The following is a 144,179-nucleotide window of genomic DNA, read 5'->3' as shown; positions in this document are numbered from 1 at the left end:
CTGGAAAGAGGAAAACGAAAGCTCATTGAATGAAACAAGACAATTAATTGATTTAAGGACCTTGTTTTATGCTAAACACTCATTATTTAATAATTGTCAAAATTATTCTCTACTCCTCTCATTCTGCTTCATTATTTTCTTCAAACAAACCAATCAGAGTTATTCAAATATATATTTTATTTCTTTTGGAGAAGCATTTACAATTTGTTAAGAATGTCAAAATTAAATATATCCTGTCTTATCTGTAAGACTCTTTTTTTTCAAAATTATAGTGTCTATTTTTTAAAACTCAGATCTTTTGTCTAATTTTCAATTTTACATTTATTTTAATTTGATACCTTCAAATCCTAAACTTAATATATTCATTTCAGATAGAAGTTTCACATCGATTAAATATAAGATCAATTTAAAATATATAAGTGGATACAAAACTCACTTTAAAAGCCAATTTTATGGGATTGAACCTATTAATGTCTAGTCTCACACTCGGTATGTATATACCTCGACAACATGAGAGAATATGTTTGTGAGATTGAGTTAGACTTAACATTCACTTCTTAACACATATCATTAAAAATATAAATGAAAGTAATAAAACATATATAAATATTAGTATTAGACCAAATTTACATATTTTAAAGTATATGACTGAAATTATGAATTAGTTTAAATATACTTTTTTGTATGAGAATATAAACAGGATTAAATCCATCAAATCCTAATTAATTTTGAAGATCCTTTCTTTAATTTAATTATTATCGTGCTGTACTCTGAACTCGTATCAACCACGATTCAGAACTAAGGCACTTAACAATGATAGCTGAATTAAATATAGTAACATTGCATTATTCTCTTAAGATATTCTCCCCACGTTGCAATTTTATTATTGCTATCATTAACCCAAAATGAAAAAAAGTTAAAAGATACACTCATAATGTGCATGCACGCCTTAATTTTTTTCATCATGAAGTACTTAATTAATTAACTTGCAAAATTACAATAGTATCTTACGTTCACCAAGACGTGAAGTATACTCCTACTGTGGTTTTTATACTCCAAATTATACTAAAACAAAGACAAAGTAGGAATGTTCCACACATTAAGTTATAAGTAATTACAAAACTTCGTATTAAATTGTTAATTAATAGTTTATGTTACGGGATAGTTTTCTTGAAATGTAGCATGTACATATAATGCTTCAACACATATTAATAAATAGCATGACAAGTTAATAATAGTATATTCGGTCCAATTCTAAGTTCATTGAGTGATATCGTTAGGGTCAATTATCCTTCATTTGAGGTAGTGTTTGTTTTGAAGTTTGTGTTCCGTCATGTTTTTAAAAGGTACTTCGGAGAGTGAAAGGAGGAAAAACTATTCAAACTTTTTTAGACTTCAACTATTAAACGATATGAGACTATTGATTGTGGTAAGAACATAACCTCTAGTTGAGGTTTAAAGGAAATGACGATTCATCTATAGCAGAGAGCTCAATCATCAATTTTTAAGGTATTATCCGTTTTGGAGTTCGAAGCTTCGTCACGATTTTATCTCACTAGTGCAAAAAGGACTTTAGACGTCTGTTATTTTGGGCTTTTAACATCTGATCTCTATCCGACGTCTATATGGGTGACGTTAATGAGACGTCGGACCCTTTAGGTCAGACGTCTCTATAGACGTCGGACCTATATAGGTCCGACGTCTATATAGAGGTCCGATCTATATAGGTCCGACGTTTATATAGACGTCCGATCCATATAGGTTAGACGTCTCTGAGATTGCTCCTGACTCATGGTGATTCGAGTTTACAACTTTATATTTTTAGTTGAAGAGAATGTATTGTACATTTTTTTATTGGATGATTTTAAAAACGTAGTGGAGGGAATTGAAGGAGTACATAACGCAAGAAATCGCCGCCATAGAACCCCGCCTAAAGACACGAGAATAACTGCACCAAAACCCAAGAAAAACGCATTTTAATCGGTTCAAATGAAAGATAATGCATCAAAGAGTGATGTAATCGGAGTAAAATTAATTTAAAACGGTGCAAAAGTGATAAAACAAACCTGAAAAGCGTAACCCGTAGAGAGAAAACGTGACGAAGATGATGAAATAATGAGTGCACGTAACGGCTGTCTCGCATTCACGGTGTTTTAATGCCAAAATTTAGACGTCGGTTCCCCCAATTAACATACGTCTAAAGTGCTTCAGAAGTCGGAGTGGCGGGATCAGACGTCTAAATGGAGTCAAAAAGTTACTTTTTAAATTTCTGGATTTAGGGTTTAGACGTCGGTTCTCTCCATAACAGACGTCTAAAGTGCTTCAGAAGTCGGAGTGGCGGGATCAAACGTCTAAATGGAGTTAAAAAGTGACTTTTTAAATTTCTGGATTTAGGGTTTAGACATCGATTCCCCCAATTAACAGACGTCTAAAGTGCTTCAGAAGTCGGAGTGACGGGATCAGACGTCTAAATGGAGTCAAAAAGTGACTTTTTAAATTTCTGGATTTAGGGTTTAGACGTCGGTTCCCTCCATAACAGACGTCTAAAGTGCTTCAGAAGTCGGAGTGACGGGATCAGACGTCTAAATGGAGTCAAAAAGTGACTTTTTAAATTTCTGGATTTAGGGTTTAGACGTCGGTTCCCTCCATAACAGACGTCTAAAGTGCTTCAGAAGTCGGTTCCCTCCATAACAGACGTCTAAATAGAATAAAAAATTATTATTTTTTAACTTTTTTGTTTAGTTTTGGCGTCTATTCGGGAGAGCCGACGTATATGAGTATTTAGACGTCGGGTCCTTCCATAACCGACGTCTAAATAGTTGTTTTATTTACGAAAAATGTCACCGGTCATTTTTTACATTGGATATTCGAGGGTCAGACGTCTAAAGGGTGACGTTAAAGGTCTTTTTTACATTAGTGTCTTTAAAGGACACATCAGAAAGTAAAAAGAGAAAAAAATATTTAAAATGTCTCTAGTGTCACATGTCAAATAAACTATTTTCTATATTGCACATTATAAAAAAAAGAAATAAGAAAAAAAAGGCTTATAAGAAATTAAGAGAGAATTAAGTTGATTTTTAAGGTTTTTTTATAAAAAAATAAAGAGTTTTAAAAAACCAAAAATAAATTTATTTTATATTATATATAATCCCTTAACTTCAAATAATTATATTATTTATTTTTCACTTATCTCTAAATTCTCTGGTTTATAATTATATAAGTGAATTCTTACAAATAATGTCTCATTACAAAATGAAAAATATGATTTCTCAAACTAAAATATTAAACTAGTAAATAACATTTTCTTAAACTGAAGTCATTAATACAATTTATATTTTCTAAAGCTTATATATAGAAAGGGAGTATAAAAGATGATCCAACAACCCTTTTAATGGTGTTAAAGTAACTTGGTTACTACATAATAAAAATCCATTTTTTATGATAAAGTCAATTTTTATGTTCTCTTGAGGAAACTGAATTGATAAAACTCCATCATACAATGTAGCTATTGAAGTTCATACTTTGGAATTCTTTCTCTTTCTCACCTCCTAATAATAGGGTTATATTGAGCTTCTCCAAAATTCATCTCACCATAGAATCATTTCTTTAAAAGACAGAGTTTCAACATAATAAGAAAAGCTAATATTATGATAAAACTGAGTTTGTGAAGTTAAATATGTGAAGTTGATACATAACTTCTGATATATGATTTTGGGAGATTTTTCTTGTGTCAGTATTTCACGCATAGATTCAGAGTATTTCACGATTCAGAGTACCATATATAATGGATAGTGAAATGTTGACATGACTTTAACACCAAGTGATTATCTCAAGTAAAATTAACTCAAAATTCAAAGTTTAGTTTAGTTTCTATACATCAACATTGATTACTGGATAACTATTAAAATTCTTTCCATGTCAAAAGTTAATTCGGTTTAAATAACAAGGAGAATAAATATGTAATTAATATATAATTTCTTACCTCAAACTTTTATTTATAAATTTTGTGATAAATTTTTATTAGGATTTATTTAATTATGGTTTAAACATAATTAATTCGTAATTAAACCTTTGAAGATGATGATTTTAGTGTTAATATACTTTAGTTAGATTATTAGATCTCTTTATTGTTTCGACTTAGTCTGATTAAGAAAATTCATTTATAGCCAGTTCGCTTGAAAGAAAAATCTTGTTCACATATAATTCGCGCAGATGAAAAGTAAGAAGTTCTTATGTTCGTTTTCAAGGATTAACACGGATGGAAAAGGAAGAGATTGCGAGATGCATATGATTTTCAATCCTTCGTAGGGATAAGAGGATTTGTAAGGATTTAAGCCGATTTTCATATTTACCCTTGCTTTAGTTTATAATTTTTATATTTTTCTTCTTCTTCTAATAATAATAATAATAATAATATTATTATTATTATTTATTAATATTATTATTATTATCATTTTATATAATATTTTTATTACTAAGGGTATTTTGGCAATTTTCAATTTCTACCAATTAAATCATTTTTTTATCTGTCACATCGGTTAAATTCTACACTAATTCTCATAAACTTTACCTCCAAATCCACTCTCAATTACCTCTAAATCCACTCAACAAACAACAAAAAATTTACACTTAAATTCCCTTAAATCTATTCAATCACTCTCCTCCAAATCATTTCCCACAAATCCTCACATGAGAACAAAGCATTAAGGATGGATCATCATGTTAATAGTTGATCCAACCATACATATTGTATAAATTTATTACATTATAATGAGAAATCAATTTATCTGTCAATCATTTGTTAAATAGACATAAACTAATATATTTATTTAAATTAATTTAGTTTTTAAGTAAAGAAAGTATATTTTAAAATAGTTATAGTTCTGAAAAAAATTATCAGTTAATTTTAATTTATATTGGGGATAAATTTATATAAAAAGAAATAAGAATATAATAATGAAATAGAGTATATACTAGTTAACTTAGATATCAACTTAGTTTGTCCGAATAAAGTAGGCACAAAATTATTAAGCAGAAATTTAGATTCAAGTACTTTTATTTTTATGGAAAAGACTGTATTTTAAGTCATAATAATTAAGAGAAAAATTATGTCAATATTAGCCTTCTAAGTTTTTTTCAATATAAATTAGTGATATTAACAAAACTGATAATACTTTACATCAATAATAATGATTATTGAAAAAATATACTAACAACGTTGGTTAGCTATATTAAATAAGACTTCACTCAAATTTAATTAGATTTTAATTTTAATAGCTGATAGTATTTTGTGCTCATTAATAAGTGATAAATAATGTAGTGGTGTTTAAAGTGGAAAATCACTATCACCAGTAAAAAACAGCTTTTAGATCTCTCAATTTAAATATGTTCTAAAAATACTAAACTTAATAAATGATATATGATATTTTTGTAAATAAAAGTTTGTATAGATTCCTAGCGCTTAGCAACAGATGTCCATCATCGTCTTTCCCTCCCATCAAGCTACCGGGGTAGACCGCTTCTCTGCCATCGTGGTCCGATGACAGGAAAAAGGACAAACCTGCGTGTAGCAGGGGGAAGCGAGACCAAGGTTTTGGACAACTTAAATGTGCCTCTTGTTGCCAATTTCGAGTAGAAGTGAAAAAGAAAAATGGTTTGGGTTTGTAAGGCTTAAGAATTAGGATCATTGTTTTCTTTTTAGGGTTTTAGATTTTAATCTTTTTGTCAGTGATTGTTTGTTCTTCCTTAAGCAAGTATGTACAATTTCTTCTCAGTGATTATGAATAGCTCTAATTTCTCTTTTCTCTTTTTTTTGTTGTATTCTATAAAGAAAGTGTTTGATTTATGGGTTCTTTGTATTGTATTTGTTTGGTTGTGAAGATGAATTGAATTTGAAAAATAGTTGGTTGTAAAGATGTATTTTTTTTAAATATTATTTTTCCTAAAATGATATTTAGTTTCGATTATGGCATGAACCGAAATTCAATACTCCTTTCTGCTTTAATTTTAATTATAATCGAAACATAATGTTGTTTTTTTGAAAAAGATATTTTTCTTGTTTTTGTTTCATCTCACGTGTATAACTTACATATAAATTGCAACATAGAAAAAAAGAGAGAATATAATTTTCACACAAAAACAATGATTAATCTTTATAAACTCACCAATTATTCAAGATTCAATACTTATAACTTATTAATATTGTTTCCTCTTATATTAATTTTAAAAAAAATACATTCATTCAAAAAGTTTGAAGAAATTTTTGTATTTAATCACAAAGAGAAAACTAAGGCTAACTTAATACAATAATGTTATTAAACATATAATTAATCACATATCTAACATAAAAAAAACAAGATACTAGACAATTTAGGCTCATATTAAAAAGAAATTTTCAAGATAATAATAAGAATCTGAGAGCGTGAAAGATGACCAATAATGAAAAACGATACTTGGTCTTACCATTTTATATTACTTGATACAATTTGGTACACTTACCAATGAGTTAACAACGACCAATAGTGGAGAAGGATGGACACCACGTTTTGGAGAAATATTAACAACCCCAGCATAATGTTCCATTAACTGGACTTAAATATTAACAACAAATGAATTTGAGAAACAAACGTAAGCATAAAAAGCGCAAATAAACAACAACAACAATCGCGTTTACCACAACGACAGTAGAGATGAACGAAGAGCGATGATGACAGCGAACAACAAATGCATCGTGACGACAACGAGGTGTAGAGAAGTGATGGCAACTGAATCATGACAGTGGCCTTTGAGTTCAAAGATGAAGCAAGTCGATAGTGGAGGACGACACTAGTTTGAAGAGGGAGGACGAAGAAAACTGTAAAGGGGGTAACTTGTGTTTCTTTTGTGATTATAACCCTAGGTAGACATATGACAGTCGTTATTTGTAAAACCGATGCCTAAAAACTTTTAATAAAATAAATTATAAAGTTTAGTCTCAATTTTAAAATTTTGACCAACCTTTTGACTTCAGTTGTTCAAGGAGCCGCTGTAGAGAGTAGATATGACATTAGTTGTTCAAATAAACGATGTCATATGTCCTTCTTAGAAAAAAAAGTGATAATTTTGATATTTTGATCAACTTTTTGACTTTGGTTGACGAGGAAACAGTTGCAGAAAGTAATTATGACACCGATTGTTTAAATAATCGAGGCCGTATGCCTTCTTTAGAAAAAAAGACATGTGAAAATTTTGAAATTTTTATAAATCTTTTGGCCTCAACTGTTCAGATAACCGATGTATATGGAAGCTGTTGTTTGATTTAGTCAGAATTTTGAAAATTTTGGTGAGCTTCGATTCTTTACCAACCAATACAAAAGGTATATATAACTCTAATTCTTTTGCAACTGTATCCATATGTGTTTTTAAGATGAATAAATAAATAAAAAGTGTAATTTTTGAAAAATTGTGATAATTTGAGTCAATTCTTGATTAACTAATGTTAAAATTAATATATGATTCAATTATTTTACAATTGAGGTCTATAAGTTGTGAAATTTTTATAAATATCACCACAGTCACTATATGCTTTGGTTTCTATAAAACCAAAACATATTACACGAATTGATATATCAAATTTGCACTAATTATATTTCCAAAAAATTTCAAATCAAAAAGAAAAAGAAAATGATCTATAACTCAATTTTTACATCGAGTTAATTTAGAAACAAGATTACTGATCTTCACATTAAATCATTTAAAATTGTGATTAAATCCAAATAGGCGTGTGTCATTATGTACATGTGCAATCGGATAATTCATTAATAAATGTTCACATTATAAGGGGTTTAAGACCCAATAAAGTTTTATTTATAATGTAGTTAGAAAATTGGAATTGTGGAATTGAAAAACTTTTTACATGGCTAATTAATCACCACCCTTGGAAGGTGAGATCAAATTCCAATAGAAAAAGTTACCAGAATAATTTCTCCCATGGCATCATAACATAAATATGCCACCACACTACACTTTATTCATTGCCACACAGTTACCGAATCTTTCAAAATTCATCTTTATCTATCTTAGTTATAATCTTCCATTCGTTTCATAGATCACATATTAAAAAAGTATTGAATCAAGTTGTCAGAATTTAGGGTAAGTATGTCCACTGTGATCATTATTTTTTGGTGGAAAAATTGATTTCGTCTCATTCAATTTGTGTTTTGGAAATTATTGCATTTTTCTTATTGGTCAAGTTCAACACACAAAGTGTAGTAAAACTTTGACTATAGAATTTAATAAAATCTATATTTATAGTGATTACATATTATTTCCTGTGTATAATTAACATCATGAGAAAATTCTATAATATAAAACTTGTTAAACATCGACAAAAAACGTTGCTGATAAAATAAAAATTCATTAACAAATTTTAATGATGGAATATAAAATTTTAATTATCGACATAATAATTGTCCTTACTAGATTCGTGATAAAATTTATTGAAAAATCTATCACAAAAATTTTGTAATTTATAATTTTATTCCAGACATATAATTTTGTTTGTAAAATGAGTCAAATTTATCATTTTAAGGTTTGACTACGTTGGTAAAATTCATCAATAAATCAATTAATAATGATTTTTTCTAACATTCGTCAGTTAGTTTGCTAATAAATTCAGTGATGACCACATTTCTTGAAAATCCATCAATAAATTTTTTAGTAATTAAGTTTTTTAAAATCTATCGATAATTCTATAAAACATAATCCAAATTACCTATTGTTGGGATAATTAGTAGGAAAATACATTTTGTAAGAGTTGATTTAATCGAACACTATTTCCCCTCTTTTATTTCCTTCATATATGATCTTATAAAAAGGTTCTATTTATGTAATTTCCTTTAGTAATGAAAAAACATTTATGTATATTTTTGAAAAAACGAGTATTTAAAAAAACCCTCAAACATTTATAATTTAAGATAAAAGCAGAAATTCCACTGAAAATTCACTCTTTTTATACTAAAATCTGATGGACATGTTTTCATGGAAGGTAGAAGATGGTGAAAAAAAAAGATAATTTCAGCTCTGACCTTTTAGTATTTATTTCTGTTGTTTATCTCACCAAATCCAGCACTACCACCTCGTAATCGATGTCGTGTTCCAAAGGAATTTTACAACTGTAGTGTCTCCGAAGTTTTAGATTACGAATTAATTAATGATCTCCATGAAAGTGTGTGCCCTCCAATCCACACCACATGCATGATGCAAATAAAATAAGAAACGAAGAGGGTTAAGAAATGAATTAAAAAATAAAACGAGATGATATGATTGTGCATTGGATGAGATATTGGGATATGGAGAAGGTATGAATGTTGGGTGAATAATGGTATCTTTGTCTGCTTAATAATTTGGTCATGGGTACGCAGAGTTGTTGGGTGCCCTTACCACAGTTTTCACTATTCCCTGATGCTTCTTTGTCCTTTATGTATTTGTCTGTATTTGTAGGCCTCTACCATACATTTCCATACAACCTTCTTCTAAATCTTCTACATCCATCGTACATATCTATCTAATTAGTACCATGTTTAGCTTTCATAATCATCTACACACATGTACTAATCATGGATAATGTTTTCCACTTTTTTTTATTAAGCTCTCGAGATTTGAATCCCTACCATTAATTGCTACCAAAAAAGACTATCGAATTAACTAAGTTTAATGCTCTAGATTCAATTCATTAAATAATTAAATGTATACTGAAATGGGTCTTCGTAAGATCAATTTAATTTATATTTTTAGATTATGTAAAAAAAAATATGTGATAATGTAAGTGTGGAGTTCTTTAAAATATTTTTCAGTAGAGGGTAAGAAAAATAGTATACGAGTTGTGAAATAATCAAGAACAAGAATTTTAAAGCGCTTTAAATATATATTTTTGTTTTTCAGAAGCTAAAAGTAAAAATTTACTCTAGTAAAAGTAAATTAGATCCCTTTCAATTCTAACCTTCGAAAGGAAAATAACCCATTTTATAAAATTATTAAATAATCTTAAATCAGAATAACTCAATCCCACAAAATTGGTGTGAACTTTAAGTCTAACTTAATCTCACAAAATTGACTTATAAAGTGAGATTTACACCTATTTATATATTCTAAATTTGTCTTATCTCTTATAGACGTGAGACTTTCAATACATATGATGCTAAAATTGATAATAGTTTTTCACCACTTAATAATTCTTCCATTTGAGTTTATGTTTATACTTAATCAAGCATTTAAATATAGATGTATGGTATTCCGAGCTTATAAATTCATCTTTTTTTGAAGTATAGGAATAGTAGAAGTAATTGATGCAAGGGAATGAAAAATAGCATATTAATTGAAAAAGCAAAAGCAGTGAATATTTTTGGTGATGTATATTTGAGAACACAGAATATTGTTTGGAGTGTGATAAACAGTGTAATTATGGAAGTGCATGTTGCAGATAGTGATGAATAGCCATAGAAGAAGACATAGAAGGTTGCATTAAGACAAGCCAAAACTAAGGGCCGTGTCTGTTGGCCGCCCACTGACAATGATTTTGACAACAACTTCTTACCCTAGATTGGGGTGAACATTGTTCAAGGTTATTGCTTTTTGTTTTCTTATATTACTTCTTATTCCATCCAAACAATCAAACAATTTCAATTTCTATTCATACACTCTACATAACTTAATCATTTCTTTATCATCGTTACTTTATAATTTTGTTCAAATTACTTTATAATTTTGTTCAAAATTCTCTATGGATTAGAGACATTATATAAGTAGATTTTATAAATTACTGTATATTGTAAAATTAAATTAAGTTTAAAATTAATTTTTTAACAATGATTTCATAATTTATCTTAACAAAATTTATTGTCTGATAAATACATTGTATAGGTAAATATGTTGTTTTATACTTACATTAGAGATATTTAATATATTAACATAATATTACGTTAGTGTTAATGTCAACGAAATCTATTGTTTGATGAGTCTATTTTTCATTTGTTATTGATTATTCATATATCTCGTCTTATATTTGAGATTATACATCAGTTTTCTAAGATTAAATCAAACTTAAAATTTTTATTAAAATTTGTAATAGTATTTGAATATTTTGTTTAATTGAAGAAATTTTTTATATAAGAAATACCATTTAATCTTTAAAGCTTTTGCATGAAACTTCTCTTGTGCTTTGCAAATTTATTCCGATTAGAATATGAAACATAAGAGAATATATATGCTAGCTGCATAATTAAATTTCTTTTGGGTCTGTCACTTAAATTACAAATGTGACACTTTAATGTGAGAGAAACTTTGCTTTTTTTTTCTTACTTTACACAAGAAAGTTATATATCAAACCTTTTTTTTTCACATGATATTTTTTACTTTAATAAACTAATGACAAATGTTTTTTTTTTCTTTTTTCCTGAAACTTGAGTTTTATTTGACCCATTATAGATATTCCCTGTTCTTCAACTGTGTCTGGGTTTAGTTGAATCGAGTGTGAACTATATATACCAAATGTTGATTTTAATTTCATGAAGATAAGAATCAATGATGTCTCATTTGATTACTCTCGAATACGATTTCAATTTTTCATATGTAATTAAAGGAAATACAAATATAAGTATAAAGTGTATTGGTGTGAATTTATTGTATTTAAAAATTGAAGTTTCATTTTCTGTTTGATTTTCCTAGGCAGAAGTAAAGACATTGGTGAAAATACTTTATAATTATAATATTGATAAACGTAGAGACACATTTTGTAGCACACGTGGGAGTGTAGAGTGCGTTACCGACATCAATATCTTTGAAGACAGGGTGTGCCACTGGCCATGCCTCTTTTCTCTTCCACATAAACCTAATACATAACACAACAACACTATTATTTTTTTTAGTATATATATTTCATTCCAAAATCAATAACTATTTTTTGAAATATAAAATTTATTCAAAAATAACTTTTTGAAATATAAACCTAACTTTTTTTTTTATTATATATGGAAGAGACAAGTGATCTATGATACGAAGGAAGACACTATATCTCCTTTATGGTCAAAAACCCACTACAAGATGCTCTTGCTGGTTAAAGTTTTCTGCTAAGTAAGTTGAATAAATGATTGCCTCATGTTCGACACTTATTATATACTATAATTACAACCACATACGTCACCTACATTATATCTAAACACCTTTTTTTAACCTTTTTATAACGCATGAATGAATGTGTCGTAAAATATTAATGGGAAGATGAAAAGTAGTGATGAGATTTGAGGTTTTGATGTGAGTGTGGTTTCCTTTTGGAAAGATAATGTATGTGTTTTTGTTGTGAGCTTGAAGGTAGATAGATATATAGTGAATAACATGGGTACGTAATATTGTAACAACTTATTATTTGTGGATAAGTTGAGTTAATAATGCAATCAATGTCTTCTTCTTTTTGTTCTAGTTTTATTGGTGTCTTTCTTTTGTCTTGCCGTATCAAAAGATGTATGAGTGTCTCGCATGCCAAACCAATGGTGTCCACATGTTGCCACCAAAACCACTTTCACTAACTCATATATCATTCACTATTTCTTCTTCTTTCTATTGTACAACTTCCCACATGTATCTAGCGAAATCATATTCATGAGTAATGTATGGTGTTATTGTTGGGTCTTTCGGCTTTTGGGACGTATTCATTAGAAAAATACGATATATGAGTTTAATTTATATATATGAGACTAATAAATTTTTAGATTTATGTCAGGGAAGACTTTATAAGGTCCAATAGGTTGAATCTTTATAGTCCGACGTAAATTTAGTAAATTTACTTGTTGTATAATATAATGTTTAGAATTGACGTAAAATGTTTAAAATAATTTAGTTAAAAGTTCTTAGCAACAATAATTATTACTTAATAGCAACATGATTTTCTCTGTAATATCATTACATTTTGTAGGACTTAAATCCGACGTGAAGATATGCATGGACAAGTTTCTGATCAAATATATCCTTCGTTGTATCTACTTTTACATTTAAAGAACAAGAATAGTTGTAACGGTTATGGAGATGGCATACGAACTAAACATTTTCGTCCTTAAAAAGGAAAATGAGTGATAAACTAAATGTTTTTTGAGGATCAAATTCAAAGTGTACAAGTAAAATAGATACCTAAAAAAGATATTGTGCTCTATCACCTTTCATAATCACAAAGTCCTTTATATATGTTTCTGTTAATCCCGTGAGTGAGCTTATTCCATTATGGATATTGCCATCAATCAGATCATTATCTTCGTCCATATCACCATCCCTCAAATGATTAATATTTATTTAAATTACTTAAAATCCTTATATTTATAAGGACAATGATGATTAACATCTCAAGTTATCAATTTTTTATTTTAAATATGTTGTATTCTAAACTTGTTAGCCAATATTTTATTATGAAAGGACTCTTATAAAAGATTTTATATTTTATGTGAGAGATTGTAACTTATTAATTAGCAATAAATGATAAAATAATACTTGAGTTCATGAGAAATAATTTTCTTATTACAATGACCCCTATTTGATGTGTTTAACCAAAATAATATATTTTTATAATAAAAGATTTAATTAGTAATTTGATTTATAAATTTTAACACATGATTTCTTTTTTTATCTTTTATTTTTATAATCAATTAAGTTTTAATATTTTTAAATATAATTAATTTAATCATTTTCGTTTAATTAACATTAACGACATTTGCAAATATCAAATATTAAAATTCGAGTCATTTTTATTATAAAATCTCTTTTTTTTTTCATCTTTTTCCATCTCTTACCACCTTTCTTCATCTCACACCATCGTTCTCAATATCACATATTAAATCTGAACTTTACTCTCAAATCTAAACCTTACAGAGAAACTATAGCTCAAACCTGTTTTCCACCATTAGACAATTCAAAATCCTAAGATTTTCAATATATTCTCACTTTGGACATAACTTGCTTGAAATGTTTATTTGGATTTCGTTATTTAAAGAGTACTAAAAAGTTGTTTTGGAAATAATTGTTTTTGTTGACTTTGTTTTAGTGTTCGAGTTTTGATTTTGTGGAAACTTAGATGTAGTGGTAAGTGGGTGAAGGTGAGAGAAAAAAACGGAGATTTAATTAAATAAAATATAAAATTTAAATTAGTCATAAATGTAAATATAGAGACAAATTATTATTAAGTCTTGTGTAAATGATCAATAAAGACAATTCTTTTTTTCTTTTATTTCATAAATAAAACAAGAGATAATAAAGGGTGAAAAGAAATAAAATGTTAAATTATCATTCATCTAAAACCATGTTAATGTTTAATATATTTATGAGAAGGAACTGATTTGAAGATTGTATATTAAGTTATAATATTTTGCACGTTATTCAACAACCCTAGTTATAGTTAGATTTGATATTGGTTTAATTTGTTTCATAAAAATAGATAAGTAGTTAAATGAAAAAACAATAAATGAGAAAATAGGTCCTAAAAGTCAGGAAACAGTGACACATGAAAATAAACTGGCGTCCATTAGTCTGAGATGCTAGTTGAGTTGCAGTTGATGGGCTAGCAGCAGGCTTGCGGGGACCCTAAAGTCACAATAGACTCATAAGCCTAAGATCGGAGGGTCCCTACTTCTCCTTTTAAACTTTCTAGCTACCCTCACTCCTTTCGATTTTATATTCCCAAGATCAACATCCATACAACACAAGCACCACCTTCATTCTCGATTACTACCTTTTCTTCTTTTTAATCACCAAACAAACTAAATCTTCTAAAGGAAAGTATCAGGATGTCTGAATTTAGAATCCATCAATAATAATTAAATAAAATATTAATAACTGATGTTAAATATATAATAATTTATATTTTAATTTATAAATCATTTCTAATTTTTATTAATAATAAAATTAACTTTAGATATCAATATTTTTATTTATAAAATAATCTTTAATTTAGTTAATATAATGCCAAATTACTTTTAGTCTCTAAATTAGTTAGTATCCTCCAAAAAGCTGAAAGATTTAGTTCCATGTTTTTCTTTTGTTGCTATAAAGGATCTCAAGGACAGGAGGTCGTGAGCTCAAATATGATGGACAACCTCTTAAGGCCGAATGTAAATAGTTTATAAAGTTTCACTGCTTAATATAAGTCAATTTAAGAATTTTTATTTTATTTTCATAAATAAAAATTATTAATATATATATATATATATATATATATATATATATATATATATATTATAAACTAAAAAAAAATAAGGTTATATATTTTGTGAGAAGAAATAAACATTATTACAAGAAAAATTGGTAATATCGATAATCAAAATTTTTTGAAAACGTTACAAATTTGTTGATAATGATTTTTTTAACAAATTTTTAACGGATCAAAATTCGTGAGTAATAGTATAGTAGATAATATTTATCAATAATTTTATATTTGTAGGTAATTATAGAAGAAAAAATCCGTCAATAAGTTCTGTCAGTAAATATTGTGATCTAATTAATGTTATTTCCAATCTCTTCTTTTTTCTTTTAACTTTTCCAATCCAAAAAAATCACACAATATAAAGAAAAGGGTTGCTCATCTTATTCCAAATTAATCCAATCATTACAAACTCTGATAAAATTTTGGAAAAAAAACATTAGGGTTTAGACCAATCTAGTCATTGACGATGGTAGTAGAGACTTCTTCTTTCCAGGCAACGTGTGCAATAGAAGAGCACTTGCAGTAGTGATGCCCTTATCGTAGTGGTTGATTCATTGCCGTGGCTGATTCATCGTAGTGATGCCTTCACGTGATATGATTTGTTGTCTATGGTGGAGATAAGACAACTTTTTGTCACGATGAATTGCCTATTTTGGAGTAAAGGTGGGTCTGGCTTGTGATGTATCTCTCTATAATAATGATTCTCGTTCACATTGAATAACAATAAACATTTTTCAATAGTGTCTTTCAGTGACTCGTATAAGAGGGAGAATGAAGAAAGGGAGGTTTGTTATATGGTACAGTGGGACGAAGAGAGAGAAAGAGAAAGAGAGGAAAGTAATAAGTGATTTGTAGAAAGAGAGATAATGGGTGAAAAATTTATCGTTTTTTTATTCGACAAATTTTACTAATAAAAAAAATAAATCGACAAATTAAATATGTACTATTGAATTAATAAATAAGATTATTATCGACGAATTTACTCAAAATAAATTCATCGATAAACAAAAATTTGTATTACTAAAAAATTTATTAATAAAAAATCCGTTAATAAATACAATATATATTACTGCCATAAAAAAACCTGTTAATAATTAAAATTTAAAAATTTATTAATGATTTAAATTGGTGATAGATTTATTCTTGTGAATAAAATTTTATCGATAATTTTATAATATTTTTTACTACTTGATTTTAAAAATACTGACTTGTAATCAATGCAAGTCTTTAAAATTAAATACAAAATACATTATCTTGTATATATAAATTGTATATATAAAGAGTATATAAGAAGTAATGGGATGGGGATAGAAAAGGGAGAGAAGAGGTGAGAAAGAATGTAAAAAAAAAAAATGGAAAAAATAGAAAGAAGAAAGAAATGTTTATAACTTTATGTTGTGTATCTATTTATATTTATATGATTTAATATTTATATATTAAGTGAGGTATTCCATTTTGTTTATTTATTTATTTATATTTATATTTAGTATCTTATTTATTTGTTAATTATATTTATACATCCAGCTACATTATTCTATTTAATTATTTATTTATATTTATATCTACTTATACACTAATTTTATTTATTTATTTATGAACATGTATTTATAGATACACACCAGTCTTATTTATTTAATTAATTAATTGTATCTATATCCAGCTATTAATTAATTTAATTATTTATATTCTTTTGTTTCAATGCTTATTATTTTATTTTCCTTATAGTAATTAAACATGATAAAAATTATCTAAATTGTTAAAGATTTGATGATACTATAATTGGAGGTTTTAATCATAAAGATTTAAATAAGTAAAATACATTACTCAAGATGAAATATTATTGTGTTATTGTGTTAACAGTAGTAAAACCTATTTATTTCCGTTAACTACTACAAAATCAATTCAAATATTTTTAATTTAAAACTAAAATAAAATATATATTCCTATATTTTTTCAATATGACATGATTTTACATTATATTTATTCTTAATTCTCTGCTCTATTGCTTTAATTAAATAATATCATTTTAAATAGATGGAAGAAACACTAAATTTTCAAAATCCTTTTTCGACAGTGATCACGATAATTATTTCCAGAAGAATGGGAACACAAACATATTGATAAGACCATGACATTTTCTTGTGAGATCTAGGAAATTTGTCCATCATAAGATTTTTATGAATACTAAATTGTGTAATTCCGACTGACAAATAAGAGGAATTGATTGAAGTAGTATAAACTATAAGAAATATGACCGATGTTTTTATTAAGGAACCAAAGGCCTGAAGAACACTAAGTCACAAGGTTTATTTCATTTTAGGAAAAACAAACCTCTTATAATTTTCTGAATTGTAACCCAAAGAAAAAGTTGAATTATAACAAAATTTTAATTTTTAGAAAAATATTTTAATTTTAGAAAAATATATTTTCAATTGAAATAATGTACAAGAGTATGACAGTAAGAAAGTATACCTATAAATTTGAAGAGTTAGAAAAATAGTTTACTTTTTTTGTATATTTAATCGGAATGAGAAAACGGGGTGTATAAAATTTAAGAATGAATTATGCTTCAACTGAAAAAACCTTGAAAATATCAGATTTTATTTTACTTTCTCACTTAATTTGTCTTTAAGCAAACAAAACTGTAATTAGTAGATCGTGATTAAGCCTACGGTCCAATTACTAACTAAATCAATTTTCTTGAAAGGTATGAATTAGTTATCCATTTGTGATTATTGGATATGGAGGAAATACTCAATTAATTTAATGACCGTTGATTAAAAATATATATATACACACACGTTAATTAAAGTTTCGTTAATTGTTAGTTAGACTCAGCTTTTACTTTTGACCGTTCGGTTTCTTGTTGTTAACCGTTCGGTTTTATTTTTGTCGTTTGTGGCCAAACTTTATCTTCTGAGTGTTCGGTTATGAACGGTCAGGTCTTATTTTTGTCGTTTGTGGCCAAACTTTATCTTCTGAGTGTTCGGTTATGGTCTTTTGGCTGTTCGGTCTCGTTCAACTTCTTTTTCGTTTGTTCTTTAGCGTTCGTCCTTTCTGTTTCTTTAATTGGATATATTATATATTGTAGCTTGTCTTGATTTTCTGATAATTTTTTCAATCCCGTAATATTTAGATAATTCCTCTCTGTTTTTCTCTCTTCTCTCTCGTTTGTCTGGTTATCTATTTCACTCTCGAACATTAGTGATATGAAAATTTCATGTATGTAATTTTGTAAGGTTTTTTATATCACTAATCCTGTACGTAACGAAAACCCAGTTTAATAATATCGGAAAAAATTATGTTGTTGACATTATTCGAGGAATAGGATATCATTTTAATTTTGGGTGCATGTTTATACGAATAATGGGAGGGATCTACGAATTAATGATGGTGGTTTATTTTTTTGAATTCCGCAATTCACTTTATTTATATATTCTTTAATTTTATATTATTATTAAGAGGAGCGATGTTGCCCACGTCTTCATTTAATTAATTTTGATAATGATAATGAATATATATTTTTTGGATAGAATATACACTTGTGAGTTGATAGTTGAGCATAGCTAATGCAGCAATCAAGGTGAATGTCGTGAGAATAAAACAAATAAAAAAATTCGACGAAAATTGGTGGAGAATGCATGAATGATTCTTTCTATCCACAGCAATATTGGTGACGAGTTTGGTCACTGAAATAATTGGAAAAGACATCATCATGAATATTGAAGAATTTGTTTTGAAGTAATTAGAAGAATTAGGCCATTAGGTATCTAGCTACACTACTACTTTTGAATGAGAAAGACAATATGGTCTAATCATAAAGAATCCCAAAGAATGAAATGAATCACCTTCGTATAATCCACTATCTAATCAATCTATTATATTTCAAATTGACTTCGGATTACAAAGAAACAAAGCATCTAATACTATATATAATTAATAATATCAACCGTATCTTATTTTCATTAAATGATAACCCACAACACAATTTTCAGACCAAGACAAATATAAATTCTCACTGTTCACCAAGAAAGAAAAACTACGTCAATATACAGAATACAAGATTTGTTTAATGAAATGTTATTATGTCGTAAAATAGAGAATATTGTTTCTTTAGGAACATGGGAAAAAGGAAAAAGTTAAATTGAGGAACATTATTATTATAATACTAATAATATGTAAAGGTTTGATTGTTAAATTGAAATGGGAAATGAAGTGGGGGCAATGAAGACTCCTTGTAGGGAAAAGCTTTTTGACTTTGAAGTTTGTTTATGAGGGAAGTCACCATTTTGGGTAATAAAGGAGGCATGGATGCATGGTAATAGTAATGTTATTATTTTCTTCTTATCAAGAAAAGAAAATCGATTGATGATGAAGAGACTAATGAGGTTCATGAGGGGAGAAAAAGAAGAAGAAAGAAGAAAGAAAAAGGGAGAGATGCATGATGAATTATCTTTAGATTTTACCTTTTGATTGCATGTATATGTATTCTAGCTTTGTTTAGGTGATCAATCAAGTTTTGACCAGTCATTATCAATAGGGTTGAAATGATCATAATGGCCAGAAAATGAATGGGTGGAAATAAGAGTGTGGTGGGGTTCACAATGAATATGAGTGGGGGTGAGATCTTTTCAATGTATTATATATTCTTAAATTGTCTTTGTCTCAAGGAGGGGGAAGAGGGGCCTATGTGTAATTATTTCTTTTTTATTTTTCATCCAACTAATTGTTATAATTATGCTGTGTGTATTATATCATTGTTTGTTGCTGTGAGGATGTCCTGATTTGAAGCCACTTGTCTTCTCGTGTTTCAAGTTTTTGGTAATAATGAGTGAATGGTATCCCCTTTTTTTGTTTCATTTAATTGTTTGAAATATGTATGGACAAATATAAGAGACTTCTCTGAATTCCACACAATAATCTTGGATCTTTTAATCCTTTGCACAAGACAAACATATCTTGTTCATCATCGTATCATAAACCCTATAAGGAGGTGTGAGATGTTTGCTACATGGTCATTTACTCCTTGTCCATGTCCTAATAATCATCTATTCTTCCTTTTCATTATGCCTCCTATTATCACCATTTTCCATTATATATACAGGATAACACTTTTTTTTTCTCTCTGTTAAACTATTAGGTTAAATATCAATCTTATTTTTTATCCTATAAATGTTACTGTTACTTATTTTTAAAAAAAATAATATTTTTAAATATTAAAATTATAAGTATGAGTCTAAATACACATTGAATAGAAATGAAAAAAATAAAATACTATATAAAAAAATCATTAATTCATTATTTTGAGATCTAAATAGAAACTGTTATTATATTTAAATTCAGATCTTATCGGTGTTGTATTTTTCTAATGAAACTATTCTATTACGTGTTTAGGCTAACATCTTATCGTGAAATTCCTCTTTAATAAAATCTCATTTCAAGAGATAATTTTTGTGTGTGTGATATGAATGAAGTTAGTAGAAACTAGGTTTTGATTAGGGATTTTTGTGAGGGTAAATCTACTGTAACATGTTATCTACAAAATGTGATGTATTATATGATTTTGTCTTTGTTTTGTATAGACTGCATAAAACGTGAGAAATCTTTACGGTTTTATTGTTGTTATATTAGACTTCAGGGAGGCAATACATATTTCTGATAGTGTTTCGTAACATTTTTTTTAAAGTTTATATAGAATTTGGATTTGTTTTTCTATGTTATTTTTCTTTGTCAGTACCTTAAAAATATATTGATGAATATTGATTTTAATGTTAAAATAATTTGTAAAATATCAATAGCAGTTAATGTTTAGCAAAGGATAACACCATAAAATTCAGTAAAACATATAGATTCATTTATAACTTTTATCACAATTAATACACTAATTTTTATGGGAGATAATTTTTTTTTTTGTAATATCAATATTAGAGAATGACAATCTAAATTCAAAATGTTGTATTTATATTTATCTTCTGATATTTATAAACACCAATTAACATATTTATAATGTCTCACTTTTTAATATTGTCGATGAAAAATATAAATATTATTGATCAAACAAAAAATTATTTAGATAAAAAATAAATACAGTTTTTTTTTTCTATATCATTCTGTCAATATGAAAACATATTAGAATGTTTGACCACTAATCAGAATTTAATAATTCATTCATGCACATGCACCTAATGGATAGCTACCTAAAGCGTTTTAATCAATATTCCGGGAACTGCTGATTAATTGTGCATAAGATCATGATAATTATCTTTTCGAAGAACTGTGACAATGACAGATGATAGTGTTAATCAAGAATTGATTAAGAGAATCATAATTAAATATCTGGCTTAATTATCAAAAGCATGACAAAAGAGTTGTTTGATACTTTGTCTTTTAAAATAGTAAACACTAATTTTGTCATTTGTGCTTCTCAATAATTTTTATCTCATGTTCCCGTCAAAGAAATAAAGGGTCAGGCATATATTTTTATGTCCTTTTTTATTTATACTACTATAATTAAGAACAACAAATATCATATGAACAGTTGGTTGTTTTTTAATTGTAAAATCAAGTAATATATATTATATAAAAATTAAGAATATAAAATCTATTTTTTATTTTTCGTTATATTTTAAAAATACATCAGAAAAAAAAAATATAGACTCTTAGATTTCAAATTTTATATTCATCGATTCAAATGATTGTACCCATCATACATATATATATATGTAGATATCGAATAACAATTAAAAAAAAAAAACTAACATCATTCCTGGTTGTGCTTGTAAACCTTGTATTCTTGGCTTTATGTGTTATATAGTCTTTGCCTAAAATTGTAGTATTCCATCAATATATTTATTCACTGTCTATGAAAACAACTATCACTATCAATGAATTGTAATTAGTATTGGACATAGCTTTCAATTAAACGAAATATCATAAAAACCAATAATTTTTATCGTATATAATAATGTTCTTATATCAGAAAATTAGAGTTCATATTAAAATAAATTTATGCATCGTATACGAATAAAAGATTTAGTAACAGAAAAATTGGTATGTATATATCAATTTATCAAATATTAATACTATGAATTATACTATTAATGTTAACTCGTGTTATTTCTGTTATAGAGAATTATTTTATTATTAGAGAAAACTGAGGTTGGATCAATATATGATAGTATATGTGAACTTTTTTTTACTAAATGACTTTTATTATCAATTTTTGAAAAAGAAAATTAAAAATATCACTGGAAAATAGTTACTTAATGTCAAAACCCATTTAAAACCCACTAAAAACCCCATTCGAGTGGACGTCAGGTGTAAGCGATCAGAGCGTCTGAAGTTCAGAAAGTGGAAGACAGGTGTGTGATGCAGATTGGACGAACGGTTTTGACGGTAGGAGTAAAACTGAAACTTTCAAATTTTCGTGCCACTTCTCTGCATGCACCATCCATCTTCAACCTTCTGAAATCTCCTCCTTCTCTCTAGATTTCTTCATCTTCTCTCTAAGAAATCTTAACCATTCCTTTCTCCGATCATCACTCAGGCACCATTTCCACTCTTCCGATCTTAAGGGCTTTCGATTGAACTGATCAGTTTGTTAAGCTAAGCTGGTAAGTTCTTCTCTTCACTAAGTCGTGCGTTTTCCTGGACGTGCAAACCAAGTTCTGGTTTCATGTGTTGATCACTCTTCTAAAATGAGTGGTTCTGGTAGTGTTTTGGTTTTCACTTGGTTTAGTTTTGGAAATTGTTGAGCATTGGGGGTAGAAGGACTTATAGAGGTGAATCAATAACCATATCTAGAAGCGTTCGGTCACGTTAGAGGTAAGGGAAGCTTATATAATTTGATTTTTTTATGTTCGTTTTTATGTTCGTTTTGAATGGATGCAAGTTCGTGGATTTGCTGAATGAATATGATTCTTGCTATGATTTGACTGTATGAAGTATGAAGATTTACTATGATATGGATGTATGAAATTATGGAGATAGATGTTGAGAAATGAAGTGATATAAAGAATTCTAAGTATGAAATTCCATATGAAAATTTATGTTCGTCACCGAATGGTCTTTGACCGTTCGGTTTCCTTGTGGACTCGGTTGGAACTGGATTCTTTCATTTGGATGGAATTCCAGTTAAGGACCGAGCGTCTTTGTTTAGTAATATTTGTATATAAGAGTCAACCAAGGATATCCGTTCCTTGGTATTATGTTATAAACTTAAGTATATCTATATGGATTTGTATATTTCGTTCATTCTTGAACACTAGTTAAATGCTATCTTATTACATTTATCAAGCCTTTCTTCTATAAGTTTAGTAGTGCTCGGTCTTACATCAAGCGCTCGTACTAAGTAGTGCTCGGTCTTACACCAAGCACTCGTATTAAGTGGTGTTCGGTCTTACACCAGGCGCTTGTTCTCGTTTCCATAATTTAATTTTTAAATAAGAGCATTCGGCCAAAACCAATAGCGTTCGGTCTCTACAGTGCTCGGTCTTCGACTAGCACTCGTTCTCCTTGATGTTAAACTCATAAACAAGCTAAGTATTTATAGCGTTCGGTTTCTTCATATAATTCCGTCACTTATTATTATTCGATGTCCTACAATATCAGTTTCTATGGTGTTCGGCCTAGAGTCTTAGTACTCGGCCTAGGCTTATTGGCGTTCGGTCTAAACTCTCATGAGTCAGTTCATTAAATTGGCTCACCTTGTAAATAACATTCGATTCTATTAGTCTTTGTGAAATATTATTGTAATCGGTCTCTTCCCAACCCCGATAGTAACTCTCTTGGTTTTGATCTGTTTTGGAACTGGAGACCTCTCGGTCTCACTCCAAGTGTTCGGTCTCGTTCGGGGTTGAAGATTTACGTTCGGTATTTGGTATCCTAAGGGATCTTTGTTCAAATTGGTTCAGTTGAGGTTTATTAATGAAAGATGATGGAATATGATATGGATGAAACGACTTTGATTATGAAAGAGTATTCCGGGGAGGAATATCTGATGAATGGATATTGGAATTGGTAAAGTATGAATGTGGGCACGCTAAGCTGGCGGTTCATCCTGATATTCCGTGATTACTCGTTCTCATGTAGAGAAGGGTGATATTCCGTGATTACTCGTTCTCATGTAGAGAAGGGTAAGTCATGTGTGGGAATGGCAGGAGGTCCTAGTCCTTATGGTTAATTTGGACAGATAGGACTAACCTCGGGTGGCAGCTGTTGAGGGTATCCCAGTTACTACATCACCCGGGTGCACGAACGTCGTAGCTACACATAATTCATACAGTCCGAACAGCTAGAGTCTAGTATTAGGCTTTGCATGTAAAAGTGAATGAACTATCTCGTTTATTTGAATTGTGTGAAATCTATGTTGATACTTGAATTGAATTACATAAGCTTACCCTACTTCCTGTCTTGTCCGTTTTGTACGTTCGGTGGTTGTCTTTCTATTGCAATGATCATCCGTGTGGATGTGAGCAGATGGAGAAGCGTTGCTGGAAGAGGCGTTGGAAGAAGAAAATTTGGTAGAGGTACATGTTAAGGTCGAACAGTAGAACCGTTCGGCCATCTGCTGTTTTATTATCTTAGAGGATCGTTCGGTATAAGTATTTTGTAAACAGTTCGGTCTAGGATTGTATATTTGTACAGTTTTAATCCCTTGCTATTTTGTAAGGTTGTTCGGCCATAATCGTAGGTTCTATCTTTTGTAAGAACTGATCTGTAGTATTATGAATGTGATGTTCCTATTATATGGCTTTACACTATATTTTTGGGATGTTACATTAATGGTATCAGAGCAGTTTTGTTCCTTAAGAACACTGTAGGTTATGAGTATACTATGCTTTTGCTGTGTGCTCAACGTTCGGTTAATGAGTAGTTTTGGACAAATGTTATAGTGTTTCAATTCTTTAACGAACACATTAAATAATTTATTTTTAACTTTCAATTAGAACACATAACATAAATGTATGTTTATGACATTTAAAATGTAAACATTTTGAGTGAGTAGTACGACGAGATTGGATCCTATGAGCGAATACAACTACAACCTGCACAAGATTTATGAATTTTTTCTTTTTACTTATTATTTATATTATGAGCATGATTTGTTGAGTATAAAATGAAAAAGAAAATCATTTATATTTAGTTTCTTTTTCAATAGCTTTCTAAGAAAATAAAGAAGCCTAATTTTTTTTTTTAAAATTAAGAGCTTCAATTAAACAAAATCTTCTCTTAAATTTCAATTAGGATAATTTTAGATAGAAAGTTAATTTCTGACTTATAACCTAAAAAAAAGAAGCGAAATTAAATATTTAAATTTCAAATTTATAAAATGATCCTTTAATTATATACTTAGAGAATCTAACTCAATAAATATTGTCATTTGGCTTTTGCTTCTTAATTCTAGAACTTTCCTCCTATAAAAATTTCAATTTATTTTCTATAGTAACTATTTTTGTAACAAATTAGGAGTTCATTATATTTTTTTTGTATGCAAAATAAATATTTTTTCTAAAAAAAGGTCCATAGGTTGGTCCTGGCCCACAGGGCTTTTGAAGATATTTTGACCCTGTAGGCTTTTCTACGAGGGGCTTTTTGGCCCTGTGAATTTTTCTGGTCCCAATCCACGTGGGTTAGGGCCAAACCATTTAAGGGGGGCCAAATTGACGGGTCTATCGATCACTGACGTGAAAAAAAAAGCTTTTGGATGCAATTTATTAGTAGTTAAGATATTATCACACCAAAAGAAACAATTATGTTCAGCAAATTCATTTTGAGTTTCCTATGATTCATGGAATTTTTTTTTTAATTAACTCCAAATTGATATGGTTCGAAACAAAACTAGAGAATTATTAGATAATATTACACTGTATAATTTTTATTTATTAGGTTTATTATGTAATCTGTTGTATATAAAAGAATGATTAAAGTATTGAGGGGTTAAAGTAAGTTGGGTGAATATATTTTTAGGATTGAATGGAAAGAAAAAGTAAGAGAAGAAGAAGATGATGGTATATTGTTGTTTTCCAATATTGCACAGTGAAGCAGAAAATAAGAATGCAAAAGTATGGGATAAGAAACCCAAATTGGAACTTGGGTAATATTCTTGTCTTCCCTTTAAATTTGTGGAAGCGTATTTACTATTCAGGAATAATGGTGGGACGATGCAGCTGTGATGAGCACATGATTCAACTTTTTATCCACACAAAACCATTGGAGCAAAAATTATAAAAATGATGCATCTTTGTGGCAGCAACAATAATGAAAGCAAGTGTTTAAGAATACAATCATGAAAATAACTACTCAAACCCAAAGGGTGTTCTAATAACATGCAAATTGCAATTAGATAAATGATTTCATCACTTTTTCTTTCTCCCCTCTAACATATGTCAAATAGAAAGTGACACACACAGCAAGAATTCCAGTGAATTCCTTGGAAACATTAATTTGTCAGTTTTGTGGAAAAAAAGGTGGTCTCTACTTGGATTTTTCGTACCATGGTTTGGTTTGGTTTCGGTCTACGTGATTCTTTTATGCCCTTACATTAATCGATCTATGTTCATGATATATATCTTTTTTTTTTCTCTTTCTCTTTCTCTCCCTTTCACTATCTAAATGTCTCTATAACACATACCCATACACCCAACTCAGGGACAGGGTAGTGTTTGATTCCTTTATTCTTCCCAACGAGGAGAAAATGAATGAGACGATGAATGAGAGTGTTGAGGAAGAGCATTATCTAGTAGGACATGGGAGCGTGGGTTGTTTTTACCTTTTTTTTTAAAAAGAAAAAAAATGTTTAAACCTATTTTATTTTCCTATCTTCTTTTCATCCCTTTTCTCTTTTTCTTTTTGGTTGTAATGTGTACTCTTTTGTGGGAAGAAGACCTTTTAGTTTCCATGTGCCTCTCCATCACCTTCAACTATCATGGTGGCTGGATCATCTCACATGAAAGACAAAAGCCCTAAAAGTATGGGTTTATGATCACCCATAGGTACACCAAAGAAAGAGAGAGAAGATTTTTGCATAGTCTCCAAATTCTCTATTAAATTTTTGTTTTTCTGTTATAAATTAAAAATACACTGATGTTGATATATTAAAATATCAAAATCAGTGTATTTTGAGAACCGAACAGAAGAACAACACTGGTAAAATTTTAACAAAAAAATTGAAATTATTTTTGCATGAGACACAATGAGAGATGGTAAGGGAAATGCATGGAGTTTGGGTGTATTGAAGGGTGTGAGAGAGCATTTTGGGAAAGTAAAAGAAACAAAAAGTAACGAAAAAGAAGTTATAAGTGGTAACATGTCACACACAATGGAAAGAATAAAGATAAGGAAGGTGTTATTTACAACACAAAAGGCTTCCACGAATTGACATATGCTTTGCAAGGAAGGATCTAAAGGTTCCATGAATTTGTTGTTGTGAAAATATGATTTTTAGAAGTGTTAATTGTGTAATGGATACGAAGAAAAAAAGAAAATAAAAAAGTTTAGGCAACAAACCCTAATAATGAAATTGGGTGATGGGGCCCTTGTTAAAATTTGGGCATCTCTCATGAATGAGAATTTTTTGTGTGTAGCAAGTTGAACAGTGATAAGTGATGAAACAAAGCATGTGAGTGGGGATACCTATCTTTAAATCCAAAAAGAGCAGTTTGCTTGTGCTAGTCCAAAAGTCAAAGCATCAAATCCCAAACATCAAAAAAGCTCTTTGCTTTTTACAAAACAAAACTATCTTAAAACTATGTATTAATCAGTTTTTCCTATACAGTAAAATTAAGATCACACTCCCTTGTCGTCGACCCAGCCATCTTTCCAGATAAATACATACCAACTATTCTTATTATTCTCTTACTTATCTCTTTCTCACCCTTCATCACATATATTCACAAAAAATATATATTTTCACACATAAGTTTACTACTTTTTCATAATAATTAAATTATTCAATTTTACAAAACTCATTCTTAATAATTTCTTTTTCATATAAAATTTATGTTTAACTCATTCTTATCAAACTAGTTAAGTAAAACGAGGTTTACTTCTATTTACATATTACAATTTTAATTGATGGTTGTTTAATATTTAGAAAAATATTGCTATATAAAATTTATTATATATATATAATTTTGTGTTTTTTAAATGTAAAATTGAAATTTTTATCAATTTTAAATTCTAATGTATTTTAATCTTAAGTTTTAAAAATAAACGGAGATAGTCTTTTTAATTTAATAGTGATAAATATTTTTACCTGTTATATAAATTAAAATATGTCAAATAATATAAATAATTTAAATTTTAATAAAATTAACTTAGAAGAACTTTTAAAGTTTGAGAACTAAATTATAAAAAGTTTTGGGAAAAAAATATTTTAATTTCATGTTAAAATTTGTAGATTAAAAATATATTAATCTATGTCATTAGGTTATTGTTATTGTTAATGTCAAACAAAGATGATAGTGTTATCCCCTGAACACAATGCACACATCATTGACATCTGTACACATTTCTAGACTTTATCTTTCATATTATACATATGCTTTTGTAACATGGATATGACGTAATTAATTAACGTGTTTTTCATTAATTAATAATCAGTGTTCATATTTTAATTTTATATTTTATTATTGTAATTGCTTATAATATTATACATTATTTTAAACACGACTATCAGAATACCTATTACAAGATTTAACATAGTTTTTGTTTATGATTATTTATTATAAAATGGCAGTGTAAAAAAATTACTTGTCATACGTGTTTTCATTAAGTGAAAGAAGTATTGTTTGAAAAGATATACAATCATCAATTTCTTTTCGGATAATATATTTTGATATTTTTTTAAGTTTTACTTTAAATAATATGACATTTTTATGTTTCATTCATAGAAGGAAAATATTTGTATACCCAAAAGGTTTGATACTTTTAATCAAGAAAAATACAATAAATGCAACTTTTCATACAATAATTAACTTCAAAATTTTAAAAATTATACAAATTATGACTAAATAATAAAATATAGGAAATTACATCAATAATTTTGGCATGTGAATGAACATAGGCATTTGATTATTAGGGTGCAACATTTAGAGCAACATTATTTTATCCAAGTTGAGTTTGTTGTGATTGTGGCCATACTTTATATGGAAGGAAAAATGGTGTTTGATGTTACTTAAAAATATTAATATAAAGACAAGTTAGTGGATGACACAATGCTTGGAATTTGGTCATCTAAAAAAATTGTTAAGCAATGCTTACATACAAAGTAATATAACTAACTCAATGAATTAATTCAACCAAATGTTGTGATATATTGGCAAATGCATATTCTAGAAAAAGCACAAAATTATTAGGCGCAGAAAGGCATTTAGGTTAATCGAGGAACCTTTCCTATAAAGCACTTTAATTTCCTATTCAATTAGTCCATTTTTTCAGCTACCAAGTTGTCCTCTTTATAGTTAATGTGTGTCTCATCTCAACTTACTTTTTTCTCATTTTAGAATGTTTATCCTCAAAATTCCTCCAATTAATTATATTTATATAGCCCAATATGAAATACAATATTATACTTGGAAATTTATCTTTAATGGTCTCTTGAAAATTGGATTAAGACCAAGAAAGTTTATAGAAAAAAAATTTCAATTGGGTTTTCCTAATATTAAATTAATTTCCATTCTTCTTTTATGATTGTGTTGTTGCATTTTTATTTTTTATTTTTTTGGGGATTTTTCCATTTCATCGCTTACGTTACTGGATTCAAAAAAATTTTATGACCCATGTTTTCGTTGACTTGTGTCGGGCTTGAGTCCAAGTAAAAGAGGTAATAGTTTTTACCTTGTTGCTAAAAATTAAAAAGAATCAACCGTTTGGGCTTTTTCCTAAATTACGCTTAGGCTGATACTATTTGCACCTTTCTCTTACTCGTTACACCTCCACTTTTTATATGCTAAATATACTCTTATATTTAGGAGTCTTAAAATGGGTTCAAATTTGTGAGTGAATCAACTTACTCTGGATTGAAAATATATAGTTTTTTAAAATGTGGGATAAATTGAACATAACCATCAAGTTAAATGGTTCTTTTTAGTCTGGTTAAAAAGGTAAGTTGATCTATAATATACTAATAACTTTTTATAATTTTAATTATCATTTTTGTTTTATAATTATTTATTTATAGTTAAATAACTTTATAATTTGATTTGTTTTAAGATTTTAATATTGTTCAATAGTATTACAATGTTTAGCTTTTTTTTTTGTCTAATTATATAAATTAATTCTTTAATTTTTATAGAAATCAAAATAGGGTCTTCTTCTACGAGCTTAATTTGTGTTGTGAACTGAAAGACACTGGATACATTTTATGAATTACTTGGAATAAAAGGATATTTCCAATACCATAAATATTGACAAGGTTTCAAGCTAATCTCCTCAGGGCATTTGCATCCTATAAATTTTTGTATTTCAGAATTAAGAATATATATAATTTTTTATATTTTGGACTGTGTATTTCAGAATAAAAAATTAAAAACAAATTTCGAATCATACATTTAAGAATACAAAATTTACATACATTCTTAATTATATAATTTTAAATAAAAAAATTTAAGAGGTGTAGAAAGAAATTAGTACAAGAAGAGCTCAACTTCCCAATGGATCAACATTTTTCTTTGGACCGTTCATTCAGAAGAGGGTGATTGGTATTAAAGTGATTTAGACCACACACTCCTCCCTACCTCTCTTCATTCCTCTTTTATCTTTTCAATAATATTTAAACGGACATAAATATGCGTTAGATTTTTAAACGGATGTTAACGTCCGTGAATGGATATCGACATTCGTATCATCTGTTCAAGAATCAAGGGCCAATGGATGTTGACATCCGTCCAAATGTCTCTAATGCGTGATGTCAACTCAAGCAAATGTTCAAGACCCTAATGTTTTTTTTTGACAGCATGAGCAAAGGATGCGCATATGCTGATTGCACGTCTCTCTCTCCCGGAGGAATGGTTAGATGAAGAGGTCGAACTTTTTATTTTAAAAAAAAAAAGTATACAAAAGTAATTAAGCTTTGCAAAATTTCTTTGACGTGTACGAAGGGGAGTTAGTGGCAATGTTTGAACAACATTTATCAGGGAAGGATAACGAGAGTGTTTACACCAAGGATCTCCCAGTTGTGCCTCTCTTATGCAGTACGTGCAAGTGTAGAAGCGTGAATATGTTGGAGTGTAGGAAGATTTAAGATTTTAAAAAAGATAAATAAAATTAAATAATAAAAGTTAAATTAACATAAGATATTTTTAGAATAAAAAAAATAATGAAAAGGTGTAAGGAGCACTTGAAATGGTGGATTAACAATTTTCAGTGATTTATTTCAATTTCAGTACAAACAAACTGAAATCGGGTAGCCCAAAATAGAATGAAAGATAATTAAGAACTAGTAAACGAATTTGCAGAACGTGCAGCTTGATTTTTTGAAGTTTATGATAATTTTAAATTATATACTATCATAGTAATAATAATATTATTAATAATAGTAATAATAATAATAAAATTCAGGGTCATTTTCACCTTTTATCTTTCATTGAATGTAATTTTATCATTTTGTAGAAGACTTATTCTTGAATACAGTTTAGCGATAATATTAAGAATATATGTGAAACAAAAGACAGATTTAAAAGACAGAAAATATTTATAGTGAACTTTTAAATAAATTAAACTAACCATTCTTCAAATTTTACGAAATTACTAGACTTTTATGTTTTTTTTTTCTCCTCCATTAAATTAATCTTTCTCAGCGGTTGTTTGAAAAATATTACCTATTAGATTCTTCCACTTTGAGCATAACTCACATGAGTAAAATTCATTTTTAACTCGAAATCTTAAAATAATAAAATTAACAATCTTTTCTCTTTATAATTTCAAACACCTACTCCACAAATTACAAATATAAGAAGCAACATATAGTTTTAATTGAAATTATAATAATCACTTGCCGCGATAAGCCGGTGGTGGTGAAGAAGAAGAAGATAGAGTGAAAACCTAAGTCATAGTGATTTTCAGAAGTTTGGCAGAGTCCTATGAGAGACAAACCAAATTATTAGCACAGCTCACAAAAAATCACTTCCTATCGTAAATTAATTTGGAATCAGACAAACACAAAGAATGTTTATATTTTCCACCATTTCTTGGAAATCCCTCGGCTTTTCCGAAAACAACACGTATCCATTTTCTCTGTCATTTTCCCCAACGGAAAACTGTCTTTTTTAATCGAAGATTTTGGTTTGAATATGTTTTTTCATCTGATTTTAAAATTAATCTGTATATACAATCTGTCGTTTAAATACCATTAAAGATATTATATATTTGCATGGTTAACCAATTAAAATATGAAAAATAGTTTAATAACACACTTTTACATTGAAAGTCTTTCTAATTGTAAAAGAATAAATTTTTATATTTAAAAAAAATAAAATAAAAAATAATATCAAATGAATATAAAAAAAAATATTTTTTTAAGTATTGGTTTACAGCATGTTATTAATTTGCATTGCTATTATCTGTTTTAAGTGTTTTATTTAAGCTAAAAACAATATCTTTTTGAATGAAATAAGTGTAAAAATTAAGGGTGGTGATTAATTGAACAATGAATTGGCATTGCTGTTTGCTCCAACATCCATCCAAATGAGGTTTTGCATATTATACAAAACAAATGGCATTGGAGCTAACGAAGAAAGACCAAGAAAATAACTGTCTTGGTTATTAGTTTTGCATATAAAAGGGATTTCTTGGTACAGAAGATTGTAAGAACAGTGTTGGAGAAAAATACCGTAATTTGAAGCAAACATGGTGTCAAAACCTGTGGCCAACTCAATGCTTTTTCTGAGGATTGTTACTCTGGCAGCCTCAGCTGCATCTGTGGCCTTACTGTTTACTAACAAAGTCAAATTTGATGATGGAACACGGCTCAGATTTCAAGATTTCTATGCATTCAGGTAACAAATTTTATAAAAACCTTACTGCAAAATTTCTTTACACAAGCACTTATAATGTAAATTTCTACCATGTATAAATAGTTAGAAAATGCATATAAACCAAACTCTATTGAGTGGAAATAATAACCTTAATTTGTTGAAGCTTATATGCCATGGTTATGTGAAAAATGCAGGTATGAAGCTGTGGTTGGAATAATCGGTGGTGCATATTGTATATTGCAGCTACCATTTGCCATATATTATTCAGTACACCAGAAGAGGTTGATACGCAATGGATGCTTGCCTGAATTTGACTTCTTTGGAGACAAGGTCCTACATTTTCTTATTCTTGTTTTCTACGTCCTTAATAATTTAATTAAAATTTTTACTATTGGAAGGTTCACATAGTGATAAGATCACTTAGATGATGCAAACTTCAATTTATAAGTTGATTTTATGAGATTGAGTTAAATTTAAGTTTATTTCTTAACATGACATTGGACTGTCTATTAATTAATGTCTAATCTCACGCATATACCTTGATGTTAAAGATATAAGCTTGAGAGAAGGTCCTAAATTTTCTTATTTTTGTTTTCTACATCCTCAAAAATGTAATTAAAATTTTTATTATTGGAAGACTCACATCGACTAGTGATAAGATTATTTAGAGTATATAAGTGGATGAAACCTCATTTTACAATCAGGATCGGATCAAGTTAAATTTAAAGTTCATATCTTAACATGGTATCACGTTACTTATTAATGTTTAATGTTACATATATATTTTGATGTGAAAAATGTGTGCTGAAAGTGTTACATTAACTAATAATTAACGTATATAAATAGGAGAAAATTTTACCTTCCAAACCAGTTTTATGGAATTGATTTAATTCAAATTGTTAACAATTACTGTGTGCATATGAGCAAATTGAAAGAAAGTAAGTTGTGTGAAATTGCAGGTAATTTGTGTTCTTCTGGGCACAGGAGTTGGTGTAGGTTTTGGAGTGTCTTTGGAATTTAAAAAGTTCTTCGATGATTTATTTGAGTCTGTGGGTATCCTAAAGAGTGACCCTACAAGGAAGGGATATGACAGGTTTTTTGTTCGAGGGATTGTGGCTTCTGCTGTTCTCCTTGCTGCATGCCTTTCTATGATCATTGTTTCTCTTATTTCTTCCATCAATCGAAATCGAAGCAAAGGCATTTTTAATTAATTGATTTTATTTTTCATCATCAATTGAAGTGATTCATCACCTCCTAAATAAGTCTACTTCATCCGTTTCTCATGTCTTCACCATTGGATGGGGTGCAAGAAGAAACTGTCCAAAGAGGAAGAAAGAAGAAAAGATTCACAATGTGATTTTTATATTTCAATTTGTGTATTTTGAACAATCAGATATTGTTTTTACTTTTAATATCTGGCCTCAAGTATTTTTTTTCTTCTAGAATTTGAGTATTAAAAAATTACTAACTCAAGAATAGTTTTGAATCGAACTTCGTGAATAAACGAATTGTAATTAAAGAAACTCCACTCAAAATTATCAATCAAGTTTTTCAATAAATATTACCCATCATGTACATATATATAAATATAGTTATCTAAAAAACGAAAATACTAGTTGAGGATTTTTTTTATTAAACTAATGGTGTCTTACTTCCAACTTGCAAGACAGTCAAATTAAAATCTCAATTCAACATTTGCATTTATGATTTTAATTGGTGAATAAGATTCAACGTTCAACTTGTCTAAATCAAACTTTACAGTAAATTCAAACTTTGTAGTTTTACAAGTAGTTAAACCTATAGATAAAGCATTTGATGTGAATCAAATTTTAAGTTAATTCAAAATATTTGTGCCCGAATTTTTCCTAAACAAAAATATAAAGATTATGACCAAAAGATACACCGAAGCATGGAATTGAAAAGAAAAGAAAAATTAATTACAAATTTACTCCATTCTGTTGTTTTTAAAATATAAAACTACACTTTTTTTTTAAATTTAATGATGGAGAAGTTTAATACAACATTCGTAAGTGATTAAAATTGATTATTTAGTACATACACGATTTAACCTTGAATAAGAATAATATAGTTGTATACCAATTAAGAATAATAGTTAAGTGCATTTAACTTTATTTTTTATTTTTACCTAATATGTTTTTATTTATATTAGAGTTCCAAATATCTTGATGTGTATGACTTCTATAGTTATCAATGATTTGACACTAGTACAATAAAGAGTAAAGGCACCGGTTATATATGTTTATAGGCATCGGTTCTACAATCGAAACATACGTGAGCGAGGTAAAAATGTTAAGTTTTATGCCTCGGTTATAGATCGAGATAAAACGAAACATAAATATGCCTCGATTCTTAGATAACCAAGGCAATAGCATGTGTGTTTTTTTTTCAGACTTTACTCGGTTCATTCATGCCAAACAAACTCAAGATTTCCCAATTTCAGCTCAAGAATCTAAAACAAACAAGAAAACCATAACAGGAATCAAACAAGACACAATATTACAACAATCAATGTCAAAAATATGTCTACAGAAGCAACAAACATCATGAACTCATACATATAAACAACCAATGTCCAAATTACAACCCCAAAAACCAAAGTGATAATTGCAACAACTAATGAGAAGAAACTCAGATGCAAAAACTCAGAAGCAGAGATGAAGATGGACTTAAGCTGAAACGTTTTAGATCAAATTTCTTCCTCTTCGCACATGGGTTTCTCTGTTCTTCCCCCAACAGAAGCATCTCCGACCACCACCATCTCCCCCACGAAGGTTGCCAGCATCCACCATCATTGACTTCCTCTGCTCCCCCTCCGCCGTCCCCACCCTCCTCGCCACCATCACTGACTTCCTCTGCTCCGCCTCCGTCGTCCCCACGAAGCTTGCCAACATATCCTCCGCCGTCCCCACCCTCCTCGCCACCGTCACTGACTTCCTCTGCTCCGCCTCCTTCCACGAATCCTCCGTCCTCGGGTGGTTCTCCGCTCCTCATAGATCTGCCCTCCACCCCTCCATGCGCTCAAATCTGCTCTCCGCCCCTCCATGTGCCCAGATCTGCCCTCCGCCCCTCCATGCGCCCAGATTTGCCCTCCATCACCTCCCTCCGTCACCGCTGCGTCCTCGTCGTCGTTGCGTTCTCGTCGCCGCGTCCTCGCCTCCGCTGCGTCCTCGTCGCTGTTGCGTCCTCGTCGTTGTGTCCTCACCGTTGCGTCCTCGTCGCTGTTGCGTCCTCGTTGCTGTGTCCTCGCCGTTGCGTCCTCGCTGCCGCTGCGTCCACCGTCGGTGCTGCCTCGCCGCGTCCACCGTCGTCGCACATGGCACATCGCAGGAGGAGAATATCGCGAGGCGGAGAAGAGGAGAGGTGCTTTGGGGAAATGATTAGGCTACCCAGGTTTTCCCCAATTTAAAGCCCAATATGCCTCGGGTCCATGCCAACCGAGGCCGTATCTTTGCTAGGTGAGGGTTATGCCTCGGTTCACTTTGATAACCGAACCAATATTATTTTTAGACACCGGTTGCTTAACAACTGAGACATATAATGCTTTTAAAATTATGAAACTGCCACCGCGTTTTGATATGCTTTGGTTCAGTAAAAACCGAGTCATAATGTATGAGTTAAAAACGTCATTTTTTACTAGTGTGATCTTCTTAAATATGTTAACTTGAAATTTTAAATATGTGAAAAGTATGTTTTGAGAATTCCAAAATTATAAATTACCTTAAACTACTTAGCTATAATTTGGTTCTTTTCTAAATTCATTTGAGACATTTAGCTCTATTTTAATAGAGATTCTAAAATAATTTTTCATGCCTACACGTCGCCAACTTAATTTGGATATGTCTTCGCATTTGAATGTTTGTGGATGAGAGTTATATTTCCACTATTCTCGTAGCCAATAAAAATTAAAATAATAAATATAATAATGATGAGAGATATTAAAAAAATAAAATTATTTAAAGGAAAAAATATTAGTATTAATATCAAGATTTGTTAAAAATAATATATAAGTTCAGACATATTCAAAGTTATTTACTAAATTGATTATCTTCGTAAATATGTCAATCGAGTCTTTTATAAAAACTACATGAATATATTTCAAACTAATTCCAACAGATTTTAATGCAATTATAACCAAGGTAGCATTTGGTAAGAAAAAAAAATATGAAAATCTTAAATTAGAATGGCTATTTTTGTTACTTTTGTTTTTTAAGAAAATAATATTTAATCAGTAAACCAAAGTCGTCAATTTCAACATCTTTAGCAGAATCCTAGAATAATGGACCAATCCACTTTAAGGGCACTTTGGATCATTACAGCTCGCAAAATATAGGACTTATATAAAGAGGAAGTATCGAAAACTTAAATTTGGGATCAAACAAAGCAATGGAATATTTCTACCTTCACCTTAAATCTTAGCTTTTTCAAGAACGATATGCTTATATCACTATTTCATTATTTTTAACAATTTCTTTTTTTTACTTTTAATAACAATTTCATGATAATCATCATTAAAAATTATATTTATTTACAAAGTTATCACGGTTTTTCTACGACAATAACTCAAACTATTGTTAAAATGGAGTTTGGAAACAAATTTTGAATTAACATATGGCAAAAAAAAGAAGACCAATTGGTCATTTTTGTCAACAAAAACAAAAAACTTATAGAAAAGTGCGTACGTTAATCGGCCAAAATAAAAAAAAATGGTGATTGATATTGAACTCGTTGCCATTTGTCAGCAAACTTGATCCAAACACAAAGAGACAAGGTTCTGTAGATTAAAATAAATGGCAGTAATTGGATATAACGAGATGATAGAGAAACAAATGGTATCATATTGAATTTTCTTTTTATTTTTTTGTGTATAAATGGTTTCAAGAATGTAAGAAAGATGAGAGAAGATAGGAAGGAAAATTAAAGAGATAGATTTGTTTGAAGTAAGAATGGTGACGAAAAGTGTGGCTAACTCAGTGCTTGCGTTGAGGATAGTTGCTCTTGCATCTTCGGCTGCAACAATGGCCTTACTCGTTACCAACAGCTACACATTTCAAAACGGTGCAGAGGTCAGATATCAAGATTTCGATTCATACAGGTCAAAAAAACCTATCCAAACTATTTTTTTAATTTATCCTATGTTTTGGGCTTTAAACATAACTCAACACACAAAACGAGCGTGTAAGATGAGGTTTGCACCCATTTATAAACTAAGGATTGATCTTATCTCTAGTCGAGGTAGGACTTTCAACATCCTATTCATTCTATCAACAGTTATATATGTTAAACTTTTAATATTAAATAAGTTAATTTTGCTTAATCTTAAAAAACTTAAGAGTAACTAGTAAATCTGGTCTTAAAACCTTGAATATTTATGGTTGACTAAGAAAAAAGTTTGGTAAAAATGACAAGAGCTTCTTGTATCTCATTGTTGCCGTTGGTATGTAAAATCTGCAGCCTTGTGGTAGCTATTGCAGCAATTTCGTGCGCATATTCTATAGTTCAGCTTCCATTTGCTATATACCATGCATTACGACACAAGAGGCTCATAAACAATGGATTCTTGCCAAAATTTGACTTATATGCAGACAAGGTATGGCTTTCTCGTTATATATTATCGCATAAAATATACTTAATAGTTCAATAATACAAATCAAGCAACACTTTAATGTATATTAGGAATTTTGAGTTTTAAATAGTTGAAAATTTATGTTACCAAAAATAAAACAAATTTATAAATGGATGTAAATTTTATCTTAAAACACTTTCTTTAAGATTGAATTAAATTTATGGTTAAATATATTTTTAGTTCATAAACTTGAATGTAAAATTACAATTTATTTATGTTCCAAACTTTGATATAATTTAGTCTTTTAAGTTTTAGAAGTAAATAAATATAGTTATTTTAATACAATTGTGTAATTTTTTTTACATATTAAATAATATTTCAAGTTAAAGTTTGAAGTGTTTATATTTCAGCTTAAATATTAATTTAAAACACTTTTTAACACAAAAAGAAGTTGATGTTGTTAGATTAAAATATTTATATTAATTCATTTATTAAGTTTGAAGATTAAAATATATATATTAAAATTTGAGATATACACAAGTTATAATTTTAGGTCTAAATTTAAAGATTAAAAATATATTTATCTCTTAAATCATTTTTTAAAATCTTACCAAATCAAAATCTATATTAGTAAAATTTATTATTTATTATATTTACTGTCTTTTACTAATGAGAATAAAACAAAAGTGTATTTAAACAGAGCAAAATCGGAAGTATTTGATTTTTCTGTTATATAGTTCTTGGACATTAATATATATGGATGTTAATTTTACAGGTAATTAGTCTGTGTCTGGGCGTAGCCTGTGGCGCTGGTTTTGCACTGTCTGTTGAATTAAAGAAGTTCCTGAAGGAGCATGTCATAAATTTGAATGATTTTAATTTTAAGGGTCCATACAACAAGCTTTTGATTCGAGGATTAATTTCTTCTGCTTTTCTTCTCGTCACCTTCTTCTCCATGGCTGTCCTTTCATTCATTTCCTCCAACATCCCACCCAGAAAGCAAGCCAACCCCTACTGAACCCTACCTATATATTGCTTCATCAATTTTTCCTATCAAATATAAATGTACAATATTGGTAAATGAATGAGACATATGAATATTTTTTTTATTAATTCCTGACCACAAGAACCACACTTTATTTCATTTTTTGTATATTCGTACTCAATCTTGATTAACTAATCAGAGTAATCAGAAGTCAATTTTATCCAAAAGAAATAAAATATTAGTTCTATGCTCACTCCCAATCCTACCCACATACATTTAATAAATTACACACCAACTAAAAAGTTACATCTGCTTTCAACTTTACCTACTACATAACTTAATTAAAAGATTTATACTTATCTCTTGACAATGTCATTTAACATAGTGAATTATTCAAAGAGTGTGTTTTCAATAAACATTTTTTGTTTTACACTTAACTTTTCATTCAATGCACCTATAAATTTCGATTCCCAGGAATGACAGAAAGAAATCTAAAAAAAAATAAATTTAAACTTAGGTTAAAGATCTTAAACCTATGCAAAAATGTTTATGATACAAACATACGTACCTTTGTGTCTTGACTACATTCACCAACCACCTTTACTTATCATTGTTATTCTCATATGCCACCGAAAACCAACACTTTGCTTCGCAACGTTAATGAGATATGACAATGACAATTAAAGGAATGAGAATGACGATTGAAGAGAGAACGTTTCGTTTGCAAGAGAATGAATGAGAATGTTGCCATACGTTTTGGTGAGAACAGATCACAATGTCGTTAACATAGGTTTTCTGTGTTGGGTTCAAATTGTAAGACCCATAAAAAAAAAAATATATATATATATATATATATATATATATATATATATATATATATATATATATATATATTTATAGTAGTAAATTTTAGTATTTTATTAGTAATAATAATTTTAATGGATATAAAATTGTAAATTTTGGATATAAAATTATAGTAATTTTAGAAGGAGAGGTTCAAATTTTTGGTAACTTATTTAGTAAAATTTTTTAAATGGAATAGTAAAAAGTAAATAGTAAATAGTAAAAAGTAAATAGTAAAAATAAATTTTCAGCATTAAGATTCCTTAGCATGGAAGAAAGTAGTAGGTAGAAATTAGGATCAGATTTGGTGAGAAAATGATTGAAATATTATTTTTAAATAATATTAAAATAATAAATAATATTAAAATATTAATGAATAGTAAATTTTTTTTTACTATAAATAGCCATGGGAGGGAAGGGTATTTTGTATTGGAGTACTCACGTCCTCGTCATCTGTTCCTGATTGTAACCGATAAAATACAGTTTCTAATATTTCTCTCTATTAATTTATTGTTTCCTGATTTATAGGTCTTAGTTATTATTCACCTAATATTTCTCTCTGTCAGCTTTATTGTTTTCTGATTTATAGGAATTAGTCTTTATTCACTCTTGTAGATAAATAGGGCTTCTGTAAATTATAACATATTATTAAATTAAGAAATTTTCTTCAAGCCAATGGTATCTCCCATCTCACAACTCCTCCTCACACCCCAGAACACAATGGTCTTGCCGAACGTAAACATCGTCATTTAACTGAAACTGCCAAGTGTCTTCTTCATCATGCTTCCTTACCTCTTTCCTTTTGGTGTCATGCGTTTCAAACTGCAGCTTACCTTATAAATCGTATGCCCACTCCTGGTCTCCAAATGAAAACTCCTCTTCAAATCCTATTCCACTGCCTCCCCAACTATCATAAACTTCGTACCTTTGGGTGTCTCTGTTTTCCTTGGCTTGTTCCCTACACCACTAGTAAATTACTTCCAAAGTCTCAACCATGTGTCTTTCTTGGTTACAGCCCAACCCAGAGTGCATACATTTGTTATAATCCTTCTTCTCAAAAATACTACACATCACGTCATGTCCAATTTGTAGAAACTGTCTTCCCCTATTCCTCTTCCCAACCTCCCACTTCGTGTCAGCCTCATCCTTCTCACCACCCCAATCTTCCTCTAGCTGTAATTCATGAACTGCATGAGCCCACCAGGCCCCCATCACCTTCTCCATCCTCCATTCTCCTCCCCACTGAAACCGTGCCCACACTAAACCCCCCTACAGCGTCATCCTCACCTGACTTGTCCACGGGTTTCTCAGTTCCGCCTGCTGCAGTGGAAGCGCCGGCCGTTGCTCCCCCTTTCCCTTCACATCCCATGGTCACACGTTCCAAGAACGGCATCTACAAGCACAAACAGGTTCATCTTGCTTCCAGATTTCCTCTTCCAGATCCTATTGAACCCTCTTGTGTAACTCAGGCACTTAAATACCAAGAATGGAAATCTGCCATGTCTGAAGAATTTAATGCCCTACTTGCTAATGGTACTTGGTCTTTGGTACCCCGTGAACCATGTTTCAATGTGGTTGGAAATAAATGGGTTTTTCGCCTCAAACGCAACACTGATGGGTCCATTGCCCGGTATAAAGCTCGCTTAGTTGCAAAAGGGTTCCACCAGCGGCCCGGTCTTGATTATTCGGATACCTTCAGTCCTGTGGTGAAGCCACAAACAATAAAATTGGTGTTGTGTATTGCCTTGTCCCGTGGCTGGCCTTTACGCCAAATGGATGTCAATAATGCCTTTCTTCACGGTACCATCTCCGAGGATCTTTACATGTCTCAACCTCCTGGTTTTGTGCATCCTCACTTCCCTAATTACGTGTGCAAGCTTCATAAATCTCTTTATGGTCTCAAACAAGCCCCGCGAGCCTGGTACAATGCCCTTCGTAATTTCCTGCTTAGTTATGGCTTCACTAATTCCAGGACTGACACTTCCTTATTCGTTTATCGTCGGCCTGACACGGTTGCCTATTTCCTTATCTATGTTGACGACTTACTGCTTACCGGCAACAATATGGTGTTCCTATCTACATTTCAACGTGATTTGGCTGCTAAGTTTACTCTAAAAGATCTCGGTACTCCGCATCATTTTCTTGGGGTTGAGATTCTTCCGACATCGACGGGTCTTTTTCTGACCCAGCACCACTACATTCGTGAACTTCTTCAATCCACTGCCATGACTGATGCTAAACCTGTTACAACACCCATGAGTTCTTCCTGTGATCTCTCTGCCGACTCTGATGCTTCCACATGCAATGTTTCCGAGTATCGCCGAATCGTTGGGTCCTTACAATATTTGTCGTTGACACGTCCCGATGTTTCCTTCAGTGTTAACAAGCTCTCTCAATATATGGCTGTTCCAACTGAAATTCATATGCAAGCTGCCAAAAGACTTCTTCGGTACCTCAAAGGCACTATTGACCATGGTCTTCAACTTCGGCGTGACTCCGACCCTCATTTAACTGCTTTCTGTGATGCTGATTGGGCAGGTGATACTGCTGATCGTCGTTCCACGGCTGCCTACATCATCTATTATGGCTCCAATGCCATTTCTTGGTCGTGTAAGAAGCAGTCTTCAGTTGCCAAATCCTCCACTGAGGCTGAATACCGCACCATTGGTACTACAGCTGATGAATTACTTTGGTTGCAGCAGCTACTCATGGAACTTCATTGCCCTCTTCCAAAGCAACCAACGATATACTCTGATAATATTGGAGCCACCTATCTATGTGCTAATCCTGTTTTTCACTCTCGCATGAAACACTTAGCCATTGCCTACCATTTCATTCGTGAACTTGTTGCTGCCAAGAAACTTCATGTTCTCCACCTACCGTCCAGCCATCAACTAGCGGATCTCCTCACAAAACCATTATCTCCCTCGCGTCATAACTTCCTCATGGCCAAGATTGGTGTTGTCTGTGCCTCCACCATCTTGCGGGGGCGTATTGGAGTACTCACGTCCTCGTCATCTGTTCCTGATTGTAACCGATAAAATACAGTTTCTAATATTTCTCTCTATTAATTTATTGTTTCCTGATTTATAGGTCTTAGTTATTATTCACCTAATATTTCTCTCTGTCAGCTTTATTGTTTTCTGATTTATAGGAATTAGTCTTTATTCACTCTTGTAGATAAATAGGGCTTCTGTAAATTATAACATATTATCAAATAAACATTTTCGTTTCTCTATATTTTGCACCAAGAGAAGAGAAATCAAGTGATAGAAAGTTAGAGAGAAATTTTTAGTTGCAAGAAGGGTAGAGGTTCTGAAAGGTTTCAGAGAAATAAATTCAGAGCAAGAGACGTCTGGAATAGAGGTAGGGGAGCTAACCTTTCTATGTTTTTATATTATGATTTAATAGTTCTATGCTTTTATATTATGATTTAGTATTGTTTTATTACTATTCATATATTGAAATTCTGCTGTGTGAATACTGTTAATGCTTACTGTATGTTAATCTATATTGAAATTCAGTGTTAATATTATATGTTGTTGTTTTGAATCTGTAAATAAGAAATTTGTTAAAAACTAGTTGAGGAACACTTTGGCTAAGGAAAGACTTGGTACTTAAGTTGTCCATTGTGACGCACCTCTCTTTCCTGGAAGTCTACTCGACAAGTTTTTAACTTAAATCCTATTGAACAGATTGAGTACTGTTAAATTATTATGCAATATATTGAGTTTGTGTGATTTATGCGATGATTGTATTTTATTATATTGCATTTGAATTTATGCATCTGAACATGTTATGAGTATTATGGGGAGATTTTGTAGGGGTATAATGTGAGTTGAGGAAAATGAGTATGGCATGAGTCTCGTGGAGAGATTCAGTAATATTATGGTATTTGTGTATATGTTGATGTTGAGGGTCCCGTAGTTGGAGGTTATCCTGATACTCTAATAATCATCTAGTCTCAAGTAGAGAGGGATGAATTATGTGGTGAGAGGAGCAGGAGGTCCTGGTCTATGTGCCGGTTTTGGACATAGTGAGGGGATTAACCTTGTGAATGGTATGAAGTATTTTGAAAGTGTATTTGTAAAAAGAAGTAGAAGTCATTACAAGTGCATAACCTCCCGTGACCGCTCATCAACGTATCATCCGGATGAGTGTCTATTGGGTATTGTGGTGTCTATTGGGTATTGTGAGACGAGTATCTAATAGGAATTGTGGTATGAGGGTGTCGAACATAATTATTATATGATGTTTATATCAAGGTAATTATACATGTTTTATAAATGATTTGTTGCATGTTAGCTCACCCTACTTGTTTGTGTTTTCTTTTGTGTTTGGGTATGTGCGATGATCGTATAATTCGTTATACGGGAGCAGATGAAGGAATGTCGTCTGAAACAATACCAAGGAAGAAAGAGATCGAAGAATAAGTTAGAAGAATTCAAGTTATATTTAGGAGTTTATAGTTGAAATCTGAGTTTAAAATATATCAACTGTGAATTTTTAAGTGTGAGATTACGGGATGTTACCGTAAATGTAATGTTACAATATATAAATTATGAATTATCCAATGTGGGATATTGGGATGTTACACAAATGAGAACGCAATGTTGCAATTTGAGATTCTAACATGAGCATAAAATGTCTTAGTCAACAACTTAAAAGAATTATTCAAAATTCAATTTAGAAAAACCCTAACGGCTATGTTAAAAAAGTGTCAAAAAAAGTATGTAAAAACATCCTTTCTGTTTTCTAAAACATCCTTTCTGTTTTCTAAAACATTGATAAGCTATAAAAGGCTTATACAAAAGTTGCAAGCCCCTTTTGTATATTTAACTTTTGTTTAGTTTAAATAAATGATTGATTGTTTTTAAAACTTTTTGTAAGAATTTTCAATTATGAAACAAAGATACGTTGAAGATATCACATCGACTAGAAATAGAACAATTTTAATAATATATAAATGAGTGTAAAACTTTTACAAGTTGATTTTGTGAAGTTGAATTAAACTTAAAATTTATTTCTTAACAAGATAAGGTTTGAAAACTCTTTTTACCCTTCTTAGAAAATTTTTTGATGTATAAGGTTGTTTACAATGAATCTTTTAACACTTCAAAGATTTAGATAATAAGCAATATTGACGAAAGATAATAACACAAGATTTATACTAGTTTAACTTTTTAAGAGTTTACATCCACTTTTCTTCCAATAGCAATCCACTAATATCAAGTATCAAAATTTACGAAATAGAAGACTCACTTATGTACTTTCGTTCTCTCAATCACAACAAAACACAATCCTAAAGATGAGACCATACACTCACTTTTAGGAGTCTTACTCACATAACAAAGATAACAACAATACACAAAGAATTTACAAAAAAGACAACCCGAACCAGCACAAATGCATATTCTTAAAAATGAAACAATTGATGTGTTGGCTATGTGGAGGTTGATGGTTCTTTATTGGTGACAAATTTCATGAAATAAAAAAAAGAAAAAAGAAGAAAGAAAAAGATGAATCAAATAATGAATTTTATTAACAGATTTTTTTGTTGATAAATATTGACAAAACAAAATTTTTGTTGATAAAATTTATTAATAATAATTTTATTAATGAATTTTTACTATTAATAATTTTAATTTATCAATAAATTTTAAATATTATTAAAAAAAATTAATTTTTAATAATATTAATTTTTCTTAAAATAACAATGCCGTTGATAAAGTTTTATATGCTTTCTTAATTTTGCTTTAATGATGGATAAGGTTTGCACTAAATGTTTCGTTGAGAGTGGACTTTGGTCTTCGATTGGCCGTTTATTAATTGGGAGGTTTGCATTAAATGTTTTTGTCGAGAGTGGACTTTGGTCCTCATAGGAAGTGAAGTATATCTAAGGATATCTTTTGTAAATTCTAAAAGCCGAATAAAATTATAGAGTGTTGTGCTAGCTTGAAATTTGATTATTACTTTCTTTTTTTTAAAAAAAATATGTATTTAGTTTTGATACATTACAATGCATTAGTTTTTAGTAACTATAGGAGAACACATTTTTATATTTATTTAATAAATATTACAAGAATAAAATAATTGAGTAAATTTTTGTATTTTTTAAGAAAAAAGAGAATAAAAAAAAGTAGTGTAAAATTAAGGTAAAAAATTTATGTGTTTGGAAATATATATTTTTTAATATTTTTTCTATTTATTTCACTTGTGGGTTAGTGAAAAATTTAAATTTTATTAATTTGATATATTTATATTCCCTGTCTCTGTCCTTGGAGACATGTACGAAGCCATTATTACGTGAATGCAGTGAAGATTCCTAATTTTCCAGAACTAGAAACTAAAACAAAACAAAGATGTTAACTTAACGTCAAATTTAAACCCTGATTGTTTTATAATTACATTAATTATGCATGAACATAGGAAGAAACCAAATCTCACTCAGTGATTTGGACTTGAATTGTGTGCATGAGAGTTAATGAATCTGAGAACGATAGCATCATGCCATGAACATAATTTAATACAATAAGGAAAAAAAGTAACGTAATTTTGTTCAATTTTTAACTATTTTTTTACATTTGTTTTATTTTTTAGAAAATTGAAGTTGATAATTCAAATTATAAAATTGAGCAGTTATTATAATTTTTTCTGATCACCATTAAAAAAGATTCAAATTTTAGTGGTCGGAAATCTTCATGGTACCTACCACCCCTTTCAACATTAAAATTTAGTGGTTGGAAATCTTCATGATACCTATTAACATTAAACAATTTGAAAAAATAAGAAAGTTTCAAAGCTTTCAATTTGATTTTTATTTTGGCTTTTTATGCTTCAGTTACACCCCTTTGATAAAAAAGGTATATTTTTTTAGATCATGGAGCTTTTCATTTTAATAGGTCTTTGAGGGGTTTTATTTATTTATTTTTTTCAATTTGTAATGCTATTTTTATGTGTACAATATTTTGATTGACAGAGAAAGAAATGCAATTGTAATAAGAAAAATCCCTTTTAAATCCCGTCGAATAAGAAAATATAATTTTATAGTTTTACTTTTAAATTTTGTATGGGGTAGAATATTTGTAATTAAACACGTAATGTAGTTTTTGTTTATTTTACATATAAAATAATTATAACTTCAGTAGAGTTTTAACCATACACATGTTAACTATACGGAAAACGTTTCTTCAATAACAGATTTTTTACAACAATTTGACAACAACACGTGTTTCACTGTCATTGGTTGTTTTTATTAAATTTTGTTTAAAGATTCATTTTGTTTTGGAGGGCATTTTTGGAATAATTTTCAGAAACTTTTTGGCGCTTTTCAGAAACCTGCAAAAGTCTCTTTCCTCATTTTCGAAACTCTCTCTCTATCTTTTCGAAACTTTCTCTCCCCCTTCACCGAAAGATCCTTCAAAATTCTATCTCCATCATTGAAGTTCCTTCCTTTGAAACTCTCTCCGTCATTGAAGTGGTGTCTCTGTCCACCGTTGTTCGTACGTCGCTTGGGTCCACCAGTGTCTTTGGAGGAAGTCGTCTCTCTCTCTCTCCGCCATTGAAGTGCTTTCTGTGCGCCATTTCTCCAAAGCTCTCGTTTTTCCGCTGACACTGTTGTTCCTTCGTCGCTTAGGTGCATTGTTCCTTCCTCTTTGGTTAGCGAGTGGTTTTGTTGGCATCATTTCTCCAAAGGTATTGTTTTTTCGTATAAACAACCTATAAACAATGGTGCAGAACGTCACTTCTCAACCTATAAACAACCTTCGTGGGTCTTCCATCCACATAGGACTCAACAAACTCGAAATTGCTTGTTATGGACACCTTAAACCATGGCCAACAGGGGGATCAATCCATAAAAACTTGAAAACACAGTCGTCAGGACTGTTGGGGAGTGCTTCAGCCATGTCTGGGTAGCACTTCTTAACTTTTGGTACAAAAGGGGATTTTTCCACTGGTGCAGGGAGCACACCCAATAACGTTTAACTCACTCACCCATCTCAAAAAATGAAAAATTCAACAAAAATAGAGAATGGGGAGTAGTGTTCATCTAGCTAGGGAGTACAGTTGAAGTTTCTGTACAAAATACCCATTTTCTTTTGGTAATCGATTACAGGGGTCTTGTAATCGATTAGCAGAGGAAAAAGCGTAATTTGTACAGAAACTTCAACTGTACTCCCGAGCTAGATGAACATTGCTCCCCAACTCTGTTTTTCTGACCTTTGCTACTTGTTTTGTTCTTAAATTTCTCCACCGAACTCCAAATGACTTGATTCTTGTTTTGTTGGAATCTAGATTCAAAGATCTTTCCAACAAAACAAGAATCAACTCATTTGGAGTTCGGTGGAGAAAGTTTTGAGGAAAACAACCAGCAAAAGTCAGAGGTGGTAGAAATATATAAAACGTTAACTTTAAGGAATTAACTGCACCTACTCAGGTGTCCAAAAATTATAAATTAGTAGTCATTGGAAAGATATTTGAGTCTAATTTCTAATAAAAAAAGAATCACATCATTTGGAGGTCTGTGGAAAAAGTTATGATTAAAATAGTCAGTAAAGGTCAAAGTTGACAGCATGGGTTATGCACATCACCTCAATTGGAGAAAACCACCTAAATGAACATTTTTATTTTGAAGAAATCAATGACCTAACCTCATTATTGGTGCAGAGAGCTCACCGAATAACATTGAACTCACTCACCCATCTCAAAAAAGGAAAAATTCAACAAAAATAGAGAATGGGGAGCAGTGTTCATCTAGCTGGGGAGTACAGTTGAAGTTTCGATACAAATTACCCTTTTTCCTCTGGTAATCTATTACAGGGGTCTTGTAATCGATTACCAGAGGAAAAAGGGTAATTTGTACAAAAACTTCAACTGTACTCCCCATCTAGATGAACACTGCTCCCCAACTCTGTTTTTCTGAACTTTGCTACTTGTTTTATTCTTAACTTTCTCCACCGAACTCCAAATAACTTGATTCTTGTTTTGTTGGAATCTAGACTCAAAGAGCTTTCCAACAAAACAAGAATCAACGCATTTGGAGTTCGGTGGAAAAAGTTATGAGCAAAACAACCAGCAAAGGTTAGAGGTGGTAGAAATATATAAAACGTTAACTTTAAGGAATTAACTGCACCTACTCAGGTGTCCAAAAATTATAAATTAGTAGTCATTGGAAAGATATTTGAGTCTACTTTCTAATAAAAAAAGAATCACATCATTTGGAGGTCTGTGGAAAAAGTTATGATTAAAATAGTCAGCAAAGGTCAAAGTTGACAGCATGGGTTATGCACCTCACCTCAATTGGAGAAAACCACCTATAGGTGTTTGAACCAAGGTAGTTCAAGTTCATGACAATTTTTGCACAACTCGTAGAGGAAGAAGTTATTAACTTCTGCAATCAATTTGATCGACAACCATCTTCTTAGATTACATTTCATTGTATACTGTTATGTATCTTTTCATTTCAAAACTTGTTGTTTCGTGAAATGTCATTACGTTTTTTTATTAATGTATGTGCTTTTTAATATTGTTATAATTTTTCATTACTCAATACCCTTCATTATTTCGTTTATATTTGTTTAATATTGAAGTATTCCAACTTGAAGTGTTCCATTAATGATCCATCCATAAAACCTTCAAAAGACAGTCATAACGAATCCAAAATATTCCTGGGGAGTGCTTAAGCCACGTCTGGGTAGCACTCTTCAACTTTCGGTACAAAAGGAGATTTTTCTACTGGTAAGCGATTACCAGCTCCCTGTAATCGATTACAACAACATCAGTTCTTTGTCAATGGTGCAGGAACTCACCTCTCAACCCAGAAACACCTTAACTTGGTCTTTCAATGATGACGAACAAACAACTGCAAAAATGGAGGAGGGAGAACACTGCTATGAAGAGAGAAGTTGAAATGAAATTCAAATCCCTAAAATGGAGAGAGAAGACAGTGATAAGGAGAGAAGATAGAGTTCGAAAACGAAGAGGGCAGTTTCGGAATCCAAACTTCAACCCATTCCAAATCAGATTTTAAATTAAAAAAAACATTCAAATTTGACCAATTAAAACTTGACACGTGGCGTTGTCAAATCTTTGTCAAATTGGCGTTGTTGGAATATCGCGATCCTAACTATACGGGTAAACACCTAACGTAGAAAATATTATAAACAGTGTTTGAAATGAAAATTATAAATAAAAATAAAAAATTATTATTAGTCTTTATGGTCAAGGAAGAAAAGTCGATGAAGATCAATTTATGGGGAGCTGTGAGGAAAGTGAGTGATGGGTTTCTCTGTACTGGATTGCAGCAGTAATTGGATTTAAGGAGACGATAGAGAAACAAATAGTATCATCTTGATATTGTTGTGTATAAAAGGGTATTAAAGAACGTAAAAAAGATGAGAGAATATAGCAAGGAAAATTAAAGAGATAGCTTTGTTTGAAGTAAGAATGGTGAGCAAAAGTGTGACTAACTCGATCCTTGCGTTGAGGATAGTTGCTCTTGCAACTTCAGCTGCATCAATGGCCTTACTCGTTACCAACAGCTACAAATTTCAATACGGTGCAGAGGTCAAATATCAAGATTTCTATTCATACAGGTGAAAAAAAAAACCCATCCAAACTATTTTTCTGATGTATCCTATTCATTATATCAACAGTTTTATACTTTAACCTTTTAATATTAACAAGAAATTTTGCTTAATCTTAGAAAACTTAAGAGGAACTGGTAAATTTGGTCTTAAAACCTTCAATATTTATGGTTGACTAAGAAAAAAGTTTGGTAAAAATGAGCAGAGCTTCTTGTATCTCATTGTTGCCGTTGGTATGTGAAATCTGCAGCCTTGTGGTAGCTATTGCAGCAATTACGTGTGCATATTCTATAGTTCAGCTTCCATTTGCCGTATACTATGCAATACGACACAAGAGGCTCATAAACAATGGATTCTTGCCAAAATTTGACTTATATGCAGACCAGGTATGGCTTTTTCATCATTATATTATCGCATCAAATATACTTAATAATACAAATCAAGGAACACTTTAATTTATTAGGAATTTTGAGTTTTAAGTTGGTGAAACGTTGAAGATTTGACGAATTTATAAGCAAGTATAAATCTTACCTTAAGACTTTTTTTAAGATTAAATTAAATTTATAATTAAATATATTTTTAGTTTTTAAATTTGAAAGTAAAATTATAATTTATTTCTGTTTCAAATTTTGATATAATTTAATTTTTAAACTTTAAAAATGAATATATACAATTTTTTTAATATAATTATTTGAATTTTTTTTAAAATATTAAATGATATTTTAAATTAAAGTTTGAGTTGCTTATATCCTTTTACCCCGTTTTAATTTAAAATACTTTTTTAACATAAAGAAAGTTGATATTGTTGGATTAAAATATTTATATTAATTTATTTACTAAATTTGGAGATTAAAATATATTTATTAAAGTTTGAAACATGAATTATAATTTCATGTATAAGTTTAAGGATTAAAAATATATTAAATATTTTTTAAGTTAATAAAATTTATTATTTATTAAATTATATGTTATTTACTAATTAATGAGAATAAAAGTGTATTTAGATATGGAAAAATCGAAAGTATTTGATATTTTTTTCTCCTATAATTCTTAGACATTAATATATACTGATGTTAATTTGGTAGGTAATTAGTATGTGTCTTGGCGGAGCCATTGGTGGTGGTTTTGCACTGTCTGTGGAATTAAAGAACTTCATCGAGGATCGTATCGAAGCTTCGGATGATTTTAAGGGTCCATACAACAAACTTTTGATTCGAGGATTCATTTCTTCTGCTTTTCTTCTCGTCACCTTCTTGTCCATGGCTGTCCTTTCATTCATTTCCTCCAACATTCGACTCAGAAAGCAACCCAATCCCTTATAAACCCACTTATATATTGTTAGATAAACTTAAAATTAAGAAAAGTTAAAATTGGAATTTCATTATGGTGTATTTAGTTGATGTTGTGCATTTCATTAAAGCTGGTCACAAATGTTTTGTTTTTCGTTTTTTAGTTTTCGATAATAGTTTAGTAGTTGTTTTTAGTCTATTTGAGTCAGTATTATTTCATATAAACAAACATGCGGCCCTTTGGACAAAGCCTACCGTGAATGTAAAAAGTACCTTCTTAATTTTCACAGAATATAAATTAGAGAGTGAGTGAAGTGGTTTCTTTATTATCATAAATTGAGTGCAGTATTTTTATAGTGTACAAGTGTAGCATTCTGTTTTTTATTTAATAAATTGGTATAAAAGATGTTTAGGTGAGGTTTGTGAGACCGAGACACTAACCTTCGACTTGTGTGTTCCGTTTGTACGTTTTCAGTTTAGATCGATCGGTTGTCACTTTGGGGCAGGAGGGAGAGATACCTGCAAAAGACACTCCGATACTCTATATTTTATTATCATAGATCAAGGTGTCTTTACCTGGGCATTAACCCTATATTTATAGGGCTTATAGCAATCAAGCTCATTAATTCATATTGCTAATGTACCGGCTAATTGTCCATTAATATCATATTCTTGTGCAATATGATATGTCAATCACTCATAAATAGCGTATATTTGCATTTAATATGGCCATTAAACATATTAATTGGCCATTAATAATATTTATCTTTCCTGATTAGTGATTGTCTGACAACCGATCGATTGCCTGTTTTGGCTCAAGATTCTCCTTAGCCGATCGATCACCAGGTATAGTACAAAAGATTTATACTCTAAGTACCGAAAATAGAAAAAGTGAGAAAGAGTGAAACATTGTGACTGAATGTTCTTGAGTGTCTTAAGAAAAAGGAGAGATAACTAAAGTAGTCAATGAAATGACTATGGCATATTTGTCACAGAAAGCCAATTATGATAATTGGTGTTTGTAGATGAAGGTTTTGCTGGGATCCCAAGACGTATGAGATATAGTGGAGAGTGGGTATCAAGAACCCGTAGAGGATGAAAACCAAACGGTGACACAAATTACCACATTAAAGAAGACACGAGTGAGAGATAGAACACCCTTGTACTTCTTATATAATGCGGTGGACAAGACATGCTTCGATAAGATAGCAAATGCGACATCTTCAAAAGAGGCATGAGAGATTCTCGAAGTGGCATATAGAAGAGACAATCGTGTCAGACAAGTTCGGCTACAAGGTCTTAGAGATGAGTTTCAATGTATGAAGATGAGAGACAAAGAGATAGTGGCAGAGTATATAGCTTGAGTAGTAAAAGTGGCAAATCAACTCGGTAGGAATGATGAGCAAATGCCAGCTAGCTGGGTTGTGGAGAAAATCTTAAGATCACTAAAAATTGATTTCGAGAGTATCGTTTGTGCCACAGAAGAGTGAAAGGACTTGTTAGTTCTCTCGGTAGAAGAACTCTTTGGGTCATTGAAAGCCCACGAACGAAGGAGGAGAAAGATGCTAGAACCCTTAAATCAAGCAGTACAGACGCAAGTTGAATTGCATGTAACTCGAAATAGTCAGGACCAAGGTTCTAGAGGTAAAGGTCGTAAAGGTAGAGGTTGAGGAGGTCGTGGAGGGCGAGGAGGTCGTAGAGGCCAAGGAGGTCATGGTCTAGGTGTTGTTGAAGTCGACACAAATCAAACTGGATAGCAGAACTGATGCGGTCGTATTCAAGGAAGGGGTCGTGGAGGACGGTCTAATTCAGATGTGGAATGCTTCAAATGTGGCAAACATGGCAACTACGCAAATGAATACAGATCAAGGAGTTGTTACAATTGTGGTAAGGTTGGCCACATAACAAAGTTTTGCCATGCTGAAAAGAAGAAAGAGAAGAACCTCTTACAAAAGAAGATGAAGAAGAGATGAGGATACTCTTATTGTCAAAAAGCGCAATCAATGTGCTACCAGAAAGGAGATCCGAGCTCAAGCCGCTTTGTATCGAGCAAGTGGAGGCCAAGGTGCTTGAGGCCGAGCATGAGACAACCAAGGTGCTAAGTGTCAAGTTGTCACAAAGCTCGACAATGCTGATGAAAAGCTCGAAAATGAAATAGGAGAGTTCATAGTCGAAGGTGAAGGATTCAAATGTAGAGCTATGCTTGAAATCAAATGTTGAAAAGATTCCTACCAATTCGGTTTGGTATCTAGACACTGGGGCAAACAAGAAGTTTTCTTTGATGAACCAACTAACGTGGAATCCGATTTCGTATCTTTCGGAGATGATTCAAGGTGGCTGTGAAAGGGTGTGGAATAATTAGACACATACAAAAGGACAGACAAGTTGGAGAAATTAAGGACATTTACTATGTTTCTAAGCTAAAAAACATTTTAAGCATAGGTCAACTGATAGAGAAAGGAAACTCGATTCTAATAAGATTAAGTACTATACTTGAAAGACAAGCATGGTTGTCTCACAACGCGAGTAGAAATGAAGAGAAACCAGATGTATAAACTGGAGTTGAAGATCTTATAAAAAAGGTGTTTGAAGCTAGACATAAAATGAATCCATAAAGTGGCATTTCCAGTTTGGACACCACAACTTTGGAAGCTTGGTTGAGCTATCAAAGAAGGAGTTGGTACTCGGACTACCAGGTGTAGAGTTTGAGAAGAAATTTTGTGAACAATGTGTACTTGGGAAATACTCTAAAAGTAAGTTCCCAAACTCAGCTATATATAGGTTAGAAGAGAAACTCAACCTTATTCACACCGACCTCTGTTGGCCAATTTCTCCTAGCTCATTCAGCGATAAGAGATATTTAATCTCCTTTATAGATGATTTCTCTAGAAAAGCATGGGTATATGTCTTACCGGAAAAGTCAGAAGCATTGGAAGCATTTAAAATGTTCAAGCTTATGGAAGAAAAGGAAACAAATAAACATATTAAAACAGTACGATTAGACTAGAGAGGTAAACTCACATAAACAAAGTTTAAAGAATAATGTAAAGAGAAAAGAATAAGGCAGTTTCTTATAGTTCCATATTCACCACAACAAAATGATGTGGCTGAGAGAAAGAAACGAACCAATCTTGATATGGCTCCAACCTATAAAAACAAAAAAAAAAAACTCATAAAAACTATGATGACATGAGCTTTACTGCATTTTAACGTAGTGTATTTTACGCATGCATTTTTAAATGGTATTTTATAAAGAATTAAAAACAAAACTGAGATGTCAATCAAAATCACTACAAATCCAAATATATTAACAAGGTGATAAAAATGTACATATCTTACAAATCAACTTAAATCTATCTTTGTATATCAATCGAAACAAACACAGCGTATGTCGTCTTTCGTCTTCTACATTATAATTTTCGGACTTAATGATGGATAAGTGGGAGGTTTGCACTAAATGTTTTGTTGAGAGTAGACTTTGGTCTTCGATGGAACGTTTATTAATTGGGAGGTTTGCACTAAATGTTTTGTCGAGTGGACTTTGGTCCTCCGATAGATATATGCTATGCATCCATTTTGGGACCATGGCATGCATTGCGTAACGAAAACTATTAGTTTCACATGTATTTTCTCATAGAAAGTGATATGATAGAATTTCAGAGGATTATTTAAAGGGTTAGGAGTGACTTCTGAGGATATATTTTGTAAATTCCAAAAGTCGAATAAAATTATAGAGTGTTGTGCAAGCTTGAAATTTGATTATTGCCTTTTTTTTAAATATGTATTTAGTTTTGAACTAAATTATAAAAAATCTCATCATTGTAAATTGTTTCATTGCTTAGGTTCTTCTCCGTTTTTTCCCCGTCCTACAAATATGTTCAAAGGAAAAGTAGGAGAAACATGTTTTACACATTTTCAAAATCTGATTTAAAGAGAAAGTTAAATTAAATATTTTTCTATAATATGATTTGTGTTGAAAATTAAAATATAAATTTAAATCTCATATTAAATAAAGACGTAAAATTTTAAAAAATAAAAATTCATAAAGTTATTATTTTAAAGTTTGGATTAGAACAAGTTAATTCTTTTGTTTTATATTATAGTTGAATCTTCCCTTCGAAGTTTCCTCGTGAATCTCCAAAAGTCACATCCATTAATTTGATACATTAGAATGCATTATTTTTTTTAATATTTTTCTTATTTATTTCACTTGTGGGTCAGTGAAATTTTATTAATTTGGTATCTTTCTATTCCCTGTCTCTGTCCTTGGAGACATGTACGAAGCTATTATTACGTGAATGCAGTGAAGATTCCTAATTTTCCAGAACTAGAAACCAAACCAAAACAAAGATGTTAACTTAACGTAAAATTTAAACCGTGATTGTTTTATAATTACATCGATTATGCATGAACATAGGAAGAAACCAAATCTCACTCACTGATTTGGATTTGAGTTGTGTGCATGAGAGTTAATGAATCTTAGAACGATACACCCATCATGCCATGAACATAATTTAATACAATAACACAAAAAAGTAACGTAATTTTGTTCAATTTTTAACTTTTTTTTTATATTTGGTGTTTTTTAGAAAATTAAAGTTGATAATTCAATTCATAAAAATTGAGCATTGTTATATAATTTTTTCTGATCATCAAGAAAAAATCTGTCTTCAAATTTTAGTGGTAGCAAATCTTCATGGTACCTACCACTCCTATCAACATTAAAATTCAAATTTTAGTGGTTGGAAATCTTCATGGTACCTATTAACATTAAATAATTTGATAAAACAAGAAAGTTTCAAAGCTTTCAATTTGATTTTTATTTTACCGTTTTATGCTTCAGCTACACTCCTTTGGTACACCTGAGAAATTAGGGATAATTTTCTTTTTTTAAGATCATGGAGCTTTTCATTTTAAAAGGTCTTTGAGTTTTTTTTTTTCTTTCTTTCATTAGTAATGCTATTTTTATGTGTAGAATATTTTGGTCGACAGAGAAAGAAATACAATTGTAATAAGAAAACTCAATTTTAAACCCCGTCTGATCATTAATTATCTCATCATCGTCACAAACTATTATTTTTTTTTTCTTTTCATTTTTTTTCTCTCCATCACCTCCCAAGTGGATAAAATATAATTTTAGTTTTACTTTTAAATTAATTTGGTATGGGGTAGAATATTTTTAATTAAACACGTAATGTAGATTTTTTATTTATTTTACAATATAAAATAATTATAACTTCATTTGAGTTTTAACCTTACACATGTTAACTAAACCGTTAAACACTAACGTAGAAAATATTATAAACAGTGTTTGAAATAAAAATTATAAATAAAAATAAAAAATTATTAAAAGTCTTTGTGGTAAGAAAAACTGATGGGGAGCTGTGAGGAAAGTGAGTGATGGGTTTCTCTGTAGTTGACTGTGGAAAAAATTAGTTGAGATGTTTATGGCAATAATTGGATTCAAGATGATAGAGAAACAAATAGCATCATCTTGATTTGTTTTGTGTATAAAAAGGTATTCAAGAACGTAAGAAAAATGAGAGAAAATAGCAAGGAAAATTAAAGAGGTAGCTTTGTTTGAAGTTAAAATGGTGACCAAAAGTGTGGCTAACTCAATCCTGGCGTTGAGGATAGTTGCTCTTGCATCTTCGGCTGCATCAATGGCCTTGCTCGTTACCAACAGCTACAAATTTCAAAACGGTGCAGAGGTCAAATATCAAGAATTCGATTCATACAGGTAAAAAAAAAACATCCAAACCTTTTTTTAATGTATCCCATTCATTATATCAACAGTTTTATAAGTTAGACTTTTAATAAAAAACAAGAAATTTTTCGTAATCTTAGAGAACTTAAGAGGTTGGTCTTAAAACCTTGAATATTTATGGTTGACTGAGAAAAAAGTTTGGTAAAAATGACAAGAGCTTCTTGTATCTCATTGTTGTCGTTGGTATGTAAAATCTGCAGCCTGGTGGTAGCTATTGCAGCAATTACGTGTGCATATTCTATAGTTCAGCTTCCATTTGCCGTATACTATGCAATACGACACAAGAGGCTCATAAACAATGGATTCTTGCCAAAATTTGACTTATATGCAGACCAGGTATGGCTTGTTCATTATTATATTATCGCATCAAATATACTTAATAATACAAATCAAGGAACACTTTAATTTATTAGGAATTTTGAGTTTTAAGTTGTTGAAGATTTCAGAATAAGACGAAATTATAAGTGAGTGTAAATTTTAAAACACTTTAATGTTGAATTAAATTTAGAGTTAAATATATTTTTAATTTTTAAATTTGAAAGTAAAATTGTAATTCATTTTTATATCAAATTTTGATATAATTTGATCTTTAACCCTTTGTTCACTTGAATAGATTTTGGGGAGAGTGATTCAATGGATTTGAGAGGATTTGAAGATAAATTTTGTTGTTGTTTATTTGAGTCCATTTGGAGGTAAGTGAGAGTGAATTTGGAAACAACGTTTGTGAGAATTAGTGTAAGATTTGGTTGATTTGATAGATTAAAAAAAATTACTTCCAAATCCACTCTCATTCACCTCCAAATTCACTCAAATAAACAACAAAAAAATTTATTTTTAAATCCTCTCAAATCCACTCAATTACTCTCCCTCAAATTCATTCGAGTGAGCAAAGCCTAAGGTTTTTGTTCGCTTGAATAGATTTTGGAGAGAGTGATTGAATGACTTTAAGACGATTTCAAGGTAAATTTTGTTGTTGTTTATTTGACTGGATTTTGAAGATAAGTGAAATTGAATTTGGAAGTAAAATTTGTGAGAATTAGTATAAGACTTGATTGATGTGATAAATTAAAAAAATTTACTTCAAAATCCACTCTCACTTACCTCCAAAATCCACTCAAATAAACAACAAAAAATTTATTTTCAAATCCTCTCAAATTCATTCAATTACTCTCCCATTGGTGTGCAAGATGTAAGTTTAAAAAATGAAGATATATAATTCTTCTAATGTAACTGTGTAATTTTTTTGAATATATTAAATGATAGTTTAGGTTAAAGTTTGCGCTGTTTGTATCATTTAATTTGTTTTAACTCAGATATTAATTTAAAATATTTTTTAACATAAAAGAGAGTTGATGTTATTGGATTAAAATATCTATATTAATTTTGGAAATTAAAATATATATTAAAGTTTGAAACATGAATTATAACATTATATCTAAGTTTAAGAATTAAAAATATATTTAAAAATTTATCTACTTTTTAAGTTAACAAAATTTGATTATTTTTTAAATCTATTAAGTTATTTACTGTGAGAATAAAAGTGTAGTTAAATATGGAAAAATCGAAAGTATTTGATATTTTTTGCCCTATAATTCTTCGACATGAATATATATATGGATGTTAAATGTGCAGGTAATTAGTCTGTCTCTCGGCGTAGCCATTGGTGCTGGTTTTGCATTGTCTGTGGAATTAAAGAAGTTCCTGACGGAGCATATCACAAATTTGAATAATTTTAATTTTAAGGGTCCATACAACAAGCTTTTGATTCAAGGATTAATTTCTTCTGCTTTCCTTCTCGTCACCTTCCTCTCCATGGCTATCCTTTCATTCATTTCCTCCAAGAATCAACCCAGACAGCAACCCAATCCCCTCTAAATCCTACCTATATATTGCGTCATCAATTTTTCCTATCGAAATTTATATAAATGTACAATATTGGTAAATGAATGAGACATATGAATAGTCTTTTGTTAATTCCTGACAACAGGAACCACACTTTATTTCATTTCCTGTATATTTCGTACTCAATCTTGATTAAATAAAGTCTGTTTTGTCCAACTGAAATAAAATATTACTTCTATCTAACAACTTATAATTTAAAAGTATTTTTAACTGCAAAGTATATACATTTTAGGACGCACTGACACCAATTATTTTACAGCACGTTATTAACGTTATTTGTTAAATCATCATTCTAAAAGAAACCGTAGTGACATTATTATTTTTTTTTAACAAATATAATTGAATAGAATAATGTGGCTCTTGAAACTAAGTATACATAATAAAATTACAAAAACGACAAACAACACAACGATAACTCACCCTACATATTTCTCTACAAGAAAACATACATGCTTCAATGGAGATCCACCCAAGAAGTTTAATGGAGATCATCAATCCACTAAGTTTAATGGAGATTCATCCAAATAATTTCAACTTGAACCGAGACTAGAAAAATGGAAGAAGAAGGACTTCAAGAATTTCTACTTTTATGAAAAGTAGTGTTTTCAAGTTTGTTCTTTCTTTCTATTGAGCCTTGTAAATATGTATAAATATTTTCTTTAGACCTTGCATTTGACTAAGTTCTTATGTCATTTAGGCTTATTTTTGGCCATTTCTTTGAATTTGTTTATGACATAATCAATTATTTTATCTTATTTTAGAGAGTTTTTAGACAAAGATGAAATTCTTACTGAAATAATCGATTATCATATGACATAATCAATTATTGTAGTCAATTTTTGATAGCAAGCTAGTTTTGATTGTTTTCGACTTGCCTATTGAGTGAGATGCAATCTAACATGTTTTGGGCTTGCTTGGGCCTTAAGGAACCTTCTAGAACTTGGTTTAAATGAGGAGGCTCTCATACATTGTATCTATTCTTGAGGAAGGTTCAAGAAACTTGCAAGTTTAATGTATTTTTTTGATTCATTTGTATTCATTTTCATATGAGTCCACTCCTCCATCTTATAAATAGTAGTGACCAGCTCTTGCAAAAGAGAGCTTGGAATGAATAATAGAGAGAACTTATGCTCATTTGTAGTCTCACTTTGTCTAATTCACTAGAATATATGTCTTGAAGATGTCTCCTAACCTTTTCTTGATGGTTGGTCCAACTTCCTTTAAGAAGTACTCCAAATCCACTCCTCAAACACAACATCCTTCATCTTTACATGCTTATAAGCCCACTAAATCATTTCCATGGATTCTTCTTCAACTTGAATAAAGAGGGTTTTCATCATCTTGACACCAAGACTTGTTCCTTTTATGTGGGTTTTGATCTATCCTTTGGATCATACTCCATTATTAGTGTCTATTTTGCAAATTAAAAAAGATTAACTTGGTCAATCTCCATCATTTGAGTTTGCACCAAATCTGTTTACCATCACAAACATTTTCTTAAACAACAAAATAAGGACACACTAATTCCTACACATGCATAAATTGGTTTTCCATCATAAGCATTTTCTCAAACAACATCATAAGAACACACTAATTCCTACATATGCATAAATATATCAAGTCTATTATTAAGATGTCCATAATACTATAAAAAAATTTGTCATTTAGTTCTCAAAACACAATATATGCACCTTATGAGTGATTCACTTCCTGAGTTTGTCCCTTTTTTATATTATTTTATGATACCTTTCCTCTGAGTCCTAGACATTTTTGAAACTCTTAGAAAGAAATAGGCTTAATATATATTTTGGTCCCTATATTCGTTATTTTTGTTCAAAGTGGTCCTCGAGTTTTTTCACTGTTTAAAGTAGTCGCCTTTTTTGTAAAATTTGTTCAATTTTGTCATTTTTTCGTTGACAGCGTCTAAATCGCTAATTAACGGCATAGACTCCACGTAAGAAAAACGGAATGAGTTATCATGTAGTAGGGCTCATAACATCATCGCCATCCTTCCCAAATCAAAAACCCTAATTTTCCTTCCATCACGCCATCATGCACCACACTCAGGCCATCATCTTCTCCATGTCGCTAGACCACCGTGAGCCTCGTCATTAGTAATTGCGCAAGCCACCACGAATCAACAAGGAAATTCAATCTACAAAAGAAACCCCCACTACAACGAATCAGACCAAACCGCGAGCTCAAATCGTTATGCATCGTCACACCTATATCACCCTTCTCGCGCAACCATCGTTAGAACCACCATCAACATCTCACCATCTTGATCTTTTCCATTATGAGCTAGAGAACTCCACCTTCGTGAGAACCTGCAAAGTGAAACTCCAAAAATCATAGAACCATTGAACATGTAGGAAACCCCTAATTCCCAAATCTCCTTTTAACAAATAATCCTAGTTCGCACAACAATCACGAACCTTTTTGAACCAGAACCCTAACTCGCACAGATCACATTCAATCCCCAAATCGAAGTAGAGATCTTCATTGTCGTAGTAGATCAACACAAATAGCAAAAACCTAATTCACGATGAATCGTGAAATCGTGCCTCATCCATGGAAACCTGCAAAATCCCAAATCGCACCACCATTAAAGTCGTTCAACCTCCATTAATGATGTGAAACCATATTGATGAGTGCATATTTATGCCCACATTTATGCCTTAAAGTTTAAATTTTTGATGGGATAACTGTGCTTAAATGGTTGATTTTAAGTGAATTTGTGATATTTAGAATTGTTGGGTTTGGGAATTAAAGAGACGTAAAAAGTGAGTTTTAGCGCATAAAATATTCTTAGATGTTCTTACGTTTATTTGTGTAGCTGAAATTATAAGTTCTATTGCTCCAAACGACAATTCATTCATTCTCTCATACTTCTCTCTTATTTCATCTTGTATTCAACTCCATTCATGGAGAGCTAAGCATCTAGGGCTATTCTTCTGTAATTTCATTATGGATTCTGAGGTTAGATTGAGTTAATGCAATTGTTTATTTTGATTATTGATTTAAGTTGTTCTCTCTCTATGTCTTTCATCTCTCTATCAAATTAAAAGCAAAGATTTTTGCATCATAATGTATTTGAATCTACATGCATATTGATTATATGAGTTCTAGGGTTTCTAGGTTTAATTGAGAATCTACTTTGATTTAATTTAGGAACTTTCATATGATTAATTGATTTTTACTATCAATTGAGAATGTAGTTTGATTGGTAGTAATAATTTCAACTATAATCAATTGAGAATTTACTTTGATTGATTAGTTTTTAATTTGGTTAGGCGATTTAAGAATAGACATGATTAAACACAATAGGATTTGATTGAGAATGTACTTTGGTTGAATTCATTGTGAATAATCTAGAAGGTTTTGCATTTGATTGAGAATTTACTTTGGTTAAATGCATGATCGCCCTCAAATTAATTAAGAATGTACTTTAATTAATTTGAAACTTAAATAATAATCAATTGAACAATTATCTGTGAATAACCGATGATGAATCTATTTTGAAAAAGCAGTGAAATTAGCCTATTTAATCATAACTGTTTTTAAGTTTCTTATTTATTCTTTAAACATTCTTCAACCATTACTTTTATTCATAAGCATTGCATAACATTAATAAGAGTCAGATATTCGAAAGCAATTTCGTGTTCGTAGGGAGACGACTCAGGGTTACTTTAGCCCTATCTACTTTCTTGGATACTACTTGGCAATACTGAAGTTGCCTTGAAAAGTAGTATTAATTTGATAGCTTCATCCATGGAAACCTGCAAAATCCCAAATCGCACCACCATTAAAGTCGTTCAACCTCCATTAATGATGCGAAACCATATGCAAGGAGCAAAACTCCTAAATCGCTTTCCATTAAATAAAAAAATCCTATAGAAATCAAAATCAACCACAACACATCATCGAACTTTTAAATTTGGGGAAAATGGCGATGACGTGGTGAGATGATGATGTGAGCCCGCCATTGTAAGTTATACTACGTGGCAGCTCATTCTATTTTTCTTACGTGAACTCTACGTCGTTAGCGATTTAGACGCCGTTAGTGAAAATGACCAAATTAAACAAATTTTACAAAAGTGGAGACTACTTTGAAAGCCGAAAAAGCTCGAGAACCACTTTGAACAAAAAATGACAATTATAGGAACCAAAATAGGTATTAACCCAAAAATGTATTATTTTATATAAATTTTGAATGTGTTTCACTTAATCGAACCATGAGATTAAATATATGTAACATAAATCCAATTTACTATTATAAAGTGATATATTATAATTTAGTTATATATTTATTTATATCAAATATAAACTCAATTAATAATTTATTTTTATTTTTATGTATAATTTTTGTTTTCATCCCAAATTCGTTGAATGATATCATCATAGTGAATCATTTCTTATTGTATGTTTTGAAAGTTATGAATTACCACAGTTTTATCCTTGAAAGAATCTCAAAGGATATGTGTGATTTCTTTGTAGTTATAAATAAAAGGTTTAATCCTTTTGAACATCCCTATTTGTGGATGTTTGTCTCAAATAGCTCCTCGTATTCTAAATGGTCTCAATTAGGTTCCTTATTGTATAAAATTGAATCAATTTAGACCTCGTCGTTAATTAGGTTGGACGACGTTAAAAATTTTGATGCGTGGCTTGGTGACATGAGCAAGTTGTTCTAACGTGGCATACATTGGTCGCTGAGTTGGCTTTCTTTTAAATAAGTTGCTGGTTAGCCAGGTGGTCAGCCACTCGGCCTGGTGGTTGATCTGGTGGTCGACCACTCGGCCTAATGGTCACCACTCGGCCTGGTGGTTGGTCACTCGACCTGGTGTTCGGCCACTCAATTTGGTGGTCGACCACTCGGTCTAGTGGTCGGTCACTCGGTCTGGTGGTCGGTCACTCGGCCTGGTGGTCGGTCTGGTGGTGTGAATAGGTTTTCCTTTTGGTTGTAATGAAGAAGATGGTAGGTGGTTTTTGGTTCATCACGATGACATGAGACTGGTGATGAGATCTGTTTATGGAGAAGACGAAGCGGCGTCGCCATTGGTGGGAGGATGAGAAATTGATGGTCTGCTTACTTGTTGTTCAAATGCAGGTTGGTGAAGATGGATGCGTGAGGGTTTCATCTTGACACATTGGCTTTCGCGAGAGTGCGATTTAGAGATTTGTGCTTCGATTGGGAGGGACATGAAGGAAAGACAGAGAAATATTACCAAAACGCGATTCAAAGAGACAAGAATAACGGGAAATAAAAAGTTTTAGAATATTTGTGGGCGGTATAAAAAATCATAACTTAGTTGTGGTTTTTATTAAATCGCTAGAAATTCAAGAGTTTTTTGATAAAACCACCGGAAATATAAGAGGTTTTAAAAACCTCCGAAAACAAATCCCAACTATATTGTATTATTTTTGTAGTGTACGAACAGATTTTACCAAAGAATTTTATCGAAAAATTTTTAAATTTTAATTACCAACGACTTTATTATCGATAAAAGAATATGTCAATAAATTCATTAATAATGCATATTTCACTTATTGAAGAACAAAATTTGTCGATAAATCTACCGATAATCACCTATAAACAAAATTCGTGCAAAAAATTTCCCGCTCCATTTCTCTCTCTAAATACGAAGACTGTGTGCATGCTCTGCTCCTCTCCAACAATACAGGGAACAGAAATAAATTTCAAAAGCTAAGGCCTTTCTTCCAAAACAAAAGAAACAAATGACAGAGAAAAAAACTTCTCTGTATTGTACTGTTACTACCTTCCAACTTTTAATTGCTCTCTTTGTTGTACTGTTACTACTTTCCAACTTTCAATTGTTCCCTTTGTTGTGTGGAGCTAAAGAAATTTGCAAGCAACCAGTTTCATATTTTTTATTTATTTATGTTTGAATGTGAAACATTAAAATTAGAGAGCAGGGAATCTCAAGCTCACATTTTCAATTCATTCAAATTTAGTAAATTTACAGTTTTTTTGGACTATATGTTGAATTCAACGTTTAATCCTGCAAAATAATATATCTTGATTTAGTCTATGGTATCTTCCTCGTTTATCTTTTAAATCTTTCTCACACATTTCCTCACATCATATTGGATAAGTAATGTCACATCTCTTACATCATTTATGTGTATTTCTCGTTAAAAGTATTTCCTTTTCCATTTTATGAAACTATATTTAATCGAAACTATGTATTTCTCGTTAAAAGTAGAATCATAAAATTGAATATTAACTTTAAATAAATGCAACAGAAAAATAGATCTTCTTAATTAACTGAAAATAGAATAACAAAAGTTATGATGAGAAAACTCAAATTAATAAATGAGTACACAGGAAAGAACCACATTTTACTTTCTTCGTTCATTCATTAAATATACTGATTTGCTCAAGAGCATGTGACGACCACTATCCAATTGTGGCTACCTTGGCCACCTGGGTGTAGAGGGTTGTGGATTATGACTGTAGCAATGTTTCTAAACTAGTATTTTATCTTCATAAGATTTTTAAAACTATCTATTTTATCGTATTGATTTGAGATTATAAAATATGGTTACAATTTAATATAAGAATTCTATTTTGTTAAGATTGAGTTAATAAAAATTAAGAATTCTAATTCAATTTTAAATGATATATTAATTAGACAATGTGGAAAAATATAAATAATAGATTCCTTAATAAAGGATGAAAAATACATAAGTTGTTAATAGGTAATATAAAACTACAAAATATAAAAATGTAAACAAAATATAAAAGTTAGAGGATGAAAAAAAAATATAAACAGTAAATGATCTTAAACTACAAAACATTGGACTTTTTGAATGAAATCATCATGTTTTAACACAATTAATTTTATATTTTAAACTCTTACTCATAATGTTTGAGTTAAAATAAAATATTCTAATAACAGTATCAATAGCTTAATAATTGATTTTGTTTGAAAATACAATTAGATTGAGTACATTGAAAAATGATATTTTTTTAATATTCAATTTATGTTTAGTTTATTAATAATGCCAGCATTCATTTCTTTATTTATTTTTCTATATCATATTTTATTTATTATTATTATTATTATTATATTATTGAATATTATTACATATTATAATATATTATTATATAATTAAGAATGGTCAAATCTTTTTAATTCCAGTAGGCTGACCAGGTTGTGCAAACTCTCCACTTGCTCCATAGACTTGTACAAGCTACTATCTAGCGAGCTGTGTAATCAAACTAAAATAACTAGTCTACCCTCGCATTGTAATCAGGTGTAGCCAGTCTCCACAAAGAGTAAACTGACCTTCCCACCTACAACCATTTTGATTTTGTATTTACTGACGAGATATAAAAATCTATTGGTAAATAAACCGACTAGACGAATATGAATGTTGATAATCCATTGGAAAAACTAATTACGGACGAATTTTTAATGTTTTCAACAGATTTTGACTGTTGATAATATTTATTTATTTTTAATTTTATAAGTGTAATTTTATCACTAATTATATAAAAAAATAATTCTATATAATATAATAAATTAATGTTATTATGATCAATATTGTTTATCACCATTCAAATATATTGAAGATAAAAAGATAAAACAATTTTTCTAAATTTTAATTATTATTAGTTTAATATTTATTCTTTGTCAATTTTTATTAGAGTATAAAAAAAGATTTCATTAGAATTAAAAAAATAGAGTGAAAAAACATTTAAAATATTTTCAAATTTGAATATTTGTTTTCTTTTTATAATGTTTTAAAAATATTTTTAAATTTTATCAACTTTGTTTCGTAAATATTTAAAATTTTGACAAATATTTTGATTCTCATAAAACTTTACCTAATAGTCTAATTTGAAATATATGCAGTTATAATTATAATTTCTTTCTAAATATTTTATTTTGAAGAGGCAAGAATATATTGTTTTTTATATTAAATACTTAATATTATTATGTTTCATTTTCAAGAATTTTTATTATTTTTTGTAAAAATTAATTAATTGATATTGAAACAATTGATAGTCTAGAAAGTGCATTTGAAATCTCCTTATATGCTTCAGTTTTGTGAAACTCCGAAGTTTTTATTATTTTTTCTGAAGAAGAGAAATAGGTTCTGAAACTCCGAAGTTTTTATTATTTTTTCTGAAGAAGAGAAATAGGTTTTGGTTCTACTATTAGCCGAAATTTAATCTGTTTTGGTTGTCACATAACCAAAGCTGAAAAGGTGTCACAAATTTTCAAAATGTCAAATTTTTATTTAGTTTTTATTATGAAGTAGGGAAATAGACTTTGGTTCTACTAATGACCTAAGCTTATTCCATAGTATGCTTTAGTTATTAATAGAACTGAAGCTTACTATCTTGTTAGGGTTAAAGTTTCAACAAAGTTACTTCCCCCATCATTTGAACGCATTTCACGAAACTCATCTTCTATTTCATTTTTAATATTTTCTTTTGAAAATGACTTATCTCACTCGGTCATCTCCTTTGTCTCCCTATTTTCATTTTGTTCATCACCAATTGTTCGAAAACAAAGGTCAAGCATCTTCCTGCAAACACAACGCACTTCAAAGCTTCCATGTCGTTATTGTTTGAACATGAAGCCTTCATACCACAACATTTCCTTCTTCAACTATTGGGTATGCAAAAAACTAGTTTTCCCTATTTTGTTTGTTAATCCACTTTTGTTTTTTTATTGAACGAGAACCATTTTTCATTGCGAAGGCGAACCATTGTTGTACTTGCGAACACAAAACATCCTTCACTTTTGAACATCCTTCAAAGTTTTGAAGCATATGAAGCCTAATCCTTTTTTTTTCTCTACGATTTTATACTTCGGTTTTGGAAAAACTAAAACTTAATATGAAAGTTTAACCTTCGATTCGTAATTAAAGCCAAAAAGTCATCATTTTTGGTCTCATCGAGATATGTTTCAATTGTTGAACTGAAATACAATGTTCAAAATAACCACTATCAAAACTCTTACCATTATGAATAAGAAAATATTCACAGGTACAAACATGGATATGACTACATGAGAATTGTAACGGGACAAAAAATTTCATATCCACTAAATTTGGGTATAATCGTCTCCTTTCATTCCTCTTTATCATTTATATTTACAACTTGTATAACATGGAAGGGAGACCAATTATGCTACGTTTTCTTTAAATTTAAATTTTAGAGAAAATTACTTTATTTTCAAAATATATAATATTAAAATTAATATAAGTGTTAAATTTTAACTTATAAAAAAACATGTTAAAAATGTATAAATATATAATATATTTATCAAATTTAACAAATACAATGTTTACTTAATTAAATGTATCTGTTTTTTCTTTACCTCCATAGAGATATTTAAAAGATAATAATTATTAAAATTTATTGTTCTTTTAGCTGTATAGAAAAATAAGACTTATAATAATATAATTTAGTGACATTACCTTACACTAATTAAAGTATTATATATATTTGATAAAAACATAAAAAAAAACATAATTATATAATATTTTCAAGATATCATTAAATCATTATATCAGCTGGAAGGATTTATACAAAAGGTTTTATAAAGTTTTAGAAAAATATTAGTTTTTATATAATGAAATTCGATTAATAATAATTCTTTTCGTAATTTTATTTTTAATAATAAAATAATTAAATATCATCTTATCAGAGTTAAAATCATAAAATTTTTAAAAAATCATAATTCTTATAAAATAAAACTTGATTAATAATTTTTTTAAACTTAATTTTAAGTAATGAAATAATTGAGTATTATTACGAGACTCAAAATCATAAACTCCTGAGTTATTAAAATAAAAAAAATATTATTTTTATCTTGAAAATATATTTTTTTTTATTAACAATCAAGTGAAACACTAATGAAAAAAATGAGTTTAAGACTCATTCAAATAAATATTGCAAAAATGTCTTAAGAGTTAAATTACAGTGGAACATACAAAAATAAAATTAAGATATTTGTTTCCAGAAAAAGAATGTAACATTGATATAAACATTAATTTATAATTAATAAATCATCAATTCTTCTAATTTAACTCATTATATATATACTATTGATATAAATATTATGTAAAAACATTAAAGTATAATTAATAAATAATCAATTCTTCTAATTTAACTCATTATATATACTATCAATATAAATGTTATGTAAAACCTTTGATGTATAATTAATAAATCATCAATTCTTCTAATTTAACTCTTTATATAGACTATTGATATAAATATTATTTATTACATGCATAAAATATACTCTCTCATTTTACTTTTACATGTATTTCAAGTTTATTTTAAAGAAATTCAAAAATATAATAAATTTTATTTAATCAAATAAAATAATTATACACAATTTCATTTACTTAACTTTATTTTTATTTAACATAATAAATACATGCATAAATTATTTTGGAAATATTATAAAGATTAAAGGTATATTAGAAAAAAAATATTTTTCAGAATTGAGATAGCTAAAAAGAATTGAGTGTTATTTTATAAGAATTAAAAGTATAATTTTTTTTGAAGAAGGATAGTTCTTATAAAATGAAATTCAATTAATAATTTTTTTATAACTTGATTTTTAGTAATAAAATAATTGAGTATTATATTATCATATTCAAAATCACAAACTCCGTGACTGAAAATCATAAATTCCTGAGTTATAATAAAAAAATTATTATTTTTATCTTGGAAATATATATTTTTTATTAACAATCAAATAAAACACTAATGAAAAAATGAGTTTAAGACTCATTCTCAAATAAATATTCCAAAAATGTCTTAAGAGTTAATTACAGTGGAACATACAAAAATAAAATTAAGATATTTTGTTTTCCAGAAAAATAATGTAACATTGATATAAACATTAATGTATAATTAATAAATTGTCAATTCTTCTAATTTAACTCATTATATATACTATTGGTATAAATATTATGTAAAAACATTAAAGTATAATTAATAAATCATCAATTCTTCTAATTTAACTCATTATATATACTATTGATATAAATATTATGTAAAAACATTAAAGTATAAATAAAAATCATCAATTCTTCTAATTTAACTCATTATATATACTATCGATATAAATGTAATGTAAAACCCTCTTTGTATAATTAATAAATCATCAATTCTTCTAATTTAACTCATTATATAGACTATTGATATAAATTTTATTTATTACATACATAAAATATACTCTCTCATTTTACTTTTACATGTATTTCAAGTTTATTTTAAAGAAATTCAGAAATATAGTAAATTTTATTGAATCACATAAAATAATTATACACAATTTCATTTACTTAATTTTCTATTTATGACATATAAATACATGCATAAATTATTTTGAAAATATTATAAAGATTAAAGGTATAATAGAAAAAAAAATTTCAGAGTTGATATAGCTAACAAAACAATTGAAGTATTAATAAATACAGATCGTAACGCTTCGTGGAAAGTAATTGTTTCATTGATTAGCAATTATTTAAAAGCAATACCCCTGATATTTAACGCCATCCATTTACTAAAGCTTTAAAACTTTGTTTAAATGTTTAAAAATGTTGATTAATTAATTAACAATTTTTGTTTGATATTTACTGGAAGAAAAATATTGAATAATAGTGAATTTAGAGACTAAAAATAATTAATTAAATTAAGCACTATTTTATAACTTAAAAAATGTTAGTATTTAAAATACATTTTATTATTAATAAAAATTTATAATTAGTTTGTATAATTTGGTCTATATCTGTTATTAATTAGAGACTAATTTAAAATTTAATAATATATAAAATTTTAATAACTAATAATAGAGATTAATTTTAGTAAAGTAATTATAATTTTTTATAAACAATGAAGATTATTTTAGATATTTTCTAATTTAAAAAAATAATGTCTAAGTTAATTAATACAATGAGTAATTACTCTATCTTTAAATTAATTATTATTTAATGAATTCTTAACTTGTTCAACTAATGTTGGATGGATCAGGGCTTACATATATCAATTCAGTAACCTTTTTCTGAGTTATCTTCTCAGAAAACATCAGGTTTAATTCAGTTTTAATCAGGGAACATTGTTTTACAGTTTTAAGGATGTCTAGTATTAGCCAAGGATAATACTTCATATGATTTGATCACTTTAAACCTGTTTTAATTTTCTGAAACTGTTTTATTTGATTCCATTTCGCAGGAGCAATGGAGGCAAAGACAATCCCAGAAGTGGTGCTAAACTCAGGGCATAAGATGCCCAATTTGGGTTTTGGCACAGGAACAGTGCCATTACCACCATCACACGTGCTCATTCCTGCATTCATTGAAGCCATAAAAGTTGGCTACAGGCACTTTGATACTGCAGCTTATTATGGTTCTGAGGAATCTCTTGGTCAAGCAATAGCACAAGCACTGGATCAAGGTCTCATCAAAAGCCGTAGCGAACTATTTGTCACCTCCAAACTCTGGTGCACTGATGCTCATCCTGGTCTTGTTCTTCCAGCACTCAAGAGTTCGTTAAAGTAATTTTCTTACCCTTTTATTTGATTGTTAAATTTTGGTTTTTGAAATTCTCTATATTTTATTCATTGTGTGCATGGGTTGGCTGATAGGCACAATTGTCACTATTTCTCTATCAACATCAGCATTTTATTTTAATCATCTTTAGCATCACTCTAATTTATGATGAGAGGAAATATACGATTACTGTTGATCAGAAGAATGTACATTAAACGTGGAAACAACTCACATTCTGAGTCAGCTTTGGAGATTCACAAGGCTGATATATTCTAAATATTGTTTAGATACATTTTAATTTGGATTGAAAACTCATTTGAATGTTTATTTGATATTGAATGTGATTTGTGCAAGATTCATCCCGAGTGTAATGATTTGAATGTTGCATTTTGATAGGACATTGGGCCTAGAGTATGTGGATCTTTACCTAATCCATTTTCCAGTGAGGCTGACGCACGGAGTTAAAGGGTTAAATTATGGCAAAAAAGACATTCTTCCTTTGGACATGAAAGGAACCTGGGAAGACATGCAACAGTGCTATAAATTGGGTTTGGCCAAATCCATTGGTGTAAGCAATTTCGGGGTGAAAAAGCTTTCACAACTTCTTCAGAATGCAATTATTACGCCTGCTGTTAATCAGGTACTCTCACACTGATCACCTGCAATGAAACCTTCACAATTCATTGTTTTCTTGAACCTTTCGTTTGAAATCCATAAAAGCAGTGTATAATGTTTTGAATTATTGCCATGATTATGTTTAAAGAAACTAGTTTGTGTATGAAATTCAGCTTAAGCATGTGTGTTTGCAAAATGCATCCTCTCCAGGTGGAGATGAACGCAGCATGGAAACAGGAAAACCTGAGAAAATTCTGCAAAGAGAGAGGAATTCATGTGACCGCATGGTCTCCTCTGGGAGCCAATGGAGCTGTGTGGGGTTCCCTTGCTGTTATGGACAGTCCTATTCTGAAGGACATTGCATACAAATCAGGCAAGAGTATGGCACAGGTGAGTTAATCATAAAACATGATAAACAATATAGATGGATTATGTGATGTGAAACTTAGTGGTAAGTGTGTGCAATTGCAGGTTGCACTGAGGTGGATAATAGAAGAAGGTGCAACTCCAATAGTGAAGAGCTTCAACAGTGAGAGAATGAAGCAAAATCTTCAGATTTTCGATTGGGAGCTGAGTGAGAGTGATTCAGAGAAGATTAAACAAATACCACAGCATAGGGGTTTCAAGGGTGAACGTTTTGTCTCAGAGTTTGGCCCTTACAAAACTCCCGAAGATCTTTGGGAATGACAGCACATCAATCTCATCGATGCTGTTTCTGCTTTCTCATCCACTGTTTTCAAGTGAAAAAAATAGTGTTTCGCTTCTTCTAAGACCTTTCCTTTCAAATAAACAAGCTTTTAAATTACAGTTTCATTCTCATTAGCATAATTTTTATATTATCAAACAGTTGAGAACTAAATATGCATGAATTCAGTATTCAGTAATATTCCTATAAGCGACATATTTTTCAACCGTTGCCATCATTTTCATCCTTCTCTCTACGTGCTTTGTCCAAACGGTTCTAACATAATGGTTTTTTGAGGTACGTGTAATAACATAATGGCTACTACGGAAACCAGAACACAAGTTATAAAACAAAAGATGAATAGTGAGGCTGGAGTCACATGCAACATAGCCTATAATATCAAACCAAACAACCTGACAAATAAAATCTAAATGTTTGGACAATCCCAAGTACCCTCTTTTCATTGTCACCTTCTCTTACATTAGAAAACACTATTATTGGAAATAATGCATTCTTTCCTGCCAAATATATCTTTTATAGACTAATTCCTCTTATACTTAAGAATATGTTGTTCCAACATTATGATTATTTGAAGAAAATAACAATAACAATATAATTATTGCTGGTTTGGTTAATGGTAGTACACAACAAAAATCAAATATTAGGAAGGAAAATGCTTTTTACATCCACTTGCACCAATTGAATATTTTTAGAGATATTTTAATTATTGAAAAAGTTAATTTTTGTATTTATAAAAATAGAAAGAGATTGAAAAGTAAAATAGTGAATGTAAAATGTGTAAAAATTTGTTGGGTCAAAATAATAATATACTGAATAAAGTATACTTACATTATACTTATTCAAATATAAGGAAAAAAATAGATCAATTGGTTAATCTTAGTAGTATTGGACTCTAAGTGAGATTTTAAGTTTCAATATTATAGAAAAAAAAAGTGTGATTGTACAAGGAAATCTAACTAAAAATAATGAGTTAGGTTGATTAGGAGATTAATCATCAATAAAAAAATATTAGGAAATATAACCATTTTATGTAATCAACATTGTTTAATTTTACTAATCTCGTATAAAAATAATACTTATTTTTCTAAATAGTAAAATGTTCAATAAAATATAAATAAATTTTAATTTGTGTAAGTAAAACATATTTAAAAAATATGTATCAGATAAGATTCATTTACCAACTACAATCCCAAAGTTTAATCAATTCCATGAAAGAAAATGCTTTATCTCCATTCCATTAAACACGAAACACTAATCTTTATCATTTAATCTGATCTTGCTATGGAATAATCAGGGAAATAAGATTTTGGAGAGACATCATCAGAGTTGGAGTGGAAATGGAGGTGGGAGCCGGCGGAATCGGAGTGGGAGGGAGAGGCGTGCTTGGAAAGCTGGTAGGTTTTGTGGGGAGGAGAGGGAGAGGGGGAGGAAGAAGGAGACTGCAACACATGACTCTGAGTGTCGTGGTGGACAAAGGAGTGGAGGGAAGAAACCCTAAATTCACGGTTGGTGGAGGTGGAAGATGAACCTGATGTGGACTTTAATGAAAATCACAAGCTTACCCCTTATGCAGCCACGTTATAAACCTAAACAGCCATGTTGCACAGATCACTCTACGCTGTCAGCTGGATCGTTAAATATTTAACGCCGTGACCAAAAAGAATTTAATTGTACACTTTTTTCACAAGTTGGGACCACATTAAACTTTTTAAAAAAAGTATAACGGATTTCAACATTGCCCTCCTAAAGAGGGACAAAAAGTGGTATTAAGCCTAATTTTAATTTGTGTAAGTAAAACATATTTAAAAAATGTGTATTCAATTTCATGTAAATTCTGATATATCAATGGGGAATGGACCATGATTGTAACTTGATATAGGTTGCACACAAGTCAATAGTTTGTTCATGCATAACAATTATGGCACAAAAAATTTAAATTAAATCTTAAAAGTGATTATTTCTTTCCATATATCATGAACACAATAATAGAGAACCTCTTTCCAGTTGAATCAACTTTAAGACAAAACTTGACCCTTTAAAAAGAGATTATATCTCCAATTCCATTCACATTTGTGACTAAGTTAGGAAGAAGGATTGGAAGAAAGCAAGAACAAGCATGGCTGAAAAGAAAATCCCAGTTGTTCTGCTGAATTCAGGACACAAAATGCCAGTTATAGGCATGGGAACTTCAGTTGAGAATAGTCCATCAAATGAGACCCTTGCTTCAATCTATGTTGATGCCATTGAGGTTGGTTATCGCCATTTTTTGACACTGCCTCTGTGTATGGAACAGAGGAAGCCATTGGTGTAGCTGTTTCAAAAGCCATAGACAAAGGCCTTAAAAAGAGTAGAGAAGAAGTTTTCATCACTTCAAAGCCTTGGAACACAGATGCACAACGTGATCTTATTGTCCCAGCTCTCAAGACCACATTAAAGTAACCTTAATCTCCTTACTTTGATACTAATAATCTTAGTAGAGTGTTTGTTCAGTTTATTATTTGTAGGATAGAACTGAGATACAATTTCATTTGTATTTTCTATATTTTTCTCTTATCAGAATTGATGTTCTACATAGGTCATGCTAGTTATCATTTGATAGAAACTTTTATTAGATAACCTAGAGTACTAATGAAACTGGTTGAAAGTTTTATCACTTTTCTGACAATTAATGTTGCTTACATACTTTATGTGCTGCACATTGTTGTTTAGAAAGCTGGGGATGGAGTATGTGGATCTTTATCTGATTCATTGGCCAGTGAGGTTGAGACATGATCTTGAAAATCCAACTGTTTTTTCCAAGGAAGATTTGCTGCCCTTTTATCTGTTTAATTTTACCTTAACAAAACTCCCCCTTAAAATTAAATGTGTTTCTGTCTTTCACTAGATTTTTCCAATTGCATCAATCCAAACTGAATTTGTTCTTCTCGTTAAGGCCTTGTTCACTTGAGTGGATTTGAGAGAGAGTAATTGAGGAGATTTAAGAGAATTTGAAAATAAATTTTTTTATTGTTTATTTGAGTCAATTTGACGCTTTTTAGGATTTAAGGGGAGCTGTCATGGAGAATCCAATCATTCAAGACATAGCAAAGGACAAAGGTGTTAGAAAATATGACACTTTTTAGAATTTTCTGAATGGTGTATATCACAATGTGTCAACCAGACACTTATAATTTATAGATTAACATATTAGTTTTTCACCCACAAATCATAAACTCTATTATTAAGACAATATTTATTCTTTATTATTGTGTAATACCTACTACTGATCCTTGCATTGTAAAACTGACAAAACTCCTAAACAAATAAATAACCCAATTAAATCTATAACATTTAATTTTACCTTAACAAAACTCCCCCTTAAAATTAAATGTGTTTCTGTCTTTCACTAGATTTTTCCAATTGCATCAACCCAAACTGAATTTGCTCTTCTCATTAAACGTCGGGTTTAACTTCTTTTTCAGCCTTTTCCCAGCCTAAAATAGCTTCAGCGACTTTGGCATGTTGCTTAACCAAATCTTCTTTGGCACTTACATTCACAAGTGTTGCAGAAAACTTTTTTGACATATTCCTCAATCCATCAGGTTCATCTCTATCCTTTGAGATATTTATCATTGCTCTATTTACATCTTCATCTGTTGAACCATCATTTATGTTGTGCCTATCCGAGATCCCCTTGATGTTGACCGAGTTGTCCTCCCCATCTACCAAGCTACTTGGTCTCCAATCTGAGCTATCAACATACATTGTCGGGCTCTGCAATTTCCCCATCGAGTTCTCTAATGAGATCTGCACCGAGTTCTGCGAGCTCTCCAGGAACCTTTTCAAGTTGTCCATGTTCTCCATCAACTCCTCCCAGCTCTCCACAGATTTATGTAGAGCTTTTCTGTGCTTCCATTCCCAATTTCCAGGCTCTTATTCGACAGCTCAGCATCTAAGCTCGACAAGTTGGCATCCAAGCTCTAGGTCTTAAAGCTCGGCACCCCGGTCTTCAAGCTAGGCAACCTGACCTTGCAACTCGACACCATGGTCTTGAAGCTCGACACAGCCCGGCCTTGTAGCTCGGCAGCCTTGCATCCAGACTTCTTGCAAATTTTATGTTTGATTAATTATAAATCTAATTTAAAGATTATTCTTTTTTATTTAAATTTGAAATAGAAAATTTATTATTATTTATTAATTAAAAAAAATTATAATTAAATAAGTTAATCAGTCAATCTATTTAACCCATTCTACGACAGATTATGTCAAACCCTTCTAAATAAGTGTTAAATTTTAACTTATAAAAAAACATGTTAAAAATGTATAAATATATAATATATTTATCAAATTTAACAAATACAATGTTTACTTAATTAAATGTATCTGTTTTTTCTTTACCTCCATAGAAATATTAAAAAGATAATAATTATTAAAATTTATTGTTTTTTAGCTGTATAGAAAAATAAGACTTATAATAATATAATTTAGTGACATTTTACCTTACACTAATTAAAGTATTATATATATTTGATAAAAACATAAAAAAAAAAACATAATTATATAATATTTTCAAGATATCATTAAATCATTTATCAGCTGGAAGGATTTATACAAAAGGTTTTATAAAGTTTTAGAAAAATATTAGTTTTTATATAATGAAATTCGATTAATAATAATTCTTTTCGTAATTTGATTTTTAATAATAAAATAATTAAATATCATCTTATCAGAGTTAAAATCATAAAATTTTTGAAAAATCATAATTCTTATAAAATAAAACTTGATTAATAATTTTTTAAACTTAATTTTAAGTAATAAAATAATTGAGTATTACGAGACTCAAAATCATAAACTCCTGAGTTATTAAAATAAAAAATATATTATTTTTATCTTGAAAATATATATTTTTTTATTAACAATCAAGTGAAACACTAATGAAAAAAATGAGTTTAAGACTCATTCAAATAAATATTGCAAAAATGTAGTTAAATTACAGTGGAACATACAAAAATAAAATTAAGATATTTGTTTCCAGAAAAAGAATGTAAAATTGATATAAACATTAATGTATAATTAATAAATCATCAATTCTTCTAATTTAACTCATTATATATACTATTGATATAAATATTATGTAAAAACATTAAAGTATAATTAATAAATAATCAATTCTTCTAATTTAACTCATTATATATACTATTGATATAAATATTATGTAAAAACATTAAAGTATAATTAATAAATAATCAATTCTTCTAATTTAACTCATTATATATACTATTGATATAAATATTATGTAAAAACATTAAAGTATAATTAATAAATAATCAATTCTTCCAATTTAACTCATTATATATACTATCGATATAAATGTTATGTAAAACCTTTGATGTATAATTAATAAATCATCAATTCTTCTAATTTAACTCTTTATATAGACTATTGATATAAATCTTATTTATTAGATGCATAAAATATACTCTCTCATTTTACTTTTACATGTATTTCAAGTTTATTTTAAAGAAATTCAAAAATATAATAAATTTTATTTAATCAAATAAAATAATTATACACAATTTCATTTACTTAACTTTCTTTTTATTTAACATAATAAATACATTGGATTTGGACGATCAAGAAACTTCAAAAACAAGAAATGAAGTTTGGTCCAAACAACAAAACAAAGACTAGGGAAAAAATAAGTTAATTTGTTTCCATGTTTTTGTATTTATGTGGGCCGGCATCCCAAGTTGATAATTCTAGTTTTCTCCGAAAGACTTAGAATTATCACTTTTATATGTTATATAGCAACATTTCAAACCACACCAAACCCAACAGAAAATATGGAAGAAAGAAAAGTCCCAGAAGTGACACTAAACTCAGGGAAAAAGATGCCAGTCATAGGCCTTGGAACCGCAGCAATTCCTCTTCCACCACATGAAACTCTCACCTCCATACTTATTGATGCCTTTGAGGTTGGCTACAGACATTTTGATACTGCTTCTTTATATGGAAGTGAAGAGCCTCTGGGCAAAGCTGTGAAAAAGGCTTTGGAACTAGGCCTTGTAAAGAGCAGAGATGAAGTATTCATCACTTCAAAACTATGGTCATCTGATGCTCACCCTGACCTTGTTCTTCCAGCTCTCAAGACCTCACTGCAGTAAGTACACAGGAGCTTTGACTACTCATTTGACAATATTTATAAAAACTTCATTTTTTTATTTTTACATCTGAAAACTATTGTTTTAATTGTTACAATATACTTCTTAAAGATTATATGATCATAGTTTTGTTTCTCCTGTTGCATTTTATGTAAATTTCCCTGAAACTGCTTAGGAAGTTGGGCTTGGAGTATGTGGATCTGTATTTGATTCATTGGCCAGTGAGGTTGAAACCGGAAGCCAGAGAGCCAGCTGATCTATTAAAGGAGAATGTGATGCCCTCCTTTGACATGAAAGGAATATGGGAAGCTATGGAAGAGTGTTGCAGATTAGGCTTAGCAAAGTCTGTTGGTGTCAGTAACTTTGGTATCAAAAAGCTCAACCAGATCTTGGAAAATGCAACCATCCCTCCTGCTGTCAATCAGGTATGAAGAGTTAGCAACTAGATGCAGATTGACATTTAAACAGTGATGAAACACTTGTTGATGTTGGTGATTCCTTCCTTCCGTTGGTTTTAGGTGGAAATGAGTCCCTCATGGCAGCAGGGTAAACTCACAGAATTTTGCAAACAGAAAGGAATTCATGTGAGTGCATGGTCACCACTCGGATCTTACCAAAGTTTTTATGGTACAAATGCAGTTATGGATAGCCCAATCCTTAAGGAAATCGCTTGTGCAAGACAGAAGACCGTCGCTCAGGTTCTCTTACTATCTCAGACTTAAACTGTCACCACATTACAGCTATACTTTTGTGACCATGAAGTTCTAAATTTAGATAAAGAAAATAACCAAGAGATCACTGTTTATGATGTGGTTATGGTATTATTGTGTTTTGTTTTTGTTATAAGAGTCTATGCGTTCACTAACCATTGATTGATTCTGATACCACGGATGGATAAAGGATTAATACTACTTTTAACTCAAAATCTTGATATTTTGAGTTTTATGTTATTATTGTTATAGATGTATTATAACAACTGTTGATTTAAAAAACATGGTCTTTCATCTTATATAATGTATAACTTTGTTATTTTTAACTTGCGGCTTAAATTTATACTTGCATAATAATTTTGATCTTGCTCCATGAAAAAAATGTCTTTCACAGAAAAAGTTATAAAAAATCTCTTGTATCTCTTCCAATCCAAAAATAGTTGATGGTTGAAAATGAAGGAAATCAATGACATGCATGGTGATGCAGATTGCACTGAGATGGATATACGAAGAAGGGGCAAGTGCGATTGTGAGAAGCTTCAACAAGGAGAGAATGAAAGAGAACATTGAGTTATTTGAGTGGGAACTGCAGCAGGAGGAATCACAGAAATTCAGGCACATTCCACAGCGTAGGATGTTTTCTGGAATAAATTTTGTATCAGAAGATGGGCCTTACAAGAGCTTGGAAGACCTTTGGGATGGAGACCCTTGAAATGTTGTCATGGATTCTTCATTGTTCAACCCATTTAATGGGAAGATGCATGAGACTTTATAAATAATTTTTTATGTATTCATATCAACTTCTCAAAGACTAAAGTAAACAGGATATGTGTGCATAAAAACAGGATATCATATCACCTTCAACATAAAATAAAATTTGAGACTCAAAGTTTGAGTAATTCTTTTTTTATATATCACTCAACTTTCACATAATTTATACTTAGAATTCTAAACTTATGTTGTTCTAACAAAATATTATCCCTTATTGACTCAATCAATAATTAGATCACAAAAAAAATCAAAAGATATATTTATTGTTATTTGTATTTAAATGTATATATTGTTTATGATTCATGATAATTTAGAAAATATAATTTTTTATTTTATCAAGAAGATTAAAAAAATTGGTTAAAATTCTCCCATAATGTTCATATTTATACAGGAATCTCGATCCGGTCATTTTGTTTTAAGTTATTTCAATTGGTCTATAATTTTGAAAATGTATAAGAAATAAGTTTTTTCGTTAAGCGAACATAAACCGCCTCAATGGGGTATTAATGTGATGTACAATGTACATGATAACGTGGACGATTTTATTACCTGAATTGGGGTTTAACTTATGTTTAATTTACTCCTGAACACAATTGTAAGGCGAACGGTATGAGCAATTCTACGAACTTCCTTCGATAAGTGACCTTATCTCTCTCAAATCTGCGAGTCAAACCAAAAGAAAAAAAATGAAAAACTAAAATGACTTTATAGAACTGCAAAATCGGATCAGAGGAAGAAAAATTACTCACGTTGCAAAGTAGATAAAGAAGGTAAATAAACGGAATTGGAAGGCATTACTTGATTACATAAAACGGGCCTATGGTATCTTGAACTAAATTTGGGGCCTCCATCACCACAACTTGCTTCCTCCACCACCTCATTCTTCTTTTACCCTTTTTTTTAACTTTTTCATTCCTAATTTATCCTTATTAAAATTTTAGGGTTAATATTATTTAAAATCTCACGTGACATTCATTCTCTTTATCATTCTTTTCTCTTTCTCTTTATTATTTTTTACAGGTTGTCTCTTACGTTCCACTACCCTTGGGTTGTCTCTCATGTTCCACTTCTTCTTCTCTTTTATAGAATTGTGACGTGAGAGTGTGGTGGACTTTGTGTTTAGTGAGATTGAAAGTGGGGAAAGCAATTCGCTTCAGCCGTGAGTCTGGTAGTGCTTCAAGGTGCTGGTTCAGAGGCGTGAAAGTGCATAATAAAATCCTAAAATATAAATCGTTTAATCTTTAAACGGATGTGAGCATCCGTCAACGGATGTCAACATCCGTTTAAGGGAAAACGGATGTCAACATCCGTCGATGGATATCGACATCCGTTTCACATCCAAACGGATACCCGACATCCGTTTTTGCCCTGGTTATCTTCTTCCTTTCTCCCAACACACGCACACAGCAAAAAAACGCAGAGCACAGCACAGAACATAGCACAGAGATATATGCATTACATTTAAAAAGAATTAAAAATATCATCAGTAACCTTGTGAGAAAAAATGGAAGATGAGAAATAAATGTGATGGAGTTTGGGTGAGAATCTGAGAAGGTTGAGAGGTGGGTGAGAAGGGATAGAAAGATAGATTTTAGGGTTAAAGTAAATAATTAGGATTAAAAAATAAAAAGGTTATTTGTGTAATTATAAAAGGTTAGTTTTGTAATTCAAAAAATATGTAATAGAATTAGGAAGGTGATGGGAAAAAATGTGGTGATGGAAGGAGTAACACTCCTAAATTTGAGAGCCAGAAGAGCTCGAAGGCAATATTTCTAAGGAAGGAAATAGGACCCAAAATGTTGTTCTTATGTTCCAAAACCTTTTGTTCCTTGGCTGTTTCGAAATCTTCAACTATTGTGTTCCAAATCCCTATGTTCGCTAATTGTTTTGAAATTTCCAGATTTCAAAATCTCGAAATCTTGCAGTTTCAAAATCTCTAAATCTGCAGTATCAAAATCTCTAATATGCAATAAACAATATCACGTCATAAATTAAATTTTAATTCCACGTCATCCAATTAAACTCATGTTTTTTTAAATTGAGAACTCAATTGATTGGGACAATTTAAAACCAAATAACTGAATTATGATTCATGTAATGAATGTGAAAATGAGTCTTAATTAAAAAACTATAAATTAATTTTAAAGATAAAATATTTTTTAAATAATTTATATTAGATAGGTAAAAGAATAGCAAAAATATCTATATATGTAAATAAAATCTATAATTAACATTTGCGTATATTTATTATTCGTAGATAATAAATATTTTAATATCAATTTATAAATAAATCAGATGTAAATATCACGTAGAAGTTATTTGTTATTCACAAGAAATTAAAATAAAAATATAATTTATATTTTATTAAATTTAATTTAATTAAAATTAAAATTAATTTATATTTTATTAGGTTAAATTTAATTAAAATATAATTTTAATTTAATTTATATTATATTTTATATTTTTATAGTAATTTTATTACATTAATCAATTTCTCCGATCAATTGGTTACATGTTAAGGTTTAGTTAAAGTTTTGTAACACGTATTTAGTAAAGGTTATATACAACTGTCATGAGAAATACTTATTACAAACTCCTTCATGCGTAACAGTTTGAAATTTAATAGCAGGATAAGCAACGTAAATTAAAACAAGAACAAAATTAAAGTTTGGACTTTGACGATCAAGAAACATCAAAAATAAGAAATGAAGTTTGCTCCAAACAAAAAAACAAAGATTAAACATAAGTTAATATGTGGCCATGATATTTCCATGTGTTTGTATTTATGTGGAACAGTTCATCCCAAGTTGATAATTCTAGTTTTCTTCGAAAGACTTAGAATTATCACTTTTATATGTTATATAACAACATTTCAAAACACATCAAACCCAACAGAAAATATGGAAGCAAAAAAAATCCCAGAAGTGATACTAAACTCAGGGAAAAAGATGCCAGCCATAGGCCTTGGAACCGGATCTTTTCCTCTTCCACCACATGAAACTCTTATCTCCATACTTATTGATGCCTTTGAGGTCGGCTACAGACACTTTGACACTGCTACTTTTTATGGAAGTGAGGAGCCTCTAGGAAAAGCTGTGGATAAGGCTTTTGAGCTAGGCCTTGTAAAGAGCAGAGATGAAGTATTCATCACTTCAAAACTATGGCCATCTGATGCTCACCCTGACCTTGTTCTTCCAGCTCTCAAGACCTCACTGCAGTAAGTACACAGGAGCTTTGACTACTCATTTGGCTCCAATATCTATAAAAACTTCACTTTTTTATTTTTGCATCTGAAAACTATTGTTTAAATTGTTACAATATACTAGTTAAAGCTTATATGATCATCCTCATATAAAGTTTTGTTTCTCCTGTTGCATGTTATGTAAATTTCCCTGCTTAGGAAGTTGGGGTTGGAGTATGTAGATCTGTATTTGATTCATTGGCCACTGAGGTTGAAACCTGAAGCCACAGGGCCAGCTGATATGTTAAAGGAGAATGTGATGCCCTCCTTTGACATGAAAGGAATATGGGAAGCTATGGAAGAGTGTTGCAGATTAGGCTTAGCGAAGTCTGTTGGTGTCAGCAACTTTGGCATAAAAAAGCTCAACCAGCTCTTGGAAAATGCAACCATTCCTCCTGCAGTCAATCAGGTATGAAGATTTAGCAATTACATGCAGATTGACATTTAAACAGTGATGAAACACTTGTTGATGTTGGTGATTCCTTCCTTCCATTGGTTTTAGGTGGAAATGAGTCCCTCATGGCAGCAGGGTAAACTCACAGAATTTTGCAAACAGAAAGGAATTCATGTGAGTGCATGGTCACCACTGGGATCTTACAATAGTGTTTATGGTACAAATGCAGTTATGGAGAGCCCAATCCTTAAGGAAATCGCTTATGCAAGACAGAAGACCATCGCTCAGGTTCTCTTACTATCTCAGACTTAAACTGTCTCCACATTACAGCTTTAATTTTGTGACCATGAAGTTCTAAATTTAGATAAAGCAAAATAACCAAGAGATCATTGTTGTTGTGGTGGTATTATTGTGTTTTGTTGTTGTCATAAATAGTCTAAGCGGATAGTCACTAACCAGATATCACTGATGAATAAGGGATTGATACTATTTTTAACTCAAAACTTCAATGTTTTGAGTTTTATGTTATTGTTAGGATTGTTTTATCTGGTTTTCAAAGATAATGAGTTTATGGTCTTTCCCTTGTATAACTTTGTCATATGTAACTTAGACTCATGTTTAGATTATTCTTAATAATTCTGGTATGGCTGAATGAGAAAAATGTCTTTCACAGAAAAAGTTATAAAAAATCTCTCATCTTTGTGAGGCCAATTTTATTCCAATTCAAAAATAGTTGATGGTTGAAATGAAGGAAATCAATGACATGCATGGTGATACAGATTGCACTGAGATGGATATACGAAGAAGGGGTAAGTCCGATTGTGAGAAGCTTCAACAAGGAGAGAATGAAAGAGAACATTGAGATATTTGAGTGGGAACTGAAGCAGGAGGAATCACAGAAATTCAGGCACATTCCACAGCGTAGGATGTTTTCTGGAATAAACTTTGTATCAGAAAATGGACCTTACAAGAGCTTGGAAGAGCTTTGGGATGGAGATCCTTGAAATGTGTCTGTCTCTACATATTTATCTATGCAACTCATGTCATGGATTCTTCGTTGTTGTCAAGCCTTTATAAATAATTTATTCTGTATTCATATCAACTTCCCAAAGACTAAAAATAGGATCTGTGTGCATCAAAATATTTCAATGAAAAGGAATTTTTAGCTTAGCCTAGACATATTTTTCACTGAAAATGAAAAGCTAATCTCTTTCTTATATTTCAGTAAATGTGGGTGGATTAAATGTCCACTAGTACAAATCTTTATTTCTTTAACTAGTTTATCTGTGTCAATTTAACCATTTAACTTGATTTTTTAAACTAAGATAAACCTTCTGCTGTTGAAATTTTTTTTATTATAGATTCAGAAGATTAACTACCTATATAATACCAATTATTTATATAAGAAATATCATATCACCTTCAACATAAAATAAAATTTGAGACTCAAAGTTTGAAAGTCAAAGCTTGAGTAATTTTTTTCTTATATATCACTCAACTTTCACATAATTTATGTTATAAAATAATAATAATAATTGCAAAAAAAAAGTTAGTTTTAATTATTGGTCAACGATTTTTATTTTTTCATTAACATTCATAAGTGTATAGTTTTTATTTTCTTATTAAAATTCATTATCAGTTTTTATTATTCATTAGTGTGGTTCATTAGTGTGACAATAGTTTTTTACCAAGTTTATGTTCTATAAAGACAGCATTTCTTATATTCCGAAAAAACACAAAATCAAGTTTTATCTTATCCTCTCAAAATAAAACTTTATTCCTCAAATTATTTTTTTAATTTTTCTTTCTATTCTTATCTTCTTTATATCATGGGTTTCTTGTTGTATACTGGAAGACTTCTGCAATACACAGTTGATAAGTTCTTAAGGATTACATCTCAAGAAATTTTGTTCATGATTTTGTCAGTTTTTCTACAATAATTTATGCTTAGAATTCTAATCTTGGTTGTTCTAAAAAAAATTATCTTATTGACTCAACCAATAATTAGATCATAAAAAAATTAAATCAGAAGATATATTTATTGTTATTTGTATTTAAATATATATATTGTTTTTTATTCATGATAATTTAGAAAATACAATATTTTATTTTATGAAATTAAGAACATTAAACAAATTGGTTAAAACCTTTTTAAGGTTATCATATTTGTACAGGAATATCAATTTGATCCTTTCATTTTAAGTTGTCTCAATGGATACTCTATCTTGAAAATATATAACAAATAAGTCATTTTCGTTAAGTGAACATAAACGGCGTCAATGGGTGTTGATGTGGTGCGCAATATACATGGTGACGTGAACGATTTTATTATGTGGAATTGGGTTTAATTTATGATCACGTTTTCTTGTGTTTTAGTTAATATATGCTTATTTTTATCTCTAATCTTTTTGTTTTGGTGTGTTAAATAAATGAATAGGAAGCAATTCTAGAGAAGAAAAACAAGAAAAAACTCAAGGGAGCATGTTTTAGGACAATAAAAGATCAATTTGAAGCAAATATACAAGTTGGACGCCTTTGGAATCACACAAGAACTTGAATTTTAGAATCCTGTCAAAACTGTCTGGGGCTGAGCAGTGGAATTCCAAATAGCATAGCGCTAAGTGCCAGACCCCTAGCATTGAGCGGTGGTGACACTGACATGTCAAAATGGGTTATTTAAGCATGGTTCTCTCGAGATTTTGGGGATTATTCTCCTCCTACACTTCATTCTTCACCTAGAGCGACTGAGAGAGGCTCTTGGAGGCTGTTTGGGGTGTTAGGAAGTTTTCCATTCTCCTCTTTGAGCTTCAAGCTTCATCAATGGTGATTTTGCTCCTTGTGGATTGAGAAGAAGATGGGTCACAAATTGGAGATGGAGATGCGAATGAGGAGTGCAATTGGAGCATGGATCAACTGTAAAGAACCTTAGGAAAGGCGGTGCACCTCTCTATGTGTTCATAATCCCTTCATTCCCTAATTGTTTCGAAATCTCCAGGTTTTGATATCCCTACCACTTTATGTTCTTCTTTTGTTCCAAATCTCTTTTTTGAAATCCCTAAATCTCTTTGATAGTGTTTCAAAATCCCTCTTTCGAAATTCCTAAATCTGCAGTTTCAAAACCCCTAAATCTATAGTTTTAAAATCCCTAAATCTATAATTTATTAAGTTAAATTTAATAAATAGGTTAGATATGGATATCACATTATCTACCTATTCTAGTAAGAAACTAAAATAAAAATATAATTTATATTTTATTAAGTTAAATTTAATTAAAATTAAAATTAATTATATTTTATTAGGTTAAATTTATCTAAAATTTAGTTTTAATTTAATTTGTATTGTATTTTATATTGTTATAGTAATTTTATTGCATTAATCAATTTCTCCTATCAATTGGTTACATTTAAATTTTTGTAACACGTATTTAGTGTTGTAAAACCTGTATTGCAAAATATATTTCTTCCGTAGTTTGTGCGTGCTGAAGGATCGGATGATGCAGTTTTTGTGGAGTGGTTTTGACCACGTGCTCTGTAGCCTCCCTAGGTATTGAGCTTCCAGCGTCTTCCGCAAGCTAGGGGCTGCAAACGTTTATTTTGCAACGTTTTAATTAATTAAAATATTATTTTTCTAAAAGATATTTTGGATTTTTGGATCATGGGCTTGATCCATGAACTCTATAGATAGGGAGCTCCTCCTCCATTCCAATACACACAAAATTTCATTCTTTCTTATTCTTCTCTTTTCTCAGTTTCATTCTTTAGCTCTTTTTATCTTCTAAAATTATTCTGGGTTATTCTTATACTCTTTTTAGAGTTCCTTGCTAGTTCTGAGATCCTCAGAAATTTTTGAGAAGTTCCTGTTGTATCCTGGGGGACTTATGGAATACACCGCGGATAAGTCCTTAAGGACAATGATCTACACGCCTCAGGAAGTATTTTGTTTGTGATCTTTATTCCTTTATTGTCAGCTTATACAACAATCTTAAGGACTTATGGATGACAACAACAACTCAATCCCGGAGAATCAGAATAATGTTTTCGGAACTTAGACGGTCTTCGCGAAACCTTTCCCGGATGTATCAAAAATTGAAGTCTTCTCTGGTCAGAATTTTCGGCGCTGGCAAGAATGCGTGTCAACCCTCTTAAACATGTACGGAGTCGTTTTTGCTCTTTCATCTTCAAAACCCGACTCCAGTCTCCCTCCAAATTCAAAACAAGTTGAAGATTGGGTTCATGCAAACAAGGTATGCCGTCATACTTTACTTAGTACACTCTCTAACGATTTGTTCGATGTATATTGTTCCTATAAGGAAGCAAAAGAAATTTGGGATTCGTTGATTCTCAAATACACTACTGAAGATATAGTTAGGCAAAGATTCATCATTGGGAAATACTATCGCTGGGAAATGGTTGAAGATAAGGACATAAAGTCGCAAATTAATGAGTACCATAAGTTACTAGAAGATATCAAAGCGGAGAACGTTCTTCTTCCAGATGAGTTTGTTTCAGAGCTTCTGATCGAGAAACAGTCGTCTTCCTGGACTGATTACAAGCAACAACTAAAACATAGGCACAAGCAAATGTCACTTTCAGAGCTGATTACTCACATAATTATTGAAGATACCAACAGGAAAGAATATGCTGCTGTGAGGGCCAAAGCGTTGTATGCAAAAGCAAACATGGTAGAAGACAAACCTACTCCAAAAAGGTACGAACACAAACCTGATCACAATAAGAAAAATAATTTTCGAAAATTTCGCCCCAACACATCTAACCCCACCTTTAAGAAGAAAGAAAATTGCTTCGTATGTGGGAAGTCGGGCCATCATGCACCGCAGTGCAGACGCAGAGTAAGAAACGACAATCCTCCTAAGGTTAATATAGTCGAAGGAGATGACATTATTGCTGCGGTCGTTTCTCAAGTAAATCTGATGACCAATGTGAGCAAATGGGTGGTAGACTCTGGTGCTACTAGGCATATCTGTGCAAACAGAAGTGCTTTTACCTCTTACACTAGTGTAGGGGATGGAGAAGAACACGTTTACCTCGGTGATTCCAAGACCACTCCTGTTTGGGGAAAAGGGAAAGTTCTTCTCAAACTCACATCTAAAAAGACTCTGGCCTTGAGTGATGTGCTACATGTGCCATCAATCAGAGTTAATTTAATCTGTGTAGCACTACTGGGAAAAGTGGGGGTTAAAGTGTCATTCGAGTCTGACAAGATTGTAATGACAAAAAATAATTTTTTTGTGGGGAATGGATATTGTGATCAGGGTCTCTTTGTACTTAACATTTCTGAAAATATTAATGAATCATCTTCTTCTGCTTATATTATTGACTCATATGATATATGGCATGCTAGATTAGGACATCTAAATTCTTCCTATGTTATGAAATTAAAACAACTAGGATTAATTAATATGCATGATAAACAGAGTAGTAAATGTGATATATGTGTAGAATCTAAAATAACTAAGAAAACAATTTTGCTGTAGAACGCCAAACTGAATTGTTAGGGTTAATTCATATTGATCTAGCTGATTTGAAACAAACAATGTCTAGAGGAGGTAAAAATTATTTTGTGACCTTTATAGATGATTATTCTAGATACACCAAAGTTTACTTAATCAAACATAAAGATGAAGCCTTTGATGTCTTTCTTACCTATAAAGCAGAAGTAGAAAATCAATTAAATAAGAAAATTAAGAGGATTAGATCAAATAGAGGTGGTGAGTATGTGTTATTTAATGACTATTGTGTTAAAGAAGGTATCATCCATGAAGTAACCCCACCATATTCACCTGAGTCTAATGGAGTAGCTGAGAGAAAGAATAGAACTCTTAAGGAGATGATGAATGCTATGCTTATTAGTTCTAGTGTACCTGATAACCTTTGGGGAGAAGCCTTGCTTACTGCGTTTTTTTTTTCAAAATAGAATACCTCATAAGAAAACTGGTAAAACTCCGTATGAGCTGTGGAGAGGTTATCAACCTAACCTTAAATATTTAAGAGTGTGGGGGTGCCTAGCTAAGGTGATGTTACCCGATCCTAAGAAAAGGAAAATAGGCTCTAAAACCTCTGATTGTATGTTCTTAGGCTATGCTGAACATAGTGCTACCTATAGGTTTCTAGTTCTTAAAAGTGATACACTTGAAAGAAATTCTATAATGGAGACGAAAAATGCTGAGTTTTTTGAACATGTTTTTCCTTTAAAGGTTAGTGAGACGTCTCAACCTATAGAAAATAATAATAATATTGATGCCTTGTGTGATGAATTAAGAAGAAGTAAAAGACAAAGGTAGGAAACTTCATTTGGTAATGATTTCTATACCTATCTAGTTGATAATGATCCATGTAACTTTGTAGAAGCCATTAGTGCTCCTGATGCAAAACAGTGGGATAAAGCCATTAAGACTGAAATTGAATCAATTCAGAAAAATAATACTTGGACCTTAGTAGATTTGCCTAAAGGAGCAAAACTCATTGGTTGTAAGTGGATCTTTAAGAAAAAGTATCATCCTGATGGATCCATAGAGAAGTATAAGGCAAGATTAGTAGCAAAAGGTTTTACTCAAAAACCCAACATAGATTACTTTGATACTTTTGCCCCTGTGACTAGGATTTCCTCTATTCGAGTTCTGTTAGCCTTAGCAGCAATCCATAAGTTAGTGATACACCAGATGGATGTTAAAACTGCCTTTCTAAATGGTGATTTAGAAGAGGAAATTTATATGACTCAACCTGAAGGGTGTGTTGTACCTGGTCAAGAGAATAAGGTATGTAAACTTTTAAAATCTTTGTATGGATTGAAACAAGCACCAAAACAGTGGCATGAAAAACTAGATAATGTACTGTTATGTGATGGTTTTTCACCTAATGATGCTGATAAATGTGTGTACTCTAAATTTGAAAATGGTGATTGTGTCATTATATGTTTGTATGTGGATGACATGTTAATTTTTGGTACATGCAATGAGATTGTTACTAGAACTAAATTATTTCTAGGATCGAACTTTGGAATGAAAGACATGGGTGAAGCCAATGTAATTTTAGGTGTTAAAATCATAAGGAAGGGAGATAGTATATTACTATCCCAAGAACAATACATTGAGAAACTTCTTAAGAAGTTTGGGTTTTATGATTTCAAACCCGTGAGTACCCCTTATGATGCTAACTCTAAATTAATGAAAAATAGAGGAGAATCATTATCTCAGCCTCAGTATGCCCAGATAATTGGGAGCTTACTGCACTTGATGAGCTTTTCTAGACCCGATATTGCTTATGCAGTAGGTAGACTAAGTAGGTACACTCAATGTCCAAATCAAGAACATTGGGATGCACTTTCCAGGCTTATGAGATACTTAAGAGGTTCAATGGATTATGCCATTGAATATAGTGGATTTCCCGCTGTACTAGAAGGGTATAGTGATGCTAACTGGATCTCTGATTTAGATGAGACAAAATCCACTAGTGGTTATGTATTCACACTTGGGGGTGGTGCAATTACATGGAGATCTTCCAGACAAACTATTATTGCAAGATCAACAATGGAATCTGAGTTTGTCGCTCTTGAGATGACTGGAAGTGAGGCTGAGTGGTTGAAAAACTTCTTAGCAAACATTCCACTAGGAATGAAACCAACCCCATCGGTGTCAATACACTGTGATTGCCAATCGGCAATAGCTATAGCTAAAAACAAGAATTACAATGGAAAGAATAGACATATTCAATTGAGACACAATTTGGTGAAGCAGCTGCTAAAGAGTGGAACTATTTCCATTGACTATGTGAAGTCAGAACGGAATCTAGCAGATCCTCTGACAAAACCCTTGGGAAGAAATATGATCTTAGAAACATCGAGGGGAATGAGACTTAAGCCACTTGAAAACAAACAAGTGATGGTAACCCAACCTTTGTGATTGGAGATCCCATGAATAAGGTTCATATGGGTAAAAACAAGTCACTTGTTAGTTCTGATAGCACTAATTTGATTTTAAATCAAATATGTTCATTCCTATGGTGTGTGTGAAAGTGCTAGAGACTGCATTATTGAGAGGTTAAACTTTGTAATTAATCAAAGCTTTTAATTATCTTCATATCCCTTATGGGTGGTGTATGAATTGCAGCATACACTTGATGAAATCACCTATATGAGTGTCAAGTGGGGCCGCTTGCATGAGATCTTGGCATGATCTCTAGAGCACTCATGAATACCGGGCAAGCGCATGGCCTAGTAAGCGCAACACAACGATATCAGCAAGGATTGTGGGGGTGTAATGTGATTGATAAACCTCTAACACACTCAAGTGTCTTTAGTTCATATAGCTTGCTATACCAACTACACTGTGTGTTAAGTTTCTTGATCTAGGACTGGTTCATATAGCTTGCTATACCAGCTCTGATGCATTACATCTTATAAAACCCTGGATTTTTCTTCTTTTCTTTCTTTCAATCATTGTTTCTTATCTTTTGCAATATGTCGGGGATTGTTGTAAAACCTGTATTGCAAAAGATCTTTCTTCCGTAGTTTGTGCGTGTTGAAGAATCGGATGATGCAGTTTTTGTGGAGTGGTTTTGACCACGTGCTCTGTAGCCTCCCTAGGTATTGAGCTTCCAGCGTCTTACGCAAGCTAGGGGCTGCCAACGTTTATTTTGCAACGTTTTAATTAATTAAAATATTATTTTTCTAAAAGATATTTTGGATTTTTGGATCATGGGCTTGATCCATGAACTCTATAAATAGGGAGCTTCTCCTCCATTCCAATACACACAAAATTCCATTCTTTCTTATTCTTCCCTTTTCTGAGATTCATTCTATAGCTCTTTTTATCTTCTAAAATTATTCTGGGTTATTCTTATACTCTGTTTAGAGTTCCTTACTAGTTCTGAGATCCTCAGAAATTTCTGAGAAGTTCCTGTTGTATCCTGGGGGACTTGCACAATACACGGCGGATAAGTCCTTAAGGACAGTGATCTACACGCCTCAGAAAGTATTCTGAGAAGTTCCTGTTGTATCCTGGGGAACTTGCGGAATACACGACGGATAAGTCCTTAAGGACAGTGATCTACACGCCTCAGAAAGTATTTTGTTCGTGATCTTTATTCCTTTATTGTGAGCTTATACAACATTTAGTAAAGATTATATACAGCTGTCACAAGAAAATACTTATTACAAACTCCTTCATTCGTGACAGTTTGAAATTTAATAGCAGGATAAGCAACGTAAATTAAAACAAGAACAAAATTAAAGTTTGGATTTGGACGATCAAGAAACATCAAAACCAATAAATGAAGTTTGATCCGAGAAAAAATAAGTTAATTTGTGGCCATGATGTTTCCATGTGTTTGTATTTATGTGGACGATGTCATCCCAAGTTGACAAGTCTAGTTTTCTTCGAAAGACTTAGAATTATCACTTTTATGTTATATAACAACATTTCAAAACACATCAAACCCAACAGAAAAGATGGAAGCAAAAAAAATCCCAGAAGTGATACTAAACTCAGGGAAAAAGATGCCAGCCATAGGCCTTGGAACCGCATCTTTTCCTCTTCCACCACATGAAACTCTCATCTCCATACTTATTGATGCCTTTGAGGTCGGCTACAGACACTTTGACACTGCTACTTTTTATGGAAGTGAGGAGCCTCTAGGAAAAGCTGTGGATAAGGCTTTTGAGCTAGGCCTTGTAAAGAGCAGAGATGAAGTATTCATCACTTCAAAACTAATGCCATCTGATGCTCACCCTGACCTTGTTCTTCCAGCTCTCAAGACCTCACTGCAGTAAGTACACAGGAGCTTTGACTACTCATTTGGCTCCAATATCTATAAAAACTTCACTTTTTGATTTTTGCATCTGAAAACTATTGTTTAAATTGTTACAATATACTAGTTAAAGCTTATATGATCATCCTCATATAAAGTTTTGTTTCTCCTGTTGCATGTTATGTAAATTTCCCTGCTTAGGAAGTTGGGGTTGGAGTATGTAGATCTGTATTTGATTCATTGGCCACTGAGGATGAAACCTGAAGCCAGAGGGCCAGCTGATATGTTAAAGGAGAATGTGATGCCCTCCTTTGACATGAAAGGAATATGGGAAGCTATGGAAGAGTGTTGCAGATTAGGCTTAGCAAAGTCTGTTGGTGTCAGCAACTTTGGCATAAAAAAGCTCAACCAGCTCTTGGAAAATGCAACCATTCCTCCTGCTGTCAATCAGGTATGAAGATTTAGCAATTACATGCAGATTGACATTTAAACAGTGATGAAACACTTGTTGACGTTGGTGATTCCTTCCTTCCATTGGTTTTAGGTGGAAATGAGTCCCTCATGGCAGCAGGGTAAACTCACAGAATTTTGCAAACAGAAAGGAATTCATGTGAGTGCATGGTCACCACTCGGATCTTACAATAGTGTTTATGGTACAAATGCAGTTATGGAGAGCCCAATCCTTAAGGAAATCGCTTTTGCAAGACAGAAGACCGTCGCTCAGGTTCTCTTACTATCTCAGACTTAAACTGTCTCCACATTACAGCTCTAATTTTGTGACCATGAAGTTCTAAATTTAGATTTAGCAAAATAACCAAGAGATCATTGTTGTTGTGGTGGTATTATTGTGTTTTGTTGTTGTCATAAATAGTCTAAGCGGATAGTCACAAACCAGATATCACTGATGAATAAGGGATTGATACTATTTTTAACTCAAAACTTCAATGTTTTGAGTTTTATGTTATTGTTATGATTGTTTTATCTGGTTTTCAAAGATAATGAGTTTATGGTCTTTCCCTTGTATAATTTTGTCATATGTAACTTAGACTCATGTTTAGATTATTCTTAATAATTCTGGTATGGCTGGATGAGAAAAATGTCTTTCACAGAAAAAGTTATAAAAAATCTCTCATCTTTGTGAGGCCAATTTTATTCCAATTCAAAAATAGTTGATGGTTGAAATGAAGGAAATCAATGACATGCATGGTGATACAGATTGCACTGAGATGGATATACGAAGAAGGGGTAAGTCCGATTGTGAGAAGCTTCAACAAGGAGAGAATGAAAGAGAACATTGAGATATTTGAGTGGGAACTGAAGCAGGAGGAATCACAGAAATTCAGGAACATTCCACAGCGTAGGATGTTTTCTGGAATAAACTTTGTATCAGAAAATGGACCTTACAAGAGCTTGGAAGAGCTTTGGGATGGAGATCCTTGAAATGTGTCTGTCTCTACATATTTATCTATGCAACTCATGTCATGGATCCTTCGTTGTTGTCAAGCCTTTATAAATAATTTATTCTGTATTCATATCAACTTCCCAAAGACTAAAAATAGGATCTGTGTGCATCAAAATATTTCAATGAAAAGGAATTTTTAGCTTAGCCTAGACATATTTATTGTTATTTGTATTTAAATGTATATATTGTTTGTGATTCATGATAATTTAGAAAATACAATATTTTATTTTATGAAATTAAGAAGATTAAACAAATTGGTTAAAACTCTTTTATGGTTATCATATTTGTACAGGAATCTCAATTTGATCCTTTCATTTTAAGTTGTCTCAATGGATACTCTATCTTGAAAATATATAACAAATAAGTCATTTTCGTTAAGTGAACATAAACGGTGTCAATGGGTGTTGATGTGGTGCGCAATATACATGGTGATATGGACAATTTCATTATGTGGAATTGGATTTAATTTATGATCACGTTTTCTTGTGTTTTAGTTAACATATGCTTATTTTTATCTCTAATCTTTTTGTTTTGGTGTGTGAAATAAATGAATAGGAAGCAATTCTAGTGAAGAAAAACAAGCAAGAACTTAAGGGAGCATGTTTTGGGAAAATAAAAGATCAATTTGAAGCAAATATCCAAGTTGGACGCCTTTGGAATCACACAAGAACTTGAATTTTAGAATCCTGTCAAAACTGCCTAAGGCTGAGTAGTGGAATTCCAAATAGCATAGCGTTGAGTGCCAGACCCTAGCATTGAGCGGTGGTGACACTGACATGTCAAAATGGGTTATTTAAGCATGGTTCTCTCGAGGTTTTGGGATTCTTCTCCTCCTACACTTCATTCTTCACCTAGAGCGACTGAGAGAGGCTCTTGGAGGTTGTTTGGGGTGTTAGGATGTTCTCCATTCTCCTCTTCGAGCTTCAAGCTTCATCAATGGTGATTTTTCCCCTTGTGGATTGAGAAGAAGATGGGTCACAAATTGGAGATAGAGATGTGAATGAGGAGTGCAATTGGAGCATGGAACAATTGTAAAGAACCTTAGGAAAGGCGGTGCACCTCTCTATGTGTTCATAATCCCTTCATTCCCTAATTGTTTCGAAATCTCCAGGTTTTGATATCCCTACCACATTGTGTTCGTCTTTTGTTCCAAATCGCTTTCTTGAAATCCCTAAATCTCTTTGGTAGTGTTTCAAAATCCCTCTTTCGAAATCCCTAAATCTGCAGTTTCAAAACCCCTAAATCTATAGTTTTAAAATCCCTAAATCTACAATATCAAAATCCCTAAATCTGTAGTATCAAAATATTTAAATATGTAGTTTCAAAATCCCTAATTTGCAGTAAACAATGACACGTCATAAATTAAACTTGAATTCCACGTCATCCAATTAAACTTGTGTCTATTGTGCACCACATCAGCACCCATTAACATTGTTTGTCCACTTAACGAAAAGGGGTTATTTGTTAAACTTTTTTCAAGATTTGAGGATCCAATTGAGAGAACTTAAAACTAGATAATCGAATTGAGATTCATATACAAATATAAGGACCATATAAGAATTTTAATCCAAAAAAAAATTAATAAGCATTTTACTATTTTTAATCCATGTGAAATTGGATCTAAATTAAAAAAAAACACTCTAAATTAATTTTAAAAATAAATATTATTTTTTAAAATAAATTATATTAAATATGTAAATAAGTTATATAATGTATCGGTTTATATTTTGTTTTTAATAAGGAAAAATGGATCGTTTTTTTTTTAATATATATATATATATATATATATATAGATAAGAATAACAAAAATATATATCTCATTCATAAATAAAATGTCCTATAAATAATTATAGTCATGGATATTTGTTAGCTGTGAATAACATATATTTTAATATCTCTTTATAAATAAATCGAATGTGATACGTAAGAAATATAATTAAAAATGTAATTTATATTTTATTAAATTAAATTTTTGTTAAATTAATTTTAATTTATATTTAATTTATATTATATTATATTTTATATTTTTTAGTAATTTTAGTTACATTTTATATTAAAAATTTATAAAATATATTTTTTTAATATTTATCAATATTTATTTTATGAATTATTTTGTTGTGGTTGAATGACTAATAAACACACAGATAATACTTAATTCAATCTGTTATCATCCATATTTATAGATGGATAATGATACTTTGATAACATTATTTTTTACAACATTTTAACATTATATACGTGTCATTTTGTGATTGGCTTATGTTAGTTTTTATGATTATTATTATTGATTGTTGAGTAATTTTGAATCAATAAGAAATGACACCTAGACGATATTAGAATGTTGAAAAAAAATGTTGTGAAATTATCTTTATCCTTTATATATATTTAGCTTATTGATCATTCCATGTTATAAAGTAAAAAAAAAATATTTTTTAAACTTATGATGAATAATTTATTTGGAATACAATGCTACTTTTATTGTTGATGTTTTAAAATATGAAAAAATCAATTTAAAAATAAAGGTGAAAGTAATACATTATAAAAGTTAATACACTGAGAAAAAGGCCCACTCGAATTCAATATAATTAGTTTTAATTTAAATTATTATGCAGAGAATTAGAATATTATCCATAGAGTAAATAAGAAAAGCATGTTCTCAAAATTGATATGAAAAAGTGCTTTTAAGAAGAGTAGATTTGGATGATATTTTTTTGGTTACACGACCACACAACACATGATTACATAACATTCTACATGACAAGATGAAAGCAAAATGAAGAAGTGCTTCCAGCAGCAGCGGTTACAACCGCTACCTTCATGTCAGATTCTTCCTTTCTCCGGTGGCCTTCAGTTCCAACTTAGTTTCTCGCCGTTTAAAGCCGAGAAGCGCGTGTCGGTCCCCGAGGCAAAGGTCAATTACAAGCCTCAGCTTCGGGTTTCGAAGCGAGCGCCGAAGCAAAGCCGAGACCACCCGAAACTCCTCTCACCCGATGCTGACGTGGACTTCTCTTCCGAACTGAGCACGGCGCAGTGCAACGCCATTCTGAAACGGCTGGAAGAGAACGCGGAGGACGACGCCAAAACGCTGTCGTTTTTCGAGAAGATGAGGGAAACCGGGAAGCTGGAACGCAACGCCGGCGCTTACAGTGTTATTCTTCGCGTGTTGAGCAGAAGAGGAGATTGGGAAGGCGCGGAGAAGCTGATTTCTGAAATGAAGGTAAGTTTCGGTTCCGAATTGAGCTTCAATGTCTTCAACACCCTTATATACGCATGCTGCAAACGGAACCTGGTGAAATTGGGGACGAAGTGGTTCCAAATGATGTTGGATTGTGGAGTGGCGCCCAATGTTGCCACCATTGGGATGCTCATGGGTCTTTATCGGAAGGGATGGAACGTGGAGGAGGCGGAATTTGCGTTTTCCCAAATGAGAGGGTTTGGAATTGTTTGTGAGTCTGCGTATTCTTCAATGATAACAATTTACACGCGTTTCAGGTTGTACGAGAAGGCCCTAGGCGTGATCGAGTTGATGAGGAAGGACGAGGTGGTGCCGAATTTGGAGAATTGGTTGGTGATGCTGAATGCTTATAGCCAGCAAGGAAAATTGGAGGATGCTGAGAAAGTGTTGGAGGCAATGCAAGAGGCAGGGTTTTCTGCTAATATTATTGCTTACAATACTATGATCACTGGTTATGGTAAGGCTGGTGAAATGGATTCTGCACAGAGTTTGTTTATGAGGATGCAACAGAGTTTACAGTTGGATCCGGATGAAACTACTTACCGATCCATGATTGAAGGTTGGGGTAGAGCTGATAATTATGACTATGCCACGAGATATTATAAGGAGCTCAAAGAGTTGGGGTTCAAGCCCAGTTCCTCCAACTTGTTTACATTGATTAAGCTGGAAGCTAAATATGGAGAGGATGAAGCTGTCGTTGAGATCCTTGATGATATGGTGGAGTGTGGATGCCAGTATTCTTCTATAATTGGTACTCTGCTTCATGTGTATGAGAGTGCAGGAAAGGTTCATAAGGTGCCACATCTGCTCAAAGGTGTGTTTTATCAGCATGTGCTGGTCAACCAGAGTTCTTGTTCGACTCTGGTCATGGCTTATGTGAAGCATCGGTTGGTGGATGATGCCTTGAAAGTGTTGAATGACAAAAAGTGGCGAGATCCTAGATATGAGGATAACCTCTATCATCTTTTGATTTGCTCCGGCAAAGAGGCAGGTTTGCTGGAGGATGCTGTGAAGATATACACTCAAATGCCCAAATGTGATGACAACCCAAACTTGCACATTGCGTGCACCATGATTGACATTTACAGTGTCATGGGCCTCTTCAAGGACGCAGAAGTGTTGTATCTGAAGTTGAAGTCTTCGGGAGTTGTATTGGATATGATTGCTTTCAGCATTGTTGTAAGGATGTATGTCAAAGCTGGATCTTTGAATGATGCTTGCGCAGTTTTGGATGCTGTTCAGGAGCGATCAGATATTGTTCCAGACAAGTTTTTGTTATGTGAAATGCTGCGTATTTATCAAAGATGTAACATGGTGGATAAATTGTCTGATTTATACTACAAAATCTCAAAAAATCGAGAGGATTTCGACCAGGAACTATATAATTGTGTCATAAACTGCTGTGCTCAGGCTCTACCAGTTGATGAGCTTTCTAGGCTTTTTGATGAGATGATACAGCGTGAATTTGTGCCTAGCACAATTACCTTTAATGTCATGCTTGATGTCTTGGGGAAAGCCAAGCTTTTCAAGAAGGTTCGAAGGCTGTACTTCATGGCTAAGAAAGAAGGCCTGGTTGATGTGATCACTTACAATACAATCATAGCTGCATATGGTAAAAACAAAGACTTCGACAACATGTCATTGACAGTCCAGAAAATGGAATTTGATGGATTTTCAGTTTCCCTTGAAGCATACAATACAATGCTTGATGCTTATGGGAAAAATGGTCAAATGGAAACATTTAGATCCGTACTGCAAAGGATGAAGGACTCAAATTGTGCCTCTGACCACTACACATACAACACTATGATTAATATCTATGGAGAACAAGGATGGATTGATGAAGTAGCTAACGTGCTTACAGAATTGAAAGAATGTGGACTCAGACCTGATTTGTGCAGCTATAACACATTGATCAAGGCTTATGGGATTGCAGGAATGGTTGAAGAGGCTGTAGGTTTGATCAAGGAAATGAGAAAAAATGGAATCGAACCCGACAAGAAAACCTATACTAATCTTATCACTGCGCTGCGACGAAATGATAATTTTCTTGAAGCAGTTAAATGGTCACTATGGATGAAGCAGATGAAATTATGAACTTCATAAACGATGGTGTTCCTATGAGTGATTCGGGACCTTCTAACCCTCGTTCTTTGAAGAATAGTTACATTAAAAGTCATACATGAGTACAGCCTCGGCCACAAGGCTTCCCTTGTAAGATTTTTCTGTATATCTTGTAGCAAAAATAAAACAAATAAACATTTTGTGTATCAGTAATCTCACAATAATATGATCAACAATATTTTGAAGCATTTTAGACTTGTAAATTATTAAAAATAGATAAGAATGTATTTAAATTATCTCTCTTATGTTGTATTCAACAATTCAAGATTGAAGTTCTTGACCATGATATTCTCCATCATTTATTTTTTTCTAATTGCAATAAAGTATTGAATGAAAAATATTTTTTAACGATTTGAAAGTAAACTTCTATTAGAGAAAATATTTTTTTCTAATTGCAATAAAGTATTGAATGAAAAAACTTATATTATATTATTTAATTCTTTGTTTTAATGTATTGCTGACATGAAAAATTAATACTATCACTAATTATAATTAAGATAACTATGACTAGAAAGTTTATGATAGTGGAAAAACTTACTAGCATATAAACTATAAAAGCCTGCATACATAGTGTCAAGACTTTTAATTTTTTAGCTCGTGAATTCAACTCATTGACCCACTCATGATTTAATTTTAATCAAATATATATATATATATATATATATATATATATATATATATATATATATATATATATATATATATATATATATATATATAAAATTATGAATAAATCAAATAAACATTCACGCTGCACCTGCTCGTTTTCGGTTAAGACCATAGATTTCCTATTTAGTTAAGTTTCTAGAAAAGTCATCTGATACAAATGAACTTTCTCTTCGTCTCTATTTCTACCAAATGAAACAAAGCAAAGGAAATTCATTTTAGTTTAAAAAATGAGAAAATCCAAGTCCATATGTTCAATGTTAAAGTAATTAGTTTCAGGAATTTTTTATGATCTGTTATGTCTTTATAATTCAAAATGCAACAGCAGTACCAAATGAAGCAGTTGCAATAAAATTAATTGCACCAAATGCTAGCAGTTGCAGAAATCAAGATCTGAGTTGGGAATTTAAGTGTCAGTCTAAGTCTCATATTGGATAAAAATGAGAAAGTAGAGTACCTTAATAAAAGACTCATTAATCCATTGTCTTAAGGTTTTGGGTAAAAAGTATTAGTGCTTTTGTCTCCTAGGTGAACCCCCTCCTCGATAGATTCATAGATCCATTAGACTGATGAAATTGAAATTAGACTTGCATCCATTCGACATATATATATTATTCTCCTGATGAAAACACCCTTGATAAGAAGAAGGATTATTGTTCTGTCACTACTCTTAATTCTACAATTAAAAGATGTAAAATTAACAATCCTGTTTCTTCATTCATAACGACAAAAGGATACAATATATTCATAACAAACAAAGTACACTCAAACAAATTTCCAATAAACACTGATTTAGTATTTTCTAAAATAGATATTAATACTAACAATGCATGGGAATGGGTCTAAAAGTGCACAGCAGCACTATTAATTAGTAACAGCAGAGTTTGCATAGCTACTATCAATGCCATGTTTAGATTGTTAATAATTTTCTCAGCTCCACTCCCCAAAGCTTCATCGCCTGAAACAAACTGAAGTCCTGGTGGTGGTGGTGATGGAAGAACCTTACTTGGAGTATCACTTAGAGGTTGACACTTCATTCCCGATAGGCAGTTATTTGTTGTACTGAAATTAGGAAATGGAAGTCAGAAAATGTACACTACCATAGATGAAAAGGCAGAAAAGTTGTTTGAAAAAATGTGTTTGAAAAACCATAGAGAAGTTAATTCTAATGTTTCTTCTCACTATCAAAAAAGCATAAAAGAATCAACTTACACTAGTTCAATACTTTTATTCTTTAGAGATGTGGGTATGGAACCATTGAACCTGTTGTTAGACAAATTCCTGCACAAAGAATTGGAAAAATTTAGTTTTCAGTGTATAGAGTTCAAACCGATGCATTTGTTGGAACATAATGTGTACAACAATGAAACTTACAATGTTTTGAGATTAGGCAGAAGTCCAAGGAAATCAGGAATGGGGCCTTCTATGGTATTGTTTTGCAGATAACTGCAATTCATAGAGAAGTTTAATTGATCAATAGAAAGCCAAGGTTTGATCGTAACACATTGAACAAATTCTTTTCTGAATTTTATGTGTCTTACATGATTTCAAGTGCATTCATGGAACTGAAATCCGGAAGTGTGCCTCGCAGATTATAACCAGTAAGATACCTATGTTTTTCCATCATATATACAGAAAGAAGAAAGTTAGCAGTTATGTTGTTTAAAATTTCTAAATATTGTTCTGGTAAAAAGATTTCTAAACATTGTTGAAAGAAGGGATATCAACCTACAATGCAATCACTCTTGGTTTGACATCAGTGTTGCATTGTATCCAATCCCAGTTATATGGATATGGAAGACAAGGGTCACCACTCCACTCCACAAGCACTTCAAATGCCAACTGCAGTTGTAACAAACCTTCCACTAAACACAGACAAAAAACACCAAGTTAAATAACTCGTGGTAACTTGTAGAACATCTATGTCTATCTATATTTGGCATATCAAGTGACATCTTTTTTACTGTGTGGAGACTAAGAATGAGACAAGAAATTTGTATCAAGCAACCATGTATATAGAAGATAGTGGTCACAGTCATTTTAAAAAGTCATGAGCATTTGTTTAATCTTAACCACTTGGTTTGTATCAATAATTCTCATTTCTCATGATAGAGTTATCAAATTATGTGCTCCCTATAGAGATATATACATATTTTGGTAACAACAGAACACACTTACCATCTCTGTTATCAGTTCCTGCAGTTAATGTATCACTTAAGGTATAAACTTCAAGAGCATTGAGTAAAGGAGGAAGGGTGGAGGTGTTTGAAGCTTGCAGAGTAAATGAAGTCTTGGCTGAAGCTGTCATGTTGGTGATGAACACTTCTTTCACACTTCCAAAAGGAGGAACTATTGGACTTAAAAAGGGCTTGTTGTCTATGTACATCTGAATGGATCTTTTGCCAACTGCACTTTCATTCACTTCTGAGAAGTAAGCAGTGATGTAAATAGGAAGCTCCTCTGTGGACAGCCTATTGATGAACTGCATGTATTGTGTAGTGCTTGAGGAAATAACAGCATTTTCAAGTGCAGCTTGTGGTGGATGATCTTCTGTTGTGCTACTGTCAATGCCTGAAGCCTCACTTTTCACTTCAGAAAGGCCTATACCATATGATGGCGCCCATATTCGATCAAAAGCATCATCTGGGTACCTAGCATATTCCAGTTGATGCAACGATAACAATGTCAGACACCAGATCTAATAGCAGACATTAGCGTTCATAAAGTTATTTAAGGAATGAGACACGAGACTAACTTACATAAGATATTGATATCAATTCCAACTCAAAACTTTAAAATAATAGATTTATAAGACAATGGATTTATAAGTCTGTTTATTTTGCTTCAAAACTTACTATAGTTAGAATAAGGGAATCGTTCTGTAAACTATATAGACTGAGGAAATTCAAAATTTGAGTTTAAATACCATAACATATACTTCTACTTACCATAGTTCATAAATCTACTATTGAGTAGGGGTGTGTATATCAGTATTGTAATTCCTCATACCTAATAGTTTGATTTCCACCAAAGGCATATCTCCATTGCAAAATCAATGCATGATTTGGATCAACGTGACTGTACATTGTGGGGTCCAAGCTACGTACTTCAAGGGATGATATGAAGGGAAACTGGTTAGGCTTTGTTTGAGCAACACATATGCTGGTGAAGTTTCCCTTTGCTACATATATTGCTTCATAATCAACATAATAGTAATTTGAGCTGTTGACAGTGGCCCAGTAGTTTCCATCAAACTGAAGATCAAACACTGGTGGAGAGAATTTGTCGTCATAATTGCCATAGTAAAAGCTTGCTCTAGTAAGAATTTTTTCTCCTTTTCCAACTCTGATGGAATAGCAACTCTTTTTTCTACCTGGGAACACCCTCAGAGTGCTCAATGGGTTAGAACCAAGATAAACCTGATGAGACTCTCCATGCTGAATGTAGTCATCATCTCCAATCCATCTTATGTTGTTTTCATCAGTGGAAGATTGTGAGGATCCACAATCAATGCTTACAAACACTGTGAGACAAGGTTTTGAGAACAATAGCACCCAAAGTGCAACTCCTAAAACAAAACCTTTTGGAGGGATTTTCATGGTTGGTTGAGAAGAGATCTATGACAAGGATAAGCTTGTAACTGGTGTGGAGTTGTGTTTAGCCAAAGCATGTTGTGATTATATATAATGATGCCATCATAGCTTCATTAGTGATATGCATGCATGTAGTGACCAGCCAGCAAAGTTTAAGAAGATAATGATTGGATATTCAACTGTTGGTTGTGTTTTTCTTGATGTTTGTTGTGTCTTCTTATTTGACTTAGGATTTAGATATCATATATTGAAAGTTTCAAAGTGATAGTCACTAAAAAACACAATGGTGCAAGCAAAGTGGTGACCAATATTTGATGGGTTAAGATGATCAATGCAAGAAAAAAAATAAGAGACTAATACTTGATAAAAAAAAATATGTTTAAAGAAATCTTATAATGTTTCTTGGTTGAATTATTAGCATCAAAGGTTTTTGGTATTGTGATATATTTTTACATTCATTTAATATATAATATAAAAATAAAATGGTTGAGTAAATTTTTTTTTTCAAAAAAAGAGAATAAAAAATTAAAAATAAAGATAGTATCAAATAAATATAAAAAATTATGTATTAAAGTATTATTTTTGTTCGAAAAATTATGGTAAAAATACTTAATTAGTTGGTTCAAATCCTCTTTGGCATTGTCAACATCATAATGAGGAAGAAACAAAAGTACTATTAGATTATGAGAGAATAAATAACACTTTAATATCATAGTTCGTGTCTTTCACATAGTCTCAAACATATCCAGGTGTCAGAAGTGCTTTGTTATCAAACCTTAAACATAAATGAATAAACTAAACACTCATTTTTTATGTTTAGCACCATAGAGTTGACTTCAAGCGGAATTTATGGCTTGACATTTGATCAAACAGTTACTTGCAATAATCAAACACTGATAATTATTTTTTGTATGTTATCTAATCTTATCATACAATTGAAAACACAAGAACTGAGATGCCATGACCCAGTTAACAACATAATAACTATGGCTTGTTTGAACAAAAAGAAATTAGTCTCAGCAGAAAATATTTGTCATAAGATGTAGCGTGTGATTTCCCTGTTAAAATAACAAAACTTAGACTACAAAAGTCATGGGTGAACTAAGTCAGAAATACAGAAAAAAAAAAATAGGGAAAATAAAAAATTCAAGAGATATTTCTAAGATAAAACATACTGTCATGCATGTTTAATGTTTAAGGCTGAATGAAATTAGAAAATGTCTTAATACCTTTTTCCTCTCTTGTCGATTTTTTTAAAATGTTATTGCTAATTTTTAAAATCTTATAATATTTTAGCACGACTAGGAGTTTTACACGTGTTATCTTTAGTCGTATGATTAGGATACACCTACCATGTTTTATTGGTGTTAAATTCTTAAATGATACTTTAATACATAAAAAATAGATGGTAATGTGAGCATTAAAAATTAATCAATTTATTTTTATTCATTGTTTCTGTTTTAATCCTTGTCATTGACCATGCAACCTTTTTGTAATTGTTGTCTTATGTTAAAGAAACTGTTGCTAATCCTAACAATACGTGGCGTGCATTAACTCTGCATCTACAACAATTGGTTTAATATTTATTAATTATAATAATACATAATTTGTGATATGTAAATAATCAATTCAGTCTGGAGACAGACACATATCATACCAAATTAAGACAAATTTGATAAAACCCTAATTAGTTAAAAGACATTTCAAAAAATTGGAAAGCTGATCGAAAATGTTCCTTAAGTATAAATATTAATTTTTATTAGTATTATTATGCTAATTTACTAATTTTATGATATATTAAAATTATATATTCATTTATCATTTAAAATATTAAAATCGTATAACATCTCAATTTCACAGTAATTTAAAATTTATATAAAAGTTTCTATATATAAAAAAAAGAATAAAAATTGAGTGAGGCACATCAAGTTTTCCTGTGGATCAATCAAAACTAGAGCACCGATCCAACGTTTTATCAGCAAACTGCTATCAACTGATTTTATTTATTTTTTTTAATTTAGGAAATCAATTGAACAAACATAAGCTAGCAACCTGAGGTTTCTGATATTTAGTTTTCCTTTCAATTCCAATGTTTATTTACAAGTGCATTGCAAGTTCAGATATCCCCATAAATGTACACTTATACTACTACAATCGTATCAATTCTACAAGCTGTAACCATGCAAGTAAACTAAATCTAAAAAATGTACCAAATTCACATAGTACTAAGCAGCATTGGGAGTGTAGATGTCATGACTCTTGCAGAAGGATCTCATAGATGTCAGTTCTTAGATTCAGTTCCTTATCACGCATAACTTCCTGTAGATCAGATAGCTCTTTTGCAGTAAGGACAGAATTAAGCTTGAGAAAACCATCCAACCATAGCCTTTTTGACCTGGTATGCATATTAACATTAATAATGATCAAATAATAATAGTAATATAGTAAGAATAGGAACAAATGTGTATATACAGTACAAAAGGTGTCAGACTTGTAAATGTAACTTGAGATCTCAAATTATCACAAGGTAATATTGCCTAATAGAAATTTTCCATTTTGTTGATTTGTTAAATCTATATCACACTTCTGGGAAATGTTAGTTCCAGAAGATTCCTGTTTTCAGGTATGGATTCCAAAATAACATCGTTAGGGTAGATAGAATCTTGAAGATAACTAAGGTGAATCCACTGATGTGTCTAATGCATTTGAAACGTCTGCCTGATACCAAAAAATGTTATTTTATTTTTGTTTTAATGTCTCAATAGGTTCCTATTTTTGTTCAGAATTTGAAATAGGTCCCTTTATTTTTTGGCGTCTCAATTGGGTCCTTATTTTTGTTAATTTGATGCAAATAAATCCTTTCCGTCAATTTCATCAAACGACGTTAATGAATGTGTGACGTGGCCTTACACGTGTCAATACTGTCCTCAGGCCACGTCACACATTCATTAACGTCGTTTGATGAAATTGACGGAGAGGATTTATTTGCATCAAATTAACAAAAATAAGGACCCAATTGAGACGCCAAAAAATAAAGGGACCTATTTCAAATTCTGAACAAAAATAGGGACAGACATTAAACCTTTATTTTTCAAAAAGAAAAAAAAGAAAAAACTAGAGTTCGTGATTTATTCTCTAAACCGAGTTTGTTAAACAAACAGGCTATATAAGAGAGTCTAACAGGATCAGGTGGCCCGTAAACTAACAGACAAAAGTGACACAAAATTGTAATCTGTCAGATTTTGAAAGAGGCTTACTATTAGCAGGCCAAGGAGATTGATCTAGGACATGGAAGATATACACTAGAATAAATAAAAAAGAAACTAAAATAAATTAACTAAACCAGGACACAATTATGCTTTCATGAAAACTAACATTACTGCCAATGATAGATTGTTAAATTTAATCAGGATTAATTGTTTATTTTATGTTGCGTAAAGTACCAATCTGAAATATCATCACTATTTGGGGACCACAAATTAAAAACCAACTAAATATGATTATGTGTCGCTAAAATATTTACCAACTTCCTTATGAAGTCACCAACTAAAAAACCAACTCTTTCAACTTTCTGTGTCACATTTCAGCAGGCTCTAAAGCCGTGTTGGCAGCTTGAACGGAGACAAGATTACAACCCTATATATTGCCATATACTTTGGCGTAACCAAAAAATTCTCATGCAAATCACCAACTTTTGTAAATTGTTCCCCAAAAACAGTTTATCGGTAAATGCTTTTTTTCTTTCACCCTGTTCTGTACTTCTGGGCTATACCACTGAGGTACACGACACTCCAACTCTAAAAACCCAAGTGGATTGTTTCCAGCTTCGACTGTAGCAAACTCAATTTAATAAAGAAATATCATTCAATCATTTAAAACATAGTTCTCACCAGGGGCAGGAATGGATAGCCCGGAAGAAGGCACGACGAGCTGCAGAAGGATCATTTGCCATTTCCATTTCAAACATGATGTAGCAACGCCACAGTACAACTGAGCTGCTAAGACCGTCATTACTCAATGCCTTTTCGAACAATCCTCGGATTCTGTGTTCTGAACCACCTCTAAACATTTCGAATGACAACGCAAAAAGCCAGAGAACTACAGATGGTTTCCTGAGAATGTACCACAAAAGAATAAATTATTGCTTAGTTGATATTCGAGAAAATCTGCACAAACGAACTGAATATTTGAAATTACCAAACACGTGTAAAACTGTAACAGCGATAAAAAGGAAACGGGAATCTAAAATAAAAGGATATAAAATATTTATTTCATAGAAAAATGTGATTTGTATATCGATAGTGCAAAGCAAATATTATTGCTATTAAAAGAGAAGGAGAAACAGATTACTTGAAACCAAAAAAAGGGGAGGGGGAAGAATAGCTTTAGAGATAGGGGTCAATCATTTTCAGAAACAGGACTTTTGATGTACAAAAACCTTCGAAGTGTTTTTATACACCCCACTTGCACTGTTTACTACATCATAGTGTAATGCTTGGAAGTAAAAAACTAAAAACTTAACTAACAATCCAATTTCTTGATTTCGCCAAATGTTTTAGGCTGGGTGAGAAAGTATAATGCCTTAGAAGGGGCTCCTTCCTTTGGGATCAAAACAAGATATGACAGGAAAGAACGCTTTATATTTCCCATCAAGTTTCTGGAATAGTTTTTGAATGTCATTTTTCTTTAAAAATTAAAAATTGTAAACATGTATCACACTAGTAACATAAGTCTAATTTTAAGATTAAATTCACTGGTGGGATATATGGAAGTTACAATTTTCATTAATTGTCTACATCTTCCCCAAGAAATGACAATTAACTTGTGCCTGTTAACCCGGGGGAGCAACCATTTTAAAATCTTTCATAGTTACACTCTTCTAATATTATTATCTTGAAATTTCTATACTTTGAAAAAATGGTGAAGCTACACGGGAAAGAAACATACTTGTAACAACAGTCATCTAGAATCCGCCGCAGTTTATTAGATGTGGTGTAATAATGGCCGATCTCTACTAAATCTTTTAGAAGTTCAGGACTGAAGGGATATATCTGGAGACCATGCAAGATGGATTCCCAAACTTTCATGAGACTTGATTCTCTCTTATGTCTTTGAAGAATCTTTATATGATAGTTAAACAAAAATTCAAGATGATAACCTTGACTTCTTCTTTCTGCAGGTTGCAAGCATTAGATAAACATCATAAGTACCACTCATGGAGCAGCAAAGACAGGTGAAATACAAAATGCTTCTACAGGACACTATACCAGAGCATTTTAGTACATGGCATTGCACTTGCTGTGCGTTTGGGCCAACGGAAATATTATTTATTAAATACCATTTTTCAATTGCGATCGTGTTAAATTCCTTTCCAGTGAAGATACAGAAAACATCTATTAATGTATCTATAGGTCAAACTGAAATAGCAACGTTTAGGAGGAATAGGCATGCAACAGAGCATCAAGATATACCAAATATCAAAATTCCATGCAATCCTACCACCACAAGTGAGCAACCTAAATTTTTTACTTAATTTTACAAATAACATCATGTTCAAGATGTAGACTTAGAAGTTTTGGACGTCTGAATAGTACAATTATAGTTTCCATTAGTTGCCAACAAATGACAAAGACTGTGATGGGGAAAATTAGATAATGTTAAGAAAAATTAAGATTGTCTAATTGAACTTTAAAATAGATCGCACTTGACTTAAATGTCTCATGTTTTCTAAAAAGATCCATTACTGAAGAGGCATAACCTGGAAGCACCATTGAAAAAGCTTGATTCAAAACTCCAATACCCGCATCCCATCCAGTGGTCAGCTCCTCAAACAGTGCAGCAGAACATATTAGAGCTACAGACTGGTCATTTATTATGCCACGAACCCAAGATGACCATACTGTTCTTAATTTTTCTTTAAATCCTTGATGTGCTCTAAGGAGTTGCACACCTGATGCTTGACTTTTAAAGGGAATGTATTTTGTACCACTTCCTAAGCATGATAATATATGTATTGCACGACATGAAGATTCACTACCATGGGCAGTGTTATTTGCAACCTCCACTTCAGCATACCAGAAATATAGGAGAGGAGAATTGGACTGTAGTTCCTACTCCATTAAAGTGAAATGCAATCATAAAAAAAGATCCAAAACACAGGCAGAATTGTGACATAAAAAATATGTATTAAAGCTATTTAATTAAAAAACAAAGCGACTGCTAGTTTGTGCTTTTTTTAAAGTTTAATTATAAGATTTGCTTTAAAAAATGTTTATAATCATGTTATGTAAGATTTAAAAAAGATCAGAAACTTGTTTTAATGCTTTTCTCAAAAGCTAAAAATAGTTTATTCTTAAAAAACAACAAAAACTGTATCATATGATCCATTTTTTTTGTGTAAAATTAAACAAACGAACACAAAATCTTAGAGACTATACACACATGCAAGTACAAATAAGAATGCTAGTGCTACAATTTTGTATGCACAACTGGACGTGACTGTAAATATATGCACAGCATGCTAACTATTTCACCTCTATGTGAAGGTTAGCATCCTCCATATCTTTAATTGGATAATGTACCCACTCTTGCTTTAGTTCAAACTTCAAAGGTGGGGAAAAATTAGAAAATCGTTATTATGCTGTTACAATAGATGAATGAAACCATTAAGCATAAGTATTTGAAGTTCACACTAAAGATAATTTAGACAGTTACAATCCAGGAACTTCAAGTATTTTCCCTCCCCTTCAAATTCCTCCAATATTGGAGAAGAGAATAAAAAGGGGAGGGTACTGAATACCTTGTTTCCCATCCCTCCAACTTTTTGAACCAAACAATTTAATTTTAGAAAAAACCTTGCCCTACCTTGCTCTCTTTTCCCCTCCAACCAAACACAATGTAAAAGCAAACATCCACACTTCATGTATCTTTTTTTCCTTAAAAAGACTTGTTAAAATAGAGATAATTGAAAACGGGAAAAGAAGTCAGGAAATCCAACAGAAAAAACAGAAAACAATAGACAGAAAGCGATATCTGATAGATAAATCTTATTAAAAGGGTCATGTAGCCAAAGGGTAGCATGTGTTTCAAATTGCCACAAAAAAAGAGCTAGCAAAAAATCTCTATCCGAAAATAAAAAGTGATATTGAAGCAGTAAATATATGCATACCCCAGGAAGCGCCTCAACAGACAACAGTGCCATGTCAAATACTTTCCTTGCGTGATCAATGTTACCATAAGTAGCCTCTCTTCGTGCATATACACCACATAGCAATAGATCCTACAATGACCAAAAAACAAGAATAAAATAATCTGAGAAGCAAACATATCATGACAAAGAATAAGATTAATAGCATCACATGTAAATTTTAATCCGAAAAAAAAAATAGTTCTTCGGTCATTTCCTCATAAAGGATAGAATAGCAGCAAGCTACCATTTAGTTCTAGTCACTGGATACCACACTTGTATTTTGTGTTCATGCACAAAAGTTGTCTATATAGGCACCTTTTTCTCTTCTAAACATTAAAACCAGTACAACGTCATTATATTCTCTCCATAAATACTTATTACGGCTCTCGAACAAGAATATGATTATCTTTTATCCTATAAAGATTTATATCCCAAAACTACTATATAAAGTATTATATAAAGTAAAATCATCGCAACAAACTACAATTATTCCATTTGGCCCTCTCTTTTCACTCCATGAGACCTTCTCGGCAATTTAAACCATCAGAAAAGAAATAAATCATATATTGTTTTCAATTCAAATTTCAGAAATATCAGTTAAGCACTTGCGAAGAAAATTTTGAAAAATATTGAGAGATAATAAATGAAAATACCAAATTAGTTATATCACAACATTTCAATAGTTATAGTTGCTAAAAACACATTTATTTATCTTATATAAAAGGAGCAAGAGAGAGAGCAAAGAAAATCAATACCTGGCGATCACTTTTCAGAAGAGATTTTGCTAAAGATCGACACGGTGTAACCATACTGTTAGAAGAATTCATTTTTGTAACATATAGCTCTTCAAAAATAAGAACAGCTTCTTCCAACATGTAATTACGTGGAAAAACAGTTAAACAAAGTAAAACAGCATTCCGTATAAATTTCATGATATCAGCATTCCTTGAGAAACTGTCTGATAGGAATTCAAAACTAAAACCAGTAGGAGTGTTCTGTGTTTTAGTCAAAACTTCATGGATGCGTTTCAACTTCTCTAACATAGAATCTGGCAGATTCTCCAAACTACGGATACTGTATGCCATTGTTGGGCTGTTGGAGCAAAACCTACAAAAGAAAGAAGATACAAAAGCAAGGGCCTCAATTCAAATAACACGAATAAGTATAAGCCAGAAATTACATCAGAAGGATTGAACAACTAAAAGCATTTGTGACTCTAGCAACACACATTTTTGTTAACCAACTATTTTGAACCTTTGTCCGCATGGCACATGGACTCCAAGCCAAGTAATATACTAGAACACATACTAATCCATCCTAGCTTTTAAAAACTGATTCCTACCATCAACTAGGGTGCACAAAAGGTATCTACATTAGAAAACTCACAACTGAGACATCTTCCCACCATAGAAGTCAATGAATTGGGACAACAAAGATAGTCGAGCCTCTGTTGTTCGTAGAGAGAATAGGTATTCATTCACATCTTCATACAATACAACTCTCAAGAGTTGGTCATCCTCATCTGTTTTCTGCGCCTCACTAGAGGTTGTATCTGTTCATGGTTAAGTAGCACACTTGTATAAATAGCTTGTTTGTAATGAAATTAAATTGTCTTTCAAAGCAATAAAGCAAAATCCATGAAAAGCCATAGACACACAAAAAGCACATCTAGAGAGAAGTATAATAGTTAATGCAACAACAGATGGTCCTACTTGATTTCCTACGAACAGGCATCCACTGATCACAATCTCTAGAAGACTCTTCTTTTGACCATTTGACCCAAGTGGCAGTGTCATTAACTTCACCACCATCCCCATTATTGATATCAATACCCAGCATCTTCAGAAGATTCTCAGTATCAACTTCTGTCTCAACTTCATTATATTCCTCTTCATCTTGAGTATCCTCCATAACCACATCATTGTTGTCTTCATTTTCAACCATAGTAACATCCTCGTTATCCTTGAACCTAGGTTCTGACCAACCAGTCCAACCACCCTCATCGCTTTCACGTACGAGCTCCTCGTTTATAACTTTTAGCCTAGTTTCCTCCTCTTTCTCCAACCATGTGGACCAACCAAGAGCCCCTTCTTCCCCAACTCTAGCACCACCACTTTTCCAAAAATCCTTAAACAGTCTGTGTTTATGCTGCTCAGTGAGCAGCAAAGGGGGACAAAACAAACTAAACTCTATTTCAGCCTGAAATAAAGCAGTGGCCAATTCTCTATAACCAGCCTGCCACTCAAATCTGCAAAGACTAAGAAATATATCCACAAGACCAAGTTCTAATTCAACAATTGCAGGATCTGATGAAGAAGGATCAGCACCTTGAGGGACCTGCTGAAAACAAATTCTGCTTCCTTTTAGAACAATTTCAGGAGCTCACAAGAAATTAAATTGAAAAGTGAAAACAGTCACGCAAATTATGTCAAGTTGTTTAGTTCTAACACATTAACTACGTGACCTATGATGCATAAAGAAACTAGTTTATACACATTCAAAATGAAATAAAAAATGGAAGGATTTTTCAACTTTTTTTTGTTCATACAGCACATAAAATGACTGCACATAAGTTTTATTATCAGACCATTAATTCCCTTGCCTTCAAATTCCAACCACTTTAAGAGGGAAGTAAAAAGTCAAAGAAAAGTAGCTGCTAGGTGAACAGGATCCCTCCTTCAGTTTTCAGTGCAACTAAATATGGAATCAGATTATTCACTAAACAGAAAAATAACATCACATGTGCAAAGAAGAAAATACATTATATAAACAGAAAAGATTCATTTTTGTGGACAAACAAATAAAGAGGATAAAGCATAAATGTTGAGAACCTGCCTAGAGTGCTTGCTGCATGAAGCAGATAGAGCTTCAATTGCATGAACGTACATCTTCCTGACCTCTGAAACCTTGAATCTGGAGAAATTTCTCTGAACTGTCAGCAAGAATTCTCTCCACAACTTACAACTACCATAGTGTTGCAAAAGTATCTTTTCCCATCTTGCAATTAGCACATCCGAGCTGTCTCTCATCTGATAAGCTTTCAAAAGGCAAAGCAATATCTCTTCATTGTCTGGATTGAGCTCAACTGCCTTCTCCAGAATGCTAATCTTCTTCTCAAGAGTTTGCAATCGAGCAGCTTTCTGCCGTTGCATCCCTGCAACCTTATCTTGGAACTCTGCAAAAGCTAACCAAACTTTTCCATCATGGGGGTGCTCCCTTGTTAGTTTGTTGAACTCCCTAGTTTTGTTTAACATTTCATCTTCCCAAGATTCTTCAAGAGGTGTCAAAGTTTTGGAGACAGAATCACTGTCAACAGCTCCAAGAGATGACCCAGCATCTGATTCAGATAAAGGTATAAACTCATCTTGCATAGTGACAGGAGACAATTTTGAAGCAACAAGATGAATACGCTTAAAGCTCTTATGTCTCTCCAAAGCCATATACTTTCCAGACCAGTAACGACCAGCAGACTTCATTTTAGCATCTAGTGCATCAACATCACCATCTCTATCCAACAGTGAACCGCTCCTATTCCACCAATACAAACCTCGAGTGTGTAGCCCAGACAGTTTCAAGGGATTGTAAGGTTTGTATCGGGCAACATCCATTCTGCATAGTATTTACAAAGAATTGTCATTCATCGCTAATGAAACAAAATATAATAACCATGAACCCACAATCAGTTTGTAAAGCCAGTGAAGCAGGGAGAACCTGTAATCAAGATGTCAAGGTTTAACAAGAACTAAACTACCTTTTTGTGCCACATCACTTGAATCCCTAAATTTCTGGAGTCTAAGAACAACAACGACAGTAATTGCCTACCCCGTTTCTTCCTCTTACTTCAACAAGTAATTTTCTTTAATTTTTAGGCTACAACAACTCAACCTCTACCCAAACTTCCTCTTTAGTCCCCTTTGAGACACTGGAAAAACTCACTAAATATGACGAAACATTAAATCTTCACAAATGCATATAAATAAATACAGGCCAAGCAATAACTGAGAAGCCATTAGTGTCCAACAACAACTAAATCATTAAATTCAATCCCATTTCAAAATATTCCACCTAAAATACCTATAGATGCATCCAAACGCCAGATTATCCCGATCTCCGTGAGAATCAAAGTAATAATCCTTGGTAACGTTGCTCTCTGAATCCGCCCAAACTCGAACACGCGACTTCCGCGAACCGAAACCGTCGAACCCGCCTCTCTCCGCAGATGAATCACGCCTCCGCTTCTTTTTCTTCTTCTTTTTCCTCCTCTCTCTATCCCTTCCGCCACCGTCGGATTCAGAAGATTCGAGAATCTCGTACCGAGAAGGGAGAGGATGCGCCTCAGCGCGATTTTCGTCGTCCTCGTCATTTTGTGGCGGCGATAGAGTCGCTTCGCGATTGAGTTGTGAGGCAACGGCATCGTTTATGACGGAGATGTCGGTGGTGAAGCTAGAGTTGCTGAGCCATTGAGGATTCGAAGAAGTGGTGGTGGCTTGGAGAGACGAGGAGGCTGCGAACAGAGGGAATAAAGAAGGCTTTTGTTCGTCGGAGGACGGCGACGGCGGGTTTTGCTCCATTTTGAATTTTTTAACGGCGGATATACGTGAAGAAATGATACTGTCCGAAACGTGATAGAAAGTAAAGCAGTGTAGCAGGAGTGTTGGACTAGAAATGGGCTAATGGGTCGGAGTCAATTTTGAATTGAATATCAGAAATTGTTTTACTGCACCTCTATATTTTCTTAATTACACTTGCAATTATTGAAATAATAAACACAGACAGAGCTTCTTCTTGCATCTCCATACACTCACATATAATTAAAATTCTGATTTATTGTTTATGTAATCTGAATTTAGAAAACAAATTGGTTTATAAAATTAAAAAGAGTAATTTTCTGATTATGCAATTTGAAAGTTAAATAACTACCTAATTGTATAATCTATAAGCTATTTTTTTAAGCTTTTTTACTCTTGGAAGTATTTTTTTACTTTCGGATTACATAATTCAGAAATTACTTTTAGATTTTGGATTCCACAGTTTGAAAATCAAAACTAACTTATAGATTATGCAGTCAAAGTCAATTCAAAAGTCAAAAATAATTGTACTATTTAAAGTACATAATCCAAAAATAGCACAATGAGAACTATTTTTTTATATAGGTGCAAGAAAAAAAATATATAAGTGCAGAAAGAAACTATCATGGAGACATTGAGTTAGAGAATTTTCTCTCAAGGCAGTTTCTTCTTGCACATCCACAACTTTCCTCCTCACTTCCACAAATTTGTTTTTCTTTTTTTATTTTAGGTTGTACAATTTAGAAGTTATTTAAAAAATTACTTCTAAATTACACAATTCAAAATTTATTTTTTAATTTTGCATTATGTAATTAAAAATTAAAAAATCCAAAAATAAAGAAATGTATTTTAGACTGTATATGAAGAAATTGCCTTCTCTATCTTAGTCATCTCCTTATAGTTTAGAATTTAAAATATGAATTTCTTTTAACAGAAAATATTTAAACAAAATCATCATTTTTTAAAATTTAGACTATAATGTATAATAAAATCAATAATATAAACTTATAAAAAGTTAATTATTGTATCATGATATTGTTAATTGAAAATTATTTAAATTTGTGATAAAGTGACTAATTGGATAATTAATAATCTATAACAATATGTTAATTTAAAATTAATCTCAATTATTTAAATAAGTATGTAATGATGGAAATTATATGGCATTGAAAAGATATATAACATATTCCATATAAATAGGCACTGATTATATTTTTTTAATATGTCTTGCTCATCACTGTCATTATATGTTTTTTTATTATCTTTCGATATTGAAGTAATGACTCGTTAATTTCAATAATAATAATAAAATTAGTCCTTTAACTATGAATGTTACACAGTTTCATCTTAGACAAATATGAAGTATGATTAGTTATTCAACTTCGTTACCAAATTAAATATTTTTAAAATAAACATAATTGAAAGGGTGTTTCTTTCACTGTTTTTGTATATTATGAACAAGGATTACTTTTCAAGAGAAAAAAACATTGAAAGTGACATTATACAGCAAAGTGAATATTTACAAAGAAAATAACGTTAAACAAGAACACGTAGGTCGGTGAAAGAATGATGGAAGATAATCACAAGAAACAAAAACTAAGGAACAGCAGCAACTTCAGAAGTTGAACTCATTCCAAAGGCACCAAAATGCTTAATTACCACATTCATTCCTGCAGAAGCCATTGACAGATCACACTTTGTTGAACTCATTTGCTACCACTAAACCAAATGAACACCATGTTTGGTTGCTTCCAACACAAGGTAAAGGAAAATTGTTTAAGTGAGTCTCACGTTGCCACCAGCTTTTCTTTAAACTGGTGCTTCCAACTGCGGATTCAAACCCCATGAAAAAACTAATAAGTGCTATGTCAAAAACTGCGTGTTTGGAAACTCAGGGGAAGAAGCTATAACCAACTAGCTTCTGATCAACGTTAAAAATGACATCCGCAACGTGAAACCAAATATGCTAAAATTACTACTAATGACTAAATGAATTGTCCCACGTCATGTACAATCAATATTTCAAGCATTTCCTTTTCAACAAGATCAAACAAGGAAAAGAAATCAACAGCGTAATATCATTACATCTTACATGCTAAATTACATCATTGATGGGAAAGACAAGTATTGCCCACAAAATCAAACACCTTTCAATGCATCATCATCAATCATGCAGGAATGTGAGAGTGCACAACTCTTTCCATATCATCTCTAAAATAGATAATGAAAAGCGGCAAGCATGTATGGTGGTGTCTTTCCCTTTCGGCAACTTGACTTACCCGGCTTAGGGTAATTGGACATTATCACCGAGAAGACAGAAAAACCTGCAAATTCTTTAAGATGATATTGGTTCATAAGGGTATGATAACCATGGGTGCTTCAGGGCCTCGGACGCAGAAGGTCGCTTTTTTGGGTTAACCTCGAGCAGATGAGCAACAAAGTCGATGAAGCCTTGGTCTCCCATCGGTAATCTATGCCTCAATGATGTCTTTTTTGGAATCAGGTATTCTAACCTGTTGCTTTCCTGTGTATCATTAACAAATAGTACAGTCAAGTTATTTGAAGAAAGTGGAACGCAAAAGGGTAATGACAGTAATTGAATTTAGCATAGCAAGAGCATAAATAGTATGGTAGAAGTACTGTAGTAGGTGAGATCACCAAGGTGTAGATCACACGATATCATTTAGTTTAGTTAAAAGCCAAAGTTTCAGATGATAGAAAATACTTTGTTAAAAACATAGGAATCTTAGTTTTAAAGACAAGCAAGCATCAAGACTTCAGATTGCTTACCACAAGTCTGTTTCAAATACTAAGAAAATTAGAAACAAAATTCTCACCTGATTCCGTTCATAAAGCATGTGATTTTTTGTGAAGTATTTATATGTATCCCGTCCTTTGGCAAGTAAACTTTGATCAACTGGGCCAATGATCCCGATCACCCGAGCAAGTAATGTAGCAGGGGAATCATTTTGGAAGAGGACCTATATCACACATGGTTGAGTGAGGAAAGAGAGCAGTATGCATGTATTTGTATTTAACAAAGAAGAAAATGCACTTCAACAGAAGAGATTTTATATCAGGTTTCAAAGATCCCATCATTAGGGAGATTTAAACGTATAGTTATTTGCTTTGAACACATATTTGGAATATAATGTTTTGGGGAAAATAACCACTTTTTTTTCAAAAGTTCTCCTAAGAAGCTAATAAATCAATTATTACTCCAAAAGTTGAACCAACCACCATAATGTGGTTGATTGCAGGGCAAACTCAACTTCGACAAAATCTAGTATAAAACATTTTACACCTTTTTTATGTGCTTCTCACAGGTCATTTGGAACACTTTAAGTATGAAAAATTCATAGCATTTTGATATGAGTAACATTATCCATATATTGATCTTACGTTGCCAGTACAAAGTTCTGCCAAGATGCATCCAAGTGACCAGATATCAATCTTCTTGTCATATGGAAGCCCCAGAATAACCTCAGGAGCACGATAAGACCTGGACTGAACATACGAGCAAAGATGATCTGTCTCAAAACAACTACTTCCGAGATCAATAACCTTCACTTCACATCTGCTATAGCTTTTAACCAAAATATTCTCTGGCTTCAAGTCACAATGTATTAGTCCAAGACTATGCAAAAACTGAAGTGCCTCCAAACACTGAATGGTGATTGACTGCATAGATAATTGAAATGTGTTTATGATGACACTATTATATTAGCAGAAAGGATGAAAACTATAGATCATATTACAAACAGCACTCCACAAACCTGCAACCTTGGCATCGTGAAATAAACTTCCCCCCCTGATTCTCGATTAAATTTGTGAAACTCATATAGGTTGGCTTTGAGCAACTCACATACTATTAACAAATGTTCCTGCATTCCGAGGGATAGTAAAGTCAGATGATGACAGATACTTCTCGACATCACTTTGACTATAGATTAAAAGGCTAGGCCCTCATAATGATTTAAATTTTCAAAATTTCAAGACAGAGCAGATAGTTATACTAAAACATCATATCCTGGAAATCAATGCAACTTGGCAGAGCTACAAACATTAAGTTCAGTGGCTTTAGTTAAAAATGAAAAATCAATAAATGTGTTATTGCTACATAGTGCTCAAAAATATGCAGAAAGTGACAAATAAATACCATTAGCGTCCACTATAAACTACACCTATTCATGGGTGATGTAGACTCTTGAAAGTAGTAGAAAGTACCCAGAAATATGCAGACATGCATAAATCAACTATTGATTGAAAGAAAAATTTGATGATAATAAGTAAAAGAATAGCATATCCAAAATCACTTACTCTATAATAGAAATAATCATACAATCTTAGAAGGTGGAACTTGTCTGAAGGATCATGCTTATTGACATACTTAAGAAGCTTGATCTCATCAAGGCTTTGGTCAAAGAAGTCTTTGTTGTTTTTTATAATCTTAACACAAACATCCATGCCTGTGTGCAGGTCATGAGCTTGTATAGCTTTGCTAAATGCAGCAGATCCAAGATACTCGGTGACATGATAGCGCCCAGCTATCACGGAATTCAAAACAACATGGAAATTCTTGTCCTCCTCAAAGCCAGTTCTGAGCAAAAATAATTGGTTTCAGATAGCATGTAAAAAAGGTCCAAAATAACATGGAACGATGATAAGAAGAATGCTGACTTTGAAACATAATAATAGTATCCAAAATGACAATGTCATTGTGGCCTCCTAACATAGCACAAAAATTAACACTTATAAAGCTCTGTATACATCAGCACATAACTTTTTCCATGGGAAGGGGGGAAGAATCTTACCATCTAAACAAAATGTTTGATAGAATTGTCAAGACAAAGACATGTATGTTATATTGTATGCATAACAGTATTAAAACAACTTCAGGTATTTGCAACAATTATCAACAAGTCTAGAGCATGCAATTAAATGATCAAGCATAGCCAACTAAGAAGACAGCATTATTATACACAGACATCTTGACTGAGTTAATTTCATGACTATTCATGTAGGAACAAAGAGATGTACAATAGAATGACAAATAATCCATGTTTTTCACACAAATCATAAAATATACCCTGTTCCAAATTTTAACAAAGTAGTGGAGATTTCAAAAAGGGAAATAGTGGATTTGTTGTCATGGAAATGTTTATTTTCCATTGTTAACAAAACAAATGTTCAAAAAATGTTGTTTGCATTTACTATTACGAATGTCCATGTGTCTAAAGTTTCACAAAGATGTCTGTAATGTGACACAAAAATATAATAGGAATTCACCAGTGATGAGAGATAGAATGAATAGTTGTCAAGTTAAAAATAAAATGGAACGATTCACAAAGCTAATACCATATTTCAATAGTTTTAAACTTCTATAATGCCTATCATTAAAGAATCTATAGTGCTAATTTCCTCAACTACTTTGAGTTAACAAAAATAGTAAGAATGATATATTTAACACATGCCTGTTTTTCCTGTGCACGATCTTTAGATTGAAGGTTTCAAATTCTTCCTCTTGAGCCTTTATTTGCCTTACCTGCTCTTGCACAGCAGCTGCCTCTTCATCCTCTAGTGATGCACCTATATCATCTTCCCTTACAACACTTACCTTTTCATCTTTTTCTAGCTTGGCATGCTCTCCATCAGTATACCCATAATTTGAGACTGTAGTTGGAGAAGAGTTTCTAGATCTTACCACGATAGCATTATTATCATCCCTAGAACTTTTAACAGGCGAAGAATCACTACTCTTCCGCCTCCAAGATGAAAGCATGTCATCAGAGCCCGCAAAGGCATTAAGACAGTCATCGGTTTCATCTTCATTACCATTACTCGTCCATAGGGGCTTACTGGAGCCAGCCTGAATCATCTGGCCATCTCTAAGAGATTGGGGAAATGAAAAGTTCCCATCAGCATGTGTTTTTATCTGCGAGCATGCATCTTTATCACTGTCTATGACATATTTATTTGATTCATTCTTGTCAGTTTTCTTGTTATTTTTAACTGATTTGTTACAAGAACTCTTGTCCAAACCCTGATGAGTGTGTTTGGTGCCACTGTGCATAGTATCATGATCATGAAAATATTCTAAATCCCCCTCACTACTACCACCAATCAAACTTCCATGCACTTCACTACCAATATCAGCAGCATCACTGTTGATCCCCACTCCAATTGATCTAACTGAACCATGCTGATCATCTTCCATGTCCTCAATTCGTGGCCTCGCACCGTGATTCAGAACCCGCCCATCTCCCAGCATGATGAGATCATTTTGGTGAGTGACAAAGCCCTGCCTGACAGGTTCTATATGCATCAGATTCAGTTCTTCAACGTCCACCAGTTGTGTATCATATTGAGTCATTACATCGTTACCATTGGTTCTTCCATACATTTCAGTAATTGTTAGACCAATAGGATCATCTGAAGTGACTGGCTCGACATTTTTTGGTAGAATATATTGTTCACCAGAGAAATAAGAATCCTCCTCAGCAAAAGATTGATCATCCTCTTCATCTTTGGCTGGACCTCTTTCCTGAGGATCTGGAACACTTCCATGCCCCGTCCCCTTTTCATTATCACTGGGGTAATCAATTTCATGTGCCAAAAACCAGGTCTCATCCTCAATGGGTTGTCTCATGTACCCAACATCTTCATCATCATCATATTCATCAGAGTCCCAATATTCATTTGGATAATCAACAGATTCACTCAACCCATCCCCAATTGTTGCAAAACCTGATACAAGATCAGATGTATCCTCAGAAATCCCTTGACTTACAGACAGCCAGCTGCCCCCTATAGACTTCCTCACACCTGCAAAATATATGAAAAAGTCAAATATTTGAATATGCATAGATTTTTTTATCTTAATTCTGGCAAAACAGCCCAAGTAAAAGCATTAATGTCATTGCCATTTAGCACAGAGGGAAAATCTTCCTATCTGAAACAGATAAAGGACAAAGAAAAAATTTTAGACGATAAAATACGATAATATTGAATGTTTAAATTACTTCGTTCAAATCAATACAGTTTGTAACAAAAACAAATGAAATCATTGACATTAAGGCAACTAATTATTTTCACAAACTAAATATCATTGAAATAGGAGTTCAAATCACATGAACATTCAAGAGAACTTAAATTTACAGAAAAGATCCATAGCCACACCAAACATAAACTTTACCGTCTTTAACAGCAGGCAAAATGGCAAGGAATAGTCCAAAACCAGATGTGTCAACACTTGTCAAACATACAAACTTAATACCATAAAGAAGCCAAATAGGAACACTCTTAAAGGAACATATACAAGGCAAAAAAGACGAAAATTATCACTGAACATGTAAAACTATCAGCATGATAAACAAACAAATGAAACAGAAAATTTGACTCAAAGAGTAAACAACTAATTAAAATGCCACGAAAATTCATAACTTAACAATTAGCGTAAAATGCTAACCAGTAGTTTTAATGTCCTGTCCAATAGGGACATCCAAATATGACCCTATAAGAAAGGAGTTGTCGGCACCAGTAAGTTTCGCAGCCAGGCCGTCAGACTCAAACTTATCTCCCCAGTTAAAAGTCAAGGGCTTATCTTCTGACTTGATTTTTACAGGAGGAAGCCTAGGAAACTCTTCTTTTGGATTCTCCAGTTCAAGAGGAAAATTTAAGCTGCCAGAACTGCCTTGCAACTTTCCTAAGTAAAGAGCTCTTCCTACTTCATCCACTTGCTCTTTTATTGATGTCATAACATCACCGTTTTCTGCCCTTCTCTTATCCTCTTGTCTGTCAGAATAAGTTGGACCGTTGTAGCTTGTAGACATATCACCTTTTGAGAAAGGGAAAACGGTCTTCACAGAACAATCTTTCCATAGATCTGTAGATGAGTTCGTATTCTCATCAGTTCTTGACAAATGATTATCTGTCAAGCTCTCTTTAAGAGATGAAGCATTAAATTTGAGCTGTAGATCAAGTTCCTTAGGCTCTTTGTTATGCATAAGGTCATACTTTGGTTCCGTAGAGGCTTTACCACTACTTCCAAGCCACAAGGTTGTTTTTTCTGCAGGTAAATTATTTCCCTCGCCCTCCCCAGATTTCACATTACTGTTGGTTGCAGCAGGAACTTCACCAGTTTGATACTTTGATTGCTGAGATATCGGGGCCTTCAAAGCATTACTAGGCCTACTCCCACTATCGTTTTGGTAAGGTTCAACAGGACCATTGCTGGGATTAAACTTCCATGAGTACAAATCAAGCACACTATCCTCCGAACTCTTTGAGAAGGTAAAGTTTTTTTCACTCGTTCCAACCACTTCACCAGACTTATTCCTTTCCCCTGTGGGAGCAACAGTTTTCCACTTGCTTTCTTCAGCAGCATTTCTACCAGTCCCACATTCTATTTCCTTCACAATCAGTTCTTTAGAAACTTCAACACCGTCACGAGAATCCAACCCATGATTTTCTATAACAGGCTTCCCCTTATCATTGTGCAACCCGCCACGCAAGTCCTTTTCTTCCAATGTAAGCTTTTGCAAGAAACCATTCACATCAGAACAGTTACTGAGCTCACTACGCAAAGCCGCCTCAGCTCGGGTGAACCTATTCCTCCTCAGAAAATCCAAAATCACTTCAACTGAATTTGTGTCTGCCATTATCAAGCCCCTGCCAACCTAAACTCAACCCCCCAAACAAAAACACACAAGAAGCTTCAGAAAAACCAAAACACAAATAGAGCTTTCATTCAAAATAAAGACTTCGAAAAAAAACAAAAAGGCAATACATATTTCCACTGTAACCAACAAAAGAAAAAAAAAGTGAACATGTTGAAGAGAAATCGAAAAGCTTACCTCGTATCAGGCATAACAAAGTGGTGGCATTATGCCACCTTTGGGTTTGTATTATACCTGAATAAAATAGAAAACCGAAACAAAACCAGAAGCATAAGTGTTTGTTTCCTCCAGAACAAAAAATCTTCAGCAACCAAAGCCAATAAATTTGTCAACTTTTTTTCTTCCTTGAAAACAACGAAACCTAGGAGAGATGTTCCAAGAAAATACCGCAAACACCAAAGCTTATCGAGATTTTCCCAATCACCGATCCAAAGCCACTGCAGAAAACCCCAAAGACCCAGAACCAATCAACGAAAAGGGCGGCACTAATTTTCACCAAACAGAGGATAAAAAACAAAAAAGAAAGGTTTTTGCAAAGTGGGAATTTTTCAGAGGAAACCCCAATTGCCAATTGCCATCGAGATCTGGCATTTACGCCCCGGAACAAATTTCCAGGCTCTGCTGGAACGAAAGGGGGAAATGGGGTCCCATTAAAACGGCAAATGAATGAGAATTTAAAAAATAAAAAATAAAATAAAAATAAAAGCACAGAAAAAAACACCTGGGAACAGAGGGTGTGTGTTGTTTGTTGTTTTGCTTGTAAAGGGTTTAGAGGGTACGCTGCGTTCTCTTGTCCCTTCCTTCTCTGCTACCTCTGCTGATGAATTGAGGTGGTGAATGGTGATGGTGGTGGACCAAAGCTATAGGTGTTTGTGTTGTGTTGCTTCTCAATATTTTATATCTTTTTTTTTCATCATTTCAATTCAGTTTAACTTTTATGAGGTTAATTTAACTTGTTAACCCAAATCTTGCATGCAAAAGGCATATTTGAATTTGTGTTTGTGCAGCCTGTACACCTGTCCCACTGCTCTACTCATGTGTATACTTTTTTATTTTCTTAATAAGTTTATTCACTTTCTTCTCCTAATTATTTTTTTTAAGATTTACTTCTTATTTAAAAAATTGTAAATTTTTATTTCTTATCTGAATTTTAACACTTTTGTGATGCAATAAAGGTTTTTGTAATTTTTTAACGGATGATTTTACAGATAATAATAACGAATTCAACTGATACAAATTTAGTTATAATAGACTATAATTCAATTTTAATAACATAATTCGATTTTGATAATATATTTAGAAATAAATTTTAAGTTTAATTTAAATTTATAAAACTGATATGTGAATTGAGATTTGTATATATATTTTAAATTAATTTTTATTTTTAATTGGTAGAGGATTTTTTTTACAGATATTGTTTGTACAAAAGTGAATGGTAAAAAATATGGGTGAAGAAAAGTATTTATATATTTAATGCTCAAATTGAAATTTTTTATTAAATTGGAAAAAAGGTACATGAGAATTGAATTACATGTTTAAATGTTTCTGGTTTAATATGTGATTTTTGTTGTGAATTTGGTGATCACCATGGTTTTAATTTGAATTACAGTTATTTATTGACATTCTAAAAGCACGATAACGATGAGGAAAAATCTTTCTGAATGATTTTTTCTAGCTTCAACTTTCGGATTTGATCAAAGTAATAAAATATTTAAATTCATAGTGTTTTCTACTTTCGGATGGAATTAATTAATTTATAGTCACGGTAACACTCTGTTGAATGAAATATTTTAAAATACTGAAAACGTAAGTTTAATCTATATTATTACTTCATTCAATGTTTAATTTTCTGGTATATTTTAGTTTTTCATTCTTGAAAAACTATACTTCTTATATTAAGGTGACTCGAGTTTTACAATCAAATTAGTTTACAAGTATTATATAAATAATTATTATAAAAATATATATATTTAGTAGGAAAAATACATACACATATAAAGATTGTTGTGTGGATTTAATATACATGCATATCCATATATTTTATCATTAGTAAGATATTTTTAGCTTTGTGATTCGAGTTTTACAACCAAACTAATTTAAGTTATCACATATTTTCTCTTATGAAATTAATTAATTTATAGTTACAGAACACTTTGTTGAATGAAATATTTTAAAATATGGAAAACGTAAGTTTAATCTATATTATTACTTCATTCAACATTTAATTTTCTGCGACCTTGGTATATTTTAGTTTTTCATTCTTGAAAAACTATACTTCTTATAGTACGGTGACTCAAGTTTTACAATCAAATTAATTTACAATTATGTAAATAATTATTATAAATATATATTTATATATTTATTTAGTAGAGAAAATACATATACATATAAACATTGTTGTGTGAGTTTAATATACAAATATCCATATATTTTCTCATTAGTAAGATATTGTCTGCTTGTAATATCACTCAAAAGGTTTTTTATTAAAAGATATATTTTATGTGTATATAAATCTATATTTATATTTTATTTTATCTGATGTGAGACTTTATTTGTATCCAATGAGTATATGATAAAAATATATATACAGTCTGTTATTTTGAATTTAGACAATTTTAGACATAAGTTCTCTCACTCTGTGAAGCAATGTTTCAACATCTAAGATGATACTACATTACGACATTGTAGTACCAATTTTCAAAGGTATTGCACTACTTGTCTCTACGACACACATACACCATTACAACGTTTATGAATTCTTCTTTTCATTTATTGTACCTTCTTTGGTTTTTGTGTCATGATTTTGAAATCAACTAGTAAAGTATTTGGTTATCGTCTACTTGGTGTTATCGGTTGCATTTTAGTTTTCTATAAAATAACGGTAAGTTTACATTTATGCACTATAAAAGTAAAATGGTTATAGAAAATAATTTCTTTTATTTTTTTTAAATAAAAAATAAAATAATATATATATAAATTGTATGTGTCAAAATATCATTTTTCTTTAAAGATTCTTAGTATTATTAACATCAATGAAAATTTATACAACTAACCTTCAAAATAGTTTTAGTATTATGAGAAAAATTAATATAGACAAAATAATTATAAAAGTATTTTTTTTATTAAATTTTTATAACGTCTTAATTACAGTTATATATTAATATATGTAATTTTTTTTCTATAAATAATAAAGCTAATGATAAGGCTAACATCAGTGAAAAAAATGATACTAATATTTTTATTAATAATTACAATCCAATACATTGTTAACAAAAATAATTAGTATTTAGTATAGTAAAAAAAATTAGTATTTTTTTTAAATTGAAATGTACATTGTTATGTGGGCATTTTGTAAAAATAATAAAAAATGTTAGTAACATAATTTTCAAACAATTGTTACAAAAATTTAATAAACTATGCATAATAGTTTGATGATAGAAAACCAAAGACTTTCGTACTATCCATGATATTAATTTTTAATTTGTTGTTAATAAAAGGGTAACATTAGATTATTTATTATTTGTTGTGGTGATGAAAATAATTTAAAATAAAAATGCAATCAGCATCAATTTAATGCCGGCCAAAAATTATAATGGTCCAATAGTACTGTAGTATATAGAAAGTTGAAATAGTGTTACATAATACACATAATAATAAGGTCCAGTGGATACGACAAAAATGAAAACGTTTCCTAATTTTTTGTTCTCCTATGTTATTATTTCTTACATCTGCCACACATGTGTTCAACTTGGGTTTGGTCCAGTCCCTGAGACACTGCAGTTCATGTTTCAAACTTATAATTATTATAAGCGCATATCAAGGTGCAAATAAATAATGATTATTTAGTCTAAAAAACATTTAACTATATTAGTATTCTCATTTTTCAACTTTGTTAGTTCGAGTAGTATTCAATTTCTCTTCTTAAACATTGTAAATCAAAACGAAATTAGAAATTAGTCATGTTACACTCAAAGGACAAAAATTGTTAATGTAAACTTAGATAGAACCAATGTGGATTGACGACAAAATTAAATAATAAAAATTAAATTGAAAAAAAAACCGTATACTTAATCAAATGAATTTTTTAATGGAAAGTCAAATAAAATAAACATTTTATGAAAGACTTAAAACAATTTAAATTTGTTTCAAAGGATTAGATTGAGATTAATTGTCTAAGTTTGTGTTTTGTTAGTCCAAATGTTATATTAAGTTTTTGGTCCAATGACATGGTACAAGTAGAAAGATATTTCATGTTAAAATCACCTTATTGAGAGTTAATAATTAATGTATTAATAAATATATTTTTTTACCTTAAATTTTTATTTATGAATTTTGAAATGAGTTTATAATTAACATTGGTTTAATCACGGTCTAATTATAGTAATCATATTTTATTTTTAAGTTGATTAATATTAAGTTTAATGTATTCCAATTCATGACCCACAGATTTGTTTGGTGGTCGGTTCTGGTTAGATAATCTAAACTATATTTGATCATTTGTAATTGATTAGAGAGTTTTAGGATACGAAATTGATTAACTATACTAAATAAAAAGTTATTTATTTGATATACTTTGTTAAATATAAAAAATATAAAAAATATAAAAAATACACTTTCAAAAAAACATAAAATCTATCTCACTTTTTGCTTATAGGGAATCCACGTAGGCAGTTAAATGTCATCTCAACACTATTGTGCACACCTGCACTGTCTATCGTTAACAATTTAAACGACGTTTGCAAAAAGGATCAAATTGAACAGATTTTACATTCTTTAGGACAACATTGAACAAAAAAAAACAAGAACCAAATCGAACGCACTTGACGAAAATAGAGACCATCATATGTATTAAGCCTTCAAACAAACTCTTCAGAACACTTGACATAATTTCTTAAACAAGTTTTCCAAAACAAAATATAAAATGTTTTCTGAAACAATATTTTCATAATAATATACCAAAGCAACATTTCCAAATCATGTTATGATATAAAATGAACTTTCCACCAAACTCAACTATTATTCTTATCTTTTTCTTCTCACTGAACACAATGGAAAATAAGAATGCAATAAAAAAAATCTCACAAAAAGAGAACACACTTATCACAATAATTATAATTAGAGATTAGAGATTAAGGATAAGAAAAATATTTATGTCTATAGATATATGTGGATAATAGTTGGTATATACAAATATTTATTATTAGTATATAATTGATAATAAATATTTTAATACTGATTTATATATAAGATTATATTATTCATATATGAAAGTATAGTTATACATAAAAAATTAAAATTAAAATATAATTTATATTTTATTAATTAAAATTTAATTTATATTTTATTAGATTAGATTTAATTAAAATTTTAAATTTAATTTACATTTTATTTTATATTTTTTTAAATCTTGTTTAGATTTTATTTTTAAAAAGTATAAAATATGTTTTTTAAATATATATATATATATATATATATATATATATATATATATATAGGTTTTAAAAAAATTATAACTCATTTTAAATAGATATCCGACATGATTAAATTTTTTTTACAAGTCAAATAATGAATAATTTCTGAACCAACCGTTATCATCCTTAATTATAACAAAGAAAAAAATGATGCAACAAAAATATTTTTAAAATGTGTTTAGATTAAATAAATATTTTTTAAAAAATAATGAAAATGTAATGTTTGAATTGTTCTCTCTACAATGTGAATTACTAAAATGTCAGCATAAAAATCCTATCTTAATTACAAATTGATCGTTAAAAATATCTTCACAGATATCTTTTAGGATTTAAAATATATTTAAATTAAGTGTAATTTTAATATATATATATATATATAACATCCATATAAGATCATTACACTTCATTAATTTTCTATACGAGTTACAAAGTAATGTCAACAAACTTCTCCAATTACATCATTTTTATCTTGCGTGAAATAAATAACATTATACATTTATATCCTTCTTAATTATCAACAACATTGACCTAAACCCTCCTGCCACGAAAAAACACTTGACAATGAAATTAGAAGAGTCAAAAACTATTTTTCATCACTCAGAAGATTTACCACTCTTAGTCACCAAATTAATAAATTGTTATTAAACTGATTATTGTGATACTTCAATTTAAGAAAAACAATTGCTTCCATAAAAAGAAAATTTTTGAAACACTAATTATGATCAATTGGTTATTAAAAGTGTTTAGGGAGCTAGTGTCTATAACATGTTACTTTAATTTTTCTCACGTGTGATGTTGTTCCAAAGTCAATGTTACAGGCTTTTAGAGATTCTCACGAGACTAGAAGAATATGAACAATGCTAAACCAATACAAAGACAGAATCGTTATTCAGACAACTTATTGTCATCATCTATTGATTTATTTGTAAATTGCCAATTGTTGAAATCTCCAATAATGAATTTGACCAATTTGATCCATCGATGATTTTGATATTAAATTTTAATAAATAGGAATTTCTAAAATTTAAGAACTGATATAATTATTCCAATACACTTAAAGTTATTTGTTTTTAAGTTATTAATATGATTTTCAATTCAAGGAAGTGTATTTTATTAATAAAAATCTTTTGATTTCAATTACAAAACATGAATTTGAGTAGTAACGACAAGTATAAACAAATATATTTCGTTATAGATTATTATAGCTGTGAAAAATAACCACATTTACGAGTGATTTAACATAACATTATTACAAAAAACACGATCATAAATGTGTCATCAAGAGTTCGAGAAAGCAAAAATGAAAATTAATGTTAAACTGAAAATGAAAAGGAACGAGACAAAATACACATTTTTTTTGGAACTTTATAGCAATGCATACAATAATGTTAATAATTGGATATTCCCTTTTTATATATTTATTAGTATTATCTGGGAGAAATGAAAAATATAATAATTTTTTATTGAGATAAAATGGTTATATGTTTTATTATTTTATTTTTAATTTTTAATTTTTCTCTTTAACTGACACGATAATTGAAACCGATGAAAAAAATTGATGGAAGTAAAATATTTTTTCTACTTACAATAAACTTAAATTATCCAACAACTTGATGTTCTTCAAATATATTTTTTCTAGGGTTTTGAGAGAGAAACAACATTTTTTTACTTTTACATTTTGATTCAGCTACTTTTCTTATGAATTATTTAATTGTTTTAACCATTTTTATGACTCAACTTATAGTACTAGAAAACTCGTAAATTCCTCTACAATACAAAGAACACTGAAATCAATCAAAATTATCAAAACAATCAATTTTTAAATGACTAAAAAAATTACGAACTAAATTAACGTATTGACGTAAATACCGATATATGCTCATGTATTCATGACATATTATCACGTTAAACCAGTTCACAAGAATATCAACATGGCTTTCTAATCATTTTTTATTTATTTCTGACTAGATAACAAAATTAGTCAATTAATTTTATTTAAGTTCGATTCAATTTTGGTAGGTAAAAAATAGATTAAGCATGCTACTTAATAAGGGATTGAATTTTACAATCCGATCCACTAAACTGTTGACCTGTCTGGTTGACAAGCTAGTTGAAATTTGTCAAATAAATTATTTGATTGTATTTGAATAATTTATCACTTATTTAAATATAACATCTTTTTGTATATTTGAAATTTTCATAATATATAAAAACATGTCATTTGTTTACACAATTATTCTATCATTATAATACTAAAAGATATATCAGTCTCATCATTATTTCTCTGACTAGTTTTCATAAATTATCTTTTCAAGGTTAGATGCAATATTAGAAGAACTTCTCTCCTTCACGCTTCCATCTTCATCAACATAATAATCTAAATTCATAAAACTCATACTTTTAAGTGGAAGTATAAATTATTGCTTCAATATTTTCTTGGCAATACATGACTTATATACTTATTAAAAATCTTTGAACCAATGCTTAAAATAGATTCAAATGCAACAGTAATAATTGGAATACTTAACAAGTTTTTAGTCATGACAGACAAATTTGGAGCAGACAGACATGTCCGATGTCTGGTTGAATTAGGGATAGTTCTTTATATTTATTTTTTTCAATGATATTGGAATGTTAATTTTAACAAGATGTGTTGTGTTAGACTTTCAAGTTGAAAATGTCATTTCAGTTTGTTTTTTTTATTGAATTGTTATACTAGTCCACTAAACTCACTCGTTTTTGCCACTTCTAAAAAGTTTAGATTCTCATTTTCCACATAAATATATTTATCTATCTATTTATCTCTTTATATATATGACTAGGTTATTTCCCAAAAAAAACTTGTTTCCTTGCATTGCAAAGGTAAACCAAACATATCATAAAACACAATTTCGTATTCCGACATAGAAAGAAGTCTTCTACCAAACGTTTTCTTAATTTTTCTAAACGCACTATGACATAATTGTTTACCGTTTTTAACAAAATTCCTTTTAGCATATAGAAAATAGCTAAAAACTAAAATAAAAAGAATCTTCCGCAATTTCCTTACAATTTTTCTTGTAATAATTAAAAATTTAAAAGTAAAAAACAAAATAGTGTACATGCATTCCATCTCTTTCTCACTCATCTTATTATATGCTTTTTTCTCTGCCGCATAAGCACTTATCTACACGCGGCTTCGGCAAAACGTGGATCCAAAATCAGATCTGGTTTGGTTCCAAATCACGTTTATGGTCGTGCCCCAAGAAGTTGACTACGAATCCCACTCCATCACTCACTTTCCCATTTCTATACCTAAACTTTCGCGGTAAAATTCAACGATAATAATAATAATAATAATAAAATAATATAACAACTTTAAATAAATAATTTTTTTTCTCCGGCTTCTGTTAATAATTAAAATCAATTGATAAAAGAGAAGTTTATAATTTAGTGTTATTAATTAATTAAAATGTAACAACTAAAAGTACTTGAAACATAGTGCCACCGAATTTGAGTGAGTGGGAAGCGAGTCAAAATATATCAGAAAAAGAAAGAGTGTACCAAACTGAGAAGAGAAACAATGGGTGGTTAAAGCAGCGTTTGATCGAAAATCAAAGAAGGAAAATAAAGAAAAAAGAAATAGAAGAAGGAATTGTGTGCGTGAGGTAAAACATCAAACGTTACAGTGTGGCGGTGAGTCTACGTCACTTCATACTCATTCGTTTTCCGTTTATTAGCACTCAAACGCACCTCTTCTCCTTCGTCTCTTCTCTTCTTCGTCGGTGGGGTTGGGTTTCGAGATCCAAACCTCTTCCCAATGAAGAACCTCTTCCCTTCCTCTTCCTCCTTCTTCTGCCTCCTCCTCACCGTCTTCGCCGCGTTCTCCGCCGTCAGATCTGACTCCTCAGATCACCGCTACAAACCAGGCGACATCGTCCCTCTCTACGCCAACAAAGTTGGCCCCTTCCACAACCCTAGGTACCTAGATCTCAAACCGTTTCATTGCATTTCCTCTCTTTTTTTTCCTCTTCTCTTTTAATTGTTTGTTTTTTTCGTTTTTCTTTTTCTCAGCGAAACCTACCGTTATTTCGACCTTCCTTTCTGTCCTCCAGGTTTGTTTCTCTCTCGTTTTTTTAACGCGTCATTCTTACGGGAGACCGTTTTTTTTTGCAGTCTAGATTTGAATTATAGACACCAGTTGACCTCGGGTTACACTGGCTCGAATTCGGGAGTGCTGGTTACTGTGACTGGAGTTTTCATTAAGTTGACTTGAACCTGAGACGTTTAATTTAAAAAAAAAAACTTATTTGAATTTTGGTTAAGCTTATTTGAATTCTGGTTAAGCTTATTTGAATTCATGACATGTGGTCAAGATGGCTCTAACTTGAGACCATTGGTTTAGATGTCTCAAATCTGAGACCATTAGTTAAGCTGGCTTGAATACGATACAATGGTAACTTGCTTAAGCTGATTCAAATTCATGAAATCTGGTTAGGATGACTCAAATTTGAGGACATCGGTTTAGATGACTCGAATTTTGTTGGATTGGAATAACTTTTGTTAGTTGATTCAATTGCTTGGTGGTGTATATTTTTTTTTTCTTTCATTTATTATTAATTTATGATTTGTGATTACTTACCAGTTGATTTGAAAGAAAAGAAGGAGGCGCTTGGGGAGGTGCTGAATGGGGACCGTTTGGTTAGCGCGCCATACGTTCTAGAATTTCAACGTGACAAGGAGTCGGTTTCTGTTTGCAATACTAAGCTTTCGAAAGAGGATGTGGCGAGGTTCAGATCCGCTGTCCGTAAGGACTACTACTTCCAGATGTACTATGACGACCTTCCGATTTGGGGGTTCATTGGGAAGGTGGACAAGGAGGGGAAGGACCCTAGTGACTATAGGTATTACCTGTATAAGCACATTCACTTTGATGTGTTCTACAACAAGGACAGGGTCATCGAGATCAATGTACGCACTGATCCCAATGCCCTCGTGGATCTCACGGAGGATGCTGAGGTGAATGCGGAGTTTCTGTATACCGTGAAGTGGAAGGAGACCAACACGCCCTTTGAGAAGAGGATGGATAAGTACTCACAGTCGTCATCGTTGCCTCATCATTTGGAAATCCACTGGTTCTCAATTATCAACTCATGTGTCACGGTGCTGCTCTTGACTGGGTTCCTCACCACCATTTTGATGAGGGTGCTCAAGAACGATTTTGTCAAGTACGTGATATTAGTTCTTTCTGTGTGTTGAGGTTTTAAATTGTAGTCACATTTTTGTCATGATATTTGTTATTGTATGAAACTCAAGACAAATTGTAGACAAATGGGACTACAATTGTGGTTCCAGTTTTTGTTGCAATTCTTGTTGCATGAAATCGCAGCTACAATTGCTGTCACAGTTTTGTCCGTCACGATGTTGATGGAAAGTGTGGACAAATTGTTAGTTCAGTTGCATTTGTTGATATTGTGGAGAATGCAACCCAAATTGCAGTCAGTTTTATTATGACGATGCTTAATATTGTGGGAAATTGTAGATGAATTTTCCACAATTGCTACTGCAATTTCGTTGCTATCCTTGACAACGTGAATAATTGTGGCTACAATTGTAGTTATGAAGACCTAAACAACTTTTACTTGGCTAGAATCGTGGTTATGAACCTTTTTTTAAATCCTTGTTTGTTTGGGATTAATTATGCATATTGCTTTTATTGGAATTGCGAATAGGTATGCACATGATGAGGAGACTGCAGAGGATCAGGAAGAGACTGGCTGGAAATATATCCACGGGGATGTGTTTAGGTTTCCCAAGTTTAAGTCTGTATTCGCAGCTGCGCTTGGATCAGGCACTCAGTTGTTTACCCTGTGAGTTTGCGCTGGCCTATTTTAATTTTGTCTATCTGGGAAGGTTGTTTTAGGAAAACTAAATTGTGATAATTTATTTATTATCTATCTGAACGAGTTGCAATTATGTGTGGTTTGCAGTACTGTGTTCATATTCATATTGGCACTTGTTGGTGTGTTTTATCCGTACAATCGAGGGGCGTTATTTACTGCACTCGTTGTCATATATGCACTTACTTCCGGGATTGCTGGGTATACCGCAACTTCATTCTATTGTCAGCTGGAAGGAACAAACTGGGTATTTGCTTACGATTTTTTTTTCTCTGCTATTAGGCACCATGTTCATAAAATTGCGTTTGTTTTCAGAGAATAATGGTTTTATTCTCTTGATTTTGTTCTGACAGGTTAGGAATCTGCTGTTGACTGGATGCCTTTTCTGTGGTCCTCTGTTTCTGACGTTCTGCTTTTTGAACACTGTTGCAATTGCTTACAAGGCTACTGCTGCCCTCCCGTTTGGGACAATTGTGGTTATAGTTCTCATATGGACACTTGTTACGTCTCCTTTGCTTGTATTGGGAGGGATTGCTGGGAAGAACAGCAAGGCTGAATTTCAAGCTCCTGTTCGCACAACTAAATATCCAAGGGAGATTCCACCTCTGCCATGGTATCGTGGATCAATTCCTCAGATGGCGATGGCAGGATTTTTGCCTTTTAGTGCCATATACATTGAACTTTACTATATATTTGCCAGTGTTTGGGGCCACAGAATTTATACCATCTACAGCATCCTGTTCATTGTCTTCATCATTCTCTTGATTGTTACTGCTTTCATTACTGTGGCATTGACATACTTCCAGCTTGCAGCTGAGGATCACGAGTGGTGGTGGAGGTATGAAATCATCGTTTATCACAATTTTCTTTCTTGTTTCTCATGGCTTGGGGTTTGTATTCTTTGTCGCTGGTTAGTGAATGAGATGTTAACTGATTTGAATTAGCTGCTAGAATCCTGTATGATGATCGATAATGGGTGAGCTTGTGCAAGCAATTTAATTAGGTGCTTATTAAGTAAATGCTTATCATACAAACTTATTTTGATTAATTTCACTTTTAGGGTGAAAGAGTTTATGAAATAAGCTAATTTATAAAGCTTAACTTTCCAAGACAGATATATTGGTAATATTGTTTTTGACAACTTTCTTCAAACTTTTGGACTTCATTTCTGAATTGGCTAATTCTTTATCCATCCATGGTTTTATGTGCGTTTCTTTATATATTTATGTTGATGCTACTATTCTTTATTGGAAAAAAAAAGGATTATGAGTAGTGTAGTTTGTTGACTATTTTATTATTTCCTCTTATTTTGAGGATTTAAGTCGCTTGACCTCTGTGTCGTTATTTTCCTTGCAGATCATTCCTATGTGGTGGTTCAACTGGGTTATTTATCTATGCCTACTGTCTGTATTACTACTACGCACGCTCCGACATGTCTGGATTCATGCAGACCTCATTTTTTTTCGGATACATGGCCTGCATATGCTATGGTTTCTTCTTGATGCTGGGAACTGTAGGATTCCGTGCTGCATTGCTCTTTGTCCGCCACATTTATCGATCCATCAAGTGTGAGTAGGCATTTTGTCCTCTCGAGTCCACTAGAGCTATTGTCTTCATTTCATAGGGCATTCTGTAGAAAATTATAGTAATTTTGCAGTTCTTTTGTGTACTATAAGGGAAGCTGGGTTGGGGGTGGGTTTCTAGCTTCCAGAGCAACTTGTTAGATGGCAAAGGGTGCTTTTGGGGATAACGTCTGTGTACTACCGTATCTTTAACCAAACTATTGCAATACTTTTTGGTCCTTTTAAACGAACGTTCTTCAAAATTTAAGTTTTCGATAGAGATTATGGTAAATCCATATTGTAACACGTTTGGGACTTCTCTACATGAAAAGATTTAGAAATCTTATCAGAATTATGTCAGTACCAATTCTTACAGAAAATGCTTCTCATTCAATCATGAAATTCATCAAACCTTATTCCCATAAACAGGTTCAGACTAAATAAATAATCTTTATCTGGTGAGAAGAGATAGCAAAACAAAATATTAGATTACTATTTCGGGAAAGAAATAAGAGGGAATGTGCCAAGAGCAAAAGATGCAAGCCCAACGTGATTTCAACGAGAAATAGCAATTTTAATTTAGAAGTTTAAAATTATGGTTTGGCAAAAGGGTAAAAGTATAACTTGTGTCTGAACCTGAAAAGCTACACGTGCTCTGCATGGCATAGTAAAAGTTGACCCTTCCTTGATCATGGAATACGGTTGTTTATCATTTTTTTTCTTGCTTGCATGCAGATCCTGCATTCCAAGAGAAATCATTCTTGTCATATGTCTTTTTTTTTTTATTCATTTCGCGGTTCTAGACATCATAACTTTTTGTTTTATCCTCATTGTTAATAAAAACTTATAAGTACTAAACAAAACCAGACATTAATAAATAGACTATATGGAAAATATTTATTTTATGAAAATTAAATTGCACCCTTGTAAAAGACAGAGAAGTAAATACAATGTTTTTTATATTTTAGAAAATAAATATAAATATTTGATCACTTATAAGTTTAAGAATTGGGGCATCCTAACTCCTCATTCTTTAATTTTATTATTAGTTACTGCTCATAAAAAATAATATAGAAGTTTGGTTTACCAATAAATAAGGATGAAACAAAAATATTAGTTATTTTATTTTACAAATGCACTAAGACAAATGGTTTTTTTCTTCTGCAGTGGCACGTTGCACTTTAAAATTATCCAAGTAGCACACTGTGCCATTTATTAGGTTAGCATGTTTTGGACGTAGGTGAGAATTCGGTCCAAGAATCCGAATTAAAAATATTGAATTGGTTAATAGTTGGAATCTGGTTTTCAGGGAACCGTTTTGGGTTTGTTTTTTGTTTTTGAAATTAAAAGAAAATTTGGAGGAGTATGTTTATAAGATGAAATAGTATTTATATTCATTGTTAGAATTTGTAAATGTATTTTATTTAGGTAAAGTGTATGATTTGTTGATTTAAAAAATGAACTTGATTTATAAGATAAATGTGTATTTTTAAAATTATTTTTTTATTCGAATAAATTCAGGTAAAAAGAAGAAGTAAGAATTGATTTAATTGTAATTTTGCTCGTGAGAAAAGTTAGTAAAAATTATTAAAAGATTCGTGGGCAAAAGATTACAGTCTTTGTTACTTTATAATTAATAATTTAGTTTTTTTTTGTAAAAATTTAAGTTAATAATAATGAAGTTAAACAAAAAATGTATATTTTAAAAAGAATAAATTATTTATTGAAATAAATAAGCTTAATAATATTTATGAAAGTAAATTTTATTTTATTTCTACTTTTGTTTTTAAGAAATGTTAGTAAACATTATTAATAGATGTGTAGGTAAACAAATAAAGTAATTTTTTTTTTCAAAAATTAATTGTTAAAAATTAATGAATGTTTAATTATTAAAAATAACATGTTATGAAACATTTGAATATTAATTATTTGCATAATTTTTTTATAAAGTTAATTATCAAAGCTAATTAAATTAAAAAGATATAAGTGAATCAAACTTTTATTTACTAAATGAAAGAAACTACACAAGTTGAAGACAAATAATTATGGGATTCGATCTTTAGTGTCAGGTTGTAAGATAATGATTTCTTGTGTGTCCTAGTGTTTGATAGTATGAATACTTCTTTGGTTGTCCTTCTTCTTTTTTGATATCCATTTATGTCCTAATTCTAGATTATTTTGGTTGATCCTCTTTCCGTTCCTTCTTGTGGTTGGATTTGGTCAAATTTGTGGGTCTTGGTATGTGGCTAATAATCTTCATGTCATAGCTTTCCAAACATATTCTTGTACACTTTGATGACCACATCCAATCCATAGTGTGAATTGAAATAGACATTGAAACATGAGTGAATATGCATAATCTTATAGTGCGAAAGCCTGCATATGTTTTCTCTAAAAAAAGGTTAAAAGGATTCATGTTTGACCTAGTTTCTAATGCATAAATTGGAAGAAAACAATTGCATGTAGTCCTTTGGTCAACCTTTGATTGCAAATATGTCTTTAATCTTTTAGATTTTCTTTTTGTTAGAGGGTAACGAAGTCTAAAGTTGGGTGAGTTGATAAGTGTCTAATATGAGTTAATTTTGAGATTAATTTTACATTTATCTTGCTTTGATTTTATTACATTTCTGAATAAATCACCACGGTTTAGGTTGTTTTGTAGTTCTTGATATCAACATATAGTCAAAGTGGAAAAATAAAGGAAATAGATGGAATTCAATCAATTTTGGACAATGTGCAGCTGAGCAGCAAAGTCGAGCCTTGATGCGCACAAGAAAACCTTCATGAGGAGGAAACCTTAAGCACTGAACCCAAGGGTAAGCAATGAAAACTACTTCTTAAAAAAGTTATCTCAAGGGTTGTAGTACCGAGGCTTAAGCCACATAAGCAAACCCACCATAGAAGAAAACCTCTGGAGCTGGACCCATAAGTGCATTGTTGAGCCATGCCTTGGTCAGTTTATAAAAATATAGTTGTACCCCTATTTTGACAAACTTTTTGGAGAAGTTCTTTTGAGAGATTTTAGAGAGCTTCTTAGACACTTACCTATGTACTTAGTGAACATTATTATAGGTCATAAGAGAGGATGATTCTTTAATATTTTGTATTGTTCTCATCTATTTTGAGGAGCTAAATATCTCTAAGTATTGAAACAATGATGTAACCCTTTGAAACTCTCTTGTAGTAGTGTGTTTTATCTATCAAAGCATGTTTTTATTACATGCTTATGAATTAGTTTATATATTGTTGGATGAACTGATCACTAATCTTATTTCACTAGCTTGCGATTGAGTGTGAACTAGTTCCAAGTTATGGTCTAACTAATTCTCCTTTTGCTTTTAGATAATAGAAATATATATAAGGCTTTAGTTGGTTATAGAACCCTAGTCTTAATGCAAGTGATCCATTGAAGCAGTTACTGATGAATTATACTAAAGTTTGATGATCTTAAGCTCTAGGTGCCATAAATGAATCTAGAGTTACATTCAAAAAGAACTTTCAGGACATGATTAATTGCATCTTTATAAATAAAATTTTAATCATTACAAAAGAGGTACAAAGTGGTCAAATATAGCTTCAAGATGTTTTTATTACTTGCAGTCAACCTTTTTAATCAGAAATATTTTTTTAGCTTATTACTCTTTGAAATCAATTTTATATCCCAGCATCAAATCTGTTTTCATACTTCTCATGCATCTTTTTACCGTTTCTTTCAAGTCAAATTAGGTTAAAACCTTGCTTGTCCTACAAAATCTTTCTGGACACGACATTTGTTGTACTACAAACTATCTAATATACTTGTTGGAAGAATTATTGCTTTGGTACATCAATAGTAAGCTTCAATGATTTGACGAATACGTTGAGAAATAATGAATGATCCCAACCTGTTGTGATATTGTGAAATTAGTTGTGCCACACATGTGTGAGTCCCTTCAAATTTCTTGATCTCCTAGACTTTATCTCTGGTTTGAAGGATTGCTTGACATTTTTATGAGTGTTGCTAGTGGACACATTAGACCTTAATCTTGTGGTGTTGGAATGTGTGATTCAATATTTATAATGATTAGTGACGTGAAAAGTGTTAAGGGTGTCTATAACTTGTTTCTTGGTTTAAAACTTCATTATCTAGAATAACGTATAAGTGTGTGTTCTAATGACTTATTTTGGAATAAATGGTGGTGGTATGCATGAGAAAACTCATTATTTAGATGATCTGACAAATTGTTGATGAATGAAAATGTTAAGATGAGATTTTATTGTTAATTATTTCTTAACCATACTATTAATTATTCTATAGTCATATTAATTCATTTGTAAATTTTAATTCAAACCAATTCTGTTAAATCAATTCAAATTAATAATTATTTTTTAAACAACAAATTTTTACTCAATTATTTATTCCTTTACTTTTAAGCTATAATTTTAATAACCTAAACATTGAATTTAATGTTCTAATCTTAAATAAAATGCACTAATAATAAATTCCTACTTTATAAACTTCAACCACAAAATAATATTAAACTTAGATTATTTAACCATATAATTATACATTTTTCAAATTACAAAAATATTACTAAATTACTTATACTTATATATTTTCCATTTCTTAATTTTTTTTTTCATTCTCAAAAACATAAAATAATACATTTAAAACTTTATTCTACAAAATCCAACCATAAATATAACTATTATTCCATCTCATATAATTTTTTTTCTA

General features: G+C 31.2%; 13 protein-coding genes across 21 annotated transcripts; 10 read left to right on the top strand and 3 right to left on the bottom strand.

Annotated features, from left to right (window-relative positions):
* Positions 1–33,064: 33,064 nt before the first annotated feature.
* Positions 33,065–34,403, top strand: LOC124841324 (CASP-like protein 4D1). The gene is made up of 3 exons (XM_047317575.1): positions 33,065–33,213; positions 33,387–33,522; positions 34,152–34,403. Exons 1-3 carry the CDS (start codon positions 33,065–33,067, stop codon positions 34,401–34,403), a joined length of 537 nt encoding a protein of 178 aa, XP_047173531.1.
* A 3,753-nt stretch (positions 34,404–38,156) lies between these two features.
* On the top strand, positions 38,157–39,794 carry LOC124841325 (CASP-like protein 4D1). The gene is made up of 3 exons (XM_047317576.2): positions 38,157–38,305; positions 38,665–38,800; positions 39,552–39,794. The coding sequence occupies exons 1-3, from the start codon at positions 38,157–38,159 to the stop codon at positions 39,792–39,794; spliced, it is 528 nt and encodes a 175-aa protein (XP_047173532.2).
* An 11,099-nt stretch (positions 39,795–50,893) lies between these two features.
* On the top strand, positions 50,894–52,896 carry LOC148199799 (CASP-like protein 4D1). Its single transcript, XM_088114191.1, has 3 exons — positions 50,894–51,199; positions 51,441–51,576; positions 52,276–52,896. The coding sequence occupies exons 1-3, from the start codon at positions 51,051–51,053 to the stop codon at positions 52,510–52,512; spliced, it is 522 nt and encodes a 173-aa protein (XP_087970317.1). The 5' UTR covers positions 50,894–51,050; the 3' UTR covers positions 52,513–52,896.
* A 5,079-nt stretch (positions 52,897–57,975) lies between these two features.
* Positions 57,976–60,251, top strand: LOC148199798 (CASP-like protein 4D1). Its single transcript, XM_088114106.1, has 3 exons — positions 57,976–58,219; positions 58,447–58,582; positions 59,879–60,251. Exons 1-3 carry the CDS (start codon positions 58,071–58,073, stop codon positions 60,119–60,121), a joined length of 528 nt encoding a protein of 175 aa, XP_087970232.1. The 5' UTR covers positions 57,976–58,070; the 3' UTR covers positions 60,122–60,251.
* An 11,994-nt stretch (positions 60,252–72,245) lies between these two features.
* Positions 72,246–74,116, top strand: LOC124841073 (methylecgonone reductase-like). The gene is made up of 4 exons (XM_047317254.2): positions 72,246–72,699; positions 73,091–73,334; positions 73,520–73,699; positions 73,781–74,116. The coding sequence occupies exons 1-4, from the start codon at positions 72,383–72,385 to the stop codon at positions 73,994–73,996; spliced, it is 957 nt and encodes a 318-aa protein (XP_047173210.2). The 5' UTR covers positions 72,246–72,382; the 3' UTR covers positions 73,997–74,116.
* A 5,563-nt stretch (positions 74,117–79,679) lies between these two features.
* On the top strand, positions 79,680–81,777 carry LOC148199797 (methylecgonone reductase-like). The gene is made up of 4 exons (XM_088113927.1): positions 79,680–80,154; positions 80,331–80,580; positions 80,674–80,853; positions 81,353–81,777. The coding sequence occupies exons 1-4, from the start codon at positions 79,838–79,840 to the stop codon at positions 81,575–81,577; spliced, it is 972 nt and encodes a 323-aa protein (XP_087970053.1). The 5' UTR covers positions 79,680–79,837; the 3' UTR covers positions 81,578–81,777.
* Positions 81,778–84,505: 2,728 nt separating this feature from the next.
* On the top strand, positions 84,506–86,448 carry LOC124823427 (methylecgonone reductase-like). Of its 2 annotated transcripts, none has more exons than XM_088111184.1 (4): positions 84,506–84,853; positions 85,037–85,286; positions 85,380–85,559; positions 86,023–86,367. In XM_088111184.1, exons 1-4 carry the CDS (start codon positions 84,537–84,539, stop codon positions 86,131–86,133), a joined length of 858 nt encoding a protein of 285 aa, XP_087967310.1. In that variant the 5' UTR covers positions 84,506–84,536; the 3' UTR covers positions 86,134–86,367. The 2 variants fall into 2 exon arrangements, with proteins under 2 accessions (XP_087967310.1, XP_087967308.1); XM_088111182.1 differs by having other exon boundaries at positions 84,510–84,853; positions 86,051–86,448.
* Positions 86,449–94,709: 8,261 nt separating this feature from the next.
* On the top strand, positions 94,710–96,650 carry LOC148199796 (methylecgonone reductase-like). The gene is made up of 4 exons (XM_088114381.1): positions 94,710–95,053; positions 95,237–95,486; positions 95,580–95,759; positions 96,251–96,650. Exons 1-4 carry the CDS (start codon positions 94,737–94,739, stop codon positions 96,473–96,475), a joined length of 972 nt encoding a protein of 323 aa, XP_087970507.1. The 5' UTR covers positions 94,710–94,736; the 3' UTR covers positions 96,476–96,650.
* Positions 96,651–99,208: 2,558 nt separating this feature from the next.
* On the top strand, positions 99,209–102,044 carry LOC124823430 (Tetratricopeptide repeat (TPR)-like superfamily protein). The gene has a single exon (XM_047295632.2). The coding sequence runs from the start codon at positions 99,271–99,273 to the stop codon at positions 101,827–101,829; it is 2,559 nt and encodes an 852-aa protein (XP_047151588.2). The 5' UTR covers positions 99,209–99,270; the 3' UTR covers positions 101,830–102,044.
* A 1,188-nt stretch (positions 102,045–103,232) lies between these two features.
* LOC124823431 (uncharacterized protein At1g24485-like) lies at positions 103,233–106,157 on the bottom strand. The gene is made up of 7 exons (XM_088114338.1): positions 105,532–106,157; positions 104,701–105,173; positions 104,255–104,387; positions 104,064–104,132; positions 103,897–103,968; positions 103,735–103,803; positions 103,233–103,584 (listed from the first exon to the last, which is right to left on the bottom strand). Exons 1-7 carry the CDS (start codon positions 106,119–106,121, stop codon positions 103,365–103,367), a joined length of 1,626 nt encoding a protein of 541 aa, XP_087970464.1. The 5' UTR covers positions 106,122–106,157; the 3' UTR covers positions 103,233–103,364.
* Positions 106,158–108,144: 1,987 nt separating this feature from the next.
* On the bottom strand, positions 108,145–117,935 carry LOC124823429 (uncharacterized). 4 transcript variants are annotated; one of them, XM_088113290.1, is made up of 11 exons: positions 117,379–117,935; positions 116,136–116,913; positions 115,017–115,644; positions 114,691–114,856; positions 114,060–114,411; positions 113,284–113,394; positions 112,649–112,717; positions 111,874–112,225; positions 111,063–111,288; positions 110,006–110,227; positions 108,145–108,510 (listed from the first exon to the last, which is right to left on the bottom strand). In XM_088113290.1, the coding sequence occupies exons 1-11, from the start codon at positions 117,873–117,875 to the stop codon at positions 108,366–108,368; spliced, it is 3,546 nt and encodes a 1,181-aa protein (XP_087969416.1). In that variant the 5' UTR covers positions 117,876–117,935; the 3' UTR covers positions 108,145–108,365. The 4 variants fall into 4 exon arrangements, with proteins under 4 accessions (XP_087969416.1, XP_087969417.1, XP_047151585.2 ...); XM_088113291.1 differs by having other exon boundaries at positions 115,017–115,641; XM_047295629.2 differs by lacking the exon at positions 112,649–112,717 and having other exon boundaries at positions 117,379–117,934.
* Positions 117,936–119,824: 1,889 nt separating this feature from the next.
* On the bottom strand, positions 119,825–127,445 carry LOC124823428 (uncharacterized). Of its 5 annotated transcripts, none has more exons than XM_088112422.1 (10): positions 127,272–127,444; positions 126,938–127,168; positions 126,728–126,784; positions 125,341–126,550; positions 123,347–124,697; positions 122,193–122,472; positions 121,649–121,756; positions 121,275–121,553; positions 120,710–120,853; positions 119,825–120,396 (listed from the first exon to the last, which is right to left on the bottom strand). In XM_088112422.1, the coding sequence occupies exons 4-10, from the start codon at positions 126,530–126,532 to the stop codon at positions 120,208–120,210; spliced, it is 3,543 nt and encodes a 1,180-aa protein (XP_087968548.1). In that variant the 5' UTR covers positions 126,533–126,550; positions 126,728–126,784; positions 126,938–127,168; positions 127,272–127,444; the 3' UTR covers positions 119,825–120,207. The 5 variants fall into 5 exon arrangements, with proteins under 5 accessions (XP_087968548.1, XP_047151582.1, XP_087968549.1 ...); XM_047295626.2 differs by having other exon boundaries at positions 126,938–126,987; XM_088112423.1 differs by lacking the exon at positions 126,728–126,784 and having other exon boundaries at positions 126,785–126,987; positions 127,272–127,445.
* Positions 127,446–135,544: 8,099 nt separating this feature from the next.
* Positions 135,545–139,768, top strand: LOC124844994 (transmembrane 9 superfamily member 3-like). Its single transcript, XM_047322011.2, has 7 exons — positions 135,545–135,981; positions 136,075–136,115; positions 136,646–137,228; positions 137,733–137,870; positions 137,991–138,147; positions 138,254–138,738; positions 139,257–139,768. Exons 1-7 carry the CDS (start codon positions 135,821–135,823, stop codon positions 139,474–139,476), a joined length of 1,785 nt encoding a protein of 594 aa, XP_047177967.1. The 5' UTR covers positions 135,545–135,820; the 3' UTR covers positions 139,477–139,768.
* Positions 139,769–144,179: the final 4,411 nt, after the last annotated feature.

This window comes from Vigna umbellata, chromosome 4, assembly GCF_029865625.1.
Source record: "Vigna umbellata cultivar VRB3 chromosome 4, Vumbellata_1.0, whole genome shotgun sequence".
Taxonomy (NCBI): Eukaryota; Viridiplantae; Streptophyta; class Magnoliopsida; order Fabales; family Fabaceae; genus Vigna; species Vigna umbellata.
The sequence above is the reverse complement of the archived record's forward strand: the minus strand, read 5'-3'. Positions and strand labels throughout refer to the sequence as shown.

Excerpts from the sequence above, each read along its gene's own strand:
- LOC124841324 (XM_047317575.1), top strand. The coding sequence starts at position 33,065 with ATGGTGTCAAAACCTGTGGCCAACTCAATGCTTTTTCTGAGGATTGTT. Across the intron at positions 33,214-33,386 it reads CAAGATTTCTATGCATTCAG|GTATGAAGCTGTGGTTGGAA; the intron begins GTAACAAATTTT and ends TGAAAAATGCAG. Across the intron at positions 33,523-34,151 it reads TTGACTTCTTTGGAGACAAG|GTAATTTGTGTTCTTCTGGG; the intron begins GTCCTACATTTT and ends GTGAAATTGCAG.
- LOC124841325 (XM_047317576.2), top strand. The coding sequence starts at position 38,157 with ATGGTGACGAAAAGTGTGGCTAACTCAGTGCTTGCGTTGAGGATAGTT. Across the intron at positions 38,306-38,664 it reads CAAGATTTCGATTCATACAG|CCTTGTGGTAGCTATTGCAG; the intron begins GTCAAAAAAACC and ends TAAAATCTGCAG. Across the intron at positions 38,801-39,551 it reads TTGACTTATATGCAGACAAG|GTAATTAGTCTGTGTCTGGG; the intron begins GTATGGCTTTCT and ends TTAATTTTACAG.
- LOC148199799 (XM_088114191.1), top strand. The coding sequence starts at position 51,051 with ATGGTGAGCAAAAGTGTGACTAACTCGATCCTTGCGTTGAGGATAGTT. Across the intron at positions 51,200-51,440 it reads CAAGATTTCTATTCATACAG|CCTTGTGGTAGCTATTGCAG; the intron begins GTGAAAAAAAAA and ends TGAAATCTGCAG. Across the intron at positions 51,577-52,275 it reads TTGACTTATATGCAGACCAG|GTAATTAGTATGTGTCTTGG; the intron begins GTATGGCTTTTT and ends TTAATTTGGTAG.
- LOC148199798 (XM_088114106.1), top strand. The coding sequence starts at position 58,071 with ATGGTGACCAAAAGTGTGGCTAACTCAATCCTGGCGTTGAGGATAGTT. Across the intron at positions 58,220-58,446 it reads CAAGAATTCGATTCATACAG|CCTGGTGGTAGCTATTGCAG; the intron begins GTAAAAAAAAAA and ends TAAAATCTGCAG. Across the intron at positions 58,583-59,878 it reads TTGACTTATATGCAGACCAG|GTAATTAGTCTGTCTCTCGG; the intron begins GTATGGCTTGTT and ends TTAAATGTGCAG.
- LOC124841073 (XM_047317254.2), top strand. The coding sequence starts at position 72,383 with ATGGAGGCAAAGACAATCCCAGAAGTGGTGCTAAACTCAGGGCATAAG. Across the intron at positions 72,700-73,090 it reads GCACTCAAGAGTTCGTTAAA|GACATTGGGCCTAGAGTATG; the intron begins GTAATTTTCTTA and ends GCATTTTGATAG. Across the intron at positions 73,335-73,519 it reads TTACGCCTGCTGTTAATCAG|GTGGAGATGAACGCAGCATG; the intron begins GTACTCTCACAC and ends CATCCTCTCCAG.
- LOC148199797 (XM_088113927.1), top strand. The coding sequence starts at position 79,838 with ATGGAAGAAAGAAAAGTCCCAGAAGTGACACTAAACTCAGGGAAAAAG. Across the intron at positions 80,581-80,673 it reads TCCCTCCTGCTGTCAATCAG|GTGGAAATGAGTCCCTCATG; the intron begins GTATGAAGAGTT and ends CGTTGGTTTTAG. Across the intron at positions 80,854-81,352 it reads GACAGAAGACCGTCGCTCAG|ATTGCACTGAGATGGATATA; the intron begins GTTCTCTTACTA and ends ATGGTGATGCAG.
- LOC124823427 (XM_088111182.1), top strand. The coding sequence starts at position 84,537 with ATGGAAGCAAAAAAAATCCCAGAAGTGATACTAAACTCAGGGAAAAAG. Across the intron at positions 84,854-85,036 it reads GCTCTCAAGACCTCACTGCA|GAAGTTGGGGTTGGAGTATG; the intron begins GTAAGTACACAG and ends TTCCCTGCTTAG. Across the intron at positions 85,560-86,050 it reads GACAGAAGACCATCGCTCAG|ATTGCACTGAGATGGATATA; the intron begins GTTCTCTTACTA and ends ATGGTGATACAG.
- LOC148199796 (XM_088114381.1), top strand. The coding sequence starts at position 94,737 with ATGGAAGCAAAAAAAATCCCAGAAGTGATACTAAACTCAGGGAAAAAG. Across the intron at positions 95,054-95,236 it reads GCTCTCAAGACCTCACTGCA|GAAGTTGGGGTTGGAGTATG; the intron begins GTAAGTACACAG and ends TTCCCTGCTTAG. Across the intron at positions 95,760-96,250 it reads GACAGAAGACCGTCGCTCAG|ATTGCACTGAGATGGATATA; the intron begins GTTCTCTTACTA and ends ATGGTGATACAG.
- LOC124823430 (XM_047295632.2), top strand. The coding sequence starts at position 99,271 with ATGAAGAAGTGCTTCCAGCAGCAGCGGTTACAACCGCTACCTTCATGT.
- LOC124823431 (XM_088114338.1), bottom strand. The coding sequence starts at position 106,121 with ATGAAAATCCCTCCAAAAGGTTTTGTTTTAGGAGTTGCACTTTGGGTG. Across the intron at positions 103,969-104,063 it reads ATGAATGCACTTGAAATCAT|TTATCTGCAAAACAATACCA; the intron begins GTAAGACACATA and ends TATGAATTGCAG. Across the intron at positions 103,585-103,734 it reads AATAAAAGTATTGAACTAGT|TACAACAAATAACTGCCTAT; the intron begins GTAAGTTGATTC and ends TCCTAATTTCAG.
- LOC124823429 (XM_088113290.1), bottom strand. The coding sequence starts at position 117,875 with ATGGAGCAAAACCCGCCGTCGCCGTCCTCCGACGAACAAAAGCCTTCT. Across the intron at positions 115,645-116,135 it reads GCAGCAAGCACTCTAGGCAG|CAGGTCCCTCAAGGTGCTGA; the intron begins GTTCTCAACATT and ends ATTTGTTTTCAG. Across the intron at positions 111,289-111,873 it reads TTTTTCAATGGTGCTTCCAG|AAAGAAGAAGTCAAGGTTAT; the intron begins GTTATGCCTCTT and ends TGCAACCTGCAG.
- LOC124823428 (XM_088112423.1), bottom strand. The coding sequence starts at position 126,532 with ATGGCAGACACAAATTCAGTTGAAGTGATTTTGGATTTTCTGAGGAGG. Across the intron at positions 122,473-123,346 it reads ATCGTGCACAGGAAAAACAG|AACTGGCTTTGAGGAGGACA; the intron begins GCATGTGTTAAA and ends ATTTTTGCTCAG. Across the intron at positions 121,757-122,192 it reads ATGATTATTTCTATTATAGA|GAACATTTGTTAATAGTATG; the intron begins GTAAGTGATTTT and ends CTCGGAATGCAG.
- LOC124844994 (XM_047322011.2), top strand. The coding sequence starts at position 135,821 with ATGAAGAACCTCTTCCCTTCCTCTTCCTCCTTCTTCTGCCTCCTCCTC. Across the intron at positions 135,982-136,074 it reads GGCCCCTTCCACAACCCTAG|CGAAACCTACCGTTATTTCG; the intron begins GTACCTAGATCT and ends TCTTTTTCTCAG. Across the intron at positions 137,871-137,990 it reads GGCACTCAGTTGTTTACCCT|TACTGTGTTCATATTCATAT; the intron begins GTGAGTTTGCGC and ends TGTGGTTTGCAG.